Raw genomic sequence first — 144,179 nt, 5'->3', positions numbered from 1 at the left:
TTCTGGACAACTGCCTTCCCTACCAGTTGTTCCACCTGGAAGTGTGGTCCCATGGGGCAGAGCCTGTCCTACTTGGATGAGATAGTTGTACAGCCTGAAGTGGCATAGCTGAGAAGTGCTGAGCTCTGGGATAAGCAGGCCTAGGATTGAATTGAATTTCTTACTAGCTGTATAATATGAGATAAATCATTTTTTTTCTTTTCTGAGTTATTTTCTCCTTTGCTAAATGGGAGATATAGCACCTGCCTGAAAGGAACAATGTAGATGACCAGGAAGGAGAGCTGTTCTGTATTATTATTTTTTAATATATTTTTATTGATTTCAGAGAGGAAGGGGAAGAGAGAAAGAAACATCAATGATGAGAGATATTCATTGATTGGCTGCCTCCTGTACACCCCTTACTGGGTTTGATCCCACAACACAGGCATATGTTCTGACTGGGAATTGAACTGAGACCTCCTGATTCATAGGATCGATGCTCAACCACTGGACCACACCGACTGATCTTTTCTGTATTATTAATAATTTTGGCAATGACACAGTGCCCTGTTTGCTCACAAATGTACCTTCACTGTCATACTAAATATCTACCTACTATCACATCTCTCATCTTCTGCCCTATGGATGAGGCTCTGGGATTAAACTACATGCTGTCTGGAGTAAGAAATAAGTAATAGTAATAAGAGACTTTTTCTGGAATTCTTAAGGAAACCACCTTTGGAGAGGCTCTGTGTATCTACAGTGAGTATCTCTCCACCCCAGCATGTAATTTAATCTCCAAAGGTGATTCACAGCTACTTGTGGCTCCTACGCACTCTCCATGCCTCTTCCCTAGACTCCCTGACTGCTATGTGTTTTCTTGGATGAGACATTCAAATAAGACAGTATATCAAAAGGAAGTAGATTAATCAGTCTACATTTTTACTTATGCTAGGTGCCCAGAGAAGAGAACCATTGGTAGGAATTAGAGGTGTTCAGTATCTCCTGAAATAGGTGATGTTTGGGCTGCACTTAAAGAAAGGAGGGGGTGCAACTAGGGTCGAGGGCCCTAGATGACATCAAAGGGATTCAGCACAGACACTGTGGAGAACCACCATGGTGCTGTGTGTAGGGTGGGTATGAGGATAGATGGTGCTGTTAAATTTCAATGAGGGCCCAGTACTCACCCCACCCCATCCCCACTTTCTGTGACACACAGCTTTGCAGCACTGTCTCACTCTGTACTAGCCTGGACATGCTGGCCTAGCAATGACAGAGGCATGAAATTGCAATGCCCAGAATGCAAGGCTGTTTCAAGACACTACTTGTGTCATGTTTTACCATTGGCTAAAGGAAGTCATGTGATGAATCCTACTCTCAAAGGGTCAGACAGAACAGTAGCAGGACTGAAATAGCCTCTACAAGCCAACAGGCTTGCATGCAATGGCCCAGAGAAAGAGCAAACCCAGCCAAAAATGTCCCGTGTGAAAACTTAGTAACCAACACACAGGGCAGTCCATGTTCCCCACCAGCTCCTGTCTTCCTGCGTGGCCAACTTCTCTCTTATCTGCACAACATAAATTAAGGAAAGGGGTTGGGGAGGGTTCCTGTGACCTGGTCAGGAGTCCCAGCTCTGTTTTCTTGCTCACTGTGACTTGAACAGGCCCCTGAACCTTGCCTGTCCTCCTCCATTTTCCTCCAGTGGGGAGAGGTAGCAATGCCAATACCTATTCTAAGTCCTTCCCATGCTTGATTTAGTTTAATTTGGTTTGGTTTTATTCAAGAACTTATTGAACACAGGACTCGTAACAGTTTTTCAGTGGTTCCCTGTAGCCTACTCATAAATGCCAAGCTCCATAACTAGGCAGTCAAAGGCCCTCTATGATCTGAGCACTTTCTAACTACTAAGCTGTCTACATTCTGCTTTGCATTGGAGCTGTTTCTACAGAAATCTTATCTTGACTACTCTGGGGAACTTCTTCAGGCAGGATTGGGGTTATCCAACATTTATCAGAGGATCTGGGCTCTAGTAGCAGGTGCCTCCGATGTTTTTGACTTGTTGATGAGATAAAGTATCAAGCAATGCCAAGAGGAGGCTAATGTGATCATCTCTGAGGTGAAAAGTGTACTGGATGGGAGTCAGAAGACCTAGCTCTAGTTATTAACTCAGCTTCTTGCTTCTGGGTGGACTTGGGACTATTATTTATTCTTGCCAACTGTCAATATTTTTGTCCTGTAGATAAAGTGATTATATCAATTTCCCTGGTTATTGTAAGGGGAATGAAAGTGCAAGGAGAAAGAAAAAAGATGCAGGACAACCTAAAAGAAATACCATTGGAATTATTATTTAAACGAGAGCTTCTGAGGACTCCAAGGTTGTCACCACCAGACCTGTGACAATGCAGAGTTTAACAGGGGTTTCTTTCCACGAAAGTCGGTTAACTTAGTTTTGTTTTGCAAAACTAAAGACCATTTTATTTTAACAAATTATGAATCTTAAAACTAGAGGTAACATCATTGAGTTGAAGACTTTAAATTAAAATAGTCAAAGACATCAGGTAAGATATGTAAATGGTCTGTGAAAAGTAAAATGTAAGAGGTAATAAGGCATCATTATACTAATTTTACAGCAAGACCACTACAGACCATGAAGGCCAAGTGATCTGCACAAGATAACAAGTTAGGAATCAAATATTATACAAAATATCTCAGGAAAGAAGAAAATGCATCTATATTATATACACACACAGTGATGTTTAGTTGCTCAGATCATGGGAACACTTTCTGTGGCTGTCCCAGGCTGTCCAGATATGGATATCTCACAGAATAGTGTTGAAGTGAAGAGAGCTTTCACTAATCAAACCCAGCCAAGAATGTCCTGTGTGAAAACTTAGTAACCAACACAATTTGGCACCATTGCAGAAGTGAACATCTTTTTGTTTTTTTTCTATCATAAAAACCAAGTTCACTAGCAGTCTGAACCTGTGCCTGCATTGGAGACCCAGAGCTCAGTTGGCTCTAAACCAGAGAGATCCATGAGCCTTTCATAGCTCTGGGGAGAGACTGCAAGTGCTGAGAAAAGAGGAGGAGGTCCTGGGTAGAGTGGGAAGCTCTGCCTTCTGCCCTCGGGCACTTTCCCATTCAGGTTTTGCAGGTATCTCTTTGGAAACTGCTTCATTTCTTCATGCAGCCTCCCTCCAAACTGCACTGGAAATCCTTGCCAGCAAAGGAGGGGGTGGTCCTAAGTAGTCCAGTCATCCTACTTAATGGCCATTCATTTTACAACTTAAATTACAACTACACTCCCAGACACTGGCCTCTCAGCTTTGGGTTGCAGTCAGTCTTGCTAGGAAGCCAAAAAAGTAGCTACTTCTTTTGGGGGTGAGGGGAGACATGAGCAGACTGTTTGGTTAGAAAACATTTGCCCTTTGACTTAAAGTCTGTCTGAAATGTTTTCATTAACACTTAAACTTCTGTTTGCTTCTTTTGATAATCCCATGAAAGACTATCCTTGGGAGAAGATTCCCTTTCACCATTGTTAAGGCATCTTTAGAGGTCATCTGATCAACTGCCCCACTTTTTAGGTAGGAATGCAGAAACAAGAATGATTAAGGAACTAGCCCCAGGTCACCCAGCAAGTTAGCAGCCAACAAAACACAAACACTAGGTTCTCACCACCCCTTGTCCAGCCCACTTTCTACTGGTTCATATTCAACTTCTCAGTTTTTTAGGAATTTTCCAGCAAGGATTCTTGGGTCTCATAAGCCAGTTCCCTGGGCTTGACATCGGAAGGAAAGAAGTGCGTAGGAAGTCATGTTCACTCTGAATGTTCACTCAGCCTATACAGAGAAGCACAGTCATAAAACAAAGACCAAAGTAATCCAATGGAAGGAGTGCTTCTGTGGAGGCCTAGGCAAGGTGCCAGGGAAGCGCAGAAGATGTAAGTCCCTCTGGACAGACAGACAGGGTTGGAGAGGCCTCTTCAAGGAGATTACAGCTGAGCTGACTCTCAAAGGGAAAATGTGATGCAGCATGACAATGAAGGAATATGTGCAATGTTCAAAGTCTTATTCTGAGAACTCTGAGCTGTGCCTAGATTCTCTAGATCCTCTCTGGAGAACGGTATAGTGAGAGATGCTAGAAAACAGGCAAGAACATATCCTGGATGTCCTTGTACATGTTATAGAGGTCAGGGGTTTTACCTAGTACCAATGGGAAGTGCACTAGTTTGATATGGCTACTGTAACAATGCAGCACAAACTGGGGATGGGTAGCTTAAATGACAGAAATGTATTACCTCACAGTTCTGGAGGCTGGAAGTCTGGTATCCAAGTATCTGTAGGGTTGGTTGCTTCTGAAGGCAGTGAGGAAGAATCTGTGCCATGCCTCTCTCCTGGCTTCTGCTGGTTTGATGGCAATCTAAATGAAGAAGTTGGTAGGAAGTTCAAAGTACAAGAAAGAATAGGGATTTATTTTTTTAACATGTTTTTATTGATTTCAGAGAGGAAGGGAGAGTGAAAGAGATATAGAAACTTTAATGTTGAGAGAGAATCACTGATCGGCTGCCAACTGCACACCCCCTACTGGGGATCAAGCCTGCAACCTAGCCATGTGCTCTTGACTGGAATCAAACCCGGACCTTTCAATCTTTAGGCCAATGCTCTATCCACTAAACCAAACCAGCTAGGGCAAGAATGGGGATTTCTTGCCACAGCTACTTCAAAGAACATAGTAAGTAGATGACAGTCTGCTGGAGTTTGAGAAACAAATGTGAATTACAGCAGCTATTCTGTTCCTTCCTCCTTAAGGAAAAAATCCCCAATTTGGGGCATGTTAATCTTCCCATGTGCTCAAAGAAGATGGTTCAAGGCCAGTCCCAAGGAATGATACTGGTCAGTCCAAACCAATGGAGGTGATTCTATTCCTTTTGACAGGGGCTCCATTAGGCATGGCTATGTGATGCAACCCTGGGCAGTGAGGCACAAAGGGAACTTGGGGCATCTATAAAATATATTCCTCCCTGATAAAAAGAAATAGATAATCCTAGCTGGTTTGGCTCAGTGGATAGAATGTCAGACTGTGGACTGAAGGGTCCCAGGTTTGATTTCTGTCAAGGGCATATGCCTGGGTTGTGGGCTCGATCCCCAATAGGGGCATGCAGGATGCAGTCCATCAATAATTATCCTTCATCATTGATGTTTCTATCTTTCTTTCCCTCTCCTTTCCTTTCTGAAATTAATAAAAATATATTTTTTAAAAAAGAGAGAGAGAGATAAGGCCCTAGCTGGTTTGGCTCAGTGGATAGAGCATTGGCCTTCAGATGGAAGGGTCCCAGGTTCAATTCCAGTCAAGGGCATAAGCTTGGGTTGTGGGCTTGAACCCCAGTAGGGGGCATGCAGGAGGCAGCTGATCAATAATTCTCATTATTGATTTATTATTGATGGTTCTCTCTCTCTCTCTCTCTTTCAGAGAGAGAGAAGAAGTTGGTAAAAGGAAACATCCTCACAGACAACTCCAGAAACAGTGTTTAACCTGGGCATAGGTTGGCCCAATTAAATTGACACATAGAATTAGCCACCTGGCTTCTTTGAAATATATTCTCCACCACATGACCATTTTAGCCATCTTCCCATAACTGATATAGCAAAACCCGCCAGGCTGCATTAGCCATAAGACCATCACCTTCCCAAGATCATACTGACATAGCTCTTGTTCTTTGTGTTAGTTATTCCCCTAAATGTTCAATAGATGAGGAATTTTATTCTGATAGCTTTCCTCTAAGAAGATGGATTCACCAAAATAACAAGCCCTCATATTCCTCGATGCTGCACTTCCAACCTCTTGAGTACTAAATATTAGCCAAGAGTCAGAGTCATGCTTCAATAAAAAATAACCAGTCATCTCAGGCTCTGCTTTGGAAATAAGAAAAGGAAAAGCTCTCAGCATTTTTAACTTGTTCTCTCCACTGTGCAAGGATTCTATTCTCTCTGTGGTGCATGATGCCCTGTCTCAAGCTATGGACAGTAAAGCATGTTTCAGGCCACAGTTTTCCAACATGTGCTGTCTGGTTATGTCCCACAAAACACCAATATTTTTACAGCAAAAATAAGGAAAATAGAAATAAGGAGATTCTGTTGTTCTATACACTTATACAGATTTCTTTACTTTGTACAGATTTCTTTAACTCCATATTTATTTACATCTAGATATACCTAAGCCAGTAATAATCAGTTAATGTGTTAACACATGTTAAATACTATGAATGATACAAGCATATATTAAATGTTTATTAAATGTTAGCTATTTTGTCAGTAAGCTATACTTCTATAGCAAACAACTCTAAAATATCAGAGAACAACAAAAAGTAACTTCTTAATCATCCTAACATTTCCATCACATGTTGGTGTTGGAGTGGGGACTCATCTTCATTTCCATAATCAAACCAAAAAGGTGAGCTCTGGTAATGACACTCCACTTCTCCTCACATTTCAGTAGCTCAAGCAAGACATGTGTCCTCACCTATAAAATGTTATGAAACTGAGTTGCACAAGCCGTAAAAGAAAATAAGTTATATTCTCAGGAACAAATTCCAGTGAATCAGCTCATTTTAGCCTCCCATCTTCATCTGTCTCTAAAGTGGCTTATTTAAATTTTAATAGAAAATGTTCAATGTGGGTTCAAATGGAGGGAAAGAAAATAACACTGTTTATCTCCAAGATAAAATTGTGTTAGGATCAAAAAAAGAAGAAGAAGAGAGAGAAATGTGATGCAAATTTCTTGAAAACAAACCTCCTATGTTCCACTTCTTAGGGACTGGACAAAGCAATATAAAGTCTATTGTACTGAACAAAAGCAACGATGGCACATTGAGAAACTCACTGCCCCTTTTTATTTGGCTCTTTAAAAAAAAAATCTTTCAAAGAAGAAAAGTGCCTATGGAGGAAAGTGAGAAAAGCTTGCAAAAGAAAGTTTTGCCACATCCATGGAATAATAGCAGGATAAAAGGGACAGGAGAATGCATCGGGCAGCAGGAAGGTCTTTCATGAGCTTGGAAGTAAAAGATATGAGTTCAAATACTGACTTTGCCACTTATCAGCCATGTAACATGGAATAAGTAAATTAACAGTGACAGAATATTCATTATTATCTCTAATAAGGAGAATAATAACTGATGCTGCATGATGCTCTCATGAAAAGAAAAGAAAATGTCTTCTCCTCTAGGGTCCTATGTCAATGACCTTCACACCCTTTGGACCAGGAGTTGGAAAACTATGGCCCAAAGGCTAAATCTGGCCTGCTTGTTGTGCTTCAATACAGCTTAATTGACAGAGCTATGCCCTTTGTTTATCATTGTCTATGGCCACAGACAGAGACCACATGGCCCACAGAGCCTAGAGTATTTATTTATCTGGCATTTTGCTTAAAAAGTTGGCTGAGTCTTCCTCCAGATCGTTGTGAAATTTGGGAGTCATCTCAGGCAAACCCATCATCTTCAGTCTCAAGTCCAATCATCACCATATCCTGTGGCTTTTATCTCCAAAATGTATCTGGAATCCGCACATCTCCAGAGCCACTACCCCAACCAAGTCACCACCAGGACTACATGAGTTTGCCCACTTTGGTTCCTGCCCACTTTCCAAGGCGTCACATCAATTCTGAGTTTCTTATTTAATTCATTTTCTGTTTAAATAAGCCAGAGTTTCTTTTTGTTTGTTTGTTTGCAAACAACTGAGAGGAACAAATACCTATTATGTACAATTAAATCCTTTTCTGTTATCTCGTCAATTGTCAGAGCAAACCTACTAAATGGGCAGTATTCCAGTATGGAACTATTTTTCTAGGATTCTACATGTTAAAAGTGTATAAACAACAAAAAGTTCTTCTAATATAATTTATAATGGTCAAGCATTTATTAAACCACCTGTTAGTAATGCATGGGTTTGCTGTGGCCTACTGTGCATTGGGAATGATGTGATCTGATGGACTGAAGATACCTGCTGTGTAATACCTCAGTGATATCTCTGTGCATGCCATGGGAGTTCTTGGCCATTTACATAATCCTAATATAAAAACCCAGGGTCTGTAACAACTAAAGGCTCGACCAACCAGAAGTCAATCCTGCAGATCAGGCCTGGACAGAGGCCTGGAGAGAGAAGCAGGGTCTGATCCATAACCTCTGTGGCAGCTGTTAATCAGCCCTTGCCTCTCTTTCTCTCCATGCCTCTCTTTCTCTCCAGTCCTCTACGGGGGGCTGATGATCAGCCTAGCCTCTCTGATCAGGCCCAGAGATAAGCCCAGAGAAGTTGACTGGCATAAAAACCAACCAATCAGAACCAAATCTGAGTGAACTGCAAAGGCAGAACCTAAGGTGGGGGATGAGGAGGGGTTTTAAGGGCAATATCTGTTTGATGCAAAGAAAGCAGTTCAATTTTTTAATGACTGGTTTGGCAGTATAGTGCATATGGCTGGCTATCAGTCCAGATAAAGGCTTACGTATTTTTGTCTGCCAAGAGCATCTCCTCCTGCGGAAAAAGTCCCCTCCCCCCATTTAAGCAATCCTATCCTATCTATACTAATAAAATGGTAATATGCTAATTAGACCGGGTAACTGGCCATCTTCCAGATGTCCAACTTCCTTCTGGACAAAGCCATGGTAGTGGGGGCCGAGGCAGTGAGGGTAGTTGGGGACAAGATCAGGCCAGCAGGAGAGGGCAATTGGGGGCAAGATCAGGCTGGCAGGGGAGGGAAGTTAGGTGTGATCAGGCAAGCAGGCAGAGGCAGTTAGGGGCTATCAGGCAAGCAGAGAGGTTGGGGTGATCAGACAGGCAAACAGAGGCAGTCAGGGGTGATCAGGCAGGCAGGCAGGCAGGTGAGCACTTAGGAGCCAGCAATCCCAGATTTTGAGAGAGATGTCCAACTGCTAGTTTAGGCCCCATCCCTGTGGTCCCTGATTAGAGGGGTTCAGGCTGGGCTGAGGGAACCCCTCCCTCATGCACAAATGTTGTGCACTGGGCCACTCGTTTGATACAAAAAATATTCTGAAGAAATGAATTACAATTGTGTATATATACATCTAATTTTAAAACTCCATAATAGTAGACTTTTTTAAAAAGCCAATAAAATATCCCAAAAGAATGTACCCAGAAATATTGAGGCTGGATCAAGTCAGTCTCTTATTATTTTACTGTTTTACTGTTGATAAACCTAAGCTACAGAAATAGTCCTACAATGATACACAACAAATCCCAGACATTCTGAATAAATTGCCTCTTCTGTTTCTATTTGACAACTGAAAAAACTGAGGCTCAGATGGGTTCCATAACTTATGTCTAAGATACTATACAAGTAAATTTGAGACACAGTGCTCACTCACACTCATATTTTTTACCTCTTTGTCTCCCTAAAGGTAATTTAACTTGTCTAGATCTGACTTCTAATTCACCTTCTCTTTCTTTGGATGTGTTTGCAAAGAGCTTAAAAGAGTGTGGAGCACATAGTAATGTATACCTGCCAGCTGTCAGATCATCATTATGATTCATCCTTTCTTTAACCCATCTATTGGATTTTAATTTCAATAATTATATTTTATCTCCAGAAATTCCCTTTCATTCTTTTATCAAATCTGTTAAGTCATGATTGATAGACTCTTTCTCCTTGCTATTTTTATTCCATTTTTTTCCTTCTTTAAGCATGACATTCTTAGGTAATATATCTTCTGTATCTAATAATCCCAACATCTGAAGACCTCCAGGGTCATAACCTTTTGTTAATTGTTTCTGCTGATCAACCCTCACAATGGCCTGCTTGCACATGGACTTGGTTATTTTCATTATTTTATATTTTGCTAAAGTTAACATGTGAGCATCCTGAAGGCTCTGAGTCTAAGATGCTGACCCCTTAGAGAATGTGCATGTGGTGTTTCTAGATACTAGGGACAGTTCTCAAAATAGGGCCACTTTAATTTGTTGACTTTACTTTTCCTGAAGCCATGAATGGTATAAAACACACTAGGTTTACATGAGGGAAGACCTGGATTGCAGCTATCACATTCTAGGAAAGACAAGTATTATTGTCAATTAAATTTCATCAAGAGTCACTTTCTTTTCAGTTGCAGTCTTTTGTTTGTGTTTTAGATTTTAGTGCAGCTGAATTTCAAGTATTGTGTAGAGGCTTCATGAATTGAAGTTTCTAAAGAGATCTCAAGTAGTTGCATAAGCTCCAGGCCCATTTTCTCATCATCTGTGTGATCGGATCAGTCATCTTCAGAGCTTCAGGCACTTGGTTGTGTCATTTTACCCATGACTGCTCTGCTTTCATGATGACTCACCTCTCTTGGTTCAGCTCATGGCTTGTTAATTTGCAGTTGTTGTTTTTTGTTTTTGTTTTCAGAAATCCCTTACTTGTGGGCTCAGGATGCACTGGCAAGTGTATGTGGAGGGAAGGGTGGTAGGGGGGAGGAGCAAGGGAGTGTTGTTATTATAATTTATTTGATACATAGGTATTTCATAGCAGAAACATTCCCCAGGCCATCTTGTCTACCACATGGCTGGAAGAGGAAATTCATACAAACTAAAGAGATGACTGTAATTATAATGATTGGGCTCCAGGCCAAATTAGCTTGAAAGAAAGAGAACAACACAGAGCCCCAGTCAGTGTGGCTCAGTGGTTAAGCATCTACCTATGAACCTGGAGAGCATTGTTTGATTCCTAGTCAGGGCACATGCCCAGGTTGCAGGCTGGATCCTAAGTGTGGAGCAATATGAGGCAGCTGATCAATTATTCTCTCTTATCATTGATATTTCTATTTTTCCCTCTCCCTTCCTCTCTCTGAAATCAATAAAAATATATTTTAAAAAGAGAAAGAGAGAGGTAGAGAGAGAGCAGAAACGAAACTATCTTGCTCCCACCCTCCTCAAGTGCCCCTAAAAGAGTCCTGCCAGGCCCTAAGAAGGTATTCATGAGTGAGAATTACCTGTCTTCTACCTTTTGCCCTTGTCCTCTCTGGATCATGGTGCTACTATTACTAGTCATCAATGCCAGCCACCAAACTGACCACTCTGTTCCCCTTGTCCACCAAAGGACCTTCCATCCTGCTTTCTGCTGCTGCCCACTGCTGCCCAAGGTCCAGGACACTGACTTCATGACCAAGAATGCCAATGCACCATGACCAGTTTGGCTCAGTGGATAGAGCGTTGGCTTGGGGTTCGATTCTGGTCAAGGGCATGTACCTTGGTTGCGGGCATATTCCCAGTAGGGGGTGTGCAAGAGCCAGCTGATCGATGACTCTCTCTCATCGATGTTTCTAACTCTCTATCTCTCTGCCTTCCTCTCTGTACAAAATCAATAAAAATATATTAATAAAAAATAAAAACAAAAGAATGCCAATGCCAAGGGTCTCATCTTTATCCATCCACTTCACCCTTGTGATCCAGGGCATCATTCCAAAGCTATTGGCATCTAGGTCACCAGTCTCTTCAGTAATCATAAAAAGATCACTTTTTTATTTTGGCAGTGGAAGTCAAGATCAATGACATTCATTATCCTTGTGAGCAACATTTGCTGAGAGCACCAAGCACTATTTGTTTTCTCTTCACACATTCTTTCATCCATCCCACAACAATCATAATGTCTCCAACCAGGATTTGCCAACCAAATGAAGGTGTTTCCTACAGTTTTCAAATGAGTATTTAAACTATGGTTAAGAATGCTGGCTATGGAGACTCACTTGGTTTAAATTCTTATCCTGCTGCTTACTAGATGTGTACCTTTGAGCAAACGACTTCACCTGTCTCATAGGCTCAGTGTTCCTATCTGTAAAATGAAGCCAATAAGGTGACATGTCCCATAGAGTCGTCATGAAAATCAGAGAAGAGAATCACCATGAAATGTTTCATTATAACCACCAAATACATGTTAGATATTCTTCATGGTGTGATATTATTGTGGACATCAACATAAAAGAATAGATTTTGCTCATCGTGACTTTTCTATTGAATGAATACTAAACGTATAGTTAGTATGACAAAATTGAAACTTAAAACAGGAAAGGGGGGACACAGATTTAAAAAGATTATAAACTACTGGCCTATGCCTACTTCAGAGGACTATTGTGAGAATTAAGAGAAAATGGAACTGGGTTATCCTAGGAAGGTCCCACTTACCTTGCATGGAGATCAAGGCCAGCAGGACCAGAGAGGGTGGGCTCTGGAGCAAGAACAGCTTGTGTGATAGAGATTGGTGCAGGCTGTGCCAGATGTCCTCTTAGGTCCCTGATCAAGGGTTGATAGACCAGACCCGATTACATGTTGAAGTTCTAAAACTGTTGAGAAAGGTTAAAACACATGAAATCAACATTTCCTAAGCACAGGATCTAACAGTGGGTGATAGGAGAGTGGCTTCAGGAATCTTTTATGGTTTCTGGGTTTTTTTAAGATATATATCAAAGTAACATACAAGAGAACAAATGGAGACCAAATGAATGGCACAGACTTGAAGATATACCAGGGAGATTATACTTACATCTATATTGAAATCCACATCTGTATCATATCTGTATTTATATCTGTGCTTTTATCACTAATCTCATCTTTCCTGTGCAATTAGGAGTTGTTTTATTGAGACTTGGCAAGCAACATGATATTCAGGATGGCCCTAAAATATAAAAATCCACAGTGATAATTGCTTATTTTCTGTCTGTCTCTGTCTCTTTCTCTCTGCTCACACTGCATGACTTTTCTCTTTCTTGGGATATGGAATCCTCATTTATACTCATTAAAATGTGTTAATGAGAACTTTGCAGAGAGAAAAATGAGGAAAATGAGGAGGAAATGAAGAAAAAAGACACATCAAGGGAGTTTAGGTTCTAGTTAATAAGCAACAGATCAAAGTCATACAAAACCAAAATTGTAAATTTTGGTCATGAACATACTGTTAGCTCACTAAAGAAGCTTATTATGCCTTCTCTGGTTCCTATGAGTCCAAAGAAAACTCTTAGTGGAATGAGTTTGTTTTCAATTCAGCAAATTTATTTTTAATACCTACTAGACAGAAGACACATGGCTGGATGTGCTGAAAAATATGAAGTTCAAAATATGTCTCTTTTCTTTCTGCTCAGGTCCACTTCATTCAACTATAGTTACCCTCCAAAGTTTGTGCTTGTCCTATAGTAGGTGCCGCTCAATAAATACGAGTTTAGTAAATAAATAAATAGTTCTACCCAAATACAATCAAGACACCCCATAGTACTAGTGGGCAGGGCCATGCCTCTTTCTTTGAAAATAACTCAAAGGAGCCAAACCATGACCTTCAGTATGTGTTGTGTTTCCTTCCTTTGAAACATCCTCACTTAGGAAATTCCTCTTACTTCATCTTGTAGTTTCTATAATCCCTCCCAATTCCTCACTCCAGTTCTGGCACCTTATACCTGCTGCATGCTATCAGTACAGCTATTGAATCACCTATCCTCTGATTCTGACATTGCTGCAGTATTTAATATCAGACCTTTAGACTCAGTGTGAGGTGAGCTTTCAACTTTTTAGGAAGGCACCACCTGCTTATACTAGGTGTCAGTCACTCAGCTCTGCTTTTCTGCTCTACTCTGTGTTTAAGGGATGTATTGGACATGGTCAAATCTCTGTTCTTTTGGGAGGATTACTGCAGAAAATGAGAAATTAAAGGAAAATTAGACTGAAGACAGGAAGTTAAGAAAATATTCAGTCATCCAAGTGAGAAGAAATGAATGTCCAAACTAAGTTAGGGGAAGGAAAAGAAGAAATGCGATACATCAAGGAGGGAAACGGCCTTGAAAAGTGAGTGGATGAGAGTCAGGCTCCATAGACAATGGTGAACAGGTGATCTGTAAGCATGTGCTGTGTCAGAGAAAAGAGTTGCCTGAGAACGTGCCATAGAGATGAAGAAAGGGGAGCCAAGTCCCCGAAGACAAAGGCATGGTGGTGAGTAGATCAGATTCCAGGTGGGAGACAGTGAAAGGGGAAAACCTGGTGGAACTTCTTGACTAATGTAGTGGCCTTCACACAAGGACGCATAAATGAGAAAGCTTTAATTGATGTCTGTTGTTTTTGTCTGTCCAACCCTCACTTCCTCTTCTGAAAAGAAAGAGCATCTCTCCTGTGGAGTCCAAAAGATTATGAGTCTACTCTTTCACCTGGTCTCTCAGAGTGAACACATCACCTAGACCCAATGAATATGAGGATTTGATCACTCTGGCCTCAGTTATTGACTCAATTTTGGACAATTGGCCTCAAAAGATCCAATTAGAATTACTTAAAAGATTGAGATCACTTATTCCAAGGTAAAATTTCTTATTTTAGCTAGATTTGAATGGACTCTAATGTATTTTTAACCTTTCCTCTACCCCACAAACCTACTGTTGCAGTCCCAAGGATCTCTTGGTGACATGTAATAAAAATAAAAATCCAATGCCAATTAGATTAAGAGCTTAAGACCAAAAAAATAAAAAATTATTCTGGTTCCCAGGCAATTTTCCTTCCACTATCCCCTACTATCTTTATCACCCTGTAGAAACTTCAGCAAAGTTGTGTAATGAAGACAGTTTATCCCTTCTGAGAAAAGAAATCTATTCCGCTAATTACACAACTGTCCTGTTGATATTGCTGCTCTGTTACCTCTTCACATGCTTTTTTTTTAGTATGATAGAAGGTGATGTTACTTGGCATTTATGCCCCCACATAACTATGCCTTCGGAAAGGCAGTGCCACTAACTTTGATCTGTTGCTGTTTGGTTGCTTTTATAGTTCTCTTTCTTTTTCTATGCTGAGCTTTCTGAAGAAAAAAAAATAGCCTTAGAATCGGATAAAGGTTAGTGATGAACCAAGACCATCTTTGGTTGCAAGAGACTAACCTACATAGCTTTAGAGCTTGCCTCAACCTTAATAGAATATTGGATCTCTCTTTGTAACTCTTTATCTTCATAGAGATCTATAAACTACCTATTACAGTATATACATCTGACAAATGCTTTGAAAACATGGGACAAACATAAGGTCCATTAGGGGGCATATAATCCAAATAACTCAGACTTTGGAAGAGAGGTCAGGGAAGGTATACTGGAGGGAATCAGGATATTGGGCTGAGTTTTAATGATGAAGGTACTTTTCAATAAATTAAATGGAGAACATTTTACAAGCAAATAAACTGCAGAGAATGAGAAATAACAAAGCATCATTAGGGATTACAATCATTAGACATGATACAGGGAGGTTCTGGAAGAAGTATGAGCAATGAGGTGGAAGATCAAGGTGGAGACCAGGTGATGGTGGATCTATATCCCAGTTTAGAGATTGTGGGTTCCTCAAGAAGTTGGAGAAATTAAACCACTTGGTGTAAGAGAGATTCCATGATCAGATCTGTCTCTTACAGCCTTACCGTGGAAAACTTCTGGGAGGACAGAATAGAATAAGTTGAGACCAGAAGCAGACTATCCCACAGCAATGACTGGGATGTGCATTAGAGAACTGGAGGTGATGATGGAGGGAGGAATGCACATTTAGCAGACAGTTTTAGGAGGTACCATGAGTAGGATTTAATGACTAATGGGATGTCAAGGGCAAGAGAAGGAAGAGCACTGGCTGCCTTGAAGATTTCAGGTTGGAACATCATTGGGTCAATGATGATCCATCTGCTGACCTAAGTAGTGCACAATTGAAGTAGTGGCAGAGGTGGAGTTGGTGATAGTTGGCATAAATGAATATTTCACTGATGACTGAGGATCTAAAATGGGTTTTATTCTGAATATGTGAACATCTACCTATTGACCATGACTTTCGAATTAGAATTATGTGCCATGCCAGCACAGCCAAGGGTTCTGTAAACCTGAGGAGGGCCGGCGAAGGATGAAGAACAGACACACAAAGAGAATAAGCTGGGTCTAGGTGGATCTTCTGTGTCTGGCTGAGACCACAGAACAGTTCCAGACTGCAAGCTGAGCCTTTATTTTATACTCAGAGGTAAACAAGGTAGTGGTCACCATAGTTACAATGTTCTTGTGAGTTTCACTTGTTTTGGCAGTACTTGCTGCACCTCCCACAGCCATTAGCTACCCAGGAAGGATCTAGGCAGCATCATAAGGTCAAACTTAATTATGCTAAGAGGGCTGTGCCCTCTAAGCTGGGACTTGTTTTTGGCTTTGCCAACAGGTCAGTCCGAGGCTTAACCCTATAACCACTCCCTACAGAACTATAGTACAAATTGAATATGCAATGTACTCCAAGAGAAGGAAGGCTACATACTATCTATTGGGTGTCTAACATTTTTTAAAGTATCATAATAAGACTTTCAGGTAAATCCTATCTACATTTCACAAACGAGAACACCAATTAAAATGTAAAAATGATTTAGTGACTGGACCAGAGTCACAGGGTTCATCCAAGACGGGGGAGCCTGACTTTACAGCCCATCTTCTTTTACATTGACCACTGGACAAAGAGGCGAAGGGTGCTTTGAATCACACGTCTCCATTTACTTGCTGTCTGAATTTTGGAAATTTGCTTAACCACTGCACTCCTCAATTTTACTAACTACGGGATCTTAGATGCTTTTAATTGACCCTCTCATACCTCCTTTTTACATGCCACCACAAATTTTGTGGCTTTACACGACAGAAATGCATTCTTTCCCAGTCCTTGATATCCACAGATTGACATCAAGGTGTCAGCAGGGTGGGTGGTACTCCCTCTGAAGATTGTAGGAGACCTGTTCCTGGCCTTCTCCAGATTCTGGTGACTCAGGGTGTCTTTTAACTCATGACCATATTCTGTATTCTCTGCCTCCATTGTTATATGGCCTTCCCCTCTTCCCTAAATGTCTCTCCTATGTGTATTTCTTATAAATATCTTTGCCACTGGGTATAAGGTTCATCCTAATAATCCAGATATTGTCCTCATATAAAGATCCTTAATTATTTTTGCAAAGACCTGTTCTCAAATAAGGTCACATTCATAGGTTCCAGGGACACAGATAAAACATTTGGGGTGGGGGAGGCAGAAGTACAATTCAACCCACTACAAGGTGATATAATAGCTTCACTCTTATATTTCTTGGGACTATTGAATGAGATGATGTACGTAAAGCTCTCAGAAAAGTACCTGGCAGAGAACAAATATTCAATAAATGATACCTAGTATTAGTATTAGCATTAGTATTATTTTCCATAGTGATTGTCTTAGAGGTTGACACATATATAGTCCCTTAATACTTGGTTTCCTAATTTAAAAACTGTTTAAGTAAAAAATTAAATCAATTAGAACACTTGCTGAAACCGATTCAGCTCAGTGGATAGAGCATTGGCCTGTGGACTCAAGGGTCCCAGGTTCGATTCAGGTCAAGGGCATGTACCTTGGTTGCGGGCACATCCCTGGTAGGAGATGTGCAGGAGGCAGCTGATCGATGTTTTTCTCTCATCGATGTTTCTGACTCTCTGTTCCTCCTCTCTCCTCCTCTCTGTAAAAAAAATCAATAAAATATATTTTTAAATAAATAAATAAATTAGAACACTTGAGACATATTGCTAATAGCAAAAGTTTAACGAGGTTTTGTAAGTTAGTCTTCACTTTAACAATAAAGGTCAATTAACCAGAGGTTCTTTTCCCCCAGCACACATGAACCTTGGCAATGTTGTCCGTAGTAGTTGTTTCCCCAAAGGAGATTATCCATGCCAAGGGCAGAGAGTTCTTTGCTCTTTGCCAGTCCCAGAATAATGAATGACTTTATTTGAAATAAAGTTGAAGAGGTCATGGGTATGTGATTATAGACCTGGAAGGGCTAAGATCACAACCATCAAATAACCACTCAGCAAGATTATGCATGCGAGGGTGTATCAAGGTTGGCAAACAAATTATTTTCCCCAGATCACTTCTTGAGTTGTTGACAAAGCTAAGGCTAGTACCCAGGTCTTCAGTTTCGTCCCACTCTGCTTCTCATCAGTGATCTAGTTAATCATTATTTAGTACAAGAAATTAATGAAAATATTAACATCAGCTTTTTAAAAGATTAGAGAAGGTCAAGAACCAATTCATACAACTCAGCACAGTCTTATTGTCATTTCAATATTCTATTCCAATGGACCCATATAATAATATAGGTAATAGCCACTCAAACTTATATTTCACTTTTATTTGGTAATAGCAACAAAGAAAAGTAGTGTAGCATATTTGAGTCACCTCATTTTGACTCCCATGTTCCTCTACAACTTTCCTTGACACTATAAATATGTTCTCCTCCCCTTCACATAACTTTTGCTTCAATTAAACGAAGTGTTCACTAGCTCCATACCTATCCCATGCTCTCAGCCAGGCGACATTTTTATTCTAGCTCTTGTTCTTTGTATGTTGAAGACCTTCTCCTTTACTTCTACATCTCCAAGTCCTGCCGTCCTTGAAGGTTCAGGTCAAGTTCTATATGATCTAAAGAGCCTCCCTTGCTTACTGCCACCTGGAAGTGACATATTTTTTGTCTTTGTTTCATTTTTTTACATCTCTCTTGTAGCAATTGGTCATTTTTTAATTTATATTTTTATATATTTTCTCTTAATATATTAAACACTCATAGATATCAATAAAATGAGAGTTCAATAATATTTCTGTTAGTTTGTTACAAACTGGGAACCCCATGTCCACAGGACTTTGTGATAGTGTCACCATGTGAGCTTGATATCGTGGCCACCATGGAATGGGTCAGGATGAGAACCCAGTCCAAGGCCATCCAGTCTCTGGGCTGACCAGTCACTGTGCAGTGGCAGACGTAAATGGGAGTGATGTCTTAGAGTTGGCTCATACTGACTGTTATGATTTAATGGTTCAATGTTCACACTCGGAGGAGCCAGGTGACATCATGTTGCTAGATTGAAATAAACTATAGTGGGAGTATTTGCACCAAGAAAGTTGGCAAACATTACACACCAGGGCTTCTCCTCCACCCAAGCCTCCGCAGACAGCCAGCTATTAAACATTTACCAGCACCCCACTGAGCTGACAAGCTGAATCTTCTCCCTTAGCAATTTGAGTGTGAGGCCTACAGACTGAGCCAGTGGTCCTTAACAGAAACAAAAGCAGAGGGACCCTCAGAAGAGAAGGATGTGAGCAGAAGTCATGAGACAGCAGAAGCTATGGGGGATCAGGAGCACATGGCAGAGACAGAACAGAAATACCTTCGTTAGTGATGGCAGGTTCAGTGTAAGTAGAGGCAGAGGGTGATAAAGCTGTTATGATGACAAGCTCCTGGAGTAGGAAAACACAGACGCCTCCTTGGATGGTGACTAATCCTGTTTCCTTGAGCTCTGCTGGATCCCATGTGACCTTTCCAAAACCCTGCTCTTCTGAGAAGCTGGCTCTGCGGCGATTCCTGCTTTCCTTACTTCCCTGTCTCTCTTGAAATAAAAACTCTCATCACAGGGGACTGGCAGCCAAAAGGATGACAGAGTGACCGTGACACTTTGCAGTGCCTACGGGCTGTCACATCCATCCTCACATTTAACTCTCTCAACAAGACACATAGGCTGCCAGCTCTCAATGGCACCAACCAGCACACAGGACAAGGAGGCAGAGGCGCAGAGAATCTGAGGGCCTTGCTGAAGACAGGCAGTTAGCAAAGAGCAGAGTGAGACACAAGCCCAGGTGCCTGGCATCAGCATCCTTGCCCCCATTGGGCCCAGACTGATACTGCCCACCCAATCGCATTCCATGAACAACAAAAGGATTACTTAACAGTCATAAGGAACACAGGGCAGAGGTAGGGAATGTGAGAAAATGGAGAAAGAGAGGGGGAAAGGGGAAATGTAATTTGAAAGTTTGGATGTCATATATATAGATAATATAGTGTATAGGCACACACACATGCTTACACATATCTGTAAATGTAATACCATGTAGATTATATTTCGTATATATCATGTGGTATCAAATATACCTGGGTTCCAATCTAAGCTTCCTATTTGTTGCTTGTTAGGATATGAGCAAGACATATATTCTGAGACTTCACCCATAAAGTGCACATCTATTTATCCATCTACCCTGTTACCCTGAAAATAACACAGTGTCTTAAATTAGTTTTTGCTCCCAAAGATGCGCTAGGTCTTATTTTCAGAGAATGTCTTATTTTTCCATGAAGAAGAATACAGTACACATTTATTGTTAAATGAAAATAAAGGAAATTTATTACCTGTATACGGTACGGTAGTACGGTAGTTGTCATCACAAACCAGACAAACTGTGAATCCTACAGTATCAAGAATTTACTCATTTATTCAATGAAAATCATATCATCATCTTCTGGAACATCATCATAACAATCCAGTTCCTGAATTTCCTGGTGAATTTTTTGTGACTCCATTTCTTTCAGAATCAGTGGACCAAATCTCTCATGTTTAGCCTAGGGGGAGGGCCTTATTTTGGGGGGATGCCTTATATTTCACTCAGAAAGAAACCTATAAGTAGGTCTTATTTTCGGAGGATGTCTTATTTTCAGGGAAACATGGTACTTTATAAGATTCTGGTAAGACTTAAAAGAGAAAACGTATGCAACTATTTGGCACAGAGCTTGCCACAGAGCAAACATTTGATATATTTGATTAACAATTACTACCATTTTAAGTCCAATAACAAAAAGCAATGATTAACTCTCCTAACTGTAGTTCATCTAACATTGTCCTGAAAAACACTGACCGCTAACGAGCCCCGCTGCACATAGGTGGGCGGTATCTCAGACATGCGCACAGTCCGCTCTGCCACACACAGCACGGGAACACACAGGCCTCAAAGTAAACGCCCTTACATAAAACATAAAGCAGAAACAGCTGCTGCTGGCACTCGGTCCCCAGGCAGATGTGATGTTTGAAAATGGCAAAGAGGCCCAATCGCGCTTAAATGTCTGGGCTGTGTGAGAGCTAGGAAGCGTGATTGCTTTCCCCACGCAGACAGCCTGCTGAGGGGGAAGATGCAGACGCTTCAACAAAGGGGGTTGTGTGTGCTGGACACACAGCTCTCCGGCCCCTGGGCCAGCAGGGGAGTCTGCGGCCACATCACAAACAGTGTTGCGAATGTCCTTGCATTTTCTGAAACAGCAACCGCCATAAATGAGACGAGACACCCTAATGGGCACCCTAAATGCGAAAAGAGCAAATTCATTAGGCTGATATAGAAAAATACTCTTGGCCGTGGGCAGAGAAATCACCTCTATTTCCAGAGACCTCAGTAGGTGGCCTTCTCATTTCCTCACACAGCCTCTGCTAATAGAGCGCAGGCCAAAGCCGGTTCCACCTCGGAGATGAGTTTCTCGCACTGTGTCCTAGAAATTAGGCCCAGGATGTCCTTGGGAGATCTTTTTGAGTCTAATTCAAACGTCGTTCTTTTTTAAATAGAATTTCCAAGTTAGCAAAACAAAACAAAACCAAAGAAAGAACACACTGGAGGGGAAGATGAAAGCTACCACCAAACACATCATCGTAAGACAATTGCTGCCTTGTGCGGTAGGGCTTTCTGGCCTTTTGCTTCTCACGTGGCTGCTTTTGATGAGCAGAAGGCAGAATAGCCATAGGATTTTGCAATGGGGAGTTTCAGGCGCTGGGCTGGCAGACTGGGAGGTGAAGTAAACAGTGGGAGGTGATTTGAAGTTGTATTCATTCTGCCCCACCCACCTGCCTGGATACCAGAAAGTACCCTGTAGAGGAGACTCGTTTCTTGAAAGAAAGGATTAAGAATTTGGGTGCTTCCCCCCGAATGAGTAGGAATATTTCAGGAATAAAATTTAAAAAACAACCCAGCTGGTGTGGCTCAGCAGTTGAGCATCTACCCAAGACATCACTGGTTCACTTCCTGTTAGGGCCCAGAGATTGGGCTTGATCCCCAGTAGGGGACATGCAGGAGGGAGTGGATCAAAGTAAACATCCTTAAATGAAACATTGATGTTACTATCCTTCTCTCCATTTCCCTTCCTCTCTCTAAAAAGTTAATAAAAAAAAACATTTTAAAAAAACAGCTCCTTTTTTTATAATGCCGGCTTACGTTTCTTGCCTTCTCATATCACTTTATCCCTCATACCCAGTGTTCCTGGCACAGTGAACTGATTCCAGGTTTTGACCGCCTCTCAAGGTATTCGTTTTCCCTGAAACTCCCTTCCAGTTCATGACTGACTCCTTTGGACCAGCCGGGCCTCATCTTCCATGCTCCCCTGCTCAGGAAGCCTTTCCTGACCTGACCCACCACCTGGGGCCCTGGAGCTGATTCAGACCATTGCAGCTGTCTCTTCATGGCACTTATTATACTATTCTAATTTTGGTTTCCACATCAGTCTCGCTCCCGAAGGGAAGACATGAAGTCACACCCAGAAGGGAAAGGAAGTTCAGGAACTTGGCCTGTGCCACCACCCACTGTGTGCAGAGAGCTAAAGGGGTGTGTGAGCTGCAAGAATGAAGTGTGAGCAGTGAGGTCCAGGGATGCCACCCTGGAGACCGCCAGTATGTCCCTCTGAATGCTCCTTTCCTGGAGTTCCCCATGGGCTTCCAGGCGGTGTCAGTCCTTAGGAGGATCACACCAGGAAAACAGGAATCTTCAACAACTTGGAGGAATAGAGTCATGATCAAACAGCCTGAGGCTCAGAGAGGAGATGGACCAACATTAGTTCTCACTGTGAAACATGATTCTGAGATAGGGTGACAGCTGGAGTGACTGAAGCCCAGGGTGGGTACTCTCTGAGAAACTCCAAGACTATGAACTGTCAGGAATTAAGAGGAAGATATGAAGCCATGGATAAGAAGAGTATTCAGCCAAAACCAGTTTGGCTCAGTGGATAGAGCGTCAGTCTGCGGAATGAAAGGTCCTGGGTTCGATTCCGGTCAAGGGCATATACATTGGTTGCAGGCACATCCCCGCTAGGGGGTGAGCAGGAGGCGGCTGGTCGATGTTTCTCTCTCATCGATGTTTCTAGCTCTCTGTCCCTCTACTTTCCTCTCTGTAAAAAATCAATAAAATATATTAAATTTAAAAAAAAAGAGTATTCAGCCTCAGCTGCAGATCACACCCCTGTGTTCAGAGAAAGAGGCCAAAATGAACTCAGAACTATCATCTGCAGGGCTGAGGCTATCCAGGGTAAAAGAGATTAGAACTGCCCACTGCTGTGCTCAAAGCTAGGATTTCTCTAGACCCATGGTCGGCAAACTGGCTTGTGTGGCTCTTTGGCCACTTGAGTGTGGCTCTTCCACAAAATACCACAGCCTGGACGAATCTATTTTGAAGAAGTGGCATTAGAAGAAGTTTAAATTTAAAGAATGTGGCTCTCAAAAGAAATTTCAATCGTTGTACTGTTGATATTTGGCTCTGTTGACTAATGAGTTTGCTGACCACTGCTCTAAATCACAGACTTGCAAAATAGTTTATCTGTACACCTGTGTGACCTCCTCTAATAACACCAAAACAAGAACTGGTAGATGGAGCATGCTGGATACATATTTGTTGGATGGATGGATGGTTGGATGAGTGAATTGCTACTATAGGATTACTTAGAGATAATTGTACATTAGTAATACAAAATACAGTATTACTCAGACAGTCCTGTGTCAACCAGGAGCCTGGAAGGACAGATCTAGAAGCAAAGAGAGAAGCAATTAGCAAGAGCACAAAAAGAAGACTCACTGGCCGTGGTTCTGTCCTTGAGCTGTACCCTCTTCTTGACTAGGTGTCATGTTAGGGAATACTTAGGATAGAGTTCCAGCACCCTTAGGTGCAAATGAAGAATGCTGTGGAATTTAGAACCCTAAAGGATTTCAGGAGTTCTGAAGGGAGCGTTAGCAGTCCTCAAACTATTTCAATAGTTCAGATAGATATCCTTACAGGAAATTTACTTTTATCAAATTAAGTTCACTTGGGCTAAGCATGATGGAAATCACAAAACATGCAAATGGGTTAAATTTCTCTATTAAAGGACAGAGTCTGGGGGTTGTTTGTTTTTAAATACGGGGTTAATGTATCATAACACACACTCCTAAAACAAAACCACCAAAAAATAAAATAAAAGATTAGAAAATTATATGCTAGGCACAAGTTGACAAATGGCAAGCAGATATAGCATTATTAATATCAGGTCACCTAGTTTAACTATAAAATCGCCTCTTTGCTAGTGATTAGGACTTTATCAATACAATGAGATGTTAATGTAGGTCATCTCCTGCTGGCCAGCAGCTATTCCATTGGCATTTGAGTATCTTATTTACCTAAATAAAAGTTAAGTAAATGAATACATATAATACTATCACAGAGTAAAAATAAATTAACAAAATACATATAAACTAATAAAAAGTAAATATACTCAATGTGTTTGGTGAATGACAATGTTCAAGATATAGTTTCTTGTGGCAACAGTAAAAACAAGGGGAGGTCCTCTAGAGGCAAGCATGGGCACCCCAACATTGTCCAAAGTTCTCAAAGGACTGCAATGAGGCCAGCAGAATTTCTGGAATCTGCCCACAGACATACCACTGGGCTCTTTGACTCCAACACTCATGCTCTTTTGTATTTAATCAGTGCTGTCCTATCAAATGAAAGGCTGCTACAAAAAGGCTGAGTGGCTAAGGACCCTGCAGCCTGGCTGCTTAGCCCCCACTCCAGTGTGGCACCCAGCAGCTGATGGCACAGAGTCTCCCTCTCCCAGTCTGCAGTGAAACAGCAGACGCCCATCCAGTGCCATGTGAATCCCAAGGACAGAGTCTGAGGGTTGTTTGTTTGTTCTCAAAATACAGATTAGTGTATTGTAATGTACACTCCTAAAACAAAATCACCGAAACATAAAGAATAAGAGTTCAGAAAATTATACGACCGGCACAAGTTGACAAAAGGCAAGCAGATATAGCCATATTAATATCAGGTCATCTGCTGGAAACTCAAGCAGGGTATCCATGCTGCAGTCTGGATGCAGAATTCCTCCTTTGGGAAAATGCAGTCTTTGCTCTTAAGGCAACTTGATCACCACAGTCTAGCCAAGTTGATTCACACAATTAACCATCACAGCCACACTTCTATCAGCATCCAGAAAGCACTTGCAGCAGCAGAAGAAAAAAAAAGAAAGCTCTTGGCTTTGAACATGCAAACTTCTTGGACTTCCTTTCCAGATTCTGGCAAGAGTGCAATTATGCATTCTGGATGAGAGAATTACAAGTTTTTAAAGTGCTGACAAGGTGCAAACCAGCTACCTATGGCCTTCCAACGGGGTGATTGCCACATGCAGGGCAGGGCTACCTGGGCCCCTCCTTCTCAGTGCCTTCCTGCATTCCGGGCACAACCCATTGGCCCATGTGCCCTGCATGGTGTGGGAAGTGGGAAAGACCTAACCCACACAATGAAAAGGAGTTATTTTATCATTAGATGCGACTCTTGCCCCAACTTGCTCTACCGTGCTTGGCCTGTGCCAGAGCATTCATTGTATTGCCAGGTTCTCATAAATGTCTGCCCAGCCCCAGCCACATGTCCTTTCTGCTTAGCTTCATTTTGGTGTCATGGGAAAGCATTCACACACCCCTGCCCTCTGTGAGCCAAGGGGAAGTGCCCAAACAGGCTGTGGGAACCCCTGGCTTAGGTGTCCCATCTCTGCTGCCTGGCACTGACTGACTCATTGGCTCCTTTATGCCCAGGCCCGAGATATCAAGGCTCTCCTTTTTAAGATTTCATTTATTGCCAGGCCAGTGTGGCTCAGTGGTTGAGCATCGACCCATGCACCAGGAGATCAGGGTTTGATTCCCAGTGAGGGCACATGCCTAGGTGGCAGGCTCAGTCCCCAGTAGAGGGTGTGCAGGAGGCAGGCGATGGATGATTCTCATCATTGAGGCTTCTCTATCTCCCTTGCCCTTCCTCTCTGAAATAAATAAAAAAATATATTTTAAAAAGAAATTTTTATTTATTTACTTTGAACAAGAAGTCTGTTGCCTTCTCCAGCAATGAAGTATCTTCCTGCTTTAGAGGTTGCCTGCACCCCCAAAAGAGAGTTGGCAGCAGACCCAGTGCAGGCTACTTCATTCTCAGGGCCCTGGTCTGGAAGGACAGCACCTACCCACAGATTCCTTTGGGGAGTACATAAGACACTGACCCTGGGTGTTTCCACCAGTGTGCACTGCACAGCATCCCTTTCCTCTTCCTTATTATCTATATGACCGTCTGTTGCAACCGAATCCCCATGTGTTGTCCCACTGAACCACATGGCAGCACCTTGAGACAGGCATCCCCAAAAGGCAGAAGAGAAAACTGAGAGGCAAGGTGCCCTCTTTCCTGCTTTGGGCTGAATGGAGGAGGAAGACCCACTTTGTTCCCAAATGTATCCATTAGCATGGCAGACTCGGATTTTTGCCTGACAATACATGACAGATCAGGACTGAGAAGTTAATGACAACCAAGCAGGACAGGCTGGCCAATATAGCCCTGGAGCCACTGGAGCAAAGCTGGGCACAGAGCAACAAAAGAGGAAGAAGGTGGGATATGCAGGCTCCGGTGGGTGTTCAGGAAGCTGGTGGGGAAGGGGTTGGGTATCTGAGCCACACGGGAGGAGCAGAAGATGATGAGCAATCCTCTGGGGTTTGTCCCTGCTCCTGGGAGATAGGCCTTCACCAGGTTAGAGAAGCTAAGCTGTGAGAAAGGCAGATCCTCCATCCCCACTGCTCGGTGAAAGCCACTGTCATCTCCAGCCTGGAAAGTGCAATAGCCTTTCAGCTGGTTCCCTGCTTCCAACCTCAACTGAGCCCTTCAGCTTAGCCTCCACACAGCAGCCAGAGAGAGCCCATGCAGGACCTAGTCAGCTATGTCACTCCTTTGCTCAAAACCTTGTCCTGGCCCTAACCAATTTAGCTCAGTGGATAGAGCATTAGCCCGCAGAATGAAGGGTCCCAGGTTCAATTCCAGTCAAGGGCATGTACCTTGGTTGTGGGCACATCCCCAGTAGGAGGTGTGCAGGAGGCAGTTGATCAATATTTCTCGCTCATTGATGTTTCTAGCTCTCTCTGTCCCTCTCCCTTCCTGTCTGTAAAAAAAATCAATAAAATATATATTTAAAAAACAAACCAAAAAAAACCCTGCCTGGCGCCATCACTAAGCAAAACTGAAGTCCTCACAACATCCTTGCAGTGACTTCTGTGGTTTGCTGTAATCTGCTCTCCGTCCCTAACATCCTCTATTCTCCCCACATCTTACTGTGCTGCAGCCAAACCAGCTGCCTTGCCCATTCACACACAGCAGTTCTGAAAGCCTTTGTATTGGCTGTTCCTCTATCTGGAATGTCCTTCAAAAATCTTTGGTTAACACCACTGCTCACATCTCAAATCTTATATTCTCACCTGGCCAGTGTGGCTCAGTGATTGAGCATCAATCCATAAACCAGGAGGCCACAGTTCAATTCCCAGTCTGGCACATGCATACCTCATAAGCTTACTATGGGGATTAACTCGGAGAAAAGTTCCTGGCATAAAAGAGGCTTTCAATAATTTCCTTGAAATGTTTTTAGAGATAGCACTAGGAGTATCTAAAAAGAGAGGCTGCTTAATTTGATATTGTGGACTAAAATAATCAATAAATATGTGTGACCACCAACTCAGTGCCAGGCCCAATGCTAGGCCAGTAAGAACAGATAGGAAAGAAAGTGTCCCCAGGCAGCACGAGAAGCTGAGCCCTCAGTTCTAAGTGTGAAATGTGCTATTAGATGCATTTGGAAGGTGTTACAGGAAAGAAAAGGCATCAGAAATGAAATCTTAAAAAAAGGAAAAAAAAAGTCTTGTTTTGAAATAACTTGAGAGTTACAAGAAATTGCCAAATTATGAGGACAGATCCTGTGTACCCTTCCCCCGGTAACCAATTACATAACCATAGCCCATCATCAACACCAAGAAATTGACATCAGTCAGTTTTAACTACTGATCTTTTTTCTTTTTTTCCTTTTTGTAACTTTTTTATCCTTAATTTCAAACTTACAGGAAAGCTACAAGAATAAATAGTACAAAGAATGTCTGTTTACCAATTGTACTCACATTCCCCAGTTGTTAATATTTTACCACATTTGTTTCATCATTCTCTCTCTTTTTTTTTTTTTTTAGCTTTCTTTGTTTTTTTTTATTAAGGTATTATATGTGTATATATCTTACCATTGCCCCCCCCACCCCACTTCCATACATGCCCTCACCCCCCAGAGTTTTTATATGCATTGTGTGTGTGTATGTGTATGTGTGTACGTGTGCGTGTGCGTGTGTGTTTGTGTGTGCGCATAACTATGACACTGATAAGAGAATAATAGTTAAAGAAAATAAGAAAGGAGTCAAAAAGGTAGCATAATATCTTGTTTACTGTTCTGATGCTGTGGGTTTAATATTTCCATTTCACAGATGGTACAATGAAGCTCAGAAAAAGCTAAGTGACCTGCCTAAGATGATGTGGTTTCTGCATGTGTCGATATGAAAAACCTTAAGTTCGGATTTGGATGCAACAGTATTAGAATGGGTTCATCAGGGCTTTGTCTTTGTCCTAAACTTGCCATGGATGTGTCTGTTGCTACACAACTGTTGTTTTCTAAGATCTACCGAATTGCTAGTTGCTCCGATTTTGCCCCAACATCTGGGCTTCGGGACATCTTTCACAAAATGCAGGAGAAAGAGCCCTGCTCTTTCAGGATTTACTGGAGAAATGATTCCCCAGGAGCCCCTACTCCCCTCACACTTTCCAGTCAGTCTCACCCTGGGCTGTCAGCTGGAATCCTCCAGAGCAGAGAAAGCAAAAAGGTTTGAAATCAGGGGACATGGGGATAGGCTTAAACAGCCTGGGAGGGATCCTGCGGAAAGAAAGTGACTGTTGTTCTTCCCTCTGAAGCTCCTTTTTGTTGCACAGTCTGGCTGGAAGCAGCAGGATCTGAACTGCAGCCAAGGGACAAAGGGCTTTTTCTGGCTAAGAGAAGCAATTGTGGTCAGGATGGGCCAAAACAGGAGGGAAGTCTTTTACGTGAAAGCAGGGCCTACCAAATGTCAGAACTGGCGCCTGCAGGCTGTAATTGAATTCTGAGAGCATTTACTAACCAGGTGCACTCACATGATTAGGAGACAGCCCCATCCCTCAATGAACTTGCAAGGTAGTACAGGATTCATTCCTTCTGTTCACTCATTCATTCAATCCCTCACTCCTTTGGCCATATAATATAGTAGCTAAGAACATAGCTACTGAAATAAGAGAAACAGGTTCAGTGACTCATTCAAGAATTATTTGTTTGGTGCCTACTGAGTGTCCAGCAAAGCACTAAGGGAACAAAGGTAGACAAATATATTTCCTCTGTATTGATTAGTTGGAGTCTGGGAGAGAAAGACACAAGGAATAATAAGCATAACAAATAAGTTATCTTACCTACTAACAGACAGACATGTAAATTGACTATACCTCCGCTATGCCCACAGCCAATCAGGAGTGAGAATGCAAATTAACCCACTAATGGCAGGTTAATTTGCATATGCAGGCGAGGAGCAGCTGGGAGGGGCAGGACACCTGCTATGAGAGGGAAGAAAGGCAGTGGAGGGAGCTATAAGAGTGGTGCTCCAGCAGGGAGCAAGGACTTGCAGGCTCACGGGCAGCCAGGAGCAAATCTAGGGGAAGGAAGGCCTATTCTTGCATGAATATTGTGCAACAGGCCTCTAGTATAGTATATTAAAAGCTGATAAGTGCTATGGGAGAAAGGAAACATAGAATAAGTAAGGGCCTGGGAAGCACGGACCAGAGGTTTTAGAATGTAGAATTGAATAAGGTTGTCAAGGTAGATTTTACTGAGATGGGGCATGTGAGCAGAGATGGAAAGCAGGTGAGGGAGTAGCAGTCATGTGGATACAGAGTTAGGGAGGGGAAGAATACAGATAGAGGAGCAACTAGACACAAGGCCGTAATGTGGGGACATACAAGGAAGGCCATATCCTTCATAGAAAAAGTTTATAAACCCTTGACCTAGATCATTGTTTTCCACATAGATATGGACACAGATCTGTGAAATCCTTTCTTCAAATACCGGTAAAATCTTGGTCAGAGGCTAATGTATACTAGAATCAGTGTGGACTTAGCTACTTGAAGAGCAGGGGTGGGAGTGACATGGAGGTTTCTATTCTAACCCAGACTCTGACCACTCTCGTGTCCAAGGGAAGCTAGAAGGCACCCCACTTCACCTCTGGGGTTCATAAAACACCACTTGAAAAACAGGACTTTAGGATCCTCTCTAGTCTCTTCCTGGTCTGTAATTCCAGTAGTCTCTAGATGATGTTCAAACAAAGTTTAAATAAACTCAGATCAAAAGTGAACAGAATTATGAAAACAACTATCTTCAGTAAGGAAACTATGGCAAATAAACTTATAAGTTAGAGAAACTAATACTTGGGTTGAAGGCCTCAACATTGTTTTTTCTCATTCATGGGAAGTTAATGTAAAGCCAAAATTCAATGTGTTGTTTGATTCACAAACCCATGTTACCATTCATTACTACTCAGTCTCTCCTTCATGTTCCATAGATAAAATGTACATAATAATATATTTTGCTATTTATGGAGTAGTTCCTATTTGCCAAGCTCAAGTACAAATATTTAACTTGTATTAATATATTATTTTAATTAACCTATATATAATACACAAACATATATGTGCAAAATATGCAATATATACATACAATATATACTTTTATATATACAGTATACATACAAATATACAGTATATATTTATAGAGACTACAATATGTAGAGATATATAGATACATGTATGTAAGTACCTTATGTGTTCTATATAATGTGTGCACACATGTATGTGTGTATGCACATATAGAATCATATGGACTATATGCTACCATTCAACAGAAGAACACAAAGAGGCTAAATAATTTGTTTACAGTCTCATGGTGGACAATGACTCCTGCAGATGTGAACCAGGACTGCTGGCTGCCACAGCCAGAGCTGAAAGCGCCAAGGTTTGCCACCTGTGCTAACCCTCACAGGCCTGTTTGTCTCCCCTCGCATCAGATTGCGAGGCCATTAGGGACAGGAACTCTGCTGTATGCATCCTAACCTTCCCAGGACTTAGCCTTGCCTGGCACCCTTCCACACGCATGCGTTTGATTGAATTAAGTTCAGGGAGAAATGCTGCAAGAGCAGGACTGGGGTTTAGAATCTGTGAGGTTTAGAGGAGGAGCAACAATGTCTGCCCGAAAAAGAAAACAGCCTGGCATCTCGAGAAGCAAATTAAAGTCCAAGTGTTTGGTGAACTTCTCCCTGTTTGTCTTTCTGGTGAACTGCGTTCTTGACACTGAGCCAGGGTTACTGGAGCCCAGGCAGCAAGGAAGCCATTCCGGCTCCCCCAGCCTGTCGAGAGCGCCCTTGTAACCGTCCTCTTGTGCGTCTCTGGGCCAAACATTGCTCAAGGACTCGAGAACCAGGAAAATGTATCTCTGTTTGCATTGGAAGTTCCGGGACTAGGTCTAAGACAGAGAGAAATCGCAGATCTCTGGAAGTTTATCTTCCATGTTTGATACATAAATAAAAAGTGGAGCCTGTGCGAGGAAGGTCTTAAGATGTCCTAGTGAGGTGACAGGGCCACATAAACATAAAATAAATAATTAAGATTTGTGAGGGGCTTCAGATATCACGAGGCACCGTCATATGAAGGATCCTGATTAATCCGCTCACATCAGATCTGATTGCTTTGACCAAGCACAAGGAAGTGAGTTTTCACTTGGTTGTTGCTGGTCTTTTGTTAACTTTTAATGAACCAATATTTGGACTTTCTGTGAAATGGAGTATTGTGTTCACACTTTGTTCCTCTATTCCAAACAATTAGAAGTGACAAATATATATATATTTATGCAAAAAGACATTGCAGGAATAAAGAATAAAGAGCAAAGTAAAGATAAAAGATTATCTTCCTTGGATAAGGAATAAAACAGAGACACAAATAAGTGAGACAGCTGTAGCCAGCTTCTGCAGGATGACTGAAATAATACTTGTCACCCACATATGAGTGGGGAGCCAGAACTAGGCTCACCACACATAGCCAGAAAATAGCCGGTTTTCCCACTTAAGAGAATGGGGGGCGGGGGGGGGGGAGGGGGAGCCTGGTATGTTTGGCTCAGTGGTTGGATCTTTGCCCCATGGACTGAAGGGTCGTGGTTTTGATTCTGGTCAAGAGCATGTACCTTGTTTTCAGGCTCAATCCCAGGTAGGGGTACATGCCGGAGACAATCAATGTGTCTCTCTCACATTGATGTTTCTCAGTATGTGTGTGTGTGTGTGTGTGTGTGTGTGTGTTTGTTCCCCTTCCTTCCACTCTCTCTAAACATCAATTGGGGGGGGGGGATGTCCTCAAGTGAGTATTCACAACAAAAGATAAAGAAAATATCTGTGGCCCAACCTACCCCACCCCTGGAGCTGTGGATGAGAGAACCGGGTGGACAAAGGCACCATCTCTAAACAAAAAATGAAACATGCTAACTTGGAGACTGGGATCTACAATATCCCTTTGATGGTTGTGTGTGAGACAGGATTTCAGAGATGTTAGGGTGATACCTAGAGATCTACAAGAGGGCCTGGAAGCAAGGGAAAGGCAATTGTCAAGTCATTAAAAAGGTGGGATTAACACAGATGGAGAGAATAAATAGAAATTCTCTCCATTAACTCTACGCCTAACTCTATCTCTATTTCCTAGTCTAATCCTAATGGAGTAGAAACCAGGAATCAGAAATACTTGATACCTCTGAAGTTGGAGATACAGTGGATCAAAAACTAGGAGGAATCATTAAAAGTTAAAAATTATGCACCACTTAACCACAGGCATATTTTCTGAAAAATGTATTGTTAGGTGATTTCATTGTATGAGTATCATAGTGTGCACTTACACAAGCCTAGGTGGTATAGCCTACTATCGATACATGCCTAGGCTATGGGGTATAGCCTATTGCTCTTCGGTGACAAGCCTATACAGCATGTTTCTATACAAAACAAAATGAGATTAAATCAAGCACAAGAGAAAATGATACCATCAAGATATGTGATAATATTAGATAAAGGAAGCAAGAGCATACAGTAGAGTCAAGACAGTCTCTTCAATAAAAATGGTGCTGGGAAATTTGATTAGATACATTAAAAAAAAAAGAAAAGAAAAGAAACTAGATCACCAACTTACACCATACATAAAAACAAACTCAAAATGGCTAAAGGACTTAAATGTAAAACAGGAGACCATAAAAATCCTACAAGACTCCATAGGCAGCAAAATAGCAGACATGTGTCATAGCAATATCTTTACCAACACTGTTCCTAGGTCAATGAAGACTCAGGAGAAAATAAACAAATGGGACTACATCAAAATAAAAAACTTCTGCATAGCAAAATAAGCCACCAACAAAACAACAAGAAATCCCACTGCATGGGAGAACATATTTGCCAATGATATTTCTGACAAGGGTTTAATCTCTAAAATGTACAGAGAACTCATACAACTTAACAAAAGGAAGAAAATGATCCAGTAAAAAATGGACAAAGAATCTAAATAGACACTTTTCGAAAGAGGATATACAAAAGGTCCAGAGACATATAAAAACATGCTCAAAGTCACTAATCATCCGAGAGATGCAAATCAAAACAATGAAATATCATCTCACACCTGTCAGAATGGCTATCATCAACAAATCAACAAACAACAAGTGCTGGAGATGATGCGAAGAAAAAGGAACCCTCCTTCACTGCTGGTGGGAATGCAGACTGGAGCAGCCACTGTGGAGGACAGTATGGAGTTTCCTCAAAAAGTTAAAAATGGAACTCCTATTTGACTCAGTGATCTCACTTCGAGGACTTTAAACCAAGAAACCAGAAAGACCAATCAGAAAGGATATATGCACCCCTATATTCATAGCAGCACCATTTACAATAGCTAAAATTTGGAAATAGCCTACGTGCCCAGTAGCAGATGAGTGGATTAAAAAACTGTGTACATCTACACAATGGAATACTACTATGCTGCTATAAAAAAGAAGGAACTTTTGCCATTTGCAACAGCATGGATGGAACTGGAGAGCATTATGCTAAGTGAAATAAGCCAGTCAGAGAAAGATAAATATCATATGACCTCACTTATATGTGAGATATAATGATCACCATAATTTGATGAACAAGAATAAATCCAGAGACAAATGGTTGGTTGGAGGGAGAGGGTTAGAGAGCAACCAAAGGACTTGTATCCATGCATATTAGCACAATCAATGGACACAGATACTGGGGTGGTAGAGGCTTGTCCAAAGTGGGAATGGAGGGGGGGGGGTTTGGGGGGGGTCAATCAGGGAAAAAGGAGACATGTAAAACTTTAGAAAATAAAATAATAATAATAAATTTTTAAATAGGTGATAAACAGGGATATATAGAGTTGCTAATTGTGTAATACAACATGCTGTTTTACAGCAAACGTTTTATTTATAAGTAGAGTTGTCCAAAATAACAATAAAAAGTATAATGTAGTAAACACATAAACAGTCATTTATTATCATTACTAAATATGTGTTACATACTGTACATAATTGTATGCGCTATATTTTTATATAACTGGCAATATAATAGGTTTGCTTACATCAGCATCACCACAAACACTAGAATAATGCATTGTGCTGTGATGTTAGGATGGTTACAATGTCACTAGGCCATAGGAATTTTTCAGCTCCATCATAATCTTTTGGGGCAATCAGTGTGTACATGGTCTGCCATTGACTGAAATGTCTTTATGTGGCATTTGACTATCTATATATATAAAAGGCTAATATGCAGTGTCCCCTCGGGACTTTAACTGGGAGACCAGGAGTTCCATCTCTCACTATGAGGTGCACTGACTACCAGTGGGAGGCTCAAAACGAAGGAAGGCCCTGGCCGGCAGCTGGAAGGCCCCAATCGGCCCAGGCCTAGGGACCCTACCTGTGCACTAACTTTGTGCACCAGGCCTCTAGTATATGTATAAGCAGTTAGGCTCCTAGGATACCACCTGTACTCAAAATGATATAATTATTCTTCCCATTACACTCATTGACATGGCCACAAAAGACTAGAAGGTTATTATTGAAGCCATTGAACCACAGAACTATGAACTCAGGAACACTTGGGGTAACTGAGCTAAAATGAGAACCATAACCTTTCTTTCACTCAACTCCCAGAAGGCTGTTTGTCAGGCTTATCCCCACAATCAAGAGACTGCAGGATACTAGGATTTCATAGAACCCTATTAGCCCCAGTGACAAGACATACCTTCACTGGATAATTAAAAAGTCTGCAAGGATATAGCTGATTATCTGCTCAACTGCCCCAAAGTGAAACTCACCACTCAACAAGCCCTGACCATGTTCTGGGCTTTCAATTAGCTTTTAAATGCCTTATTTTACAATATGAATAAATAGCAAAGAATCACCAGTTTTTGAATGACACTTCTAACATAATAAACAGACAAAAAACACACACACAAAAAAAAAAAAAAAACAGATAAAATGCAGGAAGCTAAGAAATTGTATATGTATGTACTTATATTATATTGCACATTTATACTAACAATAGAGGAATATGCACATTGGCCGGGATGCCATCACTCAAAGACCAATCAGGCCGGGACAGCACACCTGTGCCGGGGGTCCAAAGGGCATGGAGAGGAAGGGAGAGCACAGAGGCAGTTAGAGGGATCAGGCCAGGAGGGGAGCATAGATAGGCAGTTTAGGGGATCAGGCTGCGGAGCAGTCGATGGGCCGAGAGCATCGAGAAGCATCCTGGGGCGGGGAGCTTCACATAGTGTCCAGGGCCACAGAGGCCATGCGATGGAGGCCAGGCTAGGCCTAAAGACCCTAACCACGCACAATTTCATGCGCTCTGGGCCTCTAGTGTTACGTAAAAGAAATCAAGCGCAGAGAGGGAAATAGTGTAAAATTCCATGTTACATTGCGTTCAAGGACAGGCAAAATTAACCAATGATAGCAGAAGCCAGAATAGTGATGGGGGATGAGAGGTGGATGGGCATTGCCTGAGAGAGGATATGAAGGAAACTTCTGGACGCTGGAAAGTTTCTAAATCTTAATCTGGATGGTGAGCAGATGAGTGTACACAGGTATAGAAATTTGTTGAGCTTAACATGAATTTAATCTATATACAAAGGTTGGGCCTGTATGGAGAGTTAAAAATGTGAAGAGAACAGTAAATAACAAAGCATGCATTTTGAAGAATTCTGTAAGTATGCAGACCTTCCAGTGAAGGTCCTTTAAGGTAAACGGTTCACTGCTCTGGTTTATGGGAGTGGGAATTGGCTCGCGGAGTGTATCATGCTTTGCTGTTCAGGGAGTTAGATAATGAACTCACTGAACTATTTACACATATGTTTGAAGGTTATAGGAAACTGGAATGGTGCCCGAAAGACTTAGAGAGTAAAGAAAGTCATCTCAGCAATTACTGCCTGGCAAATTTACCATTGCAATTATTATTTAAATAACTATTCTAGGGACAAAAAAAAATGATAAGACTGTATAAAAATAAAAAAGGCATCGTAAAAATCTCCAATAGCAGGGATGGCACAGCACGGGGAGTCAGAATGTCTGCATTCCGATGGGTTACTGGGAGGATCTTCAGTAACTTTCTGTAACACTAGGTATCCCTGGCTTTCCTCTTCCTTTCTTTCCTTTTCAATCTTCTTTAAGTGTCATCTAATCTTCCTCTTTTCCTTTAAATGTTGGCATGTTCCAGGGCACCCTACCCCTCCATAATGGCGTGTAATTCCATGATTTTAAGTTCCACCAATAAGTCAATGCCTCCCAGGTTTACGACTCCAGATCTGACCTCTCACCTAATCTTCAGACTTACGTTCCTGCCTGCTTGACTTCCCCATTAGGTGCCTCATAGGCATCCCAAGTTTAAAGTCTTGATTTTCCAAAACCACTCTTCTCCCAGCTTCTCCACCTCAGGCCAAAGTAACCTCAAAACCCCAAACCCAGACATAGAGAAAGATCATAAAATGATAAAAGCCCTTTTCCAGTTTTGCTTTTATTCACAGCATTTATCACCATTGTGTGTGCCATACATTAGTTTGTTTGTTTTTTAATATTTGTACTGATTTCAGAGAGGAAGGGAGAGGGAGAGATAGAAACATCAATGATGAGAGAATTGGCTGCCTCCTGCACACCCCTTACTGGGGATTAAACCCACAACCAGGCATGTACCCCGACAGGATATCGAACTGAGATCTCCTGGTTCATAGGTAGATGCTCAATCACTGAGCCACACCGGCTGGGCCATACATTAGTATTTTTATCATCTGTCTCCCCAAACAAAAATGAAAGCTCCATGAGAACAGGGGCTCTGTCTTGTTAATTGCTCTGTCATTGATGCCTAGAACAGTGCCTGACACATTACTGGCACCTAGAATATGGTTCAATGAACAGATGATATATTGAACATCATATATTCCGGATTAAAATAATTTAATACTATAAAGAATCATCTTTAAGTAGTACTATCATTTATTTTTGGGTTACTGTGAGGTTTAAATAAGGCATCATAGAAAATGTCTCTTTTTTTTGTAATAAAAATGGCAGATTGCTGTCTCTGCAAGGATAATGACCTCACAAAAACTCTGACACTGGCATTTGTAGGTGGAAGTCAGAAAGTTTGTGTTTAAGTCCTGATTCTGTCCCCACTTATTAAATGGCAGACCTTAGGTTACTTTTATAATCTCTCTGACTCAGATACTCTCATCCATAAATTGAAAATAATTAAGCCAGTCTCACAAGGTTATCATGCAAATTGCTTTAAATGATACCATGTTTATGAACCTGTCAATCAAGTACAAGTTAAAAAAAAAAAAAAAAGAATAACAGCAGACATCTGCACTTATGTAAATTATGCCACTGATCATTATGCTTTCCTAAGAGGTCAAATACAAGTTTCAAACAATATTTATTATCCTTTAAATAATATTTACTTATCCTAATCATTAATACATACTAAATAAAAATTGTGAACTTGTAAAATGATATTTAAATATTTTTTTTATTTTTCAATTACGTTTGATACACAAAATTAGAGTCAGGTGTATAACCTAGTGCTTAGACATTTATATAACTTATAGAGTAAATATTTTTTAAATGAAAGTTACCTACCTCCCAGAGATAACCATTGCTGACAATTTGATTACATATTTTTCACATCTTTTTAACATGTGTGTATGTTATTTTAACCTGTTCTTATATTAATAATGTCATCCAAATTCTCAAAGAAGAGGACTTAGGAAAGCTGTATTTCTTTTTTCTGAGCTCTTATTGATGCTCTGTGGGGCTGATTTACATGTTTATAGCCATAATAGCATTGTTAATAAGTTTGTCATTATTTCCATGGGTGAAATGTCCAAATGGAATTACTGAATAAAAGGTAATTAAAACTATTGAAACTTATTATGCACTTTGCCAAATTCTTTTCCCCCAAAAAATCCCCCTAATTTACACTAAAATTGGTAGTGTATAATTGCTTATTTCCACACATTTTCATGAAATATTGAATTCCGGTATGAAATTAAAAAGCACAAATACCATTGTGGTACACACACAAAGAAAACCTTATTATTTTATTTTTATAATATGTAATACTATATTTAATATAAATGTTTAATGATTAGTTTATTATATTTGTAAAAAATATGTGCTATTATATTTCATTTTTAGTAAAAATCTGAATTTCACCATCTAATAACAGTGATTGCCAATTCTTCCTGAGTACAATTCCAGATATCTTTTATATGGACAGACAGGTAGTTAGATAGGAAGAAAATGAAGAGGGTGAAATAAGGTTTGAATAGGAATAGTCAGTTCTCATTATTGGTGGATTCTGTATTCACACATTTGCCTGCATGTGGCAATGAGGTGAGCATTTCACAATATGTGCAACTACCTAATCCTTATGCTGTACACCTGAAATTAATACAACATTATATGTCAACTACATCTTGATTTAAATTTTTAAACAAAAAACAAATTAAAAATAATTTACTCATAACCCCCACATCCATATTCTTGATGCTTAAATAGTAAATCCCTGACATGCACAGAAGGGCAAAATATTTGAGTCACTCAACTTGCACTGTTCCCCACTGAGGTCACACAAAAAAATGCTCTGCCTTCCTGCCCCAGATTAAGTGGTCTCTGAACAGTTTACTTAGTGCTAAATTATCTTCATTTTTTCACACTTATAGTGATTTCATTACTTAAATTGGCCCCCAGATGTTGAAGGGCTAATGTGCTGTCCAGTGTTCCTAAGTGCAGGAAGGCTGTGATGTGCCTTAAGGAGAAGATACATGTGTTAGGTAAGCATGTTCGGATGTGAGTTGCAATGCCAATAGCCATGAGTTCACTGTCAAAGATTTAACAGCATGTAATAGTGAATAAGGTATATTTAAAACAGAAACACACATAAAACAGGGTTATGTGCTAATCAGTGGATGAAAATGCTGTGATTGGGAGCTCACAGGAACCTATCTGTATTTCCCCCTAGGAGCGATGGTTCCATATTTGCTAATTAAGTTTTTGCCATGACTTTATAAAACATAACTACCATGATATCAAGAATGGGCTGTGCTTTAGAAAACTTAGAAATAAGATTTTTAATGGATTATGTTATAAATGCTATTAATATTAAATTTATTTTACTTGAATTAATAGTAAAAGCATAAATCACGTAGAATTAAAAGATTTGCTGAAATTTATTCAATTCTCTTCCCAACACGATATCAATGCTGAGATAAAAAACATCAATGATGAGAGAGAATCATTGATTGTCTGCCTCCTGCATATCCCCTACTGGAGATGATTGAGCCCACAACCTGGGCATGTGGCCTGACTAGGAATGGAACTGTGACCTCCTGGTTCATGAGTTGACACTCACCCACTGAGCAACACCATCAGGGTTCAATTTTTAAATGATCCCTCTACATTATTAAATTTCAAGGGATGAAAATGATTGAACTTATTATTGAGCCATTATACCTATAAACTGTGCTTCAATGTGACCATCTTTCCTCCACCTTCCACCCTGAGTGTGTTACTTGGTTATTGTGGCCTTATCAAGATTATGTCATTGAAACTGTGAGCATAAATTCAACAGGTTTTCAGACTTGATCTGTTTTGAATCTGATTCAGTATCTACCCCCAGGACTTTGACCACAGTTTCTCCACTCCTGAACTCTGATTTTGCAATGAGGTGGTTTGGTATTATTTCTATTATTCTCATTATCAGAGATTACTAGACTCAAATTGCATTGTTATATTTAGAGCAGAGGGTCATGCCTTTAGAATGCACATACACACACACACACACACACACACACATTCATAGAGTATTTAACGACTTCACACAGAACTGGGAAATCCCTCCCTGCCCCACTTACTAGAGTACAAACTGTGAACAGGCCTGGTTAGAACAGCTACCACTGTCAGGGGAAGCCAACTACCCTGAATACTATCTCCAGGTCCAGGAGCTACACAGCTTGGTGCGTATTGACAGTCTGAAACTGACCTAGAAAGAAACAACGGCCTTGCTGAATTTCATTGATCCCACGACACACACTTTTTGTCACATTTTAACATTTCTTAAAATGAAGCGTGCCTTACAATTGATGTCATGTCAGAGTTTAATCGGCAATGTTTTTTGTGCATTTCTTAGTGAGTCATAAAAGTAACGGTGCATCTTAGAGTCGATGGCATCTTTGACCAACAGAATGCAGAGGCTCAGAACTGGACAGGCAGTCATGAAGGAGGCTGGGAGATCTGTAGGTGATTGGCAGGGAGAGAAAGGTTTGGGTAACTGGGGCAGAAAATGGCAAAGGTGAATGAGTAGGAAGATTCACAGTCACAAACGGGGAATATTTTAGTTGAAAGAATGTGCAAAGGTCACTAGTCCATGAGCCTCTTCCTCAAATATTTGCCAGGCTGCCATGTGGAAAGAGAACACAGCAATTGTGGGCAGCACCTGAGGGCAAAATTATGACCAATAAGTAGAGTAAATGGTGACACTTTGGGCTCCTAAGAGTAAGGATTTTTTTAAAAAATGTTTTTTAACAAATTGGACAAACTTCTCATGAGTAAGTGAGGTTTATTGGAAAGAGTAAGGAAGAGAAATATTCCTTTAGAAGGCATCTCTACCTTGACTTTGAGATTTGATGTAGCAGCTTCTCTTCCAGTTTTAAGTTCTAAAACTGCAAGAATGTGTGCCCATTTTAGCCTCTTCTAGGAAATTATTTTATGCAAATTATCAAAAAGAATAATGGATAAATGTGTAAGAAGCTGTTCATAGTAGAGTAAGAAAAATTAACTCAATTTTCATATTCTAGGATATGGTTAAATAAACACAACGTAATTAAATATACAGCTGCTTAAAATGACCATTATAAAAACCATGTACCAGCAAGAAAAATCACATGTGATAAAATATTGAGTGAATAAATTATAACATGACATTACATCTTCACTGAGAGGGCATAAAAGTGTCAGCATATGAGCAAGTTATAGAGAAATGAAAATGTGATTTTTTTTTTGAGTGGCAGAATTCTAGGTTAGTCTTTTTCTTTTTCTTTTTTCTTGTTTCAGTATATTTTATTGATTTTTTTACAGAGACGAAGGGAGAAGGATAGAGAGTTAGAAACATCGATGAGAGAGAAACATTGAGCTGCCTCCTGCACACTCCCCTCTGAGGATGTGCCAGCAACCAAGGTACATGCCCTTGACCGGAATTGAACTTGGGACCCTTCAGTCTGCAGGCCAACACTCTATTCACTGAGCCAAACCGGTTAGGGTAGTCTTTTTCTTTTTTAATCTTTGATTTCTGTTATCTTTGTGTTAGTGGATGAAGCAAGGCCTGTTGGGGGGAAGTTAACTCCTGCTCCAACTCTGAGGGACACAAACTGGGGCCCTTCCAATATGACAAACATGTACTGTAAGCTTTTAGTGTGCCCTCTCAAAGTACCGCATTTTCCGGCGTATAAGACGACCCCCTAATTTAACAGTTAAAACATAGGTTTAGGCCTATATTTGCTGTATAAGACTACCTCCCACTTCCGAGGCAACACCAGTTCTTTTTTTAATAGACCGCCTCTCTGATTCTGGCCAATCTGAGCAGGCTTTTTACTAGAACACAGTGTAGCTTCGGGTACAGAACATGTATAATTTGCATGCATAAAAAGCCTGCTACATGGTTGTCTTCTGGCAGACACATAAAATGATCTTTCCATGGGGAAGACCTACCTGCTCCAGAAGAGACATCAAAGTAGCATAGCACTTAATGTTTAAGCTCAGGATCTGGAAGGATACAGATTTCATCTGTGGTCTCTCACTTAGTACCTATGCATCTATTAGAAAAATTAACCTCTTTAGACTTCCATTTCCTCCATTGTCAAATATGGAGGACAACTGTATCTACCTCAGAGCTTACTGAGCCATTTAAAGGAGGCAATGCTTTGTGAAAAGTTTAGCAAAGTACTTGGCAAAACAGTAAGCACCAAATAAACAAATGATCCTCATCAACAACATTATCATTATCAATGCAAAATAACCATAATAGAAAAAAATCTGACTAAAGTGAATGGCAACAATAATTTGGATGAGTAGAAAATAAACTTGTTTGAGGAATCGGCGATAGAGTTCTGAAAGCTTCACATTGGATTCTGCTTCCTGGAGTTATTTGAACATTTAAACTAAATATGAGTATTTGTGTAAGGTGCTACTTTAGAACCAATCACATAGGTACGCATTACGTGGTAGCTATTTTGTTATCATTGTTATTGCATGAGATAAGAGTAGGGCAAATAAGGCACCTTCAAAGTTCAGAAATGGAAAGTTGAGATTAAGCACCAGAAGCTTAAAAACTGGCCAAGAGATACACTCTCTATTCCATCCAATTCCCTACAAAAAGAGGTGCCCCATTATTTTCTCCTACAGGGACCTTGTACATATCTTAAACATATCATTATCTATTCTCCTCCTCCCCACAGAGACCATCACTATTAATGAGAGGGACCCAGGAGTCTAATCCTTCTTTAAATCCCCAGCACCTAGCACAGTGTCTGGTACTCAATCATTTAATTTATAGTAAATTCTATAAATAAATACTTTTGAAAGTAACTGAGATGATGGGAAGAACAGAAAATAGCCCAGTTTGGCATGCCTTTCATTCATGTTCAAGGCCTAACATGCATGTAAATAGTTTGTGTTCAGCCTTTTAGTTATATTTTTTACGAAATTTCTTATTCATAAACTAGGCACATTGAGCATCACTGAACAAAACAACCTCATTTGCACCAACTCTTTTCACAAATCTTCCAGGTTGGCAAATTCCACGGGAGCCCCCATTTTGCAAAAGGGCTGGAAGCAAAGCGTTTCCGAAAAAGCCTCCAGGACTAAGTGTATTTCTTTTCACCTAATGCACATATCATGCTTTTCTTATTAGCTAGACATTGTGTCAAGTATTATTAAAGTGAAACAATGCTTGTTAAAGCAAATGGGGAAAAAAAAGATACTCTCTGTAATGCCTTAACCTTTACTCTGTGTAGACTTGGCAAAACACAGAATTCTAAAAACTTTTCTGCCACTGAAGGGAGTGATTGACTTTTTCTGCATAGTACCTGGAATTGAAAAGCATCTTATAATATGATGAAAGCTCATACTCTGATGGTGCATTTTTACTTCTCAAAGGGCTTTCAGGTGTTTATATCATTTGGTTCTACCTAGTAATCCAGTGAGAATAATTCTGCTCTTGCAATGGAAAAACAAAGGCTAGGCCCGGTTTAGGTGACTGAAGTCAAGGCCACAGAAGGGGCTGAGAGCAGCAATCTAGAAAGGAGACCTGATTGTCTTCCTGGCCCTGAGTCTACTAAGGGCCTCATCATTCTGGGTCTCAGCTTCCTTATTTGAAAACTGAGAAGGTTAAACTAAGAATCCTCCTAGTTCTAATTCTCAAATTATAGAATCCAACCTGGATTTTCTGAGCTTTTTCCCACAGGTCAGAACAAGGTAGATTATTCTCTGGGATACAACCTCTTCTATCCCTAAGAACCCAATGCATCTTTGATTCTCAATTTTCAGTTGCTTGCTTTGAAAAACCACAAACTCTATAAATAGACTGAGTAAGTAAGCCTCCTAATTGCCAGGCACCATGCTACACAGTAATGATACCAAGGTAAAGAAGCCAGTGAATGCCCTCAAGGAACTTCCTGCCTAAAGGAGACACATAACCAGCTACAAAGTCTTGTCATGGCTGCAGTAATAGATAGATGATGTACAAGGTGTACAGGAAGCATTTTTTAAAAAGATCCCAGCCAGCATGGCTCAGTGGTTGAGCCTCAACCTATGAACCAGGAGATCACTGTTCGATTCCTAGTCAGGCAGGGCATATGCACAGGTTGTGAACTCAATCCAATCCCTGGTGTAGGGTATTTAGGAGGCAACCAATGGATGATTCTCTTTCATCATTGGTGTTTCTAGCTCTCTTTCTCCTTTACTCTCTGAAATCAATAAAAAATATATGTACTTCTTAAAAAGGCAAGCTCAGGTCTGCCTTCCTCAAGAAGTGCTTACTCCTGTTAATGGTCAGAAATAAAGTACTGTGGTGATAGGTGACAGCAGGTGCTTGGCACATCCAGAGAACAGCCAGTCCTTCTGCAGGTGAGACAGAGTGGAAAGAGAAGTATATACCAAAAAGACATGTTGGAAATGTGGGCTGAGATCCAACTGTGAGTGACTCCTCTTGTTGACATAGACTGTCACTTTTTAATCTTGTTTTATTTACTTATGTTCTGCCTTGCTCTCAAAAGTATTTGAAGTTGTTTGCCCCCAACAAAATTCATATGTCAAAGTCCTAACCCCCAGGAATGAGAGGTTCCTTCTCCACACGCATCTCCCTCCTAGGTCAGATTTGACAGCATCACACACACATACCCTAGTTTATATATGAGCTCTGATAGTTACCAGCTGTGTGATTTGAGCCCAGTTGATTAACTTTTTTTCTGTTCCTTCATCTTGATCAATGATATGTCATAACTAAATCGAAAACCAAACGAATGCACATAGAGACTCCTCATATAGTTTCTGCCTTATAACAGGAGCCAAAATGTAAATCTCCTTGGTCTCTTGCTTTCTTTAAAATGAAAGGAGTAAGTAGGCCTCTAAACACTTGACAATTTTAAGATACCCTTTTTCCTTTAATATTATAATCTGGCAGGCTTCTACATTAGGCAGAAAATGTGATGGCTGAGTAATAAGATAACAATAAAGTAAAATTTTATTTTAGAAAGAATTAATTATTGTGAATTAAACATCCACATTAGTATCTTAAATTTTTTCATTAAAAAGCAATCCTGATCTACTGAGTTTACTTATGAACTTTGGCTGAGGTTTACACTTAGAATAAATGTTTCCAATTTCATTATATGCTACCAAATCATGCATGTAAACTCAACCTCTATATCTTACAAACATACTTCTGTTTCTAGTGCCTTACTCTATGCAATTTTCATTGTTTAATTTTTTTTTTACTTCTCAATTCAAATCAAATAAAGACCAAAAGGGAACTCTTTCAATCATGGGTTTGAGGTCACTTAATCCAAGTGATCTTTGAGTTTCCAGAGGTTAAAGCCAAACTTAAATCAAAGAACTTTTACAGAACTAGCAATAAAAAGTTTATTTCTATTCAGGCTCATTTGCCATGGAAGAATAGAGAAAATTTAGTAGTACTATTATTTACTCCAAGCCCAAAATCCAGGTTAATATTCTGCCTCACTTAATATGACCCCGTAGTAATAATTATTAAAACAGGAACAAATATGCTATAAAAATCACAAGTTCTTTCCCACATGAAGCTCTTTGCCTGGATAGCTTTGTCCCAGACTGAACTTGGCTAGAACCTTCTCGTCATGCAAGCATTTTCAAGTACAGATGCCTCAAAAGAGACTTCCCTTGACCAAATGATCTGAAGGAAACCCCCAATAACTCTGGTTTGAGCCACATTATAGCTCCCTCCACAGCACTGACTACAAGCTGATCTTTCACTGTGTGCTTTTTGTATGGCGTTCCCTTCATTGCATCTTCTTCATCCCCTGTCCTCCTCCCCAAATATAGACTCTATGATTGTGGAGGCTACTATATTTCCAGCACCAAGAATTGTGCCTGGAACATAAAGGGCTTATTAGTTTTTTAGTGCTGCATAACAAATTTCCATCATTCTGGTGAGTTGCACCGAGACTCATTATTAGCTCACAATTCTGGAGGTCAGACATCCAGAAGGAGGTTGGGTAAGTGTTACAACCTGGCCAGGGCATCAGAAGCTGAAATCAAAGTGTCAGCCAGACTAAGTTCTTGTCTGCAGCTTCTGGAGTAGAATCTGCTTCCAAGCTCCTTCAGTTTGTTGGCATGAGGCTTTAAGATTGAGATCTCTATTTCCCTGCTATCAGCCAAAAATCACTCTTAGGTCCTAGTGGCCACCCACCAACCTTACCAAGGGGTCCCCTCCATCTTCAAGCCAGCTGGGCATGTCAAATCCCCCTTGTGCTTTGAACATCTGACTTCCTCTTCATTTGAATAAATATATTTTTTTATTGATTTCAGAGAGAGAGGGGTAGGGTGAGAGAGAGATAGAAACATCAATGATGAGAGAGAATCATAGATTGGCTGCCTCCTGCAGGTCCTCACTGGGGATTGAGCCTACAGCCCAGACATATGCCCTGACTGCGTATCGAACCATGACCTCCTAAACCACTCCAACTGGGCTGACCTCCTATTCTATAACCAGCTGGAACATTGTGTTCAAAGGAGTCTTGTGATTCAGAGTCAGGCCTACCTAGATTATCTTCATATCTTCAGGTCTAGTACTTGCCAAGTAACATAACTCCATCTAAATCCATCATATACACAGTCCTGGGGATTATATAAAACATGCACACCACGGGGAGGGAATCTTGGCCCATTATAGAACTGTGACTACTACAGAAGGTATTCTGCAAGCATTTGTTGTATAAAAACAATGAATAACAAATGTGCTCATCTAAAATCTTAAATAATCTCTCACAAGTGTTAGCATTGAAGTAATTATGATGTCATGAAAAGGTTAAAGTGTGCCCTGGCCAGTGTGGCTCAAGTTGGTTGAGCAAAAAGCCCTAGGCACTGGACAGTTGCAGTTCTGTCAGGGCATATACATGGGTTTCAGGTTCAATCCCTGGTTGGGGTGCATATAGGAGGTAGGGGATCAATGTTTCTCTTTCTCTCCCTAAAAATTAATAAAAACCTTTTTTTTTTTTAATTATTGAAGTGGATATAAATTCTCATGCTCCATCAAAGAAAGACTATGTTTTCTTTACATTTTCAGGCTCATAAAGATTAAATTCTAATTAACTAAAAAAGTTTTAAAAGATGAAAGCAAAGGAGGGAACCAAGATGGAAGCATAGGCTAACGCCTGTACTTGCATTTCCACAACCACATTAAATTACGGCTAGAATATAGAACAACTGTCATCCAGAACCATTGGAAAGCTGGCTGAATGGAAGTCCTACAACTGGAGAAGTAAAGAAGAAAGCACACTGAGACTGGAAGGAGGTGCAGAGATACAGAATGGGCTGGTCCAGCAACCACGTGTGTGACTTTTTTAATTGTGAGAGAGATCTTCTCAGCAGAGACCGCCTGGAGGAACAAGGTATCCCAGCCCCACACCAGACCCCCAGCCTCAGGTTCCAGAGCTGGGAAAAGAAGTCCCCATGACTACGGGCTATAAAAAAAACTGTGCAAATTGGAGCTCAGTGACAGTGAGGCTGCTGGAGACCCAGCTGCTCCTCTTAAAAGGCCAGCACTATGAAATGAACTTACAAGGTCCTTCTTCCTCTAAGCTCAAGTGTCAGGGCTAGGCACTTGGGGCCACATTCATCTGGCATCAGGACAAGAACTTGGGGGTGGCTTGCTCCCAGACAGAGGTACTCACAGAGATCATTGTTCCTGCGAGGCACCTCCCAGTTTGTCTCAGGGTTGACTGGCAGCCATTTCTTTTTACTCCACCCTGGTGATACCTTAAGGCCCTGCCTCATCCAATTTACAACCTTACCAAACCTGTCTGCAGTGGCTTTTAAGTAAGAATGGCCTATCCTTGAAAGTCTCAAATGAGCTACAGCTGGACCAGGGAGCCCAAACCTGTCAATAGAAGTCCCAAGATCCTGCACCAGCATCAGCCTGCTTTGTTTTACAGCTGGGCCTCATCTGGGCACTTCCACACCTAATACAAAAAACAGGAATTTGCATATATCTCTGTAGCTCCTGGTGGGTAGTCTCAGACAGTGGCTGACTTTGCACCTCCCTGGAGACCCAAGAGCCAGTGTACTCTGTGATCAGTATCAGACCATACTATATTACAACTCTACATATTTACAAGCAACACACTCAAGGGGCAGATGTGGTGAGCTCTAAAGGCCCATTAAAGCATGTCCTGTTCCATAGGGGTGTCTCTTGCATAGCATCTCTCCCACTGTAGTTGCAGCTGATACTCACAGTAAATTGGCCTGGAGGTCAATTCCTCCCAGTGATACCAAGAGCAATCAAGTCTCAACTACAAGCCTGTGCTCACAGCCTATAAAGTGGTGCACCTAGAGTTTCCAGCTCAGGTGACTGGGGAGGCTGAGCCACTGGGCCCTATAGGACACCTACTATACAAGGCCACTCTACCAACTCAAGGAGACATAGCAGCTCTACCCAATACATAGAAATAAATATAGGAAAGCAGCCAAAATGCAGAGACGAAGAAACATGTCACAAATGAAAGAAGTGGAAAAAAGCAAACTACTGGATATAGAGTTCAAAACCACAGTTATAAGGTTACTCAACAATATTCTAGAAACTTCCAAGGGACTTAGTGAGACTTTCCAGGATCTTAGTGAGAATGCCAAATGCATGGAAAAGAACCAGTCAGAAATTTAGTATACACTGACTAAAAATAAAGAATAATATACAGAGATTTTTTTTTAAATTTCTTAATTAAGGTATCACATATTTGTCCTCAACCCCCCATTCCAATACCTCACTCCTCCCTACTCATGTCCCCATCCCCCTATTGTCCTTGACCACTGGTTAGGCTCATATGTATGTACACAAGTCCTTTGGTTGATCTAATATACAGGGATTTAACAGTAGAGTAGAGGATTCTTAGAATCAAATCAGTGATTTGAAATATGAGAAAGCAAAATACACCCAACCAGAAGATCATAAAGAAATAAGAATCCAAAAATAAGAACATAGTGTAACATTTGGGACAACTTCAAGTGTACTGACATTTACATTATGGTGTGCCAGAAGAACAGAGAGAGCAAGATATTGAAAACCTATCTGAATAAATAATGACAGAAAACTTCCCTTATCTGGTGAAATAAATAGACTTACAAATCCAGGAAGCACAAAGAGGACCACACCAAGACACATCATAACTAAAATGCCAAGGACTAAAAACAAAGAGAGCAGCAAGAAAAAAGCAGTTAGTTACCAATAAGGGAATGGCCATACAACCGTCAGCTGATTTATCAACAGGAACTATGCAGGCCAGAAGGGAGTGGCAAGAAATATTCAAAGTGAAGATTAGCAAGGACTAACAACCAAGATTACTCTACCCAGCAAAGCTATCATTTAGAATTGAAGGTCAATAAAGAGCTTCACAGACAAGAAAAGGCTAAAGGAGTTCATCACCACCAAACCAGTATTATGTGAAATGTTGAAGGGTGTTGTTTAAGAGGAAGAAGAAGAAAAAGGAAAACATCAAATATAGGAACAACAAAATGGCAACAAATACATACCGATCAACCACCGAATCTAAAAATCAAAATAAACAAGTAAGAAATCTAATGAGCAGAATAAATTGTCGAATAAAATAGAATCAGAGGCATGGAAATGAGACTGACAATTCTCAGAGAGAAGGAGGGTTAAGGGAGTGAAGAGAGATTAAACAAAAATATTACATGCATATATGCATTACCACAGTCACTAGGGTGGCAAAGGTCTGGGGATAGGACAGAACCCGGTGAAGGGAGACAATGGGGTGGAAGGAGGGAAGAGGGACATCTATAATAATCTCAGCAATAAAGATTTTTAAAAATTAAAAAAAAAAGTTGAGAGCAAAATAGATGATAGCCTGGGTGTTTATTTGACTCAGCTACTCACTGGCTCTAACTTTGGGCAATTTAACACCTTCAAAGCAGGTTTCTTCTTTCTCAAAAAAGCATCAATTCCACAGGTGGTTGTGATGTTTAAATTATCAGATGCATATACATCACCTAGTATGTTATCCAGAGCTTAGCATCTACTTGATAATTATCTCTCAGTAGTCTGGAAAAGTCAGCTGTTTAGAGTGAAAATTCATAGACTTGTTTTATCCAGACAAGGTTTTTCAGTGAAGTTGCAGGACAAGAGAGAGGGGCTAGGGGATATGTTCTAATGTAGCAAATTCAGTACAGCCAATTTTTCTTTTAGCGTTAGATAAAACATCTTATTTCTTTAGCTGGGTGTCATGCAAGGTAACTGACTAAAGTTTAGAGGACATATTTTATTTTAAAAAATACTTACCTTTAGATAATGCATCCTCAAAACAGCAAAGAGGTTACATTATCTAAATGCAACTCCTAACATGAGAGACAACACAGTGCAATGCAGTAAATCCCAGCCCTTCCACATATTGCTCCGTGATGTTGGACAACTGTACCTCTGTGTTCTCATTTGCACAAGAAGTAATGATTGATCACAGGGCTGATGTGAGGACTCAATTGACCAGGATGTACAAAATGCTTAGAACTATGCCTGACATGGAATAAGTGCTACTATTGATAGTACAAAATATTTATGCTACTACAAAAAAAAAAAAATGACAGAGAAACAAATGGAACCTGGCTGAGGGAAGAGCAAAGCAGATCTGCATCTCTGCTCTGGGTATGTCCCCATTCAGTAAATGGCAAACTGTGCCTACTCTATTAAGTCAATCTTCTTTTCCCTCTTCACCCCATTTCATGACCTGCAGACAGGCGCCAGGAATGGATTAGAGGTACAGGAGATTCACTGGGGGAACAACTTGTAGAAGCAGGAGTTGCTATGGAGAGCATTTGGACATGAGACAGGTCAGATACCTGTGAGAGGAGAGAAGGAAGGAAGATGGGCTTAGAAGAGCCGCAGACAACAGAGCAGTTCTTAGAAAGTCTCAGCCCAGCCATGGGGGGAATCCAAAGAAGACCCTGCCTGTTAGAGAAACGCCCTGTCAGGCTCCAGTGCACCTGCCAATCTCAGATGTTGACTAGGAGGAGCCCAGGGGAAGCACAGCCTTGACGCATTCAGCAGCTGCCCTCAGCCGAGCTCCCCACAGTGGGATTTCATTTTTGCAGGTGAAATGCACTCAGGATGTAACGTCTGCTGAACATGTTGTTGGGCCATCATTTGAAGAGATTCGCTGGTAGGTGGGCATTACACTGGCTATTACTACACACCTTATTATTGTTTGGGGACCAGCCAGGAAGAGGCAGCTGAAGCCAGTGGCCCTCTGGTGGGACCCATCCACAGGGAAAGTCAGTGTCTTGCTAGTGGCATGTGTCTTGGCACTAATTCATTGAACCCTTCCTGGATTAGGTTTTTGCTAAGCCAGGACTCCAATGATGAGCAACCACTTTTTGCATGAAGGCAAATTCAGGAATAATATGCATGTACTAGAGGCCTGGTGCACAAAATCCTGCACTCTCTCCATTCTGGGATCCCTCTCACAATCCAGGACTGCTGGCTCCCAACCACTCGCCTGCCTGCCTGGCTGATTGCCCCTAACTGCTCACTTGCTTGACTGGCTGATTGCCCCTAACTACTTCTACCTGCCAGCCTGATCACCATCTAACCACTCCCCTGCCAGCCTGATTGACGCCTAACTGCTCCCCATTGACCCTAACTGCCCTCTCCTTCTGGCCTGGTCACCCCCAACTGCCCTACCCTGCAGGCCTGTCTCCCCCCTCCCAACTGCCCTCCCTTGCAAGCCTGATTGGCCCCAACTGCCTTCCCTTGCAGGGCTGGTCCCCCCCGAACTGTCCTCTCTTGCAGCCCTGCTCTCCCCCAACTGTCCTCCTCTTCTGGCCCAGACACCCCTAACTGCCCTCCCCTGCAGGCCTAATCATCCTCAACCGCTCTCCCTTGCAGGCCTGGTCCCTCCCAACTGCCCTCTCCTGCTGGCCATCTTGTGGAGGCATCTGGTGTCCACATGGGGGTAGCCATCTTGTGTGTTGGAGTGATGGTCAATTTGCATATTACTCTTTTATTAGAGAGGATGTATGTATGTATGTATGTATGTATGTATGTATGTATATGAGTATGTGTGGGGGTGCATGAATGAGGGAGATATATTTACAGAATGTATTTCTTTCATTCAGAACAAAAATAGCCTTACTGGGTCCCACATAAAATACATCTATTCTTGGAACTTGTATTACCTACTTGATTGAATAGAAGAATGTCATTAGAAAAGTTGACATTGCTTTTTAGCCAGGAAATTTTAACATTCAGATTTTTTTGTAAAACATCAGTAATAAGGTAACTTTCTAAGTTTTCTTATTGAAATGAGATCACAAATAAGATCCCAAAGCTGGGCAGCCCCAGCTGGCTCTCCCCTGTGCATTGACAGCATCTCTCCTGTACCTGGCATTATAAGGGCACAAAGGGCACAGAACACAAGGACTTGGTGCCAAGGTGGGGAGGACGCAGACTGCTGGGTGAACAGACAAGGACAAAACAGCCGTAACGAGCATTTAGAAGTCCTCTGGGAACTCAGATGAGTGAGTCACAGATAATGGTTTTGGGAATGTCAGTGTTTAGCTGCGACCTCCAGACAGCCGGCTCTGTCTTGACAGGCTGCTGCACACACTTGACAGTCAGCTCTTTCTTCATCTCGCTCTAAACCTTGGCTCCCAGCATAACCTTGGCTCTCCCAGTACAGACAGGATCAGTGTGATCCTGGCCACCCCGCCCCTGAGTGATACCATCATCCATTCACTCATCCATCCTCCACCCATCCTTAACGAAGGACATGGGAAGCAGGGAATGCACTTAGATCACAGCATGTACTAACACCGGGGACCTTACATAATAAGTATCTATTTTGTCATATTAACTTGTAATATTAGCCAACTCGGATCCCTTTGGGAATGCATGGAAGGATAAAGGAGGTGAATTCCAGTAATTTTTCCTTTGTAGGACCTTCTTTCTCAGCTGCGTGTTGCCCAGATGGCAAGGTTGAAAGAGAGTGAGCTTGCATCATGATTCTCAGCATTGACCACGAGCATGACCTGGATGTGAACCTCACTTTTCTCACTGTTGTCTAAAAGTAAGGATAACACATCTTGCAGTGTTATTTATTAAATCATCTATGCGAAAGGCAAAGACTGTTGGAGCAAAGTAAAATGAAATGTAGAAAATAAACTTATACTAGTACACATGAAAAATGGAAATTTAGATTTTTTTAAAGATAATTTGGATGTAGGACAAGTCTTCCTAAACATGCAAACAAATTTCAGAAATCATAAATAAAAAGCATAATTGATTTGAATACATAAACTTTATTAACCTCTAGTCTATATGGTCACATATAGCATAAACAAAATTCTTTTAAAAGCATATGTATATGCTTTGTATATGTATATATCAAAGAATAATAGCCATAGTATTTAATGAATCCCTGTAAATGAATTTTAAAAATGCAACTCCACAGAAAAATTACCGTATTTATATGAGCAATTCGCAGAAGAATTTCAAGTAGCCATAAAAGACCTGAAAACATTTCAGGCCAGCAAGTTCTTAAGGAACACAGATTTTAAAAATAAGGTAATTTCATTGTTTTAACATACCATACTGACCAAAAACTTCAATATTGATAAATCACTTATAGGCAAATATATGGGAAATGGTAATTGCATATGCTACTACACATGACAGACTACTAGTCAAGATGCCTGCTGTGTAGTAGGCTTCACAACTATGACTCTTAGTTCCAAATATAGGGAAAAGCACCTTCAACTAACATGAGGTGGGGAGGGAAAATAATTACTATTCTCATAAAAGAGGTTAGGATATTCCCTGAAGCTTGACTGCAGAAAGACTGCGAACCAGGCACTCACATTGCATTTGGACTCATCCCTTCTACTTTTCTCTGTATTTGGGTTCAGATTTCTCTTTTTTGGTGCTGACTGGCTTCCTCCATTGTGTGGAAAGCATGGCAACCAGCAATGTTGGAGCTGAGTTCTGTGTCTTACAGCTCCAAGTAACAGAAAATTACTGATTAAGTATCAAGTTCTCCAAGTCCAAAAATCCTAAGGAAGGGACTCACTGTTCCTGATTTGAATCAATGACCATGCTGAGACCAATAATTGATGACCAGAGAGATACTCCTGACACAATCCACTTCATCAGATGAGTACACATTTCCTTGGCATCTTCAACCAGAGGATAAAAGGCATAATTCCTAGAAGAAGGAAATGCTGTTCCTAGAAGTGAAATATGCTAGCCAGATATAAAAGGGGTCAAAATACACAGGCATAAAATATCTTTTGTAATAAATTAGGTAATTAAAAGATAACCTGGTATAGTGAATTATAAGGGGTAGTTAGCAATATCTATCAAGATTAAATGCATATAACCTTAGTTCTCTAATTCCACTTCTAGCCATTTACCTTAAAAAAATAACACATATACACAAAAAGAGATTAATTAAAAGTTTAACATTCAATAAATATTTGGTGCATGCTATATGCCTATACTGTTTTAAAAGTTGGAATAATAGTAGTAAAAGAGAGAAAAGTTTTATGTCCTTATATTTGAGTGAGGAACACATAGATGATAAGCAAGTGATTGGCCCTTGGCAATTGTTTATTAAGCATTCTGTCCAATTTCAATTTCTGGGCTTCACAATCTCACAATATAAATGTGTTTTCTGTTTACGCTCAGGGAGTTTTCATTATCTTCAAAGCTCCACGTGTGATACGGTATATACTCGCAAATGGAAATGGTATGCGGTTATGTCTAATTTTTGATAGAATTGTACACTTTACAAAGAGCTTTTATATCTACTATCTCATTTCTTTCATGCACCAAAACTGACTTAGGTAAAGGCAGGCATCATTATTATTTTGATCACCCTTGAATCTCCAGAACCAAGCAAAATGCAAGGGATAAAGCCGGCACTGAATAAGAGTTTGCTTGTTGGAGGAATCAAAATTAAAAGATATGGCTGAGCACAAAGAGACACGTAAGTAGCATAGCCAGTCATCTAACTCAAGACTGCCAATTCTTGGGCTTTTCCAGCTGCACTGTGTTTGCAATTTCTAGAATCACCTAATCATAAGATTTTGGTTAACTCCATTTGATATGATAGCTGCCATTTCTTCTAAAATGGAGGACCCTGAAGTGTTGCTTTTTTGTTTTTAAATAAATTATTAGATATTTTGTTGATGGTTCGTTCACAAAACATGAACTGCTTTTGCAAAACCTGGAACTGGTAGCAACTAGAGCTCCAAGAATAGAGTGGAGAAAGGCTTGTTGGTAACACTCCAATCTGAGCCTCATGAGAAATCTGAGACATATGCTGTAATTTTCAGCACTTAGGTGTGACTTGGACCAGTCGCTCTGCCTCTCTGCAAAATGAGGTGATTGTTCTAATTGAATGTTGATTCCTTCCAGCACCAAAATATGATGATGCGGCAACATTTTAGTCACACCTGCTGGATAATTATGGACATCCAGGTCGTGTTTTAGTTGATGCTGAAGGACAGGAATACACATTGCAAAACAAAGTCATTTCAGGAAGTTCTTTGGGCTGTTAAGTGCTTTGGGCTCCACAGATGCAAACTTAATTAGGACGAAGAGCAGGATTCGTTCTGTTACATGATGGAATGAGTCAAGAGAGGAGAGATTGCTTGGGCCCACCCTCTTTCTTGGAGAAGTAAGACTCCTCAAATGCTATGACATAACAACATAGATGTCCAGGTAAAGGTAATGGACATAGGCTATAGAGAAAGAAAATCTCTTCTTAGGTAGTGGTTTTGTACTGAAGGTCGGCTGACAGAACCAATCCTCAGACAGGATATTATATCATTAGCTACCTCCCTCCAGATCACAAAAAATAACAAACACGCAGAATCCTCATCTAACTTATGTGACACCCTTTGCACTGGAAAGCGAATGAGCAAATTTCAGCCTCTGGCCTGAATAACCTTGAATAAGCCATTCAATCTGGCAAAACCTCAAATTTCTAATCTACAAAATTAGGGTAATAATATTTACCTTCTAAGATTTAAGTCACAAAAGTATTTAAGCACCTGGTAGGGTTCTGACAACAAACAGATGGTGAATAAACATATGGATGTACCTCAGTTGAACCATTCACCTATTGAAGGATATCAGGCTGTTTCCACTTTGCCTATTATAAGGAAAGTGTCTTTGAATGTTCATGTACAGACTTTTATGTAAACATACCTTTTCATTTCCCTGAGACAAATGTCCCCAAGTAGAATTGCTGGATTATGTGATAGTTGCATATTTAGGTTATAAATAATTTGCCAAACCATTTCCAGGAGTGGCTGTAACATTTTACATTCCCACCAGCAACAAATGCATGAGATCAAGTTTCTTCACATTCTCACCAGCATTTCATATTGTCCCTGTTTTTCATTTGAGCCATTCTGATAGCTGTGTAGTATTATCTGACTGTGGTTTTAATTTCCATTTCCAGAATGGCAAATGATTTTGAACAAACTTTCATAAGTTTGTTTTCATCTGTTTATTCTCCTTGTTGAAATATCTGTTCATGACTTTTGCTCATTTTGTAATGGGATTATTTGTGTCTTTGCTGTTGAGTTTTTTTGAGAAGTTTTTATATATTCTAGATATTTGTCCTTTGTCAGATAAGTGGTCTTCAAATATTTTCTCCAAGTCTGTGTCTTGTCTTCTCATCTCCTTAAGAATGTTCCCAAAGCAAAAGTTTTTAATTTTGATTAAGTTCAATTCATCCACTTTTTCCTCTGTGGGTCATGCTTTCAGTATTATGTCTAAGAATTCTTCACCCCACCCAAGGTCACAACAGTCCCTTCTTATGATCTCTTCTAAAAGATTACTGATTTTGTGCTTTACATTTAAATATATGATTTATTTTGAACTAAATTTTGTAGAAAGTGTGAAGCTTGGGTTCAGGTTCCTTTGCCTATCTACCTAATAAAAGGTACATGCTAGTTGACCGTACCCTTCATGATGCCCACCAGCCAATCAGGAGCAAGTATACAAATTAATCCAACAAATGTGGCAGGTTAATTTACACACACAGGCGCTGAATGGCTGGGGGTGGGGCAGGACCCTCTGGGCCTCTGGGCAGTGTAGGAAGGCAGAAAGGCAGCTTAGGCCAGAGCGAAGGCCCTGCTGGCAGCCAGAGCAAGGAAGGCCCATTCTTGCAGGAATCTTGGTGCATCAGGCCTTTAGTACATTATAATTGTCCTAGTACCAATTGTCCAATGGGTTATCATTCCTCCATTGAATTAATTTTCATCTATGCCAAAAATCAGTTGGGCAATTTTTTGTGGTTTACTTATGGATTCACTCTCCAGTCCAATCTATTGGTCTTTCCACCAATAATGTGCAGCCTTGATTACAATAGCAACAGAATTCTTGAAACTGGGTAAGATGATTCCTCATATTCCAGTCCTCTTTCTCACATTTTTTTTTTTTTTTTTTTTTTAGCAATTCTAGGTCCTTTGACTTACCATGGATTTCCCCTTTATTTCTGAAAGATATTTTTACAGATCTAGAATATTGAGAAGATAGGTGTGTTTTTTTCTTTTCATCACATAAAAATTGTTGTGTTGCTTCTTTCTGGCCTCTGTGATTTGGGATGTCATTTGAATGTTTTTTTCCCTGTATACTAGTAAATAATATGTTATTTCTCTTTCACTGCTTCCAGAATTTCTCTTCATCTCTAATTTTTACATGCATGACTATAATATGTTTTGGCATGAATTTTGTTGTTGTTGTTCATCCTATTTTATGTTCTCTCAGCTTCTTGAACCCATAGGTTTGTGTCTTTTGCCAAATTTTGGGAACTTTCCAGCCATTATTTCTTCAAACATTTTTTCAGTCTCAACCTCTTTTCCCTCTCCTCCCAGCTTCAGTGACACAAATGTTAAGTCTTTTGTCCTGGTCACACAAGTTCCTGAGTTGCTAATTATTTTTACTTGAGTCTATTTCCTCTCATTATTGAGACTGGATAATTTCTATCCTTCTTTCTGACGGTTTACTGCTTCTTTCCTCTGATTGCCTATTCAGCTGTTGAGTCCATCCATGGAATTGTTTATTCTGGTTATTGTATTTTGAAGTACTAAAACTTAAGTTTCTGTATAGCTTCTAATTCTTTGCTGTGGCTTTTATTTTTTAATTTGTTTCAAGTATGTTTGTCATTGCTCATTGAAGCATTTTTATGATGGCTGCTTTAAAATTGTGCCAGCTGAATGGAAGGACAGAAAAAAGGAATTAGTGAGCTGAAAGGAAGAACAATAAAAATTACCCAATCTGAATAACAGAAACTGAAGAGAGACAGACAGACGGGCACTCGGAGACCTGCATGACCATCATAAAAGCTCTAACATTTGTGTCACCAGGATATGGAAAGGAGAGGAAAAGGAGGGTAGAGCTGAAAAAAAAAAATGGCTGCAGACTTCCAGCATCTCTGTCATTCTACTGTTAGCATTCATTGCCTTTACTCACTCTTGTGGAAATTTCCCTGGTTCTCTCTGTGATGAGTCATTTTATCACAGAGATTTTCATCATAGACATTTTCAAGGTTGTGTTAAGAAACTCCAGATTTATTTCTATCTTGGCTATGTATCTGTAGTATTGCTCTGTCAGGGGATGTGGGGTGTTGCTTCATGATGGCCAGGTGGAGAGAGAAGCGCAGGATCCTCTTGGCCTCTGTTGACATCTAAGAAAGGCAGGAGCTCCCCAGAACTACTGGGGAGAAGTGAGAGACCCACTGCCCGCTAGGCCTCCTCTGATCTCCTGACCTGGAGGCCCATTACTCATCCCACACATCCTCTATTGTTACCAGAAAGTTTGTATGGCTGCATGACCACTGACTACTGATAAAAGTGTTTTGTTTTTAAAAAAATATATATTTTTTATTGTTTTCAAGAGGAAGGGAGAGGGAGATAAAAGCATCAATGATGAGAAAGAATCATTGATTGACTTGCCTCCTGCATTTCCCCTACTGGGGATTGAACCCACAACCTGGGCAAGTGCCCTGACCTGGAATCAAACCTTTACCTCCTGGTTCATAGGTCGACACTCAATCACTAAGCCACACCAGCCAGTGGTTGTCTCCTCTAGATCTCCTCTACCATCATCCCAGTGGGGGGAGGCAGGAAAGCCTTATTACTGCAGGCACAGGAGAAAGTCCAGGCTTCACATGTGGTCTCCCCTAAAAATGTGGATGGAAGGGAGAGCTTTGTGATTACTCAACAGGAATGCAAGTCCTGGCTCCATGCTTACCTCCTCTTATACCACCCTTGTTATATCCAAGCCAGAGTATGGGAATCTCGAGGCTACCCACTTATCTTCGCTGGTACCAATGAGTGTGAAGCCATGATTTTTCTGTAGTGTTTGTCTGGAATAGAGCCATTATTGTCTAAAAGTTTTCTGCGATCTTAGACTGACTTTTCTTGGTCCTTGGGCTATAGACAGCAGGCTTCTGCTGGGGCCTTTTAAAGAATATATGTTTTTATTGATTTCAGAGAGGGAGGGAGAGGGAAAAAGAGATAGAAACATCAGTGATGAGAGAGAATCATTGATCAGCTTCCTCCTGCACACCCCCTATTGGGGATCGAGCCCCCAACGTGGGCATGTGCCTTTGACCCTTCAGTCTGCAGGCTAATGCTGTATCCACTGAGCCAAACCAGCTAGGTTGGGGCCTTTTTGTTTGTACCTGCTGGCATTTTCAGTGCTCCAGCTTCTCCGGATCCAATTTTAGAATGTGAGCCAAAGCACACCCAAAGAAGTCACTATGTCATTGTCTCTCGGGTTCCAAGTCCCTGGCAGTTTTCCTTCTTCTCTCCACCTTTTAGATATTCCATATTTGTTTTATACATAATTTCCATGGTTGTTAATTGTCCTTAGTGGGAGGAATAGGGACAAATCATCTACTCCCTCTTCATGGAAGCAAAAGTTTTGCATATTCGCTTTTAATAACATTTTATTGTACAAACAATTTTGAGTGACATTAAATAAATGTTAAGACTAGAAAATAAGTTCTTATAATTTTTACTAATATTAACATTGTAATTATAGGTGAGATTGAGATTTGCAGGCAATATATCTGTAGCAAAGGCATGGACATGTCCAGCCACTGATCCAAGCTAATGGCTATCTTGGTAGGCAGGCAGACAGATAACTGTCTATGGTGTGTGGTTGGATGGTGCTAAGTAAGCCAGCCTTCCTCAGATAAACCCTCTCTCTGGCTAGTGGATAGCCTTACCAGGCTTAAGCTTTATCTCCTTAGCTTATGTCTATAATGCCTGCTGAAATGTAAACATCCACGGAGAATATGTGCTGTTATCCTAGACACCAGTAGTGCTGTAGGCTATGAACACACACCAGTAAAGAGGAGCAAACAGATGCTTAACAGAACCAAATAGATGTGAGGACAGTTCACCAGGTCTCTCCAATATGTTCTTGTATGCACACCTACACAGTCACACACATGCATCTCTAACAACCAAATGAACAAACAAAAATTCTCAATTGAAAAGGCACTTTGGGTTATATTATAACTACTCTATTTTTTTTAAACTATATTTTATTGATTTTTGCAGAGAGGAAGGAAGAGGGGTAGAGAGTTAGAAACATTGATGAGAGAGAAACATTGATTAGCTGCCTCCTGCACACTCCCCACTGGGGATATGCTTGCAACCAAGGTACATGTCCTTGACCAGAATCGAGCCTGGGATCCTTCAGTCCACAGGCCAATGTTCTATCCACTGAGCCAAACCAGTTAGTGCAACTACTCTATTTATTGAGAACAGCTCGATGTGTTGAAAAGCTCACAAGTGGTTGGGTGCAATGTGTCTTCCCCACAAGCCAGAGGAGAGAGGGTTTGGTTTAAGCCATTCAGGAACCAATCTCAGTAAGTATTTATTAAGCACTTACTATGTGGCAGGTACCACATTACATACGAAGGATAAGAATTTATAAATCACTTCTCTATGCTTTCTCTTATTTGATGGCTCTTATGTCAGAACAATGTTTCAAGGAAATTGGCTTTCTTTACCATATATCTGTATTGCAATTTAGAAACTGCTTTCCCTCCCTTATCTCAACCCATTAATTCTTAAAATAATGTAGAAACATTACCTGTTACTGCTCATATTTAACAAATGAGGGCAGAGAGGCCCCAAAATATGTCTTTCTCATAGTCCTCTGACCAGGAGAACTGGAACATAGTTATTTATTTATTTATTTATTTATTTATTCATTTATTTATCCAGAACATTTTAAATTGAATTTATTTAGGTGACATTGGTTAATAAAATTACATAGATTTAAGGGTTACAATTCTATAGCACATCACCTGTATATTGTATTGGATGTTCACCACCCTAGTGAACATCCAATACAATGTTCATTAACATTAACATTGTAATTACAGGCGAGATTAAGATTTGCAGGTGGTATATCCATAGCAAAGGCATGGACATCATCACTTATTCCCCCTATACCTTCTGCCTTCACCATCACCACTTATTCCCCAGTCAGGGCACATACCCAGGTTCTGGGTTCCATCCTTGGTTGGGAAGCATGTGGGAGGCAACTGATCAAGGTTTCTTTCTCACATCAGTGTTTCTCTCTCTCTCCCTCTCTCTAATATCAACAAATAAAAATAAATTATTAAAAAAATAACCCTTGTTGTTCTTCACTACAATTAATCCACCTGCCTTGGTCCTTCCTAGTTATGTGATCTCAGTTACATTAATAAAATTCCCCAGCCCCCACTGGAAAGAAAACATTATGAGGGCAGGGGCATGTCTATTTAAAACCCATAGCACAATGCTCTGTACTTAGCCACTGGAAATAGATTAGCTAAATGAATTGCTAAATTAATATAACACTACAAAAGGATTTTTAATTATCAGTGTTATAAAATATATAACTTTACTAAGATCAAGTTGTTACAGTATTTTGGCAGTATAGTAAATCTATATATATCTTCTAGACTAAAATAAAATATATGATCATCTCTCTGAGCCTTTTCACTTTAATGTATTTACTCTATTATTTATTTTAACTTTGAAGTCCCTATCAGCTCCCTACCACCTGCCTTCATCCTTTCCTGGGAACGAATCATTCATGCATGCATGCAATTAACATTTACTGAGCACTTACTGTCTACCACAAACCAGGCTGCAAAGATTCATAAGGCTCTCTCCCTGCCTCTAAAGGATTTATATGTTACAAAGAAAATCCAATGCATAAACAATTTATAATTAATGGAGGTGTTATGATAGAAGTGCGAAAAAGTGCTATGGTTATAAGAGTGATTCATTCTGCCTGGGGAGTCTGCTTCTGGAAGCGTACATGTGGGAAAGTGATTTTTCTCTTTGCAAACTAAATTGACTTACTGGTAATAAAAATAGTTTCCATTTGTGTGGTACATTGCAAAGTGCTTTCCCATCCATTTATTATTTTAATCCTCAGAGTAAAGGCTCTATAGTGTAGTGGTTTTTAAAAATATATTATTCATCAAAAAGGGTAGCTATAAGGTCAACAGATAAATAATATGACAATCATTCTAAAGCCCAGAGGTAGATGATACAAGTCAAAACTGGAAATGGGACTTAGTTGAGGCCTCTGAGAAACCATTCCAAGAAGAGCTCAGAGCAAAAAAACCTGTCTTTTCCCATCGTCCTCAATGTCACCTCCTTACCTCAAGCCTGAGCCAACATATTGCTCATAAGTTATTATAACAACCTTCTAACTGGTTTGTGTCTCATTGCCTCCAAACCATTTGCTACATTGGCCACAAAAAGATAATTTTTAAATGTAAATTGAACCATGTCATTTTCCATGTCAAATCCTACAGATTTGCTCATTCCCTAGAGGATAAAGTCCAAATGCTTCTGCATAGTGCATAAAGCCTTCAAACATCACCCAAACCTATCAAATGTTTTCCAATTATTTATTGTTAACACTCTTCTATAATAATAATCCTACAGATTTTTCACAAAGCCATCATACTGTTTCCATTTCCATGCCTTGACAGCGTCTTTGTCCTAGAATTTTCTTAGCTCTCCACTATTCAGTCTGGTAGAATGAAGGTGGACATAGAAAGTGTGGCTTGCCGAAGCCGGTTTGGCTCAGTGGTAGAGCGTTGGTCTGCGGACTGAAAGGTCCCAGGTTCGATTCTGGACAAGGGCATGTACATTGGTTGTGGGCACATCCCCGGTAGGGGGTGTGCAAGAGGCAGCTGGTCGATGTTTCTCTCTCATCGACATTTCTAGCTCTCTATCTCTCTCCCTTCCTCTCTGTAAAAAATCAATAAAATATATATATATATATTTTTTTTTTTTAAAGAAGAAAAAAAAAAGCAAGTGTGGCTTTTTTTGTTGTTGTTTCTATATACACTTACTCAATAGTAATGGTAAAATCCTGGCAACACAATTTTTCCTCCTTTTTTTTCTTTCTTCTCTTAATTCTTCACTGCATAAAATAGTTTGGGAACCACTAGTCTAGTGGTTCAGATTCTCCTAAAAGCTCAAGAAGAGATCTATATGCGTTTTTTTGTTATATATTTATTTATCTATCTACTTACTTATTGATTAAAGTATTAAGATGTGTCCTTGTCCCCCATTGCCCCCCCCCTCATGCCCTCACCCCCTGGTGTCTGTGTCCATTGGTTATGTTTATATGCATGTATACAAGTCCTTTGGTTGATCTTTTTCCCTTACACCCACCCTCCCTACCTTCCCTCTGAGGTCTGACAGTCTGATTGATGCTTCTCTGTCTCTGTCAGACAAAGATAAATATCACATGATCTCACTCATTTGTGGAATATAAGGAACAACATAAACTATGGGTTTTTTATTGCATATCAAAGATTCATGACATTTACATGTATTTAATAAAACTAAAAAGTATTCTTTTATGAGCCTTGTCTGTGCTATTATAAGGAAACAATTGAGGATAAGTCAAAACAAGACAGACAAATGTATGACAGATCTTACATTCAATAAAATAATGAATAAGTTGAATCTTATAAATTGGTGATAAATGCTATTAAAGATATAAAGGCTGGTCTGTGGAGAGAGGTAGTTTGGAGAGAAGAGTCCATAAAGGTCTCTAGGAGGAACTGACCCATTAGATAAGGCTTGCAGATATAAATCCAATGATGCAGTTGGGAGAAGAGTGTGCTGGGCTGAGGTAGAGCCTTGGAGGAGCAGAAGAACTGAAAGATCAATGTGGTTGTGCATAGTGAGTGATGGGGAAAGTAGGATGGGTCAATAGCAGATCAGGCAGCACCTGATAGGCCAAGGCAGGAAGCCATTGAAAGATTTTAAGCAAATGAATGATAAACCGGATGCAATACTACCCTGTTTCCCCGAAAATAAGACAGTGTCTTATATTAATTTTTTTCTCCCAAAGTTGTGCTAGGTCTTATTTACAGGGGATGTCTTATCTTTCCATGCGCTAGGTCTTATTTTCGGAAGATGTCTTATTTTCGGGGAAACACGGTAGTTGCAGGGTACAGGGTAGAAACACAATGGAATGTTATGCAGCCATAAAAAAAGAAGGAATTCTTACCTTATGATAGCATGGATGGACCTGGAAATTATTATACTAAGTGAAGTAAGCCAGTCAGAGAAAGACAAATACCATATGATCCCACTTATATGTAGAATCTAATGAACAAATATGAGGAGCAAAATAGAGACATGGATATATGAAACAGACTGACAGGAGTCAGAGGGGAGGTAGGAGGGACAGATGGGATGAAAAAAGATGAAGAGATTAGCCAAAGAACATACATGTATAGCCCATAGACACAGACAACAGTGAGGTAATGGCCAAAGGAAAGGGGAGGGAAGGCTGGGAGGAGGTGGGCAAGGTTGGGGGGGGGAGCATTTGTAATAATGTCAACAATAAAAGAGAGAGAGAGAGAGAGAGAGAGAGAGAGAGAGAGAGAGAGATGAAGGAGGAGGAGAAGGAGGAGGAGGAAGAAGAAGAAGAAGAAGAAGAAGAAGAAGAAGAAGAAGAAGAAGAAGAAGAAGACGACCAGTTATGATAATGATCCTTTAAGTTATTTTGATGAATGGAACTATCTTGGTGGCAATGGCAATTTAGAGAAGTGGATGGATTTGAGAAACATTTTGGAGATTAATTCAACAAGACTATTTTGAAGGAGAGCAAAAATAAATAAATAAATAAATAAATAAATAAATAAATAAATAAATATCAAGGATCAGTCCTAGGTTTCTGGCCTGAAGCAGCAAGATAGATGATATAGTCATTTACTGAGATTGGGAAGACTGAGGAGATTTTAAAAATGAAAAAGGATTGAAGTTTCATGTTGGACATGTTGTGTTTGAGATGCCTAAAAAACATTACAGTGAAGCCACTATGTAGGCAGCTGGACAAACAAGTTTGTACTTCAGCAGGAGGTCCTGAGCTAACTATGTAGGTGTGGGAATTTTTAATATAGAGATGGGTGAGATGAATTCCTGCAGTAAATGTTTTACTGGAAATAATGCATGGAAAGTAGCAGATACTTCACTTAGCATGTAGCAAGCATGCTCATAAGATGCTGCTTATGGTTAGAACATTCTTCGCACAGTGTAACTCAAATCTTTTCTACTAAAGACAAATTGAATTTATATCATTTGTTTCTCAATAGTAATGCACTTGGTAGTCTTAATGAACTACCATGATTATTGGTAGTCATGATTTGGAGACTTATTTAGATAGATAATTTATGTATTCATATATAGCAATACAAAGAAATAAAAAGAAAAGTTTATTAACATAACAAACACATGGCATATATAAAATATCCTATATACTAAATGCCTAATATGCTAAGTGTCCAACTGTTCATTCCACCAGTCACTATGATGCACACTCACCACCAGGGGGCAGACGCTCTGACTGGTAGGTTAGCTTGCTGCTGGGGTCCAGTAGATTGGGACTGGACGAGACTGGCAAGACACACACTGGAGACCTCCGCAGTCCTTCTCCTGTTGGCCAACCTCCCATAGGCCCTCTCTGGCCCTGATCATGCACCAATGGGGTCCCTTGGCCTGGCCTGCATCCTCTCACAATCTGGGACCCCTCAGGGGATATCGGCAGACCAGGTCAAGAGCCCCCACCAGTGCATTAATCTGTGCCCTGGGCCTCTAGTATAATATCTATATATATAAAAGCCTAAGCAACCATTATGACCAGATGGCTGGACAACCAGACGACCAGCTGGTAGCTATGCTATGCACTGACCACCAAGGAGCAGACACTCAATGCAGGAGTGCTCCCGCAGCCAACCTCCCGCAGCTGGCCAATCTCCTACTATCCAATCAGGGCTGCCTGCCAACCGCCCATAGTCCCTCTGGCCAATTGCTGGCCAGGCTGAGGGACCCCACCCATTCATGAATTCGTGTACTGAGCCTCTAGTAAAAATATCCTAATATATAAAAACCCTGGGTCTCTTACATCCACATTGACCAGAGGCTCGACCTAATGCCCAGGATGCACACAGGACAGGCTCTGGTGGGTGGGGACTTGTGGTAGCAGAGATGGGGACAGGGACGTCGGGGCTGGCACTCACACTCCCTCACAACCACATACATGCACAAACACACACAACACCCACCAGCTCACAGCCTTTTCTCCCTTTCTTTCCCTCCCTCCCAGATCGTACTCGGAACCTCTCTCAGAATGAGGAAACAAAACAGACTGGGATTGAAGAGGCCTAAATGAAAGGGAGAGCGGGCAGAGGATGAAGCAGCCCCCACCGGCCCTGGCCCTGGCCCCTCCCAGCCAGAAAAGAGGAAGAGGGAGACAGGGAGACAGGGAGGTCTGGAGGACTGCTAAGAAAAATAAAGAGAGACAGAGACTGGGTGAGATCAGGCCAGCAGGGGAGGGCAGTTGGGGGCATCCAGGCCAGCAGAGGAGGGCAGTTGGGGGTGAGATCAGGCTGGCATGAGAGGGAAATTAGAGGTGATCAGGAAGGCAGGCAGAGGCAGTTAGGGGCGATCAGGCAGGCAGGCAGGTGAGTGGTTAGGAGCCAGCAGTACCAGATTGTGAGAGGGATGTCCAACTGCCAGTTTAGGCCTGATCCCTGTGAAGAGGGTGCAGGCTGGGCTGAGGGAAACCCCTCAACCCCCGTGCACAAATTTTGTGCACTGTGCCACTACAGTAGTATGTATATAACAAAAAAAAAGTGTATATCTGTGCATAATTTAGTTTGAAAGCCATTTTTTTTTAAAAATGAATGGCAAGGTAGTTAAATTGTTCAAATTTTCAGTCTTAATACCTACATATAAAATAAATACATTCTAGAATGCTGACCCATTTATGACATAGTAGATTTTTATGCTGTGAGATGCACAGTGGTTATAGTTAGGAAAATGTGGTTTCACCTCACACTTCCTGTCTCTGTTATTTACTAGATGTGTAATTTTTAGCAAATTATATAGCCTCTCACTTCCTCAATTTCCTCATCTGAAGAACACAGATAATTATAATACATATCCAATCAGGTTGTCATAATAAATGGCAATGATGCATGTAAAATATGTAGCACGGTGCCTTAAGTAATCAATATATGATTGATCAATTTCAGAGGTTCTCAATCCTGTATGAATATTATAATCACCTGGGTAGTCTTGTTCTAATAACCTCGCCTCACTCAGTCCCTGTCCAGATAACCTTCCTTCCCCTTCCACCCACCTGTCCTGCTGTGTTCTCCCCCATCCTTGGCTGCTCTTGCTGATGCTCTTCCTGGAATGCTCTTCTCATTTTGCTCTTCCTATCCCATCCTCAACCTACACATCTTTTAGGACTCAGTTCTAGTATTAATATCTTCTATGAATCTTTTTCTTGTGCCCCAAGTTTAAGTAATCAGCCCCTCTTTCATACCTCTTTATTCCTTAAACAGATAAGTGGCCATTCTTAAAACCATGTTTGAGTCTTCGTTTTATTTACTACATATCCATTTATTTAAGTATCAGCACCTGGCACAGAGCCTAGATAGTTTAATTTCATTGATTCGGAAAATAGAACAGAGGGAGGGAAGGAAGAAGGGAGAAAGAGAGGGAGGGGGGACTGAGGAAGGGAGGGAAGAAAGAAGAAATGGCATCCATTTGTAAGGTTTTTTACAGAGAGGAGGGGCATCACTGGGCAAGAATACATCAGTGGGCAAGAATACATCAGTGGGCATCTATGGCTCCTGGATTCCAGTAAGATCAACAGGAAAACCATCCTAGCACAAAGCCCATCAGCTTCTCATGGATGTAGGACACTGCCCTGCCTCTGCACAGAGAAATACTGTCCATATTTTGATGACATTCAGAAGTCTGAGGCAGTGGAAGAAGAATCTCTCAAGGCTACACCAGAGAGTTCATTTTCAAACACTGCAAGTTCAGGTTTGCAGGTTTCTAAATGAATCCCCATCTTTGAAAGAGTCTCTAAGGTCCCACCACTTCTTGGAAGTCTTTCCAGTTGAGTGGAGTCAAAGTCATAAGACTCACAATAATTTGAGCACAGGTTTGCTCACCTGTGGTATGAGGACAGTAACAGTTCTTATCCTGGAGTTGCAGAGTAAATGTTTGGAATAGCTCCTTACATGAAGAGTACTAAATCCATGTTAATATTTGATATTATAAATTGTTAATATTATGTGTGAGTTAATGTCATAGACAAGACCTACTGAATTCCCTCCCTTCTTTACATCTTTCCTTAAATGGGAAAAAGGTAGGTGCCTCTGAGCCTATCAGTCATTCTTTCTCATCATTGATATTTCTATCTCTCTCTCCCTCTCCCTTCCTCTCTGAAATCAATAAAAACTTTTTTTTTTTAAATGTAGGTACCTCTGTTTTCATTTGCATAGCAGTGCTTACTTTAGAAGTTAAGAGATTAAATGTATTGGCCACATTGAAGCTATAGATTCATCTTCTGTATAAATGACAAAGTCTACACTTAAATTACTAAACAGTATTTCCCATCTATTAGTCCTGTGGTGTTTGGTTTGTTTTTGCTTTTGCTATCCAGTCCCCAGGACAACCACTCTGTTCTACATGGCTTTTGAGCTGACTTTTTATTTTAAGCTGCATCTGTGTTAGCAATGGTAACACTTGACAAGATGGCAGAGAAGTAGTGGGACCGCCTTGCCTATGGTTCATTAAAAGTCAAACAGGGCAGTATCTGTTGGATGCACCAGAATACATCTTTCCCCCTAAACTGGAATAAGCTGAACACAAGTGTAAACCTTATTATCTATCTCATTTTCATGCCCTTTGAAGTCTTCAGAAGGTCTCTTCCAACTAAGGAGCCCAACCATCAAAGAAGAGTCTTAATGTGTAGTAGGAGATTCGGTTAAACAAGTGCCTATAGAAATTCCATATCCATTGTTCTTTTTCCCATTCTCTTATTAAGAGGGCCCATAACTAGCTATTACAAAATACATGGAAAAAAAGTTATTTTGTAACATTTGGACATTTTAGACCTTTCATTTTTCTCTTTGAACTCACATTTCCATTACAGTCTCTCCCTGGATTTTATACATATACTAGAGGCCTGATGCACAAGATTTGTGCAAGAATGGGCCTTCCTTCCCCTGGCTTCTGACACTGTCTCTTGCTCTGGCCAGAGCTGCTTTTCTGTTCCAGCCCAGAGCTGCCTTTCTGCCTTCCCATGCTGCCTCGAGGCCCGGAGAGACTGGGGTGGTGTGGTAGCCTGTGTCGTCACCTGTGTCTATCAATAATGCAAGTGTCCCGTCCTGCCCCCAGCTGCTTGGTGCCTGCATATGCAAATTAACCCACCATCTTTGTTGGGTTAATTTGCATACTCACTCCTGATTGGCTGGTGGGCGTCACAAATGTTCAGTCAATTAGCATGTTACTCTTTTATTAGGTAGACAGGGTGTCCCCAAAAAAGGACATAATAATAAGAGAGTAGATCCACAATCTTCCCAATGCATGCAGAAAAAGCAGTAATAACTTTATTGATTACATGATAATATTTTGTGTTAAAATACTGTAGCTACTAGAAAATTTCATATTATGTATATACGTATATATCTCACATTGGTGACTCACATTATACTTCTACTGGACCGGGATGGTCTCCATGTATCTTAGTTTGAAAGCAAGTGCTTTAACAGCAACAGGTGTCTCTCGGGCATAGTTCCCTAGTTTACTTATCAGAGGTTGAACTGAGACAAAAAAAAGTTAACATGGCCAGGCTAACTCACTCCTGTGTCAGAACAGGTATTGGAATTCAGCTCTGCTCTGAAAGCCAGAGTTTCACTTATTTACATTCCTGGTCTTCCTTGGGGATTGAGTAGTCATTGAATATGCTTAATGCTTAACTCTTAGAATTATTTTCTTGTTTTTCAAATAAAGAATTTAGCCTCTAATTTTCCACGTCTCGTTTGGATTTATCGTTCCATTTCTGTCCATGGAGTTTTACTACCATTCCCATCATCCCCTTGTGTGCTTTTGGTAATTTTTGTTTAGATTTGGTTTTGCTTTTGCTATCCGGGCCCCAGAATGACCACTCTGTTCCACGTGGCTTTCTAGCCAACTTTTTACTTTAAGCTGCCTGGCAGATGACAGCACAGACTTGTGTATTTGTTGAAGCATCTATTCTGAGTCAAACATTATAGAAGACTCTCCACTTAAAAGATTGCTGATCTCATTCCCAGCAGCCCCTACCTCACAGGTGACAGCTGTTGTTCTTTTCACTTCAAAGATGAGAAAATGGAGGTCCTCAAAGTTTAACTACTGAGGTTACTCAGTAACAGGGAGAGCTGGGACTAAAAGTCGGGTCTCTGTCTCCACAGCCTCTCGGAGCTCATCATGCCACTCCCCCAGGTGAAGTGGGGATCAACTGTGGACCTAACAACATTAATTTTCACATGACTCATGCGCTTGTGAGCTTCTTCTAATGTTTCCTTTCACTATAAAATGTTTATAATTTTTTCCATGGACAATCGAGCTCTGTTTTTCTTCGTATCGTATTGTTATTGTGTTATGCAAACCTAACGCAATGACATGCACTGATACGAATTTTAGATGCAAGAGGATATAAAGTCCCATAGTACTGTGTAAAGCACCAGGCCCGAAGCACAGAGTTAGTAAAAGTGAATTGAGAGCAGTGAGGATGACATACTAACCTTAATTCAAATCAAATATCCCTCTTTCCTCAGAACGCTTTTCATTCATTGTCTTCCCAACTAGTGAGTCCTTATACAAAGGCTGGTGATAATGCCTGCTACCAAATACACTCCCTGGATTTTCCATTTTACTGAACATTCACAGTCTACAAAGTAAACATTTAAAACTTTTAATCTTCTAAGATTCTAAAAATATTGGGACAAACATGATAGATGCAATACTCTTCATCTTCATAAATCCTGAATATTTAATATTTAATCAAAATGCATCTTCACGTCTCTCTGCACAGACCAATTTATCAACTGAAGGAGCAAGCTTTCTAGAATTAAATGCGGTATATCCGGTCTATACTGCCAGGCCTCATTCTTCTCATCGGAGAAAATGAGTAAGTGCATTGGAGGAGTGCTGGATTTTTGTGGCATATATATTCTTAAAATAAGATGCTTCCACTCTGAGATCACTGCTGTCCATTGTTATTCATTTGCCTAGGTATCGCTGAGAAGGCTTTAAGGATTATCCTGTCTGTCCCTCCCTTTGATGGAAGGAGCAAGCATTGTTTTTAGGGCCTGTCTCTCTGGCTCTGTTTTGCTCAGATATGTTGCACATCTCCCGTGACAGCCTGAGGGACAACTCGGAGAGCAAGAGACTGAGAAAGGGGAAGACAGGGATGTTAAGCCCAGCCTGCACCCACCGCGTAAGTAAATTACTTTGTCTCTCCGCTTTGGTTTCCCAACTATAAAATGGGAATATTGTTTTCTTTCTCCACTCACAAAGTATATTGTCACAAGGAGATAATAAATGGAAGTCTCATTTCAGGCTACAATTACAGTGTGTGTCAGTGTGTAATTTCGTCTGCCTCCCTGCTGAGTTTGCCTTACCTCAACATTCCCTGGGCATCTCAGAGCTCCACCCAGGGCCAGCCCAGCAATGCTATGCTGCAGCACCAAGGACTCCCATTTAGTAGGTCAGTTTCAGCCTGGAATCTCACTGTTTGGGACTCTGTCTAGACGCGTGGTCGGCAAACTCATTAGTCCACAGAACCAAATGTCAACAGTACAACGATTGAAATTTCTTTGGAGAGCCACATTTTTTAAACTTAAACTTCTTCTAACGCCACTTCTTCAAAATAGACTCGCTCAGGTTGTGGTATTTTGTGGAAGAGCCACATTCAAGGGACCAAAGAGCTGCATGTGGCTCGCGAGCCGCAGTTTGCCAACCGTGGGCCTAGACAATTAGGGCTTTGGTTTATCAAAACCAGAATCAACAGCAAACACTTATGTACAGCCTCTTTGATTATGCAGAGAACAATGCGTGTCCCGTTTTGTTCATGGTTGTATTCCAGGTCCCCAGGCACAGTGTCTGGCGTATGGTAGGTACTCAATGCATAGTTTCTGGATACAAAAGTGCATCAAGAAGAACTAGGAAATGAAAGGACTATGTAACACAGAGCCACTACCTTCAAGGACTTATAATCTGCTCAAGTTGATTTGGATTACAGACAGAAGGCAAGAGGCAATAAAACAGTTGAGTCATTCTACACAAGAGGCCAATGAGCACAATGAAAAGAATCACCTGGAGAGGCAGAGGGACTCTCTCCTAGGTGAGCTGACTGAAATGGTATGCCAATCCCCAAGCACTTCAAAGAGCTATTTCATCATGTTTGAGGTCTAGCCTTTATCACCAGGGCAAGATTCTCAATCTTTTCCTTCATCAATGAGTCAGTCCTTCCAGATGGCCTGGGCCAGTTTGCTTGTGGTGAGAAGTGGTTGGATTCTGGATAAAATATAAAACATGGCCACGCAGTCTGTAATGATGGCTTAGGTACGCTGTAAGAAAAATAAAAGAATGACCCCAAGATGTTTGGTCTGAGCAGCTGGCACAGTGGTGCCATTCCCTGAGATGGGGATTGAGGCGGGTGAGGGGTAGGGAGGCACGAGGGGGAGGGTGTTTAATTTTGGACATGTGAGATTTGGGATGTCATGAGATACAGATGTCTTTGAGGTCATGTCGTTAGCACGTGGGGGAGGATCTGGTGCACCATGGGAGGGCCAGGCCTTAGACCTCAGATGGGAGCCTGGGGCGTGGACAGGCCCTCCATGTAGCCGGAAGGAAGATGAGGTGTACAGGTGCAGTGACTGGAAAAGGGGGCAGCGAGAGAACTGAGGAAGCTCTTCTGTAACTGCTGCTTTCTCTCAGGAAACCAGATCAGCAGCTGAGAACTGGGAGACAAGGTTTTAAGATAAAGAAGGTGTGAAATACTCTCCTGGGACACTGTGCTTAAAAGTCAGCTCATGACCCAATTGTGGGTCTCAATATCAACTTAGTTATTTTAAAAAGTACACAGTTTTAACAATAAAGAATTTAAATTTTAAAAAAAGTAAACAGAATTTTAAAATAGTTTGTTGTATGTATTAAGAGTAAGATTTGCTTCATAAAAGCGTTATTTCAGTTGTATGCTTGTGTATGTGCAGGAGCACGTATGTATGTGTTTGTGTTTGAGTCTCCCTGGGTGCTAGAATAAAAAATTTTTTAAAACACTGGCCCAGGACAGAAGAAATGAGCAAGGGGCTGTCAAATAAAGTCAGGGACAGAGGTAATGGTTACAAAGCTAACATTTTCATGTGAGAAAGATTATACGACAGACTCATAATATAGACATTGGACCTGTAAGGAGCCCAGCCCCTCCCTACCACCAGGAAACCCTACAGGAAACCTTTTTGTGTGAATACCTTCAATGACAGGATGCTCTCCAGATTAAAAGTTTTAGATTTCAGAATATCATTGTCCTCTTATTAAAAAGTGGGTTCTTCATGAACACTCTGAGCTGTGGAAGTTCTGGCAGGGGGAGTTTGGAATTTGGTGTACTTCACATGAAGTTTGACCTTATTGTGTAACACCAACTTTGATGGCTTCCTTCTATTTCAAAGAGCTCTAAATTCTCTAAAACAAAACCAGTATCAGAAAACCAAGAAATGTTTGTCCTTAAACTGTAACCAGAATGGCACCAGTTGTCTTTTAAATGTATGCTCTCACAGTTGTACATATATCTTTTTTTCTACTATGTGTAATACTTTAAACAATAAAATTTAAAAACAATAAAATAAAAATAAGTAAATAAATGTATGCTCTCTGTTATTTTAATGGGTCCTTGGGCTACGGTGTGTGCCTTGTGTATCATTCCTCTTTCAAGGTTTGTTGTTGATTCCAATCCAATATAACTTTACTTAGAAAAAAATGTGTTCATCTTAAAGACTTTACATGCTTTGATTGTTGAAAGTTTTTTTCTGTAAAACACGTTAATACATAATAGTTAAGAATGTGTCAATAGGTGCTGTAAAAATGGCCATTTGTAGTTTTAATTCTAATGAGCTGTTTACTTTCTAGATAATGTAATTTAGAATAATAAAAGTACTCCTCCAGTTCCATATTTTGCCTGATTGTTGAAAATGGTTTTGAAATTAGTCACTGAAACTAATTTCCTATGCACCTGCCCAATTTCTGAATCATTTATGAGTTAAGTACTTTTTCCTTTTGTAAAAGCAGTATCAAATTTAGTTCATTAGACCAGATACCAGGCATGTATGCACATTGTACACAAAATGTATCTTTTCCTTGCAATGTTGTTCTCTTTCTACTGTACTTATTCTGATTTATTTAAATAAAAGCACTGGAGTAACCAAAGTGGAAATGAAATTTCGCTAAAAGAATGAGGGCTCAAAAATGCACTCTCTGCCTACATCAGTAAGTGTATGCTAATTTATGACACTATTTAATCTTAGTCCAGTTGTAAATCAAATCAAGTAGTGTGAATCCATTTTCTATCTTTGGGAGTCCACTCAGCAGTTTCCCTTCTCAAAGTGCTCAGAAAATGGTAAAATTGCCAAACAGGAACACACACACACACACACACACACACACACACACAATTTCTTTTATGAAGTATGGATCACTTTGCTATTCTTTATGGAGACACTCATATGATCATTTTCTGTACGTAAAGTTTTTCTCTAGGACAGGAAATATACAAGATTAGTTCCTCTTCCATTATTTCCATTACTTCCAACGAAAGCTCTGCCCCTTCCAGTTTGCAAGCCTCAACAAGTCCCTTGCTGAGTCAGAACCTCCTTTTCCCCTGATGTGCGAAATCTTTCTCCCTGGAGCTCGTAAAGCTTCCGAAATGTTTAGAGCTTCCCGGGGGAGGGGAGGAGGGAAAGGCTGGGGCTGGCGGCCTGCCTGTGGCCGGGAGGAGCCCCCCACGCAGCAGTCCCCGTGATGGCGCAGGAAGCGCTTTTAGGAAGGAGGGGCCCTGGGAGCCGGGCCCGGTTACCATGGAGCTGCTCTGGGAACCATTATATGCTTACGTGTGTGTAGCCCCGCGAGGGGCCGCGTTAGGTACCAGGGACCTTGCTCCTCATTAGCGGAGTGGCAATGCTGGGTGTACCGCGGGAGCCTCGGGTGCGCCCTTCCGGAGAACACCTCCACGTGGCCGCGGGAAGGTGGGTGACAGCGGGGAGCCCGGCCTGAGAAGGCACTTTCCCGGACAACCCGGAGGGCTCCAGGTCGGGCCATAGGTGCAGGCTAACCAGCTGGCCATCTGCAGGGCGGGCAGCTGGCTGGCCAAAGACCCCAGGGCGGGCAGGGTCGGTCTCCCCAGCCTCAGTTTCCCCTGCCAGCCAGTCCCACCCAAGGAAGGCCCAGTCCCAGTCCCAATCCTAGGGAAGCCCTGGTCCCAGAGGCCGGACCCCACGTGACCGAGGGGGGGGGGCGGAAGGGAACCCGAAGGAGGCGGGGCCGCGAGCGCGACCCGACAGGAGCGGTAGGGGCGCGCGTTCGACCCCGAGCTGGAGGGGCCGTTGCCTCGCACTCGTGTACGCAGCCCCCGCGTGCTGCTCCTCCTCCTCCTCCTCCTCCTCTGCGCGCGCCCGGAATCCAGCAGGCCGCCCGCCGCCCCAACCGGCCATTCCCTCGCCCAGGGCTGGGGAGGGGAGCCTGGGACGCGCCGCTCGTCCCCGCGAGCTCCCCACCCCCAGCGCGCGCGCCGCCGGGCCGGGCGCGCATACTGAGGGGCGGGGCGAACGAGGGGCGGGGCCACGGGCGCCGAGGGGGCGTGGCCACGGCGCGAGCGGGGACGCACCGCGGGGGGGCGGGGCGATTGTGAGGTGGCGCTGACGCACGTTCCGGGGTTCTTAAGCGGCGAGGGCGGCGGCGGCGGCGGTGCCCGAGCCGGTCTCGGGAGGTGGCGGTGGTCGTCGCCACGAGGGGTTGGCTGGCGGGGCCCCAGTGGGTGCCCCCCAGCCTCAGTCACGGTGCCCCTCCCTCCCCGACAACACCCCCTCCTTCCACCACGGGCCGCGCCGCCCCGGACCCCGGCGGCCACTTAGGCGGGCGGCGGGCCGGGCGCGTCTCCTTCCCGTGGCCGCCGGCCCGACATAAATGAGGGACTCGGGGTTCGGGGTGCTGCCGGTCGCCCCGCTCCGAAGCAGCGGCCGCTCCAAGTCCCTCTTCGGCGGCGGCGGCGGCGGGACGTACCGTCCTTCCGCCGCGGGGCCTGCCGCGGCCGCCGCCGCCCCGCCGCCCTCCGCCACGCCCTTCGGCCCGCGCTCGCCGCCGCCGCCGCCGTTGCCTGTCACCGGGTCCGCGGAGGCCGCCTCCCCCTTCCCCGCGCCCCTCGGCGGCGGCGGCGGCCGCGCTGGCAGCAGCTCGGCCGCCGCTTCCTCTTCCTCCCGCCGGCTCCCGGCGCGCCCGCGGGCCATGCAGGATGAGCTGCTGCTGGGGCTGACCCCGCGGGCGGCGGCCGCGGAGAAACTCCCCAACCACCGCCCCGGCGGCGGCACGAACGCGGGTGTGACCCACCTCCTCCCCTCCCAGGACTTCCAACCGAGTCTGCACCTCCCCGCCTCCTCCTCCTCCGCCTCCTCCTGCTGTGGCTGCCGCACCTCCTCCCCGCAGGACTTCAGTGAGCGGCAGCAGCAGCAGCGGAGCGGCCAGAAGAGGAAAGAGTTGAGCCCTCCCCGCCGGTCCCACCCTCCGGACCCGCAGCCGCCGCCGCCGCCGCCGCTCCGCCGCCCCGGCCGGCTCAGCCCGCCGCCGCCCGGCCCGCCCCTGCAGCCGGCGCCGCTCGCCCCGCGCCCGCAGCCGCTCAGCCTCCCGCACCCGCCGCGCCTCCCGCCGCAGGACTCGGCCCCGCGGCAGCGCCCGCCGGCCGGCCCGCCCTCGCTCCCGCCGCGGCTGCAGCCCTCGCCGCCGCCCGCAGCCCCGCGGCGCCGCCACGGAGGCGCGGGCAGCCCTCGCGGGACCCCGGCCGCGGGCGAGGGCAGCGCCGCCGCCGAGCCCTCCGATGCGGGCTTGGCCCCCTCGACGCCGCCACCACCGGTGAACCCCGCAGGGCCGGGCTCCATGGAGTCGCCCAACCACCCTCTGCTCGGCAGCCCCGGCAGCCTGCTGGCCGGCGGGGCGCTGGGCGCGGGCGCCTTCAGCAGCCTGCAGAGCCCGGACCTCCCGCACCCGGGCGGCGGCGGCGGCGGCGGCGGGGGCGGGGGGCCCCCCGGAGGCGGAGGGGGAGGCGGCTCCGCGTCGCCGCCGCCGCTGCCCGGCTTCGGCACCCCCTGGTCGGTGCAGACCGCGTCGCCGCCGCCGCCCCAGCAGCCGCAGCCGCCGCCGCCGCCGCCCCAGCAGCCGCAGCCGCCCCAGCAGCCGCCGCCGCCCCAGCAGCCGCCGCAGCCCGGCTCGTCCACGGCCACCCCGGGGGGCGGCGGCTCGCTCAGCGCCATGCCGCCGCCCAGCCCCGATGCGGAGAACGGCTTCTACCCGGGGCTGCCGTCGTCCATGAACGCGCCCTTCTTCCCCGGCTTCTCGCCCGTGTCCCCGCACGGCTGCGCGGGGCTCGGCGTGCCGGCCGGCGGCGGCGGCGGCGGCGGCGGCTTCGGCGGCCCCTTCTCGGCGGGGCCCCCGCCGCCCGCGCTCAGCGTCCCCCCGCAGCCGCCCCCGCCCGCCGCGCCGCAGCCCAGCCGCCGCTCGCCCGTCAGCCCGCAGCTGCAGCCTCCGCACCCGGCCCCCGCCTTCCTGCAGCAGCGCAACTCCTACAACCACCACCAGGTACGGCAGGCGGCGGCGGCGCCGGGGCTGCCGGGGTGCGGGCACACGGGGCGGGTGCGGGACGAATCGCGTCGGGAGCCGGCCGGTGCCCCCTCGCACCCCGGGCGCCCGCGGCTCTCGCGCCCCTCCCCGCCGCGCACCGGCGAGCCCGAGCCGCGGGCGCCGGCGCCGGGAGGGCGCTGTCTGTCGGGTTCCGGGGCCGGAGAGCGGCGGCGGGGACCGGCGGGCGCGGGCGGGGAGCGAACTTGGGAAGGAAGGACGCCGTTCGGGGACGGTGCGTGTGGTCGTCAGGTTGGTTTGTTGCTTTCGGGACCGGCCGGCTCGGGGCTTAGCGGAGGAGACGGGGACGGCGGACCGAGTCCTGAGCCGGGCGGCCGGGCAGCCGCTCCCGCAGCCTCCGCGCCGTCGGGTGGTTCCCTAACCGGCCGCCCTGGGCCCCCCGGGGCCCCCATGCGCCGCGGCCGCCTCCGCCCTGGGTTGTTTCACGCCTGGGCACAGGGTGTTTGCGGGTTTTCACCCCAAAATGAAGCCGAGCCCGGGATCGGCGCGCAGCCCGGAGGGGGCGGCCCCGGGGCGGCTCCGCGGACCCAGCCGCCCAGGAGGACGGCGTCTCTATGTCGAGTGGGTCCTGTAACTATGACCCGACCCCACGGGGTGGTGGTTCCTCCGGGGCCTTCTCCACCGGGTCCCTGCCCGGCCCCAGGACAGGGTCCGAGCGCCCGCGGGCCGGGGAGTGAGTGGGGCCGGCCAGGGCGTTCGGTGCATTTCTGACATGGCCCGCGTCTGCGGAGGGGACCCGGCCGGGCCAGGCCCTTTGCAGACTGGGGGGCTGAGCGGTCAGCAGAAGGGGACCAGGGCTCTCTGACTCCCCCAACTCTTCCCATTGACCATGGTGCCCAGCGAGGAGCCAGGTGACTGGTCAAGGGCGAATGCCGATCGAAATTTAACACAAGTGACAGTTAACAGTCTATTTCAATTAACCAGAGTAACAGTTGACAGTTTTTTTTTTCCTTGTTGTTGAATCACAGGTTTCTCACCCAGAAAGGAGAATGTGGTTCACTGAGGATTGAAAAATGGGGGATTTTGAAATAATACTCCACTTTTTTTTTCATGATTTGCATAATTTTTAACTGGAAACTTGCCACAGGAAATTTTAGGTGTTTTTTTTGTTTTGTTTTTTTTTTTTGAGTTTCTGAAGACATGATGTAGATTGTAGAACATCGGAAGGCCATATGCCATGGTCCGTATTTAGCTCTAAGCTGGGTTTGTTGTTGTTTTTGTCCAAAGGTGGGTCTGGCAGTGGGGTGTGAGAGGTGGCTCTGCTGTCACATGGAATTTAGGTCACCCTGAGGGAACTTGGAGCTTGTATAAGTGACAAGCGGTTTCTCCGTGGCCCCTTAGCTGTGTGTGTGAACTGTGTGGAGGGTGAAACTGTTGTAGTATATAGTCATCATTATATTCCCATTTAAATTAATTTTTAAAATAGATACTTGTCTCAGGTTTGGTTTCTTTGTCTTGTAAAAAACAGGTTTATTTGAAGGGTGCTGTATTTGGTGTATTTTCCATTCTTTAATGACATAACGTTTTGCCATAGATTCTAGTTTGTAGGTCAGTTTACTTTTGAAAATGAATGAAGTTAATGGAGACTTGTATTATTAGGATCTTTACTGTGATAGTCAAATAGTTGTTTATTTCTGTATATCTCAGTGGATCCACCTATGGGTGACATTAGATAATTGCTTATCAGTTCATGGATAATTAAGTGAAAATAAACAAAAATATTTTAAAAGAAGCTACATCCAATCTGGAATAAAAAGATCTTAAAAGTACAGTCAACAGTACAGAAAAGGACATATTTCCTATATTGTCCCTATCCCAAAAGGCCTTTATTAATTTGTACAACAGAATAATACTAAACCTTATTATTCACTTTTGCAGCAATGCAAGTTGTTTTGGCAAACTAAAGTCTAAATATTTCACCCATATGGCTCATATATTTTGATTGATAAAGATCATGCTTTTAGTTGTATACCTAATGGAATGTGGTTGCTTTAAGATCATAATGTAGGGTATATTTTTAAGGATCTTCAGAGTTAATTTCAATTTAAATATATCTCATGTATATGGTTCTCTCGGAAGGGGGGAAAAAAAGTAACCACATGCTTCCATTTTAGTAATTGTCATTAAGTATCTGGCTGTTCAGTATAATTTATAGTAGGCAAGAGCATGAAAACTGCCTCACCTTAAGCTAATATTTTATTATAGCAAGATCTCAAGCCTATTACTTTTTGTTAATTAGCTAGGGATATATTCTGTGTATTCTACATTTCATTTTTTTAAAAAATAATCTTAGCTCAGGTCTAAAATGTGAATTTCAGTAATAAGCTCTTTAAATGCCTGTAATTTAAAGAGATATGTTTTTCTCAGCCTCTTCTGAAACAATCTCCTTGGAGCAACCATCAGAGCAGTGGCTGGGGCACCGGAAGTATGTCCTGGGGAGCCATGCATGGCCGAGATCACCGTAGAACTGGAAACATGGGGATTCCAGGAACTATGAATCAGATATCTCCACTGAAAAAGCCGTTTTCTGGTAATGTCATAGCACCACCGAAATTCACTCGTTCTACTCCGTCCCTGACGCCAAAATCTTGGATTGAAGATAACGTGTTCAGAACAGACAATAATAGTAATACACTGTTACCCTTACAGGTAAGAACGGTATGTAGATGGCTTATTTCTGATGTCAATCTTTCAGAATTGGGAACTGAGTGGTGGTAGCAGTAGTAATTTTATGGTAAAATTAATGGATTAAAAAAGAGAAAGTTTTCCTTTTTAAGCATATGTAATTTCATTATCAAAGGGTAAAATACCTAGATGAAGAAAAGTGACATTATAAAAAATCTGTAAGCACACAATGGTAAATAAGCTTAAAAAAAAAAAAAGAAAAACCTGCTGCATTTCTGAAATACATATTGAAGCTTTTAATTGGCAACTTCTTAAGACTGCCTTAACTTATTTAATCTTTAATGGGCCACCAAAATGGGTTTTTTCTACAACACATCTAAACTAAAATGTTTGTAATTATGCTTAGATTTGGCTATGATCAGCTGTAATGTACTAGAATGTGCTTAGTACAGCTGTGATTATGGCAAAATAACATGGCTTTTTACATAGCATTAAATTTCGTCTCCATTGGTTCAATGACTATTTTTTTCTAAATGTGGCCTAGTAGTTATGATGATTGACAATTTTTCAGGCCTTTTAGTATTTTGCTGATATTGCAGGTTAATGAAACTCTCTTATGGCTATTTAAAATTAGGTGGGTTTTTTGTTTGTGTTCTTGTTTTTTTGTTTGTTTGTGTTTTTTTGGGTTTTTTTTTGTGTGTGTGTGTGTGTGTGTGTGTGTGTATTTAATGAGGTGTTTTGTTTTGTTTTGTTTTTTTCCCCTGAAACCTTTAGAAAAAGGAATAAAGATAGAAAGAATTTTGGTTTTTGTTTGATTTTCTTCCTTTTTGTGTGTGTGGGTGGGTATGGGAAAAGGAACTGCATATTTCTGATGAAAACTTCTATGCTGTTGAAGGTGAGATCTAGTTTGCAGTTGCCAGCTTGGGGCTCAGATTCTCTCCAAGATAGTTGGTGCACTGCAGCCGGAACATCCAGAATAGACCAGGTAGGCTGCACAGTGTGTATTTTCCAGGACTTTGGCTAGGAGCTTAATAGTATTTACATTAAGAGGAGGATTTATTACTTACTTTCAGTATCTACTTAAGCATATGTCAGAGAGCATTAAAGCAATTTATTTTTAAAGGGTCACTTGACTTAAACTATTTAATATAAAATGCCTCATTTTCATATTTAAATGTAACTCATAATAATTTTATATTTCCAAAACATAATAAATTACTTTTTGAAAAAATGGAATTATATACCCAAGAGCACCTGGCTTTAAACATCAGTCAAATGGAACAGATATTTCAGAATTATTTGCAATTAGATACAAAATCCTGTTTATACTTAATCTCCAACTTGACAATTTCATCAATGTTTTACATAATTTTTAGTAATGTTTTTCATAAACCCTGCTATGTTGGTCTTGATAAACTTTCTTAAAAAGCCCTATCTTAGTTTAGCTTTTTTCAACTTGATAAAAAAAAACTTTGATACAGTATTTTTTTTCTGAATTTTGTTACTGCTCTTAAATATTATCTTCTTCCAAATAATCAGTTTCTCTAGGAAAAACTCTGAGCCAGAAGACTGGGAGGCAGTCTTCTAAATTACTATCAAGCCCTTATACAAAATGTTACTTCTCGTCCTGCAGACTAAATTGAATGCATACTGGGCACTGGGTGATGAGAATTATTACAGGACACACAAAGTACTCAGTCCTGTGCATGAGGGTTCTCTTCTGCAGAAACCAGGTTGGAGCAGAGTTGACACTATGGAGCTGTTATCCGTAGCTAAGGCTCTTCCTTAGTTAATTTATCAACATGGGATTATTTTATAAGGACTGTATAAACATATTAATAATATGCTTGTAATGTAACTAGCATTCTAACCTGGAGGGTTAGCAGTAACTTTAATAATCAAGCATTAGCACTTGTTTTAGACAATTCTCACCTATTTACCAAAGTAGTCCTGACAGGATCTTCACTTAGAAATTAAGTAGTGTGTCATGTAATGTGTACCTTATTGTCTTGCTAATGTAAGTTAGCTGTCCATCTATTTCTACTCTCCTTTTCACCTTGGTTCCTTTAGGCCATATCAGTGCTATTTTTATGATAGCTTTTTAATGTCATTTGTATCGAATATATAAATGCCTAGGAAATGGTGTGTTAGAGGAGGAAAATAACGGTAATTATTTTGAAGGTGGCAAAAGGCATTTTTAGGGCAGAAGAGACAAAAATATTCCATGATAATAGGATACACATAAGAGAGGGATATACTGTATGTCTCCAGAGAAGGAAGACAAATTAGCTGCGATATAAAGGGTCTATGGGTTGGTGGGGGGAGCATATGTTGAGAAAATAGGTTATTGAGATGGTGTCAGTTGCTGGAATGCTAGAGAGCAGAGGTGATCAGGAAAAAGGCCAGTTTGCAAATTGGGCTCTGCAGAGGTGCCCCTGGATCTGCTTTTGTTCATTAGTTTATGTTGTTCATTATATTCCCCAAATGAGTGAGATCATGTGATATTTATCTTTCTCTGACTGGCTTATTTTGCTTAGCATAATGCTCTCCAGCTCCATCCATGCTGTTGCAAATGGTAAGAATTCCTTCTTTTTTACAGCAGCATAGTATTCCATTGTGTAGATGTACCACAGATTTCTGATCCACTCATCTGCTGATGGGTACTAAGGCTGATCCCAAAGCTTAGCTATTGTAGCTGAAACCGGTTTGGCTCAGTGGTAGAGCGTCGGTCTGCAGACTAAAAGGTCCAGGTTCAATTCCAGTCAAGGGCCTGTACATTGGTTGCGGGTACATCCCCGGTAGGGGGTGTGCAAGAGGCAGCTAGTCCATCTTTCTCTCTCATCGGCGTTTCTAGCTCTCTCTTGCTCTCTCCTCCTCTCTGTAAAAAATCAATAAAATATATATATATTTTTAAAATCTTAGCTATTGTAAATTGTGCTGCTATGAGCAGGGGTGCATGTATCCTTTCTGATTGGTGTTTCTAGTTTCTTGGGATATATTCCTCGAAGTGGGATCACTGGGTCAAATGGCAGTTCCATTTTCAGTTTTTTGAGGAAACTCCATACTGTTCTCCACAATGGCTGCACCAGTCTGCATTTTCACCAGCAGTAAAGGGAGGCTTCTTTTTCTCCGCATCCTCATCAGCATTTGTCGTTTGTTGATTTGTTGATGATAGCCATTCTGACAGGTGTGAGATGGTGTACCGCATTGTCATTTTGATTTGCATCTCTTGGTTGATTAGTGACTTTGAGCATGTTTTCATATGTGTCTTGGCCTTCCTTATGTCCTCTTTCGAAAAGTATTTAGGTCCGTTGCTAATTTTCCTTTTGTTAATGATTTTGAATTTTCTTTAGATATTAAGGTTGCAATATAGTTGTTCATTAGCACTTAAATATTTTAAATCAAAGAGTAAATATACTGGTAGCTGAGGTTATTACAAGTTTTTATATGGCCCATCAGTTCTCTGTAAACAAAAAACAACATCAGGCCTTTAAAACTGTAATAGAGCACATGAAGCCTATAAGAGGTGTGTTGCCCTGTCCTCTAGCTGAGCTATTATCAATATATTCAACTCTAGATGTTTGTTCTTATGGAAGTTCTGCCTGTAGCTTTTGAGCATGTCACATGAACCACCTTGAAAAATTGAAGGCATTTTCACCAACCTTTAAAATTTAGCTTATAATGATAATGTGGGCTTCTCTTTCAAAAAAATATATTATTTGGGGTCTTTATTCACCTTACACACAAAAAAAAATATATTCAACCAAGTCCAATTTTTTATTTAATAAAGGGTTTCTTAAACTGTGGTGGTTAAACTAGATGAGCTTTAGGGACATTGGTAGTTACCAAACCTTACACCTACTGAAAATGAAAGAGAACAGGCTTTCTAACACATACAATGTAGGTAGATAGATACTTTATTCTTACGTGTATCTTGTGTCCAGTTCTTTAATTATACTTAATATATTCTTACACCAATATTTTCTATCGCCTCTCCATTTTCTTTAACCCTTTTATACTAGAATAGCTTTGGCCATTTGGGGTCTTTAAAATTAAAAAATCAAAAAAAGAAAAGCCAGAATCACAGTTACAGAATTTTTATTATCAGAATAATAGAGAATTTAAAAAATGAATGTTCATTATGTATGTGGGAGTGTAATACTATTCTTGGCCATTGAAAAGTGAAAGTCCAGCGGGATGAGGAGAGGGGGTAGCTGTTTGGAACAACCACAGAATGTGAGAGTGCTGGTTGTGTAGGAAGGCAGAGAGGCAGAGCATACACTGCTAATACCATGCATAACAGTGTGTGCTGAGGAGTGGATAATCAGTATTACAATGAGAAAAACGTTAGCACAGCTTTGCTATTTTATTTTAAAGCTGGAGAACTAAGCTCAGACATACAGTTTTAAAAGCTGATTTTTCTACTTGTGCGGAAGAACACATGCTCAGGCGTCTGGTATATTTTAAAAATGAGGATATAGGGTTTTTCTGTAACCCATCCTCTTTTTTTGCGGGGGAAAGTACTTCATTGTCAAGAGGGAAAGGTTCTATTTGACCACTTCCTTCACTTGAAATAGCACAGGGTTTTGAGTATGTCATAGCAAAAATATAAGCCATAAAATTCCCTTTCAATTGGAATTCCTCTTGTACTAATTGTAATATCATGAACTTTGTTTATGTTTCAGTGTTTATAATCTTTTCTCAGGCCATCCTTTTAAATTGGGGTTATGTTTTTTTTCAGTTTTTCTAAGATTTTATTGTCACTCTAAGTCTTTGTGACAAATGTGTCTGGGTTTATTAAAAACAATAAAATATTAGAATATGAAATATTATTGGTTTTTCCCACCAATGCATTCTAATTTTTGACTGTTTGTTGTTGTGGGATTCTATAATCTCGGTTTCTGAAAGCCCAGTTAGTTGATTCTTGACCAGATAGTTTTCATATTTAAATTAGATTGGAGTAAACTTTCCTCATAGAGATTCCTACTTATGTGGAATATCTTGGCCATTTTCAATTAGTCAAGTAGTAATAAACATTAGTTACATTGATTTTCTAGTTAATGCTAGTCAGCATTGGCATGTGCATGGTTACTTTAAAATGGTTTCAGGATTGCAATTTAGTTTTTAAACCAATGGCAGTTTGTGTGATCACAAATTTTTCTTATATTTGTAGTTTATAAGGATACATGAATGTTTGTTTTATAAATCAGACTTGTTTCTGCCTTTTGTTGTTTTTTTCAGAAGTCATATTTTGATTCCCACATTCTATTTAATGAAATCATCTGTACTTTTGAACATGGAAATCTAAATAGCATGGCATGTCATGAGCTCTTTGCCTGCTCAAGGCTATTTTGTGTTTGGTGCTGTAAAAATCATGTGAGAAGCAGCTGATGAGTGACAAAGTAAACTAAGCTAATTTAAACTAGGCCTTTTTAAAATAGTTTTGCCAGTTTTTTGTTTGTTTGTTTTTATTTTTGCTAAAGTGGGACTTTGTTTCATGATGAAAGACTTGTCTGGGAAGGAAAATAAGGCATCTTATAAGTGGGCATCTCACTATTTCAGTTGAATATACAGGCGTCAAAGCTAAAGCCATTAATAATACATATCACACTTTTGTATAACACTTGTCAGTTGATTGTGGGCACTGATACTTAGGAGTAGCTTGCCTATATCTTTCCCCTCCAGACCCTAAATATTGCCTATGCCATTAACAGTGTATATAGAATTATTTTGCCCTAGTTTGGCTCAGTGAATAAAGCGTTGGCCTGCAAACTGAAGGGTCCCGGGTTTGATTCTGGTCAAGGGCACATGCCTGGGTTTCGGGCTTGATTCCACTCTGAAATTAATGAAATATACATATTAAAAGATATTTAGAATCATCACTTAAATTTTAATGTGCTCTAAAGCAAGACAGGATCACATTCCTTGAAATGGAATTAGAAGGTGGCCACAAAAAAAAAGGTGGTGTGGGAAATACCATTTAGGTGGTGGTAATAGTCACCATTTAATTAAGTTCATAGACTGACTGAAGATGAGACATAGTCTGATTCTCTTAAAAACAATCACCCAGAGAAGATAGCCCTGAACTATAACATTTTACTTGTGAGAATTTAAGGTAAAAAGAATCTAAAGAACTTATAATGTACTGTATCTTACAATGGTGGAACTGAGCCTGAAGAGATTTATTTAGTAACTTAAGATCAAGAAGCTCAATGCTTTTTAAAGTATGGTTATTAGGCCTACAGCCTCAGTATCACCAGGGGCCACTCCCAGCCTATAGAATCACACTCTGTAGATGGGTCCCAGGAGTCAACCCAGATGATTCTGAAGCATGCTCCAGTTTGAGAACTGCTGTTACATTTCAGTTCAGTAATTCTCTGTGTTTCCCTCGCCAATCAAGGTCACTGTTTAGTAAACCCCTGTTAGTGATGGGTGTGTTCTACCTGAGCAATCCAACTAAAAATAAGGGGTTAAACTATATAGCTCATCACTGATAAAAGTGGAACAGGAGCCTCTGTATTAGTAATCTTTTCATTATTAGTGTTACTTTTACGTTTCTTGACAGCCATTTGTTTAATCTGCACTACTGACTCCAGCCTCTAGTTTTATAAAGCTCACAACCCTAATTTAAATGTCAAGGTAGAATAAACAAATCAACACATTCTCAGGAAAGCTTCTTATGTTTTTCTTCAGCTTTCTAAAAGACTGCTTCTGAATCCTCTGGATTGTAGACCCCTTAGGAAAACCAATGAAACACATAAACCTTTCTTCAGAAAAGAAGGGGTGTACATGCACATACAGAATGTTGTGTAGAATCTCAGATATGCCATGATCCTTGAAGCTCATGGACCTAGGTTTAAGAGATAAAAATCTCCTGCCTCTCCCATATGTTCATATGCTTGCACAAGCACACGTACACACACACATACACAAACACACACACACACACACACACACACACGGATGGATGGAAGTTAGAGATGACATATTTTGGTAAAAAATCTCCTGGGTGATTTGGGGGGCATGGCAGAGCCTGCTGTGATATGATAGTTCCCTATATATGTTTGTTCAAGTACATTGATTTTATAGTGAGCAAAATACTGTACACAGTAAAGAATCTACTAGGCAAGGTGAGAGGATTTAAAAAATATTCAGCAGACAAGACTTCTAATGACATAAAAGACTATTCTGAGACTTGAGGTAGGAAATGTGTTAGTTTTTGTTTTAATACTGGTATTTCATGCCTTTGATTTTTAGTGTATAATATGTTTATGCATTCATTACTGTGAAATTCTGACTAAGTCAAATAATGTACAATGTTTGATAGATGTTTAAAGTATGGTGCAATTGAATTAAATTCTTTCACCCAACATATTTTTCCCAAGTACCAGTCTTCCTAGTTATATGAGAAAAGTATAGAAGTTTAATAACAGCTAAAAATGCTCTGTGTGTATCACATTTCAGAAATCTTTATAAGCTGAGTATGATAAAATAGAAATAATTTTACTGTATTCCATATGAAATAAGATTGCTTTTGATATATGATTTTGCAAATAAATATATTAAATATATTGTTCTTTGATACAAGAAATATTGTAGTTTATACAATAAGATCCTTAGTTATTGATATTATCTTGGGATGCAGATTAATTTGTAATAGTATATCAATCATATGCTCAATTTTATGTAAGAAGATTAAGATAGTATAGTTATTACTTTGTGAAAAAAATTGCATAGATTATATTGAATCTTTTTTTCTTCTCTTCTAGGATCGAAGTAGAATGTATGACAGTTTGAATATGCACTCTTTGGAAAATTCGCTTATTGATATAATGAGAGCAGAGCATGATCCTCTTAAGGGTAGGTGACTTTTAAAAATCCTATACATCTACGAATTTGTCTGGTTATCTTACCATTTTTATATAAAAGAAGTTTAGAGTTTGAGCAGCACTAAGTAGCACCTGTGCCACCTATACATTCTGTGATAACTATTAGTAAGAACCTTGTCTTGGTGAAATGTTATACTTTTTTCTTTGAAGCTTATTTCAATTTATGCTGATTTATATAGAGAGAAATGTAAACTCATCTCTCTGGGCTTGGTTTTTTTTTTTTTTAAGACAAAGCTACCATTTAGAGATACTCGGAAGTCCATCAGAAGATAAAGAATGGATCTAAAAGTGTATAATATAGCCTGGGCCAGTGTGGCTCAGTTCATTGACTGTTCTCCCGTATACCTAAAGGTCACAGTGCGTTCAATTCCTGCCTAGGGCACATGCTCAGGCTGTAGGTTCAGCAGCCAATTGATTTTTCTTTCACATTAGTGTGTGTGTGTGTGTGTCTCTCTCTCTTTCCCTCCCTCCCTCTCCGCTCCCTCTCTCTTCCTTTAAAATCAAAAATATATTTAAATAAAATAAACAAAAGTGTATAGTATAGTCACTTTTCTAGAATTCTATAAAATACAGAAATATATTAAGAGTACTTTCATTCACAATTCGCAGTAATTCCAACCTAGAATTTTCCTAGGTTTACTTGCTTATTTTTCTTCTACTTCATATCATAGGGTTTAGAAAGGAGATATTTATACTTCTCTGAGATATAGAACAGATTTTCAAAAAGTTGGTGCAAATGAGGGAAAATAATCAGACTTATTGTTACCTAACTACAATAGCTGAAGAATTTCATTAACACTCTTCTTTTCATTTGTCTTTAGTAAATTAATTTGGATTTCTTTATAAATATATCTCATTGGTTTTATATTATTGGTGAAACTAGCAAACTGTGAGATTGAGTGATGAGAAATATTAGTTATCTATTGCTGTGCAATAAAGTATCCATCCCAAAACTTAGCAGCTAAAAACAACAATAAGCACTTATTACTTCATGCAGTTTCTGTGACTCAATTCAGGAGCAGCTTAACTGGTTGGTTTGCCTCAGGATCTCTCATTGAATCAAAACCACAAGTTACTTTGCAAGCTTCCCGTGTTTTTAATTCTGTAAAGCCGAGTAAGAATTCCCTTACAAATTTTAATCTTAATACTCTAGACTTCAGTGTTGGCAGCAAGGGGGCGGGGGGAGGGGGTGTGGAAGGGGGGAGGGCATTCAGAGCTGACTTGGCAATACTAGATATCTAAACATTTTTGTTTTATTTCTGGATTTTGCTTGTAAGGGGGTTTCTGGTTTTTCTACTTTATTAGTAAGGAGCTTGAGAAGCTCAAGGAATCATTAGTGATTGTTGACAACATGTGGCAATGGTAATTCTCTTAAATGAATAAAGACAATTGTACTTTGTTCTGAGTGGGTATTTTCTTTGCTTTAACCAAAATTTAATGTAGTTTTTTTTAAAATCTTTGTTCAGTATTGAGGATCTTGTTATTTTTCACTGTTATGTTGACAGTTCCAGTAACAATTTGTCTTGGATCCACTGTTTATTAATAGAATCCAGTGGCTGCTTACTATGAAGAATTTCAATTCCCTTGCCTATCTAGAAAGAAAACTCTTGGAAATTAATACAATATAAAGCCAACATTAATTATTACCAAAGGATAATGAAGTTTTTGTTGTTGTTTCCCTGTCTTATTTGAAAAGGCCTTTTGAAGATGTTCAGAGAAAACATTCTCTGCTGCACTATTAATTATCTCAGTCTTTCTTGTGCTCTAGCCTGTGTTATGATAAAAGTGAAGGGAACTTAGAAAGACTGTAAAAGGAAATGGAAACAGTGCAAGGCTAAGTTGAATTTAATAAATAAAATAAAATCTCAAATTCAAAATTCTTTTGTTAGAAAAATTATTGCTGACCATGTGAATGGGCAAAACATGCTCACCACTACCTTTAGCAATCGAATCTGTTTCTAATTGGAGAATTTTATGTTCCACATTTATTATGAAAGGGAATAAAAATACAAAAAAAAAATTGAGAAACCTTTTGTGCATAGAATAGGGAAGTAAGTCTGGCACTTCTGTAAATTGGCATCATATACCTATTCAAACAATATTAATACCCAAGTGCTGCCACTTGAAATTTTTTCTTGCTTTTCTCACCTGCATAGGTAGACTTGACTAGCTTCTGGTATCATGTTATACTTGAGGCCCAGTGCACAAAATTCGTGCCCAGGTAGGGTCCATAGGCCTGGCATGCAATCAGGACCAATCTTTCCCGGTTGCTGGCAGCCAGCCTCATACCCCTGCCACCTCTTCCGCCAGTTGCCCTCTGTGTGTGGAGTAACAGGCATGGCGATTGGGGCCCCGGCTCCACCTGTGTCTGCTGCCACCCACCCCCTGTTCCTTGTTCCCCATTGGGCTATTGGATCCTGCGGCAGCAGGGAGGGACATAGAGGTTGGCGAGTTGGCCGGCAGGCTGGGGCAGCTCCTGCATTGGGTGTCTGCCCCCTGGTGATCACTGCATGTCATAGCCAACTAGTCATTCTACCTACCGTCTTGTTGATTTGCATATTATGCTTTTATATATGTACTAGAGGCCCAGTGCATGAAATTCGTGTATGGGTGGGGGGGTTGGGGGAGGGCCACAGCCCAGCCTGCAACCTCTCCAATCCGGGACCTCTTGGGTGATGTCTGACTGCCTCTTGCAATCCAGGACTACTGGCTCCTAACTGCTAAACCTGCCTTCCTGCCTGATCACTCCTAACCCTTTTCTGCCTGCCTGCCTGATTGCCCCTAACTACTCCCCGGCTGGCCTGATCCCCCCTAACTGCTTCTGCCTCGCCCCACACCCGGGACCTGCTTCTGGGCCGGCTACAGCCGCATGAGAACGTGGGTGGGCAGCTTTGCCTGGGCGGTAGCCACAGGCATTGATGCCTGGGACAGAAATGGGAGATGCGGGGAAGCTTTCTCTCTCCATGGCCACAGGCGCAGGCACAGCTGCTGGCGCCCAGGATCCTGGGGTGGCTTGTCCTTCTCCTGGGCCGCAGCCTGGCTGGTGCCCATTCCTCTCTCAAGAGCTCATTTGTGCCTGACGGGTCCTCATTCCTCTTTTGCAAGCTCATTTGTGCCTGACTGGTTCCCATTTCTCTCTCCCCAGTGTTGAGTGTCTGAGCCTTATGGCATGAGGGTGTGAGGGCGTGATGACCATTTGCATATTAGCTCTTTATTATATAGGGTAGATATCTTCCTCCCCAAACTCTGATCATTTCATGGGTGTTGTTTTATTTGTGGGGTGGGGAGGAGGATTGACTTCAATAAAACCTGCTAAGGCAAGGTTTTGGACTTGATTTATTTTCCCTTTTCCCCCACCCCTGATCTTTAGGGCAGCACTTCACTTCAGCCCATTTCTTGTATCTCATCTGCTCCTTCCTTTTAGAAATTTATGTCTTCTGTTTGACACAGGCAATTCTTTTTTCCAGAAAATAGGATGAATCTTATTTTATCTTTTAAAAGGGTTTTCAAATAATCAGACAGTTACTTTGTCTTCCTTATGGGATCTAATAAAAAAGGAGAAGGGAATTGCAGGTTAAAAAATTTGAATGAATTTCTTGTTTCCCTTTATCCTAATGGTGAAAGTTTCTTGAAAAATATCTTCGTGCTTAAGTGATGAGAGATTATATTAGTTATGTACTGCTACATAACAAATTATCCCTAAATTTCTCAGCTTAAAATAAGAATAAGCATTTAACTCACAATTTTTGTGGGTTAGAATTCAGGAGCTAAGTTTAGCTGGTTGGTTGTGGCTGAGGATCTCATGAGGTAGCAGCAGTCAAGATGCTGGCTGAGGCTGCAGTCATCTGAGGGGTTGCCTGGGCCTGGAGGACCGTTTTCCAGAATTACTCACTCATGGCTGTTGGCAAGAGAGCTCAGTTCATCACCTCGTGGACCTCCGACTGGACGCTGAGTGTTCTCACAGTGTAGTTACTTGATTCCCCCAGAGAGAATGGTAAAGCTCAAAGGGAATGCCCCAGTGTCTTCCGTGACCTAGTTTTAGAAGTCTCATACTATCACCCATGATATTCTACTAGTCCTGCTCAACTGGGGAAGGGTCTGCTGCTCAGAAGAGGTGAAGACCAGGAGGTAGGGGCCACTGGAGGCCATCATGGATGCTGGCTTCCACACAGGTGGAGGCAGGAACTGGAAAGTTGTATTCAGTTATTTTCTGAAGGAAAAGGCACATAAACGACTCAAGGTAAGAGTTAGTGTCGGTAGAAAGAATAGCAACCAAGCAGATCTTTGGAATCCAAAGAACTTTAGTGGCAGATTACTGGCCTGTCTAAAAACTGACTTACTGTACTGACAAAAGGGCCTCAGCTGCTCAGGGCCTAAGCGTGAGCCTACAGACTAGGAGTGGCCTGGGTCCTGAGGATGTTTCTGGGACCCAGGCCGCTGGGCACCTGCATATGCAAATTAGTCCACCATCTTTGTCAGGTTAATTTGCATACTCCTGATTGGCTGGGGGTGTAGTGGAGGGACAGTCAATTTGCATGTTTCTCTTTTATTAGTGTAGATAGTTATTCAGAGTGTCAGGGATCCTATGGAGTAAGATTATAAGGTGCTTAGGGATATAATAAGTAGAGAGATGAGATACCTTATTTAGATGTGACATAAGAAAGCTGAGTCCTGAAGCCCTAAGCAGTACAAAAGTGAAAAATATTGAGGGACAGTGCCAACTAGATGAAGGGACCAGATGAATGGAGGAGCTTGTCACTTGAAGAACTGAAAGCGGACTAGTTCTGGCATAGCTCCCTTAGGGGATCCTGTGTGATGGGGTGTAACGCTGCTCAGCCTGCCCTGCGGAGTGTGTGGTGTGTTGGGCTTCAGATTGTGAACATGGACACACTGCTGTGTGTTTTCCTTAGTGTGGGTGGCACTGGCCAACCTGTTTGTTTATTCCGCAGGGGTTTCTTACCATTAGCATCCCACTTTCTGATAACTGTATTCTTTGCAAACATTTTCCTTTTCAAAGAAATAAATATGGATTATTTTAATGGTCAGAGTAAATCATGCTTTGCCAAGTTCAGTTTTGTGACTTTGCAGTTTTGTTTTGCATATCTATATTAAATAATCTGGGATCTTTTACGTATGTGTGGTGTCAATTCATTCTACTTCATACAAAAGAACGAGACAGCGATTATTGTTAAACGCTCTTCTCTCCCTGCTCTCAGCAATTTGTAAAACAGTCTTACTGTGTAAGCATTTTTACCAAAAATTGCTTTCCCCTTGCTCAAAGTATAAGGGCAAACAAAAAAAATTAATTTGAGCTCATAAGGGTTGACTGAACATTATAAGTTGAAATGCATTTTATATAACAGTTCTTGGGATGATCAGTCTCGGCAAGTCACAATGCCATTACCAGTGTTCCTTGAGTAATTAAAAGTAATTCAGGAAAAACAATTTAGAGCTTGATTTTATGCCAACAAATGTTCAGAAGTGGATGCTTTTAAAACTTTTTATTGACTGTGTGGTTTTTTTTTTTTTTTATATCTAGCATCATTTTTATTACTCCACTGCTCACCACTTATTTCCAAGGCTTCTGGAGTAAGAATTTCTGCATAATTTTGACAAAAAACAATCCCTGAGAAAACAAGGAATACTTCTTTTTCTAAGTTGCTAAATTGTTGTGGTAGTACTAAATAGTTTTTACTCTTTCTTTACACTTTTCTTTTTCCTCTGATTCTCTTCACCTGAACTTAATATTTGAATCACAAAATAACTTGTATGAGTTTATGAAAGTCTCTTTGTGAGAACTTACATTTTAGACTTAAGAACTCTTGAGCTGGACAGTGGTTCTCAACTTTCAGAGCATGTTTATCAAAATAACAGTTATAGAGAGCTCCAAAATAATGCCTTTGATATTTATTTCATTTTCAAGTATAGAGAAGTTTTAGAGTTCTACTAAATTTTGGGATGAATTAGTGACAAGTGCTTAACAAGAAACAATGATTAATTCCAGGAGTAACAGTTATATGAACAAGACTGTGTTATAGCAGCGATTTTCACCTTTTTCCTTCTCATGGCACACTAATAAAATTATGCCCACACCAAGAAATATATTTTTTGCTGATCTGACATAATAGGTATAATTTTGACTCATTCACAGTAGACAGCTATTGTGTTGACAGTTGTTACTTGTTTGTTTGTTTGTTTGTTTATTATCTAATGCAGTGGTTGACAAACCACAGCTCACAAGCCATATGTGTCTCTTTGGCCCCTTGAGTGTGGCTCGGCATTAGAACCACTTCTTTGAAATAGACTCATCCAGGCTAAAAACCAACTTCTGTGCATGGGCCATGAAGTTTCAATCACCCTGTATGTGGGTGCCCGTACTTGGTATTTTGTGGAAGAGCCAAGGTGCTCAAGAGCCACATGTGGTTTGGGAGCCACGTTTTGCCGACCACTGATCTAAGGGAAGAGAGGCCAGTGCCCCTGACTAAATAGTCAGGTATTTCATGTTTTAAAAATTCTTGCAGCATATCAGTTGAAAATTTCTGTGGTATAGTATAAAACACTAGGAGCTCAGTACACGAAATAGCTCAGTGCTGCCCACCCACCTGCAATCCTGCCTTGACACCCAAACCTGTCCACGCAGAGCTCCAGTGCACCTGGCCCAGCCCCCCAAACCCTTTGGCCTTCTCTGGCTGCTTCAAGCCTCGCCCCAGTCCCTCAAGTTGCCTCAGGCTGGTCCCACCTTCTCTGGGCGCCTCCCCGCTTCTGCCCCATCTCCAGAGCAATGTGGCAGCTTCTCCCCATCCTGGCTCCAGAGGAGAGCGTGGAAGCCCCCAACCTGCTGCACAGTGCTCCTTCCCCTGGCAGGTGGGCACTCAGAGTGAGCGGTGGGTGGTGAAGGACTGGTGAGGGGGCGCCAGGGGCTCTCACCCCTACCTTCCCTGGTACAGGATGGTCCTACCTCCTGCCGGAGCCTCCCCAGTTCCACCCTGTTTCCGGAGCAATGCCCCAGCTAATATGCTAATGACCTAGTCATACCTGTTATGGTATCCCGACCATTAGCATATTAGCTCTTTATTAGTATAGATATATGGTTCCTCTATGAATGTTATTTGCATTGTCACAGAAGCATGCCTCTTAATTTATTTTTTAAATATATTTTATTGATTTTTTACAGAGAGTTAGACACATAGATGAGAGAGACATTAATCAGCTGCCTCCTGCACACTACCCACTGAGTATATGCCTGCAACCAACATACATGCCCTTGACCGAAAATGAACCTGGGATCCTTGAGTCTACAGGCCAATGATCTATCCACTGAGCCAAACTGGTTAGGACATGTCTCCTAATTTAAAAAAAAAATGGTTCTATAATCATTTTGAGAACACAAAAAAGAGAAAGTGTTAGGGGATAGGTAAGTCAAATTATACAGTTAACTGATAATACCGAAAATGTAGGAAACAGAAAGCATAGGCATATCACTTACAGATAGTGACATGAAGAATCAGTAAAAAAAAATTGCAGGTGGCTACCTCTAATGAAGGATAATCAGAAGTGCAGAATGAGGGAGAAGACTTCTATTGTTTGTTATATAAGCCATATGGCACTATATAAGTTTTTAGCCTATATGCATATAATTTTTAACGCATTTTTTAAGTTAAGTAGGTTGGAGGGAAATCAGATTTGGATATTGGGCATATCTTAATCATAAAAATAGAAAAAAGAAAAGATTATAAAAGTATATACCAAAAATATCAAACATGGTTATTTTACTTTGTGGAACTGTAGAATTATAATTTTAAAAACTTTTTTTCTATCCTTTTTTAGATGTCCTTTAATGAATAAATACCACTTTTTGTAGTAAGAAAATAAACTTAAACATAATAAAAGTCCTGTATACTCTGGAGGAACAAATCTTCGCTGTATTCAGCTACTATAATATCATCTGAAACCTGTCCACTTGTATGGTGGTTGTTTGTTTTGTGTTTTTGAGTATTTTGCTTTTCATTCTGGAAACTATTTCAGGGTATTTTCATGCCTGTGGTTCTGAAGTTTTATATAAATGAACTATATGGGTCTTTTAGTGTGTGTTTGGAAAGGGGTTGGGGGTAGAAGGCTCTGCCTGCCTGTCTTTCTTCCTTTTATTTCTTTGTTTTATTTCCTCTGATGCATGTTGTGGTCAGCTTTTAATTCAACACTAATTTTCTTCTTAAAAACTTCGGTATTCCTGTGATAATTTATTTCCGTGTGTGTGTGTGTGTGTGTGTGTGTGTGTGTGTGTGTATATTACCTCTTTATGTAATTCCTGTTCTTCAACTCTAAACTGCCTGTTCTCATTGTCAGATTTCTGTTTTCTCTTGCTTTATCTTCTGTTGTTTTGCTTTTGGAGTGAATTCCTCATGTCTTATTTTTCAATCCTTCTATAAGTTGTTGTTGTTTTTTTCAGTTAAAATTTTTCTCTGACCTTTTAAGATCTTCTTTAAAAATATTCTTAGGACTTTCTCATTCTTCTTTTACCTTATTTCATTGTAATGTCTATCTTTAAACACTATATGTTGGAAGATTATTTTTCCAGATCCTTGTGTGGTTTATTTTTCTTCTAAGTTCCTCTTTTCTGTTTGTGTTTGTTTGTTTGTTTGGGGGTTGCTCATGTTGGAGGCTTTCATCAAATATCTTATGATTCTTTGCTATTCACATTTAAAGAAAAGACAAAAATGATGATTGGAAGTTTGATATACCCAGTTGGGGTTTAGTAGTGAACACTGCTTGTAAGCCAGTCAGATGGAACTCTCACAGTGTCTGTGTCTCAGTCTTTCCTATTGGTCTGAGAAAGGACCCGGATGTGTGGTTTCCATTCCTCCTGTGAGCTGTCGGCTCTTCTTAGAAGAGCCAAGAAGAGGCTATGTGTGCCTCATTCAGGTGAAAACTAACAAGCAGTCTTCAGCCTTCCCACATCTATTCTTAGTGATATCCAGAGCCTCATATTTCTGAGTCTTTTCCTAGGTCTCTGCTACAGTAAATGGCTTGTGTCTTGAAAGTCTCCCCTTGTACACACCAGTTTAGGTTTCAGTGTTTTCAGTGAATTCTGGTCTACAAAGACAGTTACCACTCAACCATACATGCTCACAGCTTCCAGATCTTCCACAGGATATACTGTTCATGGGACCAATGACAACATCTGCTTTGGCTTTATCTTGATCAACATCTGTCAAAATGTCACACAGATAAGATGGGCTTAGTAAACTGTTGGCTAAATGATTATACATTTTCCAAAATTATTCATATTTTTCAACATTTATTTAGAATTTTAAAAAATCATTAACATGCATGTGAAATGGTTTGTATAACCATTCCCCTACAGTTGGACATTTAGTTATTTCAAAATTTTAAATAAAATTTATTAAGCTTTTTTTGTAGTTATTTTCATAAAATAGACTTAATACAATTGATTTTAAAGCTGTAGGCATATATTGCCAACTTATTTTTGTTTAATGCCAGTTTACACTGCCATTGGCAATTTTGATTGGTCATTGCTTATTAATATGATTTTACTCTTCTACAATGTAATATGATTTTACCAGAGGGGAGGGAGAGGTGTTAGTAAAGGGTAAAGGGGGTCACATATATGGTGACAGAGGAAGATTTATTTTTGTGTGATGGATACACAATGTAATATACAGATGATGGATCATAGAACTGCATACTTAAAATCTGTATAACCAGTGTAACCCTAATACATTTAATTAAGAAAAGGAATTGGCAGAATGGATGGAAGTGTTCTCTAGCACTTTTTTTTTTATCACTAACGAGGAATAGGTTGGCATCATGAACTGAATTTGGAGATCATTTTTTGTCTATATTAAAGAAAATAGTTATAGAGAAGGGGAAATTATACCTTGACAAAGAAGAAAGAACAGAACTTGTCTTCCCTCTTCTCCCCATACTTATGAGATTTATAATGAACTGATAAAAACTTGTTCTGTAATATTTCCATTTCCTTAGAGAATATACTTTCTGTGCCTCACATAAAAATATCTTTAGGTACTGTGCTTTTGATTGAGCTCACGGTTCATATAATGGGATGATATTTCATTCATCCATTAACAAATGTTTGAGAGGCTGTTATGCACGAGGCTCTGTTTTAGATGGTAGAGATGTAGTTGAGGAAAATAAAAATACATAGTCCTTCCCTTATGGATCTTCTGTTTTAATGAAGGATAGAGACAAAAAGAACCAGTGGTGTGAAGAAAAGTCATAGTGACAACGGAGAGAGAAAAAAGTTGCTGTTTTAGATAAAATGGTCTGAGGTGGCATCTCTTAATGACCAGAATTTAGTGAAAGGTGCAAGTTTTGGTCATATCTTTGCATTTTGTGTAAAAAGAAGAAGAAATATTCGGACCCTGAAATGGGAATGTGACTGGCATGTTTGAGGAATGGCAAAGAGGCTAGTGTGTCTGAATGGTAGAGGGTGAAGAGCCAGATACTTATTCTAAGTGTGGGAGGGTTTTGAGCAAGAGAGCAAGATCAGCTCACTTATAAAAGGATCACATAGTCTGTGAAGTGATGAAATGGCTTGAGCTAGGGAAACAGAGAGCTGGTAAAGAGCAATCAGATTTGGGTCTGTGTTGATAATAGAGCAGGCAGGATTTGGTGATAGATTTGTATACAAATTAGACAAAGTGAGGAAAAATTAACCCAAGGTTTTGGGATGAGCATCCAGATGGAAGATAGTGCTATTGACTGATGGGGGAGAAGTATGGGGTGGAGGTAGGAAGGTTGCAGGTAGAGGTTTAAATGTGGAACTCCTCTGCTTAGAGGTGATGAATGCAGTTTTGGTAATGATATCACCTAGGGAAGACATGTAGAAAGAGACCAACACGTTCAATTTTAAACAGTTGAGAAGAGGAGGATAGGGCAAAGAAGACTTAAAGAGTAGCTAGTGGTAAGAGGAGAACCAAGAAAATATGATATCCAGGAAGAGATATAAGGTGATGCTTCATCAAATAGATATATTCCTGTTATTAGATGCTTTCAGCTTGAAGTTTTACAAATACAAAGAGACTAGAGGCCCAGTGCATGAAATTCATGCACGGGAGCAGGGTGTGTATATGTCCCTCAGCTCAGCCTACACCCTTTCCAATCTGCGAGGAATGTCCGACTGCCCGTTTAGGCCCAATCCCACCAGTGGGGTCGAGCCTAAATGGGCAGTCGGACATCCCTCTTGCAATACAGGACTGCTGGCTTCCAACCACTTGCCTGCCTGATTATCCCTAACCACTCCCCTGCCAGCCTGATTGATTCCTAACTGCTCCCATCTGCCGGCCCAATTGCCCCTAACTGCCCTCCCCTGTCTGCCTGGTCACCCCTAACTGCCTTCTCCTGAAGGCCTTGTCCCGCCCAACTGCCCTCCCCTGCAGGCCTGGTCACCCCCAACTGTCCTCCCCTGCTTGTCCTGTCACCCCTAACTGCCCTCCCCTGCCAGCTTGTTTGCCCCCATTGCCCTCCTGTGCAGGCCTGGTCCCCCACATCTGCCCTCCTTGACCAGCATGGTCTCCCCTAACTGCCCTTCTCTGTGGCCCAGTTATCCTTGACTTCCCTCCCTTGCCAGCCTGGTCCCTCCCAACTGCCCTTCCCTGCTGACCTGATTGCCCACAACTGCCCTCCCCTGCCAGCCATCTTGTGGTGGCCATCTTCTGTCCACATGGGTGTGGCCATCTTTGACCACATGGGGGTGGCCATATTGTGTGTTGGAGTGATAGTCAATTTGCATATTACCTCTTTGCCAAATAGGATGTTAGGGAAGTGTTTGGCTTCATTTTCATTCTTTTTAGTTCACATTTCTACAATTTTAAAAGGTTTAAATCCAAAAAAGTGGTATAAGAAATTTTATTATTTTATCATCACTATTAAAAAAATTAATTGCAATTGTTTTAGAGAAAGAACTCATTCTCTAAATGGCCTGACTTAAATATATTTTTTTAAATATTTTGTTAAAATTTTAGTGACTGATAACTTGTCTATATGTGATAACTTATATGCAGTCATTTGTCAATTTCTCAGTGTTTTTGTTGCTCAAATATACATCTAAAAATAGTTAACATGAATTATATCATGAGTATGTATTATACACATTACTATTAAATAGACTAATAAGATAATTTTAAGATACTGTACGTCCTATTCACTGACACCTAAAAATAAATACATATTTTTTCAAAATTACTTATTTTAAATTTCACAATATCAATGTAAAAAAAGTGTCAAGGGGTAATATATTTATTATTTATAGGTGTGTTAAAACTATTATACAATTATACATTATGATATTTTCACAATAATAAGCAATTTGACCAAATTTATTACTAGAAGACTATTTTAAGATTAGGTTCTTCTGGAATAACAACAACAAAAACACAAATAAAAACCTCTTAAATGGCTTAAATAAAATAGAAGTTTGTTTCTCTTCATAAACATAGGACTCCTAGAAGTGTTGTGGTGATTTTCATGGATCTAGGCACCTTCTGTCTGATTCTGTTATCCATAACACCCAGCTTCTGCCACAGGATACAATGTGGCTGTTTTAGTTTAGCCATCTCATCTTTCCAGCAAGCAGGAAAAAGTGAAGGAAAGGGAATATCTTCCCTGAAACTATTCATTCCAATTCTGCTTTACATCTCATTGGCCAGATTTTACATACATAGACACATGTAACTTCAAGGACGGCTGAGAAACGTAGATTTTTACTCTAGGCGTTTGGGGGTCCTGCTATTCACAGGAACAGGTGTTGGTGTACAATTTACTGGTCTGCACCACCGGCTTTTGGATAATAGGGAGAAGCAATGTATTGATATTTTTACCTATAATGAAGTATGTTATCTAATATACTATAGACAACTCTGTGACTTCTTTTAATGGCTGAATTTTTCCTATAGCTAAGCATATACACCTTCTTTTGAATTACATCACCACCTAGGAAATCATTCTAAGATAGTGATTAAGAGTGTGAGCCAAGTGGTCAGGGTTGGAGTCCTGCCAGAGCTACCTGACAGGTGTAGCTTGGGCAAGTGATTTCATCTTTTGTGGGGCAGTGTTTCATCTTCAGTGGGAAGATCGTAACACCTAACTCAGAGATTGTTGTGAGAGCTAAATCCCTGCTTGTGAAGAACTTAGAAAAGCTTCTGGCACAAGCCCTCAATGTTAGTTATTATCAGTTGGCAAGTTTTTGGTGAAAGTAATTTGAAATGATCCTAGGTAAAATGTAACTGTAAAAGTTAACTTGTAAAGATGTAGTTTTACTGAAGTAAAGAAAAAGTAATTGTATAATTTTACATAGTCTAAATTTCTTTCTTTCATTTTGGAGTATTTTATTATGTTGAGAGATTTTCCTGCTTTGAGATCTATGTTTGACAACATATACACAAGTATCTATCCATTTGTAAATAGATAGCTGTCTTTTGAACTTTCCACATGTGTGCCTTTTAAGTCCCTTCAGAGCCAAGAGGTCAAAAACTATTAGCAATGAAAATATCTTATCTGTGTCTTGGGATAAATAAAGTGAACAATGAATCTGTTCAATGGTAATTATGTGGCAGTTGAAAGTTAGTGTTGTTTTTTGTTTTGATTTTTGGTTGTTTTTGTTTGGTGTTTTGGTGGTTTTTTTGTTGTTGTTGTTGTTGTTGTTGTTGTTTTTAATGGAACAAGGTTAAGGCTTTGTTCAATTTACTTTTTCTAGGGAGTTTTGCTTGAATCCCTGGACTTGGTTAAATACCTATGTGGGGGATTTTATATAGCATTAGTGGTCTGGTGCACGAAATTCATACACATTAACAGGGAATTTAAATTAGAGGAAATATTTTAATATTGCTATTTGCCCTTTCTCTATAATAGAACTGTCAAAGATGAAAGAAAATTAGTAAAATGTACATGAAAATCCCCTGCGGGACCAAGAGTCAAGTCCCCGCCCACCTGTGTGCGCCTTGAAGTTGCATGAGACCCAGACCCGGCTGGCCCCACCCCAGTCAAGCCCCACCGGTGGTGGTGGGGAAGGCATAGGGGGTGCAGCCTCAGGTCCCCAGTTAAGCCCCACCGGGTGGCGGGTGCAGCCTCAGGTCCCCTGGCCCTGGCGTGAGGGCATGATGACCATTTGCATATTAGCTGTTCATTATATGATATACTGTGCATAACTCTTTTCACATTTGGCAGATTTTATTGAAATTGTACATTTGTGTCCGTCTTCACTATTACATTATAAGCACATAAGGGAAGACTGTATATTTTGCTTATTTGTATTCTCAGCCTCCTACACACTGTCAGTGTGCAAGACTTAATGACACAGGTTGCCACTTTCATATTGATATTCATTCTCAAGTCAGAAATAACGTAATTTTTTTGTAGTTTTATATTGTTCTCTAAATTTACTCATCTGCAACAAGATGTTTAAAAATAGGCATATTTCCAAAATAAGCTATGATACTTCAAGGTAATGTTCCATGCTATTGGAATCCTGTTAGGAAAAGTCTGCTGTCTGTACATACTAAGCTATCACAACAATAGACATATTTCTATGCTGTTAGAGTGACACCTTTACGATTTGTCTTGTATGGAATATTTTGACAGAATAAAGGACCCAGAAATGTAGAGTGTTTGCAGGGGTAGTGAAGGTAATGCAGTTTATCTGTACTCCTTGCTAATCACCTCAACTCCCTTCAGATATTTATTGTTCACCCTTCTGGTGGCAATACGTTATTTGTTATAATGTCTTTTTTCCTTATTTGTTTGTTTGTTTATTTGTTTGTTTGTTTGTTAAATCTTTATTGTTGAATTATGTATGTCCTCTTTTTCCTCCATTGTAGCCTGCCCCCACCCTCTGCTCCAGGCCTTCGCCACCCTATTGTCTGTGTCCATGGGTTAGACATAAATACACACAAGTTCTTTGATCTCTTTCCCCCAACCCACACCCTCCTTTCCTCAGATTCAGCAGTCTGTTCCATGCTTCCATGTCTCTGGATCTATTTTGTTCATCAGTTAATTTTGTTCTTTACAGTCCATATATGATGGATCATGTAATGCTTGTCTTTCTCTAACTGGCTTATTTCGCTCAGCACAATGCACTCCAGGTCCCAGTGATGTTTTTTTAAAGCACATGTGTCAAACACAAGGCCCGCGGGCCAAATCCAGCCCGCCAGGCCTTGCAATGTGGCCCGCACCGCGCTGTCATCACTGCACTCCGCTGTCAGTTTATGACATTGTCAGTTTATGACTGTTCAGTAAACCATTTGGCCCGCGATTTAGGCTGGATTTTAGATTTTGGCCCCTTCTCTGATTGAGTTCGACACCCCTATTTTAAAGGGACTGCGCTGAAAGTTGCTAAAATGCAATCTCACAGACATTTCATTTTTAGCAGATTTCTAAATGGATTTTAATGTATCTCTTACACAGTCTATCAGAGATTTAAGTGTTAGAGAAAAGCCCTATATTTTAATGAACTAAAAACAGTGATTATCCTCATTGTTGGCATTTCACCAAACAAGCTAGATTGTAAAAGTGCTGGATAAACTACAGTATGTTCATGTATACCTTTTTTTTTTTTTAAATATATACTGTTGTCCTTTCTGCATTTATTATAGTAATGCAAAACTCCTAGGTGAAGAATGACTCAAAGGAAATGTACTATGCTATTATGCTGTTAAGCCTTACTATTTTCATTTTTTATATTTTTATTTTTATATCATCTTTAAACTTAAAACAAGATTTCCAATATCTGTAATAATACTGTACTTCTAAGACGTTTTCATTAAACTTCTTTAAAAACAACTATATAAAATGATATTGAATTAAATGGCAAGTTATCATGACTTTTTACTGTTAATTATTTTAATACTCAGATTTTTTATTTAGAAATATAAATTATCTTTTTTCAAATTTTATTTTTTAGAAAAATAAAATTATATTGTAATATTAAGAAATTATCACATATTCTATTAAGTTTGAAAGACTAGAATGTCTACATTGTTTTTGCATTTCAAAATAAATAGATTTTGTTCTATAAGGATTTTTTTTTCCAAATCTCATTGTGCTTTATGATCTAGGAAGTAGGTTAACTGTTTTTGTTTTCAACTTTCAAGGATCATTTTAGTTAATGTACTTTGAGTTAAACATTACCTTTTTAGTCCTTAAGAAATATGCTGTGTTCAATAATTTTCCCCTTAGGCCCCTTTCTTTTTTTTTAATTTGCAAATACTTCAATAATGTTCATACTTTCCTGTCTTTTTAAAGGTCGATTGAGCTATCCGCATCCAGGAACTGACAATCTGTTGATGTTAAATGGTAAGTTGTATGAAATCATTTTATTTTATTTTTCCAGTTGATAAATAAAGATGGTTGAATGCCTTTCTTTAAACCTATTCTATTCTATATGTTAGTCACATTATAGGTATAAAAATAAAGCTACAACACTTTGTGTTCAGAAAGCAGAATTAGGTGTTTCAGTCTATTCTGGCTGGTAAAGCCACCATTGAAGTATACTTATGATACTATGACTTAATTCAGTGACCACAGTCTTTGGAGACAGTCCGGAGTGTGAATATTGCTTTCCAGGCAATGGGAGTAACCTTAATGAAGTAACTTCTGTGACCATGGGAATAAACTTATTAGGAGAATTAAATGAGGTGATGTTTGCAAATATATAGAATTTGTTACTGCTATAGCATTCTGTTAATGTTCAACTAAAGACTATACTGGTGATTTTGTAAAGATGGTGGTCATACTATATTTATTCTAAATAGAACTTTTACAATGTGAAATTCACCAAAGTTAGAAAAAGAATAAACTTTCATTGAACTTTGCTTTCTGTTAGACAAACATTGTATTCAGAGAGTTACAGTACTTAACACATTCATGACTGTGGGAGTTAGCATGAAAGATTAAAATATCCTTCAGAAAGGTATTTTTAAATCAGAAGGTGGGTGATGAGCAGGAAGTAGGAAGAAGTAATAATAGAGATAGTATTTACTTTAAAATACATAATTATATCATTAGAATGGCTTTCAACTAAATCTTAGTTGAAAAAAGATGGCTATTAAGTTGGAGGACAGATGCTGAAAAAAGGCCACTGTAAGGCTAGACCGTGTGCACCAATGTTAAGTGAAGACTATTTTAGAAGCAGAAAGGCAGAAATAAAGTCTAGGCTACCTGGGAGATTGTCAAGGTGGAGTGGATTTTGTAATGAAAGAGTAATTGAAGCATTAGATTCGGTGATTGGTTCATTGTATTTGACCATGATGTATTGAGTTGCCCACCACACGTCAGCCTAGTCTGAGCACTGAGTTATCTATCAGTGAAGGTGTAAGCACAGTTAGAGGTAGAACTGTCAAGGTCCTATCTCTGGGGCCAGACTGTGCCCTCTACGCTGAAGCCACGTCCACCCTAGACCTCAAAACAGTCCACTAGGCCAAGTTTATGAATCCAGTGAATCATGAATCGCAGAGTTATATAGACTTTGACCTTCTGGTACTAGAAATTACATTCCAGGATTTCATTCAACTGTTTTTCTACCACAGAATTAAAAAACAACATTATTTGAGTAGTTTGTCGCTAACCTTTAAATCTATGACTATTCAGTGTTTCCCCGGGGTACGGGAAGAGTTTGGTGGGGGTACACGTTGCACCGGAGTTTGGTGGGGATATGCACTGCACCGTGCTTAGCGGCGCCTAATTCTACGTTCTCTTGAGTATGAGGGGTACTCAGCGTTACGAAAATTATAGAAGGGGTACACACATGTCAAAAGTTTGGGAAACACTGACTTATATTATTAAAATTGACTTTATAAAATCAAAAATAGATAATAATTTTTCTCATTTCTATGGCTTGAATTATAAAATAATGATAGATTTAGGTAACAATAAATTATTTATATATTAGTCGTCCTTTAAACACTTTTAGTAAAAGGCGAAAGATTTATGCGGTCTGAAGAGAAACCAGAGCATCCTTTAAACACTTTTAAAAATATTCTTGGTCATAATAAAGATCATTCACGTTTCTATATTAACTTCTAAACAAAGCAATTCAGTTGAAAATTTTGAATTTACAAATGTTTCACATGAGCTGTCAAAATCCATCTGAAGGAAAATTCATCTGAGGTAATCGGTTAGATCATTCACAGATGTTCTTAGATTGTTAAATGTGTAATAAACTAGGATAATTTAGAAGTATATTGTAATCACATTAGAATACGTCAGTTATGTGTGAGCAAAGGGCTTAGTTGCTGAACTGTTTTTACAACTTACACTTTTGGTTACACTAAACATAAACTAATTTATTTAATCAGTTGCTTAAATGTTTCTAAATAATGTAGATGTTAGATTGAAAATGTTTCATCATATAGTAGAAACAAGCATATTTTATTTCAGAAAAGAGTTGCATCTTGTGGGCAAATGTATTTCTTTAATCATGTGAGCAGTCTTCATAGTCTGCCATTTTATGGCCACAATACATTCTCAATACAGTTAAACATCCTGGAAATTTTGAACTTTTTCTGGTAAGAGAATGTGCAGATAAAAGATCATGAAACTAGGACGTTAAAGTATGTTTAGCAGAGACAATTTTATTCAAAGAGAAAACATTTTGCTCATTGGGGGGAAGCAAGATTCAGAAAATTGGGTATATGTATAGGATAAAGAAGCATTTGAATATTAAAAATTTAAATGGATTTTTTTAGACATAAAGATTTATTGAAGAGAAAAGTAGGCAAAGGGCACTAAAACATACGGGGAAATTTTTTGAGCTAGTTTGTAACAGCTTGTAATTCAACTATATTTTTAACATATTGTCTCCCTAAGAAATGTGGAAATTATGTTAATAATAAGCCTCTACCTATGGTAAATTACTATTAAATATTATTGACTGTTTGAATAAAGTGTAGATCTTCATACATAGAGCTGCTTCTTAAATTACCACACTTCAGTATGTCAGAGATTTACCTATTATACAGTTGATTAATAAGTTGTATTATTTAATCAGTAAGCATAGCTAATATTTACTTTGAAAATCGATATTTAATAACACATTAGTATTTTGTGTGGTGGTTGAATAGTAGTTCATAGTGGTTGGTACCACAGACTCTGCAGCCAGAGTCTCTGAGCTTAAGCTCAAGTTTGCCCTTTCTAGCTCTGTGACCTTGGGCAGCTTACCTCACTTCACTCTGACTCAGATTCTCTCTGTCTGAGAGAGAGCATGCTGCGGCCGCAAGGGATTGTGTGAGAGTGAAAGCGTTCATTCATGTGCAGTATGTATCTGGAGCAGTTCCTGGAAGGAGACGTTAGCTGTGGCAGTGGGTGATGATGAACAGTGACAAAAATCACTTTGAAAGAGTGAAAATCGTGTCCTATTAATAGAAAAAGGGGTTGGGTCTGTTTACTTTGGACAATATAAAATTAAAGAAGGCATAGCATAACTTATATTTTCAATTATTCGAAGGGGGTTACATGTCATGAACAAAGGAGGCTTGTTTTACATTATTGCAGAAAGCCAAACCAGAACCATTTTGAAGAAGCTATATAGGGACAAATTTGGGTCAATAATAGCAAAATGACTCAGGCAGTTTCCTAAAGCGTGTGTGCTTCCCCTGTGTTACAGTGGCTTTTGATGGTACACAGATATGCATTATTTACAAATTAAGGCCATCCTTTAGAAAAAACAGAACTGGCAGAAACTCGTTATGTTCCAGTAGGACGAGGCTTGTGACCATTTAATAAAAAATAATATATAAATAGTGATATAGTTATGCGGATAAGGCGAATATTGTACAAGGTTTTATGATCCTATCTTCCTAGTTAATTAGTGTTATGGTTAAACTTTTAAATATTCTTTTAATTAAGGGACAAATACGGTATGGGATAAAGGTCGGGAAGTTGGTAAAACTATGATGCGCCTCTGATAAATCTTTAACTCCGAGCCTCTGCTAACTCAGATAGAGAAAAAGAGGTATAATCCCACACCCATATACCTCATGAAGTTGTATCAATTTTTTAAAAATTGTAACAACAAAAATGCCAAAGAAATATAACTGCAAGCAGCTCCTACTTCTGAATAGACTATATTCCTCAAATCAAGTGGAAATCAAGTGGAATCGACTGGTGGAGACTCTGCCACTCGAGTAATCCAAACGTAGGAACATCCAAAGGCTTTTTAAGAAAGTCTCCTTGCATAGGAATAGGTAAATTGCTTAAAAACCAAAGGTTAAGTACTTCTGAAGTCACAATGACAGCTTGAATGCTTATATTTCTATAAGTGTATACATCTTACACTTTTTATCCTCAATAGTAAAAAAATTCATAACAGAAATACTCTTATTTTGTAATAGTACAGAACATGCAAGTATTTGTTTCTGTTTGAATTATGTTTTCTCCTTAACCCCTGCATGAAGGAAAGTATAATAATATTTTTATTAATGCATATGTTTTTTCAAAAGGAGAACAGATAGAGTAGAAGTATGGGAGGATGGTATTAGCAACATAGTTTGCTAACCACTTAACAGCCATGTTTGTAATCAAGAGCTTGATGTGCTTTAGGGAGGAAAGAAGTTATGTGTTTCTTTTAAGAAAATTTACTCATTAATGCAATTCTATTTCTGAAGGCAGAAACTCTAAATGTGTTAAGTCACAAACATAGGAAACTTAAGTATGCAATCAGTACTGTTTTTATGCTGATGGAAGACGTGTGTAGACGACAAATTTATTTTGGAACTTGAATGGGATTATGTTAAGAATTGAGGGGGTGGTATATTTTTCTCCTGGGTTATGGCTCAAGTGTTTAGAGTTAAGAAATAAGTTTTTTTGTTTGTTTGTTTGTTTTTTTGTGTGGTTTTTTTTTTAGTTTCACACTAAGGTAACTTTAAGTATTTCCAGCTGATTTGATATGTTTATCTGCCACTTCCTTCTGCTGCAGTAATTTAAGTACCACAACTGAGCTAAGAACCAATACATATGGGCAGAAAGACCCTAAAGAAAATGCTAGACTTATTCATTTTGTTTGTTTATTTTGTTTTGTAGCTATGGATAAGAAATTAATAATAATATTGGTAACCCAAGACCAAATTGTAAAGCCACTTGCATGGGAAAGGTCTTTAGGCATTTCTCACAGCCCCTCTTATTATTTTCATTAAAGAAAAGATATATATGTAAATATATAATATACATTTTAACATTCATGTGCATACACACAAAAATATATTTTTATACATGTACTGGAGGCCTGGTGCACAAAATTTGTGCTCTCATGAGGGGGTGTCTCTCAGCCTGGACTGCACCCTCTCGCAGTCTGGGAGCCCTCAGAGGATGTCCAACTGATGGCTTAGGCTCATTCGGGAGCGGGCCTGAGCCATCAGTTGGACATCCTTAGCGTTGCCATGGAGGCGGGAGAGGCTCCCACCGCTCCTCCAGTCCTAGCCACCCATGACCTGGCTTCTGGCTGAGTGGCGCTCTTACATTGAGCATCTGCTGCCTGGTAGTCAGTGAGTGTCATAGCGACTGGTCGTTCTGCTGTTCAGTAAATTTGCATATTAGCCTTTTATTATATAGGATTTTAAATTCCCCATTTTTTGTATAAAGTATTTTTATAATGTACCTGAAATTTTATATTCTAAATAGTTTTTAATACTTAAAAAATATTACTCATTTTTTTCTAAATCATATTATAAATGAGATTGGAGGGGTCTATATATTGTTTAAAGGAGACTTGTTAAAAACATAATGAATAGTAATTTACTAATTTTTTTTTTTCTCTGAGGGTTTTCTGATAAAGTTATAGCAGAATATACCCCAGAAATTCATGTGTAAACATTAGTAGGAAATGAGTACACCCATCATTGTTTTGGGTGATGGCAGCAGATTGGTTATTTCATGACAGGGATAGGAAATGTTTCACATGGTTTAACTCCATCTGCAGTCAGTTCTACTTTTGGTAATGAAGAGACTTGCAATCTGAGAGTTGTCTAAAAAATAGGTGGACTAACTCTTTATAGGGTTATAAAATTCCACAGCATGAGATAGTTGGAGACATTTTTTAAATAATTGTATTCAAGCCCAGGAATGAGATAAAATCTAAGGTGCTTTGAAGACTTGTATTTATATTTTCTGTTTTAATATTGAGCAGCTTCATTAATTTTCTCAGTAAGTTAAGAATTATGTACCACATTATGAACTTCATCATAATTTGTAATTTGACTTAAACTTGAGAATAGTTTTATTTGCTATATAAATGTCCGACCTGCTACAGCCATAAATGGGATGCCCCAAAGCAGATTTGTACCGGATTAATGTCACTAGACCTTGACTAGGCATAAGCAGAAACCTCAGCTATTGAGATTGTGCTGTGAAGTGTTTGGGGGCCTATTGATCATTTTTAGACTTAATGCCACATTAAAAACTTACAGGAATCTATTCTTTATTGTCTGTTCTTGATAGTATTAAAATTCCTATTTTATCCATCTGATTTTCCACAGTTGATGTCCCATCTCTTTGAGAGAGGTTTTTAAGGCCTTTAGAAGACTTAGAAGACCTAGATAACCAAATTCTAAATACTTCCACACCTACCCTCACCCTAAACTAATATTTAGATAGGTAAGCACTATGTGAATTACATATGGAGTGTGAGGCAAAAATAAGTTTACAGTTAGTTGTTTATATGGAAAATAGTAGAATAATTATAAATCATAATATAAGAATAACCACTGGCCAAAAGAGGTTTGGCTCAATGGATAGAGCGTCAGCCTGCGGACTGAAAGGTCCCAGGTTTGATTCTGGTCAAGGGCAGGTACCTTGATTGCGGGCACATCCCCAGTGGGGGGGGGTGCAAGAGGCAGCTGGTCGATGATTTTCTCTCATCGATGTTTCTAGCTCTCCCTCTCTCTCTTTGTAAAAAATCAATAAAATATATTAATTAAAAAAAAAGAATAACCACTGTTTCGTGTACTCACAACTGTAAACCTATACACATACACATATGTAATGTGTGTATATATAGCAAGCTATATACATAAATTATACACGTGTATACATACAGGTAACTATATAGATTAGGTTAATCTGTAGTATAATTAGCACTCATGGACAGGTTAAATCTGCTGTAAATTATACAACTAAACTAGAGGCCCAGTGCACAAAATTGGTGCACAGGGGCAGGAGGGAGTGTCCCTCAGCCACGCCTGCAACCTTTCCAATCCAGGACCTCTCAGGGGATGTATGACTGCCAGTTTAAAAGCAGTTGGACATCCCTCTTACAATCCGGGAGTGTTGGCTCCTAACCACTCACCTGCCTGCCAGCCTGATCACCTCTAACCACTGTGCCTGCCTGCCTGATGCCTCTAACTACTCCCCTGCCTGCCTTCCTGATGCCCCTGCTACCCTGCCTTCCTGATTATCCCTAACCTCTCTGCCTGCCAGCCTGATTGCCCCTAATCACCTCTGCCTGTTTGTATGATCACCCCTAACCGCCCTCCCCTGCCAGATGCAATCTATTGACAGCCCTCATTACAAGAGTTTTGTCTTGCTCCAGTCCTCTTCCTTCCCCAGGAGCCACCTGCCTGCCACAGTGGCGGTGCGGCTACGAGGGAAGGAAGAGGGGGGAGGCAGGTAACCATGTGGTGGCTGGGTTCCGACAGCGGTGTCCGCAACCGGTATCCATTTTTCCACACGCGGCCCGGCTACGTTGCCTCTTCTCCCGACCCCGCCAGGGCCCTTGTGCCCAGGCTGGGACAGGGAACCGGGGGTGGGTGGTGGTGGACACAGTCCCTTTCCCAGGAGGCCAAGGGCACAATCTCCGCGGTCCCTCCCCTGGCCAGCCAACCTCCCTAAGTCTTTCCTGCAGTCCCTCCCCCTCAGTCAGCCACCTCGCAAGGTCCATCCTTCCCAGCTGGCCACTTCCCCACCACAGTCCTCCCCTTTCCCCACCCCTGCACAAATTCGTGCACCGGGCCTTTAGTAGAATATATTTAAAGAAATGAAATGTTTTCTTTTGGTCTTTAAGTTTTATACTTTTGAGGAGACATTTCTGACAACTGTAATATATATTTTGATTTGAGATTTATTCCATATCAATTTTTCCCAGGCCTAAGACACCGTAAACATGAAATAAGATCTGAAATTCAACAGTCATTTTTGTTTACTGCCTTGGTTCTGTATGTCAATTTCAGAGTAAAAGTACTTATTGTATACTCAGATTTGGGGGTGAGGAGGAGTTATTTAAAAACAAGTTGTAAATTTTATCTAACTGGTAGTTTCTTATGAAAAATAAATTGTAGTATTTTTTTTCTTCATAAGGAATTATATAAACTGCTAGTCCCAGGTGAAAATGCCTTACTAATTTATACTTTTACAGTACTTAACATACCTACTATTCTATGATAATACCAATAATAATTTGTATCTGAATCCCTATTACCTCAGATGTCAAGACATAAGCACTTTAGAAAGTTGTTTTGATGTGTACTAAAGAATAGAAAGCATTATTAGCTATAGTATGTCATTGATAATTTCTTCAACTAAGCAAGTTTGATTATGGATTGATTTCTTTACTCTTTCTTCAGTACTTTTTCCAAGCAGGGTTTGGTATAATGTGAATTAAATCTGAATAATTATTTGTTGGACTATATATGCTACATATACTAGTAATAAGTAGAAAAATGAGGATTTAATTCAAATTGTTGCCATTCATTGGAAAAATTATTTGTGATTCTATTTAACTGTAAAATGTTACATATTTCTATCCTGCTCTCATGAAACAAATATTTATTCATAAGTTTTAACAGGAATGAGAATATAATGTATATTTCCTTTTAATTTCACAATTTTTATACAGTTTAGGTGAGATACGTAATAAATGGTTAAACATCATGCATATATTATATATTGGTATTACTGTAGCTCTGAAAACAAAGTAGCACTAATTTCCAGATGCCCACACAACTTTTCATATTACAAATATTTGTACATGTGGGCTTATTCTTAGTTCTGACATTTTACAATTTGTCCTTTGTTTACATGCAGCAAGGAGTTATGGGAGAAGACGAGGTAATTCTTTTCTGTTTGCTATGGTATAACTGTTTCTAATTGGGTTTTACTGATCAATGTTGTATTAATTATCACAGATTTCTTATGCGATGTCTAAAAACTCACAGAAGAATTGTATTTTGATTTGAATACTTACCAAGGTTTCCAATCTAAATCTCTTAACCTTTAAAGAACATTTCATACTAATAAGGTTATTTAATAAAAATATCCCTTTTAAGCTGTCTAGATTTTAATTATTTTAAAGTTATTTTATATCTTTTAAAATAAAGCTGTCAATTTATAATTTAAGAAATATGTTTAATACATACTAGTAAAGATAACATGCAATATGATTTTTCTACTCTAAATCTATACTATAACTGATTGCCTATCTATGGTATATGATTATGTGAGTTTATTTATGTTTTACCCAGTTGAAATTAACAAATTGACACTGATATATAGAAATCATGTTGCTAATATTCTCTGTCTTCTAAGAATATAATTCTCTTCTCTCCCCCCTCCCCGCCACTCCCCTTCTTCCTTCTTTCTAACACACACACACACACACACACACACACACACACACACACACACTTTCTCTTTCCCCATGGTAGTCTTCCCTTCAGGGTTCTGATTATCTTAAGGAAAAATCTAGAACTGTGTGATGCTGGACTAATAAACATTCTAGGAAAGCAGCTGACAGTTTCTGTGGCTTAAACTTGGCCTTTTTTTTATCTTTTTTTTTTTTTTTTTCATGTGCAGAATTGGAGAGGGAAAAATGTCTTTGGCTTGAGAAGTAAAAAACATTATACTGCATTATTCTTTAAGTGAGCAATAATCATGACATTTACATAGTTGTTAAAAGTGCAAAATAAATAGAAAGACTATTCCTTGACCCCTAAAATCTTCCTTGAGCAATGGAGGATAGACAATAATAGTGCCTTTTCATAAATATTACATGCGTGTGAGTGCTTCAGTTTTTGTTTTTTTTTATCTAGTCATGAATGCATGTGCTTTGAAAACAAACAAGAAAAAATATTTGCCACCACTGAGGACAGAAACTGGCATTTTGAATTCTTAAGTTGGATTTCTGGTTTTATATTTTTCTTTGTCTAAATTTAACATTTTTAGAATCTGAAGCTTCAAATGCTTGACTGAATTTTTTGATTCTTTAGTTTTCTATCTAAAAAACTAGAGCTATAGAAAAAAAAACAAAATAACTTCCTAAAGATTGTTATTAGCAACTGAGAGGAGAGGGAATTTTTAGAATTTTGGTATCTATTTTCATATCTATAGACTGTCTCATTTCACTGTGCTGTTTTAATATGGAGCTTCATTTCTCTTGCAAAAAGACCCACTTACCAAGTTGTGATTTTAAAGTATTTTTGAAATTTAGGATTATTATTATATACTTTTTATCTAATTAGCCTTATCAATGTATGTTTAGTCTTATTAGGCATATGCCAGTGTAAATGTCATGATCTAGGAAGTTCTTAGGACAAAGTTAACAGACGATCGATCATTTTGCTTGTCGTCTTTCATCTCAGTTCTGTAATTGTAGACTATGGTTATTTAAGAAAAAGCAACAGTTTCTGCTTTTAGATAGGAACTTGCTACTATTCCTAAATATCTCTAACCTCTGAGAGCCATAAAGATTTCCTCTGTTTTCAAGTTGCCTCCAGTATTGGAAGAAAGAGAACTCTCACATGATTTTAAGTAGAAGCCTTCTTTGGGACAGAAGTGACAATTGTCACACTTATTTAGCTTATGGGAAGATATAATGCCTGAATTTACATCTCAAACTATATAGCATTCAGTAATTTTTTTAGTTGATATTCTGTAAACAGAAGTCTGCATTAAAATTTTTATTTTAATTGTCGGATGAAAAGAATGCCCATTAAAATAGCTATTGATAGATTTTTATATGAATTTGAAAATATTTTATACCGTAATATAAAAAAAAAAAAAGAACAACAAAAAAATATGCCAAAGGAATGGTTCTCTTCCTATTTTTTACTCATTTTCCCCCTTTCTATTCAGTTTGCATATCTTATTACATCCTCTATGAGAAGAGAATAAACCTATTATTGGGGCAAAATATTTCAGAGTGACAAATGCACCTTATAATTTTATTGTAAGTTCTCTGGTGAAACATGCTTGATTTGATAAGTAATTCTGTCTGATTAAGCAGGTGATGTTCGGGAGAGATCAGTCCTGCTCCTCCTACTTTTGCTTTGATAGTCTTTTTTTATCCTTGAATAATACATAAAAGTCACACTGGTGGCTCATCTACCCTAATAGAATGATGTCTGGATCTTATAAATTGGGGTGAATATTCCTATTCATAATTAATTCATATAATTTGTCTTGTTTTTATTTTTAGAACAACTTCTATTAAATAAAAGAGCAGGATAATACATTGAGAGCAAAGAACCATGCTTCAAGCTATAAATTGAATAATTGTGCAAATGTTTTCTTTTTCTTTGCTGCCTTCCCCATTGATATGTTGGGAAATATCTTTATTCTGGGCTTCCAGAATAAGACTAAAAATATGAAAAGTCAAGTATAAGTATTGATGTTTAGGCACATGATTAGCATATCACCACAGTCAGAGTTAGAAGCTCAGTGTAATCTTAGTTATAACTAACCTCATATTACATTATGTTTATTCTTATAATTTGTTTCTTTTTCTATTGCAAAACTTTGATTTGCCTTTCATTTGTGTGTTCAGTATGTTTATACACATGTATGTGTGTGAATTGTTCTACATTTGTTAAAAATATGAAATCTATAATTTAAAAACAAACTTTCTACAAAGAAAGCTTCAGCCCTACATGGGTTTAGTGGTGAATGAATTAGATTTTTAAAGAACAAAAGTTTATTCAGTTCTGTATCTATTTATATGTTGTTGTTGTTGTTGTGTGTATGTGTGTGTTCTTGTGCCAATTTTCAAAGCTTATTTGTTTAAGGAATTTATTTCCTCTAGTTGTTGAATTTATTAGGATAGTTGCTTATAATATTTCCATTTTAGCCTTTTAATGTTCATAGATTGTATTGATGGATGTCCCCTTTTTCATATCTAGTGTTTGTAATTTGAGTTTTCTTTCTTAAACTTAGGGATATATAAATTTGATGTTTTTAAAGAGCCAACTTTGGCTTTATTGGTTATCTTTCTGTTAGTCTTCTATTTCTTAATAAATTTTTATTGATTTCAGAGAGGAGGGGAGAGGGGGGCGAGAGAGAAACATCAATGATGAGAGAGAATCATCATTGGCTGCCTCCTGCACACCCCACACTGGGTATGGAGCCCACAACCTGGGCATGTGCTCTTTGACCGGAATTTAACCTGGGACCGTTTAGTCCTCAGGCTGACAGTATACCACTGAGCCATACCATCTAGGGCCTGTTGGTCTTTTTTATGTCATGTTTGTTTGTTTTTTTTCTTTCTTAAATTCTTTTTGTTTTTAATTTGCTATTTTTCTTTTTATGACATAAACTAGGATTACTTTAAATATTTTTTCTCTAATATGCATTTAAAACTAATTTTTCTGCTAAGTATGCAGATTTTTCTCTGCATATGTAGCTTTTCTCTACATATGCTACATCCCACAGATTTTATACTGTGCTTTTATTATCATTCAGTTTCACTCTTTTGGGTATAAAAACCTGAAAACACATCCTAGTTTCATAGTAAAAAAGAAGAAAGGTAATTTAATTTTGGTTGAAAACTATTGTAAATATTTTAGTCCAAATCAAATTTTGAACAAATTCTACTTTCTTAAGCACATATAATTTTATCTTTATTGCTAGCCATTTGCATGCACTAAATATATAATTCTTGGAAAATATGTTTAAAACATACTGCATATGGAAGACATACATTATTATTTAGTGGTTCCCTTTTATAATCAAATTAATTTGGGTTATAGGAAAGGATAATTAGCAAGGTAAAAAGTAATATTTTTGGTAGTGGTATTTACTGAGCTAACTTCTCTTTTAAATAACTATAGCTTTTATGGCTTTAGAAAGAAAGCAGTTATTATTTTTTAGCAAGGAAGATTCTTAGTGTGGCTAGTATGTGATATGTTCTTAGCCTCTTCACTATATCTTTTGTTCTGGTTAATAGATTATAGATATTTGCTATTTATTAACTGTAATATTTTATTATAGTTAGAACATTATTATAGTTAACAATATGGAATAATTGTCAATGTAGTTTTTATTATACTTACAGTATCATAATTAGTATAAAAAGTGTCATTTTGAGCCACCCCTCTATCTGACATTGTTTATCTAGTGATTTCCTTAGTCACTGCATTCATGAACCCTAATTATTTATGATCTACATATTTTCTCATGATAAAAATCTGTTAGACTGTTGTATTCATGCGACTGCTAAATTTGTGTGTATGTTAGGACACTTTAAAATGAAATAATTTTCAAAGCATTGTCATATCTGAAATAAATATAACACTTAGTTCTGTCATTTTAATAAAAAATTAGTATTCATGTTGTTTCTCTACCTTACATTATTCCTTTTTAAAATATAGAATTATTTAAAATCCAACCCTATAAAGTTGAACCATTTAGTTACAATTAATATTGTTTTTAATAGACCTTGATGAGGTTGATTTTGTTAAGTAAAATAGCTCATTTTGAAAAATTGTTGATATTTGTTTTCTATTAGTCCTTATTTCTGATAGCAAATACTTGCTAAGTCTTCTTAAGAACAAGAAAAAAGTTATCATCTTGCTTGAACCCCGGTATCACTATTTCCTTCACCCACTAATGAAATATCTCCTTTAAACTGGCACTCTCCCCTCAGAGTGCTTTTCCAGCTTGATAACTTCTCAAATAAATTTATTTTTCTGACTTTCTCTTATTTTTTTTCTCCCACTTGAAAACTGTACTCAAAACCATGTTCCTACAAATATTTTTACTTTTAAATGTCCTGCCCTTTCTAATGCTCTCAGTAAGCACTGCTACCTTTGCAATTTCACCACAGATACTATTCAGTTTCACTTGAGGATTTAAGATATTACCCATTTATAAGCTTAGACTACTCCTCCCTCCACCATACTTCTGAAGATGGTGAAGTTTCTTGGGGATATGTGCTGCAGCTGCATCTAGAGATCTTTCCTTTCCTAATGCACATTCCTGGAGAGCAGGGAGTGTGTTTTATCAGGTCATTTTTATTTTTTGTCCCACATGGCCTAGCATCATGATTGCTGCAGAAGATGTGCCCTCCGACAGGGTGCGCTCCCAAAGGGCCAGCTCGGCTGGGGACCGAAGTCCAGAGGGAGTGGCTTTCTGTTTTGCACATGTGCGGAAGCCCTTGTCCTTCCTGTAGTCTGCAAGTGTTTTTTTCTATGTCCTCTTATCTTGTTAGTAATTTTCTTTCTGCTACCAGTTTCTAAAAGTTCTTTCAATTACATATCCAGTCTGGCCATCCTATATATTAGATTCTTGTTGCTTTCCAACAAATTTGAAGTGATCTAATGTTTGTGGGTCTGTTTATTTCTAAGTCATTTCTCAGACTGACTTAGAAATAAGTCAGCATTACTCATTCTCTCTCAAATCTAAGTAATTAAAACCTCAAACTATCTGAATTTCCTTTCACTTTTATGCATATGTCACCTTCATTGGTAAGCCTTTGAATTTGCCATTGCTCTTTTTAACTCTTTTTTCAGATCTGATATTCAAGTTATATTTGTTCTTATATTTTAGGTCGTTCTTCCCTCTTCCCAATCGATGATGGCTTGCTGGATGATGGTCATAACGATCAAGTTGGGATTTTAAACTCACCCGCATGTTACTCAGCTCATCAAAACGGAGAGCGAATAGAACGCTTCTCTCGAAAAGTTTTTGTTGGTGGCCTCCCTCCAGACATTGATGAAGGTGCATAGTCCAGTGATGCAATAAACTACTAGATTATTCTGAGTTAATCAATCAATCAATGTAATAAGTTTTCTATGGGCTGAAATTACCTGGAGTATATACAGGATTGGGCTTATATATGTTTCAATGAAACTACCTGACCTGTGTCAGACTGTAGTCTATTTTATGAGTATTATAGATTTTTCACATCTTGTTGTAGCATTCCTTTTTCTACAAGATTTTACTTGTCAAGCAGTAATGGATCTCTTTATTTAATTTAACATAATGTTGGCATGGTTTTCAAGCCAGTGATATTTAAGGATTGGTATTCTATACATTTATTATTATCCATATCATTTTATATTGATTATTCTGACAAATATGCTACTTTAAAGTGAATTTATTTGGACAAAATATCTATTTTTATGAATAATTTTAATAAGGATATTGAACATGATTTTAATATTCATATTCTAACTTATTTTAGGCTATTTGTACTTTAAAATGTTAAATATTTAAAGTAACTTACAAAATAAGGGGTTTTAGAATGAATTCTTAAACAAATTCCTAATGCATATTATTATATTTTCTTAAGATGAAATTACCGCTAGCTTCAGAAGATTTGGGCCTCTGGTAGTAGATTGGCCTCACAAAGCAGAAAGCAAGTCCTATTTTCCACCGAAAGGTAAGGGTTTTCATTGCTAATATTTGCTAGGGAATCAATTATATCTAAGCAAGAGAGACAATATAAATTACTTCGTGTCGTCTTTTCTAGTAAAACAAAACTAAATCCAAAAGGTGCTGTGCCACTTAGATAGTTGAACAGAGTTCCAGGCAGGAATTGAAATATAATTTTAAAAAGGAATTAGAATTGGTTTTTGTGGAGACATAAACAGTTTTTTTTTTTACATGAGTCTCATCTTCCGGATGGTGAACTATAAGCCTAAAAAAATGGGTTGGCACAAATTTAATGAAACAGAATTCCTGCTGTCTTTGTGACTGTTGTCATTGTGTCTGTTTTTAATATTTTTATTGATTTTTAGAGAGAGAGAGAAACATTGATGTGAGAAAGCAACATCAATTGACTGCCTTCTGCACTCCCCCTATGGATGATTGAGCCCGCCACCTGGGCATGTGCCCTGACAGGGAATCAAACTGGCAATCTTTCAGTGTCAAGGTGATGCTGAACCATCTGAGCCACACCAGCCAGGACTGTTACGTGGTTTTTGAGGTGGTTGTCAGTTTATTTCCTCAAACTTAAAACAAAAAATATACATAGCATGGCAAATCATAGTTTTGGTTTGTTTTTTGTTTAATTATAGTTAATTGTAGCCATTGCCAAAGACCAGTATTCTCAAACCTTGTTCTTTCAAGCATTTTTATCATTCCTGTAAGTCATAATTTTTCATGATTTGGGAAACACTGGTGCAGAAGCATTCAGTTTGTGAAGATACCTTATAATTAAGGCAGTGACTTGAGCCCTGGATACTGAGCCACACACGTTTCACTCTGCAGTGAATGAGGTTCACCTGTGTGAATATTAGCTTATTTTAATAAATTCTAGAGAGCCACAGATGGTTTGTTTTTGGTAAGAGTATTTTAATCTTTAATGGCTTTCCTTAGCTAGATCATAAGTTATTTGCCATGCTTGCTTAATTAATTTTTGTAATATAAACATTTCTTCCCTAATAATCACAAAATAATTAAGCAATATTAAAAATTTTGAATTTAAAGTATTGTTTTTAAATTAAGTAATGTGGAAATAATTATATAAAAATAATATCACAAAACATAAGCAGCATTAAAAATATTGTATTTAAATATTGTTTTAGTAAATTAGCCTTATATTCTCTTTATTATTATAAAGCAGTTATAGATCTCAAATGCTCAGCTTTGTATCAAAATTAAAGCCTTCACTTAAAGAAAACCAGTCTTTATTTAAAAAAAAATTTCAAGCATATTTAAATTGCTTCTAGTAATTAAAACAGTTCTAAAATGCATTTCTTAATCTTGCATAATTGTACCTTTGGAAGTTTCTATTTGTGTGAGTCCATTTGATGTCTTATTTATGCCATCGAGTAATGTAATTTTATTAAAATGAAGTACTTCTGTGTCACATCAGACCTTTGTGGCAGTAAAAGCCTTTGTTGGCAGCAAGCAGTGTTTTTGATTTCTATGTAAAACATGACCTCATGCTTCCCTTTGTTTATTGGAACAGATGTGCATGGACTGCTTGATGGCTTCTTCATATTAGGACAGGGTGGCAGTCTCCATGTTTGTTTGCACAGGAATCTTGTCAAGGAAAGGGATGTTTTTAGATCATTCATAGCTATCAACTGCTGGGGGAAATCACAAAGGAGTACACCAGGAATGTAAATGTTGATGCCATTTTATAATGAAGTCTGCTTTGCCTGCTGGATACATGGCTGATTAAAGATTGACAATTGGTATCCCAAGGAAAGGAGGAAGTGCGTATTTCCCAATGATAGAAGAATTTAAGCAAGAGCTTGGATTTACAAGTCTAAATAGTCTCTAGGCTGAAAAAAATTATTTGTCCAAGTTGAGACTTGATTTCAAAGTTCTGGCCCATTCTGAAGGAACCTGCTTTATTCCAGCCTCCCTAAGATAGTTATTTCGTATCATGTGAAAGTTGTCAAGTTGCCTGGGGGATTTTCCCTCTGCATATGGAAATTCCTGGCCTTCCCACATGTTCTGTAGTCCAAAAGTGTGCTCTAGATCTTGGTACCCTAAAGGGCATTTAGAGAAAACTTCAGGCCCTATTATGCTCCACTGATTAATCATTCCAATGGTTTGAGAAGGCAGTATCACTGCTAGAAAGAGAATGGGACAGCCCAGAGTTTGAAATTATTCAGCCAATTGCTTGCTTGTGTTACTGATGTCAGACAAGTAATTAACCACTTGATACCTCAGTATTTTCTCTATAAAGTGGGAATAATGTTCCATAGACGTGTGAGCATCAAATGAAATAGTTGATGTAAAACTTTTAGCACGGTACTTAATAGTAAATGCTACATATAAAGTAGCTAATTAATTTACTGAGTATATGTTTTCATGGGCATTCCAATAGTATATTTGTTCTCCTATAGAAAATATAATGATGCTAATTCTATTTATAGGATTTTCCCTTTAATAAAAACTTATATTTTCTAAACAGTAATGAAATTTGGGGTGCAAACACTTAACATATTGCCTCATTGTTCATGATTATTGCAGGCTATGCGTTCCTTCTCTTTCAAGAAGAGAGCTCAGTTCAGGCACTGATTGATGCTTGCATTGAAGAAGATGGAAAACTCTATCTGTGTGTTTCCAGCCCCACCATCAAAGACAAACCAGTAAGCAAGCACCACATGGACTCTAAGCTACAAAAATAAGTTTTCCAAAAATGTTTTGAAATGATTATTAGTGGAAAACAATTCAACCACCATATTAAGATACAGTTTGAATAATTTACAATTCCTAGATAAAAAATAATAATTTGTTTCTAAACCCTACTACCTAAAATTTTAAACAACGAAAAATCCAGTGCTGCAAAACAGCATAAGCTGTAAAGGGAATAAGACCCAATAAAATACCGTCCTTTTTTTTTAATAGGTTCAGATCCGTCCTTGGAATTTAAGTGATAGTGATTTTGTGATGGATGGTTCTCAACCTCTGGATCCCCGGAAAACGATTTTTGTTGGAGGTGTTCCTAGACCACTGAGAGCTGGTAAGTACAATACTAACAAATTGTGCTCTTTTAAAAATCACTTAAATATGAATTGGTTCAGTAAATATTTGGTAGCTGCTGTGTACATGGCATGTTGGGCAGGTGAGGGGCAGATTCCTCATGCACCAGTAGTTGCTCACTATAGAATTCTGAGACAAATTCTGAGAACCATTCTTGAAATCATCTAGTAACTGGAGAATTGAGCAGTCATCTGTCAATATTAATAGCTAACTCCAAACAGACTCATAAGGAAGATCCACTCAAATACTTCTGACTTCTTAAGTGTAACTTGCTAAGACATGAGAATTTTATATGGATTGATTTTCATATCTGGGGAAGAAATTTGGAATTTAAAATATTAGCACTTTAGATAAGTGAGTGATAACGTGTGTCGTCGGGAACCAGAGATTTACTGGAAGATGTCAGAGAAACGTATTATAGATGGAAATATCCACTGTACAAGCTCGTTTCAGGATACCATATATCCTGTAAAGTATATTAGTGCCTTCCATTGCTGCACCCTCTCCCAATATGGGAGATTTAGGTTAAAGAACCATTCTCACATGTAAATACTAATAGAACATAACTGCTACAAGGAAAGATTGTAAGAAATAGGAGAACATATGGCAAGGGAAGGTGATATAGTCTGATGTTTTAAATATACTTGTAGTTGAGCTGATATGTAAAGACTGCACAGTAGTTTGGGGTGGTCAGGAAGGTTATAAGGAGTTTCAGATAAAGGGAAGAGCATATCCAAAGGTTTTCATTGGCGGGAAGCAGATACATTGGAGGGACTGAAAAAGCCCAGAGTGCCTGACGCGGGGTATAAGGAGTGAGTGGAGAGACACGGAAGACTGAAGAAATAAGCAGGAATCTGGGCAGACAGATTTAATATGTTAATTTGGTCTTTATCCTCAGAGCAAGGGGAAACCATTGAAGAGTTTTAATAGAAGGAAGCATGATCACATTTGCACTTTTAAACGTTGACTTTAATGATTCACGGGAGGAGAGCCCAGTTGAGAATAGACAGTGGACAGATTTGGTGGCCTATTATTGAAGAATTCAGATAGTAGTGGCTTGAATTAGTGGTGGTAGTGGAGAAAGAGCCAAGTGAACAGCTACTATAGGGAAATGCAAAGGTTGTATCTCTGCTTTCAGTCTTAAGACACTGGGTAGATCGTGGTGCCTTGTACAAGTTGAGGAACAGTGGAGAAGGAGCCGGTTGGAGGGAGATTTGGGTCTTGGTTTTGAAAGCTGTGGCACCATTCAGAGCTCCTAAGTAGAAATTTCATTTAAGCCATTGCTATGTAATACAGGTATATCTGCCTTTTAAAAGTTGATTTACTTGATGCTACTTCCTTTTACATTAGTACTTACATTATATTTACATGACTATCTGTTTTAGCTAACCAAAAGAAAAAGAGAAAAATAATTACAACCTGAACAAAAGTTTTCATAGGGAAGCCTCCACTTTCAGATAGTGAGGGAAACCTGTATATTTTTTGAGAGACTTACACTTGCTGCTCTTTTGCAAATAAACTTTGGGTGGGGGAGAGATCTGAAGCAGAGAGATAAGGCTATTGCCATGATCCAGGTGAAAGTTGGAATGGGAGGTTAGTGATGGAGATGAGATGATTAGATTCTTGATGTGGCTTGAAAATCAGGGTCACATGATTACATGTGCAGTGGGGGAAAAGATAAAGCCAAGAGTCATGACTTGGCAACTTCTTCTTTCCCATTGCTAACTAACTGAATCAGCAGAAACACACAGGAGCAGGTTTAATGGGAAGGTGGAAGATCAGAAGTGCCATTTGAATACACAGTGTTGCAGTGCCTGTGAAATTGACAATATGAGTTGTCCAGTAGACAGTTTCATAGATGAGTCTGGAGTCCAGGGGGGGAGGCCCACAGTAGAGGAATGTAACAGCTGAGAACAGACAGGTGGTAATTAAAGCCATGGCACAGGATCAAGTCACCAAACCCACAGTTGTAGAGAAGTCCAAGGACTGACTGAAACCAGGGGTACTCTGATGTTGAAAAGTGAAGGAGTTGAGGAAGGACTAGCAAGCAGACCAGGAAGGAGTTACAATGAAGTAGAAGGAGAGTTAGTAGAATAACATATCCTGGAAGCTAGATGGAGAAAATATTTCAAGGTGATGAAATAGATGAACTATATTTAATGCTGCTTAGATTGACCATTAAACTATATTTAATGCTGCTTAGATTGACCATTGAACTTGACAGTGGGGGAGATGACCTTGACAGGAACAATTAAAATGAAGGTATGGGATGGAAGTTTGGTTATGAAGGGTTGAACAAAGAAGAAAAGAGAGGGATTGGGGAGTATAGAAAACTTTTTTTTTTTTTTTTTTTTTTTTTTTTTAGCAATTAGGGGAATAGAGAAATGAAACAATCACAGAGAGGAATAAATAGAGTTAAGAGATTTTTAAGATGGGACAAATTACAGTATTATTGGGAAGGACCCAGTAAAGAGAGAAAAATCACTTGTACAGAAAGTTGAGAGGGGATTTGCTAAAGTAATTCTTCTGTAGTGAGAGCAATTGGAATCTTAGTGTAAAGTGAAGGGATTGGCTTAAAAACAACAACATTCAACTGTTTTCAGATGGAAGGGGGGTACCTTTGGCATAAGCATTTCTGGAAGCCCACTTGGGAGGATGAAGTACAATAGAAAGCTTATTTCCAATTCTGTGGAATCCTATCCCTTCGGTAAAGCTAGAAGCAGAGTCAAGTTCCAGAGTTTCCTACATGTTGGAGCTGGGTCCTGTTCAGCATCAGACTAGTTACAGTCCATTAGTCCATTGTGTGGTGTGAATGCAGGAGAGCCCCAAAGACCAGAGTCGTCAAGATTCCCAAGAGCAGCAAGAGAAACCAAGAACATAGAGAGTGAATTCCTTTGTTCAGGGGATTAAATATCCCAAATTTGCCCCCTTACAGCGACCACGCCTATTCTGGCCAATGACCTCTGCTCCCAGATCTGACTGACAGCAATCATCTTACCTGGTCCCCCACCTTTCTGGCCATGTATCTGTCTTGTCCAGTCTCCTGGGGAGTATAAAGTTATAGCTGCTGGTGAAGCTGTTCAAATGACATGCCTATAATGGCTGGTTTCCCCCTTTGCATCTCTCCTATGTATGTATGTAAAAGCCTAAGTGGCCAGAAAAACTGATCGACCAGTCACTATGATGAACACTGACCACCAGAGGGCAGACACTTAATGCAGGAGCTGCCCCCTGGTGGTCTGTGTGCTCCCACAGCCAACCTTCCGTGGTCAGCCAACCTTCCCCTGTCCCTCCTCCAATCTGTAGGCCCTGCCTGGCAGCCGGCAGGCCCTAGCCATTTGGGCCCCGATCAGGACTGGGTGAGATGGCCCCAATAGGCCCTGATTGCTGGCCAGGCCTAGGAGACTCTACCCATGGATGAATTTCGTGCACCAGGCTTCTAGTTATTAATAACTAGGTTAATTACAATGGTATCCAAACTATGTATCAAATTGACATTTACTTTTTTAAAAAGCATTTAAATGTTGTTGATTTACTGTGTTCTCTCACATTTCATTGTTTCTTTTTCTTTTCAAGTGGAACTTGCTATGATCATGGACCGGCTGTATGGTGGAGTTTGTTATGCAGGAATTGATACAGATCCTGAGCTAAAATACCCTAAAGGTGCTGGTCGAGTTGCTTTCTCCAATCAACAGAGCTATATTGCTGCCATCAGTGCTCGGTTTGTGCAGCTTCAGCATGGTGATATTGATAAACGTGTAAGTTGCAATTGGAAAATCACTTCTGTCCTAGATAAGATGCTGATAATAAGAATAATGATGAGTTAATATAATTCAAACATTGAATATTTTTATAGTCCTTTAAGTCTGAAATGTCAAAGTTTTTAACATAGTTTAAACTTTAGGTATAATATAAAAAATATATTTTAAGGCATGTTAAAAATTGTTATTAGCCAATAAGGTCTTAATATTTTTCTAACCATAGAGGCAGAGCTTGGTTTAATACTCTGGAGCCAGATTGCCTGGGGTCCCCTTTCCACTATTTGCTCTGTAATTCTGGGCAAATTAATCCCCTTTTGTGCCGCTTTTTCCTCAGTTATGAAATGGATAACAGTAATAATATGACCCTCACAGTTATTTTTTAAAATATATTTTTATTGATTTCATAAAGGAAGGGAGAGGGAGATACTGAAACATTAGTGATGAGAGAGAATCATTGATCAACTACCTCCTGCACACCCCACACTGGAGAGCGAGCCTGCAACCCGGCATGGGCCCTGACTGGGAATCGATCCATGCCCTCCTGGTCTATAGGTCGATACTCAACCACTGAGCCATGCTGGCTGGGCTTGCTCACAGTTATTTGAAGCTTAAATAAATTCACATATGTTGAAGCACTGAGAACAGAGCTTGGTACTAAATGCTATTTAAGTGCTACTTATTTTTCATTTGTTATAAATTATATATATATATATATATATATATAAAAGCCTAAGGGACCAGCTGACCAGCTGGTAGCTATGACGTGCACTGAACACCGGGGGGGGGGGGGGGGGGGGGGGGGGAGGGGGCAGTTGCTCAACGCAGAAATGGAAACCACAGGCATGAAAACATGGGACAGACTGATGGATCTCAGAGGGAAGCAAGGAAAGGGAAGGGTGGGAAGAGATTAACCAAAGATCTTATATGCCTACTAGAGGCCCGGTGCACAGATTCGTGCACCAGTGGGGTCACTTGGCTTGGCCTGTAGGGATCGGGCTGAAATTGGCTCTCCAACATCTCCCAAAGGGTCCCAGGTTGTGAGAATGCGCAGGCCAGGCCTTGGGACCCCACCGGTGCATGAATCTGTGCACTGGGCTTCTAGTTTAAAATAAAAATGTATTCATATTTATCTAAAGATACACAATAATAAATGTGCAAACAAACTGCATATACAAAATAATAATCCTAAACTTTAAAACAGTTTCTCTTTAGTAGTATTGTTAGGTCATCACAATAAGAACTTTTAGGAAGTCCTACTAATGCTAACTGAAAACTAGCCACCCCATTGTATAATTCTGAGTACCAATTACTATCTACTAGTAAAATAGGGAAAAGGATTGGACAAAACTCAGTTATTCATTTACAAATCTATTTCATACTAAAATCTGTGAATTGTTTCTATATAAACCCAAGCAATATTCTAAAGTTACCATGTTTATATTTTTAGTACAGATGACATATACTATGAATATTAGGTAAATTAACTTTTTATATTCTAATTAGTAGCTTTAACTTAAGTGCGTTCTTATGTTCCAGTGTAACAATGTTTTGAAGCTGCTTCTTGGGGACTATTTGCACAATAAAAGACTATTTGGGGCACAGGGGAGTTGATTAACTAATGCTAGTTGACCATGCCATTTAGAAAAGAAGTACAGCATAAGTTTTGTTCATTACATGCAGAGTGTTTTATTTGTTTCCCTTATTACTTAAAATATTGGGGGGGAGGGGGGAACGAGAATGGACTCTGCTTTTATTCAAATATGAAATTTTTTTGAACCTTAGAATTTCTCTAATTCAGTGGTTTTGAAACTTGGCTGCACACTACAGTCACATGGGAGCTTTAGAAAAACCTTGACATCTGGGTCCCACCCAGAGATTCTGCTGTAATTAGTCTGGGATGCAGCCAGTTCTCCCCAGGTGATTGGAATGCGCAGCCATGCTGTAGACCACTGATGTAGGCTAACCCCCACTCTTGCAGAGAAGTAATAGTCACAGAGGAAATTATTTGTATTGTACATATTTGTAGTTGTTTAATATTCAGACGCAGAGGAAAAAGATTGTTGCATTGTCATACCTCCTACCTCTTTGTTTCCAAAGTGAGAATGGAGGACACTTACTTGGGGCAGAGTATTGATTCTTAAATAGCAACTCATATGCAGAGCAGGTGAACATGCCTTCTTTTTTTCTTTTTCTTTTTTTTAATAATATATTTTATTGATTTTTTACAGAGAGGAAGGGAGAGAGATAGAGAGCTAGAAACGTCGATGAGAGAGAAACATCGACCAGTTGCCTCCTGCACACCCCCTACAGGGGATGTGCCCACAACCAAGGTACATGCCCTTGACCGGAATCAAACCCGGGACCTTTCAGTCCGCAGACCGACGCTCCACCACTGAGCCAAACCGGTTTCGGCGAGAAACATGCCTTCTTACACAGGCTTTGAAATCCCTAAGAGAAGTTTATTTTTCCAGATATGTGCTACTAAGGCACATGTGTCAAACACAAGGCCCGCGGGCCAAATCCAGCCCGCCAGGCCTTGCAATGTGGCCCGCACCGCTCTGTCATCACTGCACTCCGCTGTCAGTTTATGACATTGTCATTTTATGACTGTTCAGTAAACATTCGGCCTGCGATTTAGGCTGGATTTTAGATTTTGGCCCCTTCTCTGATTGAGTTCGACACCCCTATACTAAGGTATTATGGAAAATAAGAATAGGTTAAGAATTGTTGAAACTCTGTTTCACACATGCAAAGTTAAATAGATATTAGTATTAATCAGAAATAAGTAATGAAAAGAACTGCAAATATAAACAATGGAATCCATTGCCTTCCTATGAAAGGTTTTTTCTGCAGTTCTTTTCATCAACTTTTAGATTATTTCCAGTTATAATTATTGTTATTACAAATAGTGCTGCAGAAAACACCCTTACATATACAATTTCTGCACAAATGCAAGTATTTCAATAGAATACATTCAGAGTAGAAATTGTTGGGTCACTATTTTTTACTGTGGACAAACACTACCTTAAGTCAAACTACTAATACACTCCAGTTTTTCTGCCCTCCTCAGGAAAGGTTGAGGTTTTAGGCTGCCTAACACTGTTCACTCGGACAAAGGTAGTAGTAACCTTTGGTTCAGAAAAAAAGCAAGAAAGCAAGGCTGTCTTGGCTAATAGTAGCTAATGTTAATTTACAGAGTATATACGGTGGCACTGTCCTAAATGGTTTTACTTGCATTATGTAGTCTTCACTGGATTGGGCAGGTTCTTTAATCCTCATTTAACAGAGGAGATTAAGAGATTTAGCAATTAGACCTTAGTGGAGTCTGAGGTCTTCTAGCAAGTCAGGCCTTCACAGTGGGACTTTGACTTTCTATCTTATAAATCCACAAAAGTCTAGACATGCCCATAATAACATTATCCATGGCCCCGGTTCTGAACATTACGTACAAGCAGGTACAGCTCACCTGTGGAGAAGTGGGTGCTGCCAGGTCGGTGCTGTCCGGGTGTTGCCAGCTCACAGGTGGTATTGGGATGAAGGGACAAATATGTAAAAACCATTTGTCTGCTTTTTCACTCACAGTAACCTCTGAAAATATGAATGCACAGGCATTTTTATGATGTTACTTCAGGAAAGTCAGGGTGGAATGTTTTAGAAATCAGATTTTTGTAGTTTTTAAAATTATTTTCTGTCATTGGAAAATACAGTAAATACCATTCAGTTTATAATCTTCTGAGGATTACATTGCCAAACATATAGCAAAATTACCAGACTAAGTGATTATTTAATCACATGGTCAATTAGGAGCATGAAACATCATATAAAAAATGATTAGTTCAAGAACAAAATAAATTTTCTAACCTACTCTGTGGTAAAGCATTTCTTCGGAAAACTGCCTACTTTCTCAATGGTCAATGCTGTGTTGTCTTTTTCTCTAGCATATTTTAGATTATTACTAAATGATTTCTGAAGCAGACTTGCTAAGACGTTGTCATCTCCCATCTCCTTTTCTAGGTGGAGGTGAAGCCATATGTGCTAGACGACCAGATGTGTGATGAATGCCAGGGCGCACGCTGTGGTGGGAAATTTGCTCCCTTTTTTTGTGCCAATGTCACTTGCCTGCAGTATTACTGTGAGTTTTGTTGGGCAAATATCCACTCTCGTGCAGGACGTGAGTTCCATAAGCCATTGGTAAAGGAAGGTGCTGACCGCCCACGTCAGATCCACTTCCGCTGGAACTAGGAGTAGCACACCTGCCTCTGTTGGACCAGGAGAGAAAGGCTGCATGTGGCTTACTGTGTCTGAAGATTCTGACATGCGGAAGAAATAAGTGCATTCTTCTGCTTTCACCCAGCTCAATACATGCATCTTTATCAGCAGCCAAAACACTACAAGCCTCTTGTTTTTCACCAAAACCCTACATCTCAGGCTTACTAATTTTTGTGATATTTTCATGTTAAAATAAAATGTTTTTTTGTATTTTCTCCAAGTTATTTTTATATGTAAAGTTAAGATTAGATACGAGAATGTTTTGCGTAGGGGCAAACAGTCTGCTGCTATGGAGTGGGTGAAGCGTGCACTTATTTCTGAACGTGGGTTTTTAACTTCAAGATCTGCCCCAGAAATTTACCAAAGGTAGCAAAAATAATAGTGAAGATGGAATATGTCTGCTACAAATGCTTATTTTTATTGTTGCTATTTTCAGTGTATACATAAACTAAAATTAGGGTTGATTTTTTTGCTCTCCATTTTGACTTGCGAGAAATAATACCTCAAGATAATCTGATTTATTAGCTATTTTTAAACATTTTTAATCACAAGCTGTATTAGCTTTGCTGCTATATAGGTGTTATGTGCAAATGCCACCTATTAATACGGGATTGAAAACGTTAGAGACACACTGCATTGCAGATAAAATGCAGGCAGCACAATATGGCCTAAACTGCCATAGTTTTAGAATGTGAAAAACAATGCATGTTTACTTACCTGTATACACCATATGCATGCACTAGAACTATTAATAACAAGAGGTGAGGTATTGCAAATGTTCAAAAACAGCTCTCTTGACTCTAGGTAGCATGAACAAATTATAAAATTTGTTTAGAAAAAGCAAACTTGCATGCATTATTGTGACTTCAAGTTTAAAAAATTGCCCTACATGTGTACAATATGCATATTAGTTTTAGATTAGAGAGTGCAGCCATTTTGTGATCTGGTCCATAGTGGAACTCGATTTTATGCAGACTGGATGTAATACTTGTAATCTCTGTGCAATTTTGTGATGTGCGGTTCTAATTCATGTGCAGTGATATAGTATAGATAAAAGACTGAATAAAAGAGAAATACTAGACTTTTAAAGAAAGTTGATTTTAGCCCCTTTGATAGTTCACGGTTAAGACATCCTTTATAAACCAAAGATGGCCAGCACACTGCTAACCAGTCACCAAATGCAAGACCCACAAGAGGCCCATATTTCAATGAGCGAACTTGATAGGAGAATGCAAAACTTTGGCAAACCTAAGTAAAGTCAAAATGGAGATGGGGAAATATACAGATGGCTAGTTGCATAAAATTCAATTTTACCTTAAAGACAATGGTGAAATCTGGCTTGAACTTGCTTACATGTTTGATCTATGTATATTGGGGTCTTCTGTCTAAACTGGGGTCACTGTTGCATGGAACATTGTTAATGGTTAGGAATTGCTTTTTTAAAAAATTTTGATGAAGGAATTTTGGTAATGGCTTTGCTTGCAATTTTGGGAAAAGTGGCATGGAAATGAGCGACAGCTAATCAGTTTCTCTTGGTACTGAACACTATTAGAAAATCAGTAGGGATGTTTTTCTCTTTAGAGCATTTTTAATGTAACCAGTCCCTGTATTTTAATGTCAGAGTTACTCTGCAATCTAAGCAAAGCACCAACAATGGTAAATGTTTGTTTTTTTAAATGCAGAACTAAGATTCTTGACTCTAAAGAGAGAAAATTACAAGGGGTATTGTCTTCAAGCAACCCCTTGGGACAATCCTTCATGTGAGCAAAGTGTTGATCTTAACATTGGTTGTCTCTGGTGTGCTTTTGTACTGTACAATACGGTTCATGTCTAACTCTGCTGTTTTATTGTGGTTGTGGTTCAAGTTTTTAATGTTTAAAGTTGATGCTGTTTTCAGAAGAGCTTTTTACTAATTTATTTGTCAGTGTTCCCTATTTGTTACTTAAACCATGATCCTCCAGATTTTTGGAGTATTCTTTTCTAACCTTAACCCTGCCAACCCTGATCCATTTGACATTTGTTATGCACTATTTTTATATCTCTGTGAGAGATTTTTCCAACAGTCAGCTATTTTATGGCACACTTTTTTTGACTGATGACATCTCCTTTGCTATACCTCAATTTTTGGAATTTAGGAAAGAAATCAGTAGTTTTGCAATGTTAATTATTTAGATATTTAATTTCGCAGATTTTTAAACTTTATTTTCATAATTTCTGCTTAATGTTTAAAATTTGAAGAGCCTTTTCATGTATTAAATAATGAACACTAGAATAAATTATATGATGAAAATAATTGGAGATGTTGAAAATCACTTTCCCTTCTTAAACAGAAATAAATATTGGGAATGAAGGGAAATGTAAAAGAACACCCTCTTCGCCACGGGTAAAGATGACAGAAATGTATGGTTTGTTTTACCTTCATTTCTGTTGCAATTGAAGCTTATTAGTCTAATGGTTTGTTCCTTCCCCCCCTCACCCCTACCTCTTTTTTTTTTTTTTTTTTTGCCTTTTATGTACTACATTCTTATTTTCTAACTGTTGAACACTGTATTGAAATTTTTTTAATTTACAGATCATATTTATTTTACTATTTTTGTAGAAAATTATTAATTTTGATTGTATTTTTGTATTTTCAAAGCTTCTTCACTTATGTTCTCTAAATGTTCTTATTGCTGCCCAAAAGTATGACTGTGGAGGAAAAAATACTTTAAAAATCCACACTTTTTGTTAAGAAGGAAACATTTAGCATTTATATATTTGTGTATGGAAAACACTTGATATTTTATCCCTGTTGCATCTGGCTGCATAGAGCCTCTCCTCAAAGATGCTACAAAACTTGAATATAACACATTTTGGAAGGCTGACTAACCTCGATTCTGTGTTGTGATGTGCAATACTGTTTCTAATGTTTGTATAAAAAAAAAATAACAGTGTAAACCTTTTTAATGCAAATTTATTTTTTTCATTGCATATTTTGCAGATTTTATCCACAGTGTCATTTTTTACTGTCAGAAAAGATACCCCTTTTGTCATTGCAACTATTTTTTAAATCCAGAAATCTTTGTACTGATGTAAATGATTGTAGTTATTTTGGATAGTGTTTTGCTAACAAAAGGAGAGACTTTTTTCATGCATATTTCTATTTTGTTTTTTTGGGTTTTATTTTATTTTAATAGTAGTAAAATACTTGGAATAATTTTTCATATTCTTGTCATTAATATTATTTTGTATTTTTATGTGGAAATATATAATTTTATGACACTAATTGCTAAAGTTTATTTTATGTTGAATTATTTTTGGAGCTGAAATCTTTGTAATATTAAAGCAACTAGTTTCTAATTCCCAGTTTCTGTATAGAATCGCACAAGTGGTTTATGGAGTGTTTGGATTGTAATTATAAATGGTTCTTTGATATGCAAATTAATATTTTCAGTTGATTTTATTTTATATTCCTAATGGGGTGTTAAAGCCGTTTTTTATTTTTTTCTAAATAAAAAGAGAACCCATGCTTTTATGGACACTAGGTAAAAACCTTCAGCTTAAAAATTTTCGTTAAAATATTTTAGTTTATTGTTAACTCCCAGGTGTCTAAATCTCCAGTCTGTCTGTTGTACTGGTAATTTAACTCTGTAATGGAATAGTTTGCTGCCAACTATTTATATTAAGTAATTTTTAAATATTTGTAATATTGTTGACTGACTAATAAACTATTAAGTTATTGGCATAGTTGTGGAATCTTATTCTTTGAATTTGTCAAAATATCCGTCAACCACTAGTAATACCTTATTAAAGTTTCATGACATGAATATCTTATGAGGCTGATTCTACATTTAGAACAAGTGTTGGGAGGGGATTGTGGAGAATGGAGTAAACCTTTTGCATCAGTTCTCCCACACTCACCCTCCACCCCCACATATGTACCACAGATATCGCAGTCATTACAGATCATCAGTGTGACCATATCTAAATGGATGCAGCACTCAAAAAAATAAAAACTGTTGACCATTTTACTAAATGCACAATTCTCATGATGCTTCCTCAGAAACCCTGCAGTTGGAAGCCACTTTCTTGAATTTTTTTACTTGATTTCTGCACAACCTGTGAGTAGAGAAGAGGTATAGCGATAAGTAATCTGGGACCCAGGTTCCTCATGCTCATAACTCGATCAACTCTCCTTTTAACTTCAATGAAGTTTGAGTTCTACTTGAAAATCTGTGTGCAAGCATGGGGCAGAGGAAGGAAAGCAGCCATGGCTTTTTTAGAATCAGAGAATCAAAAACAACTTTTTGTTGTATCTCTGAGGACATAGGTATCCCAGAGAAGGCAAAACAGTATGTCCTCATATTCTGCAAGACATCAACAAAATTTCTTAAATTGGCTAACTTGGCCTTATCAGCCCCTCATATGCTGCTCTAACCCAAGCCCTCCAAGAAAACCATGCATCATCACACATCTATATTCAGTGGATGCTGCCATTTTTCTATTTGGACTCTTTCTTCTTCCCTAACAATTCCTCTTCCACAACAAAAGCCAAAAGCCTCTTTGCTCTGTATTCTGGCTTATTTGGAGGACTTGGCAAGAACTTCACATTGTCTTGACTGCTGCTGGCATGAAGATCATTTGTCTTCCAGGGCTCCCCTACCCCTTTGTTATGTAAGAAAAGAATAAACAATATTCATCAAGCATAGGACAATAAGCATATGGGACCCTTGGTTGCCAGGCCGCTTCATTGCCTGGTAGGTGAAAAGTAGGCTAACTTAATCTCAATAAAACATACTCTCAGAGATAAAATACACTATAGTAATCGTGTACCAAGTGTGATCAGAAGGATGTTCTACTGAAAGGATTTAATATCTTTGAAATGATGTTACTTGATTAAACATTCACAGAGGAGTTAGCATTTGACTTCAGTTTTGTCATGAGCAAAGAATAGAAAGAACTCAAACTGTTTCTGAGAGAATTACTTGGAGATCTAATTCACCAAAAGGGAGAGAGAAAATGTCCAGGAAACGGGAAGACAGCGACACTGATTAATAATGATAAATACATACTTAGTCCTCATTTTTGGCACAGAGCTCCTAAAACCATTTATCTAGATGCTTGTCCTCACATCAGCACCACACAGTCTGTATGACTGTGTGACTAGTACTTGTAAAACAACAGCTGCTAAATCCACTTGTCCTTGAACAACTGCTTCAGAGTCTAGAATTAGCTGTTAGTCTACCTGAGCACTTCCATGTGATGTCTTCCCGAACACCAGCCAAGAACAGTGTAGCTAAAAGAATGTGTCATCCATAGACCAAGAAGGAAGACACTCAGCACTTTGAAGTCAGTGACAGTATCCAAAATGTTGAAGCAATCGCCATGCCAACAAAAGCTGTTAAGCCTACATACTGCACTCAGTTCCCAGTAAGCAGCAGCTGTGCAGAACACTGAGGCCAGGGGTCAATAAAGCAGGCTTCCCAACCACTTCTGCATTAGAGCCAAGGTCCACCCCAGGCAACATTAACCAATCCCACAGTGAGATTAAGAAGAATTTTAGCGGAAAGTCATAATGAGTTCAACTTCAAAATGTTATCAAGCATGTGACAGTGAATATAAAGATTAGAAGGATAGACTAGTGGGTGGATGGATAGATAGATGATAGATGATATATATGAATATGAAAAAGATAAGGGCAATTCTAGTAACCGACAATTTCAATAACATTAACACAAGGGTGAGATGCTAACGTTAACATAAGGGTGAGAAGCGTGCAATGGGCCACAAGTAAGTAGCCCAACCTAATGATTTAAAGAATGTTTCCTGGAAGAGAGGAATGCTGAGGTTCGACATGAAGGATAAGTAAGACTCAACCACAAGAAAACAGGTGAGATGAGTATTCTAGGGAGAGGTAAGAGTCTGAGCAAAGAGCTCAAAACAGCCTACTGTGTGCTTCTCTGGGACAAACTGCAAAGCTGGGCATGGCAGACGACGACGAGGCAGGAGATCTCACAGTGCCAGCTTACAGTTTCCAAGACCCAGCTTCACTGCCACCTCTCTCAGGAAGCCGCCTTTGAATTAGTTTTCTCTCTACCCTGACCCACTCAAGCTGGGATTACCATTTTCTCATCTGCTCGTCCTCATTGCTTTGTTGTCTCTCTGTGCCCAGATCCTGGCCCTCCGTGGGCAGCGATGATGGCTGTGTCCAGGCATTCAGGACAAAGCCCAGATCCGGTGGGATCATGAAATGGGCTTCCCACAGTACTAATCCAGTTTGTTAGAAAAGCAACCATTTAACAAATATATGCCCGTTTGCTGTGGTCTGGAAAATGATCAGGCTTGAGGAAGCAGTTGGGAATTTTAGGAAAAGTTAAGAGACATGAGTTCTATCCCTAGTGCTGCCCTCTTACGTTGTAATTTCAGGCCGCCACTATGCATGCCTGAGATTGAAGAAGAAGCTGCACTGTGTCAGCATCCAGGCATCAGATGCCACATGGCAGGCACAGGGCAATGATATCAGGAGACAGGCAGTGACATGGTAAGTTACCTGGGCTCTGTCTCTACATAAGCTCTATCATAATTCAAAAGACTATAGTTCTTTACAACTATGGGTGTCAGCGTTAGCAATAGCAAACTCAAAGTTAGACTTCTGTTCATATCTAAACATCCCATGTGCCTGATTCAGAACGTTAAGCAAAATTTTAATCAAACAATAGGCTCCTGAGATTTTAGGAACTACACCCTTGAATACTTTACAGTATTTTAAAGATACATTTGACAAATATTTTCTACCAAATAGTGAAGTCGCATCTTGCACCCTCCTGCTCACCCAATTACCTGTGAACTGAGAACTTGCCAAGCAAGGAAAGCCATCAGCTGAGTTAGATGTTGTTAACAATACAAATGTAATAGTCTGCCTGCCAGAGAGAGAACCAATGGGCGGAGACATATGGGAGGAGATTTATTATGGAAATTTGCTCAGGCTGCAGAACCAAGAAGGCCGGTGTTATGACTCAGTCCCAGTTTGAAATCCTGAGAACCAGACACTCCAAGGTTTGAGTGACGCATTCCCTCTCACGGTGACTCTCCCTCATGTAAAGCGAATGCACCGTCCACATCAACAAGGGGGTTTGGTTTGCACGATGCCAGCTGCTCTTCAGTCAGAAAGGTAAAAGGCGGTTTCACGTGCTGCCCAGTTGTCTTGTGTGGGTGCCTCTTAGCTTGTCAGGCTCTTTTCTCCTCTGGGCTTGCGCATGAGCTGTTCCCTCTGCCTGCAATGCTGTTCCCCAAGATCACTCTCAGTCTTCAGATCTTAGCTCCCACAAGCCCTCCTGTGTCCACACAATCTCAAGTCAGTCCCTCCTTTCACCTCGCTCTCAGTGTCCTATCTAGTTCAGGGACACCGACACGCACATTCCTGGCCTCGCCTGTAACCCCAGCCAAAGTTTTGGTGAAGGATTCCTTGCAGGTGTGGACCTGCTTGGGACTGACCGCTCCCTCCCTGCGCTGATGGGAGAGGCCCAAGGAGATAGATACACTGAAGGTTTTTGCAAGGAGCATCTTCCCAAACCGGCCCCAGGAACAAAGACTTTCCCTCAGAGGACAGGATGCTCCCCCTGCAGGGGTGGAGCTGGGTGTGGGGGGCAGGGCTGGGTGGGAGAGCTGCTTAGAGTCTCTATAAATATGAGCTGAGCAAAGATGCAACAGAGAGAAACCCGAAACGGAACGTGACCCTTGGATCCAGCTCTCTGGGGACAGGACCTACATAGGCCCTTTGTTCCAGAGCTGGCACACGGTTCCCAGGCAGCAAGGGCCAGTTTCGGGGTGACATGTGACACCATCAGGGAAACTGGCCTTGGAAGACCCAGGAGGGGCTGGGCGAGGTGGTGTTCGTCCGAGGCAAGGCCTCCTGCATGCCGCGATGTTTCCCTTAAACAAAGGTCCTTTGGAAAAGAGAGAGCAGCTCTGGCTGCTCCTGGTGATGAGAGTCCTCCGTGTGCAAGGGAGTTGTGAGGAGTCGGCTCCTTTAACTGTCAGCTAACTGTGTCCATTTACCTCTGTGTTGGGGCATCATTGTGCCAGAGGTCAGGTAAGTACCAAGGTCAGAACACGGACGAGGGGCCAGAAAGACGGGATAAGCCTCAGTTCTAATAATGGTCACATCAGCTCTGCTCTTAGTCTCGTGTATTCCTCAGAGCATTTCCACGAGGGAGGTGCTCAGATGAATCACATCTCACAGAGGAGGGACCCTGACATTACAAAGTGGGCAGCTGTCTGATTTGCAATTCAGGCTCAAGCCTGCCAGTCCCTCAATCATGATGCTTTACTGGTGGGGGGACCTCAGGAATTTCCATCCTGCTTCCCAGGGTCATTTCCAGATATGTAAAACATACCTGATGGTGCTCATAAGATTTGAGGAGTAAATGAATGCATTCAAAAAGCATTTCTGAAGAACTAGAGGTGTTCTTCGTTCAGGATATTGCATTCAAAGAAGTTGTCCAGAACAATGTCTGGTGCATGGATGTGTCTGTTTCATTGAATATGAAAGTGAACATGTCATCTTTGTCTGACACACACAACCAACCCTCCTCTCCCCTCCCTCCCACAAATTCCAGTTTAAAGAATTCTCTGTTGAGTGTAGAGTTGGTGCGAGGCAGGACCCACTTTCCCAGTATGGTAACCGTTTGGGACAGACCCTCTCTCTCTCTCTCTCTCTCTCTCTCTCTCTCTCTCTCTCTGCACTCTGCACACCTCCCCTCTGCCAGCCAGGGGCAGGTACATGACAAGCTGGGGTGGCCCATCCCACCCTTAGACAGATGAACCCCTTTATCATCCCAGTGGCCAAGGCACGGAGGCCAGACTCACAGATCAGCCCACCCGCTTGCCCAGTTCCCTTGCCTTTTATCCATTTTCCTGCCTCAGCCAGGTCTAAGGGATGCATGTCACCCTGCCCTTGTCAGGGAGGGAACACCTGTCACTTGGACTTACTGCAACAGCCTCTGGCCTTCTCTCCCTGCTTCTACTGTCACCTGCCCTACAGCCAACTTTCCAGGCAGCGTCTAAAACATAAATCAGGTCACCTTCCAGCTAAGGACCATTCAATGGCCCCCGTGTGCTTCGAGTAAGTTCCACACCTCTCCCCATGCCATGGGATGTACTCGCTGTGACCTATTCCCCATCACACGCTGCCTGCCCTCAGCTCCACGTACCTTGGCGAGCATGTCCTCCTCGGGATGCCCATGGCACTCCCATTTGCCAGACACCTCGTCACATTCACTTCCTGACTTCATTCAGGTCTGTGTTCAGATATTACCTCCTTGAAGAGGTTTTCCTTGGCAGGATTATGGAAAATAGCAACTCACTTACTACCTACTCACCTTCACTTTTCTTTGCAATGTTTTCTTGCCTAAAGTTCGACTTTTTATTCCTTTGTCTCCAATTACTATCTGCTTCACTTTCTAGAATGTAAGTTCTATAAGGGTATGAGGATTTTGTCTCGCTATTTCTTCTCTAGGGCCTAGAACTGTGTCTGAAATAGATAGATAGATAGATAGATGATTGATAAATATGATTAAGTGAAAAAAAATAGTTAAATAGATATTATTAAATGAAATAATAAATATATTTTATATAAAATATAGAGGCCCAATGCACAAAATTCGTGCAAGGACTTTGGCCTAGCGATAGCCGTCTCTGCCTTGGCCCCTGCCCGCCACTGCTCTGTCCAGAAGGAAGAACATCCAGAAAGATGTCTGGTCTAATTAAAATATTACACTTTCATTATTATCGATATATATTTTCTTTTTTCCTGGAGAACCTTATTACAACACCCTTTACATTTTAGAAGGCAGTTGCTCTGATTTTATAAGCTATTTTTTTAGTAGTAGTATGTGCTATAAACTGAGATAGTTAAAAAAAGATTGAAAACTTGACAATCCCACTATTCAAATTCAACAGTTCACATTTCGTTGCACTTCCAGCATTTTCCCACACGTATCATAATTGTTTTCAGAGATGTAATTATATTGTACATAATAATTTCATATCACTATTGTATTGAATTATAGACATTTCTCATTGTTACTTTAGTCTTCATAACCATCATTTGTAAATACCTGCACAAGAGGAGAGCATCTGAGCCATAATTGACTTAAATTCCCACTGCTTACTTCAAATCAAATTTGTTTCCCTTTTTCATTATTACAATAATAAATGCCTGCCTGCATAAAGTATCTTCCATATTTAGAACTATTTCCTCAGGATATATTGTCAAAAGTAAAGTAATTGCATCAAAGTCCACATATTTGCTGATGACTCTTTTTATAAACTTCCAAACAGCGTCCTACAGAAATTATGAGAGTACCCCTCATTCACACATTGACCAGCACGATGGGTATAGGATGATTTTCAATTTCATAAATAAAATTGGGGGTGGGGTGGCATTTGGTAATTCTCCTACCAGAGACATTATAACAGTGGTCCTGACACGTGCTATAGTGTGTGATCCCCATGAAGAGTGTAATTGAATAACTGTCTGTGTAACATATCAGACATATTCTGGGAGAAAAGCTCCAACTTTGACTAGGCATTGATGAGAACTGTTGATGATTTTACATTCTAAGATTGAAAGAATTTTGCAGAGATAAGCTTCTGGCCCTAACATATTTCATACTTCATTTCTTCTTCACTTCCTTTGTATGTCTGTCTGCCAACAAAAGCACATTCTCTCGTGATGAGTGTGGGATGGTGTCAGATCTGCTTCCAGCATCGAGGTCCTTGGCTCCTCATCCACAATTCCAAAATCTAGAAAGTCTTAAACCCCTGCTTCACTTAACACAAATGTGGCAATGCCTCAATTGAACAGAAGTGGGGTTCCTTAGAGTCCCTGTTGACCTCAGCATTGATGTTGATGTTTCTCTGTAGAAGATTAGTGATTGGTTGTAAAGTGCTGCCCATAATGTTCCAGGAATCTTACACTTCCCTAACAAGTCTAAATTCTGAAACAAGACAAAACTCTGGCCATAAGGATTTTATTTATTTATTTATTTATTAAATATTTTATTTATTTTTTTACAGAGAGGAAGGGAGAGGGATAGAGAGCCAGAAACATCGATGAGAGAGAAACATCGACCAGCTGCCTCCTGCACACCCCCTACTGGGTATGTGCCCACAACCAAGGTACATGCCCTTGACCAGAATCGAACCCGGGACCCTCAGTCCACAGAGACCTACTGGCTTACAGTAATCCATTATGGCAGTGGACATACAGAATTAGTGTACCCCCACAAGTTTAAGGGCACAGTGCTACCAAGACTACCCTCATTTCAAACACCAGCCAAACATGAAGTCCCCAAGCCACCCACACTGCTGACCAACAGGCTGGTACAATTGGGGGTTTCCATGAATCTCGCTAATTTGGCAATTTGCTAGAATGATTCACAGAACTCAGTAAGGCATTATATTTATAACTAGTAGCCCATTGCAGGAAGATTCCTGCAATAGGGCTACCTGCTATGCTTTCCCCCCAGCTTTGCTCCCTTCTGCAGTGCTTGGCTTCTTTCTATGTTATCTTGATATGCAAATTAACTGCCATCTTGGTTGGATTAATTTGCATACTCACCCTGATTGGTTGGAGGGCATGCCTTGGGCATAGTGAAGGTGTGGTCAATTTGCATATTTATCTTTTATTAGGTAGGATTACAATATCATGGATGCAAGTCAGGAACAGAGCAAGTACTGGGAGATCCAGAAGGCAGAGCTCTCATACTCCCTCCCCAGGACCCAGGGCAGGACCCTTCCCCAGCACAGCCAGGTGCTGGCCAACCAGGAAGCTCCTGTAAGTTCTGGGTCCAGCTTCCACACAGGGGCCTCATTCTGTAGGCATGATTGATCAAACCATTGGACCACATGTGTCAAACACAAGGCCCGCGGGCCAAATCCAGCCCGCCAGGCCTTGCAATGTGGCCCGCACCGCGCTGTCATCACTGCACTCCACTGTCAGTTTATGACATTGTCAGTTTATGACTGTTCAGTAAACCATTCGGCCGGCGATTTAGGCTGGATTTTAGATTTTGGCCCCTTCTCTGATTGAGTTCGACACCCCTACATTGGACACATGATTGAATTTGATCTCCAGCTCCCTTCCCTCCTCAGGGACAGGCTGCCTCATCCTCTCAGCCCTCAAATTATATGGTAGGTCTTTCTGGTGACCTGTCCCCATCCAGAAATTATCTCAGGGTCAACCATGAGCCGCTTCATTAGCATAAACTCGGGTGTGGTCCGAGAGACTCATAAATAACAATGACACTTTTATCACTCAGGAAATTACCAGGGTTTTAGAGGCTCAGTGCCAGAA

The 144,179-nt window shown here is 40.2% G+C and overlaps 1 protein-coding gene across 8 annotated transcripts; it reads left to right on the top strand.

The window, feature by feature from the left end:
- Window positions 1–75,666: 75,666 nt before the first annotated feature.
- Window positions 75,667–135,568, top strand: CPEB2 (cytoplasmic polyadenylation element binding protein 2). 8 transcript variants are annotated; one of them, XM_084897009.1, is made up of 13 exons: window positions 76,783–78,567; window positions 80,995–81,052; window positions 81,170–81,276; window positions 82,148–82,237; window positions 89,022–89,112; window positions 105,417–105,467; window positions 114,183–114,206; window positions 119,916–120,086; window positions 120,661–120,750; window positions 123,300–123,418; window positions 123,678–123,792; window positions 127,389–127,570; window positions 131,588–135,568. In XM_084897009.1, the coding sequence occupies exons 1-13, from the start codon at window positions 76,906–76,908 to the stop codon at window positions 131,813–131,815; spliced, it is 2,988 nt and encodes a 995-aa protein (XP_084753135.1). In that variant the 5' UTR covers window positions 76,783–76,905; the 3' UTR covers window positions 131,816–135,568. The 8 variants fall into 8 exon arrangements, with proteins under 8 accessions (XP_084753136.1, XP_084753135.1, XP_084753133.1 ...); XM_084897012.1 differs by lacking the exon at window positions 76,783–78,567 and adding an exon at window positions 78,646–78,858; XM_084897010.1 differs by lacking the exon at window positions 76,783–78,567 and adding an exon at window positions 75,667–75,968 and having other exon boundaries at window positions 80,995–81,276.
- Window positions 135,569–144,179: the final 8,611 nt, after the last annotated feature.

The sequence above is a fragment of the Pipistrellus hanaki genome (genome assembly GCF_964339955.1).
Source record: "Pipistrellus hanaki genome assembly, chromosome: 1".
In the NCBI taxonomy this organism is placed as follows: domain Eukaryota; kingdom Metazoa; phylum Chordata; class Mammalia; order Chiroptera; family Vespertilionidae; genus Pipistrellus; species Pipistrellus hanaki.
The sequence above is the reverse complement of the archived record's forward strand: the minus strand, read 5'-3'. Positions and strand labels throughout refer to the sequence as shown.

Bases quoted from the DNA above. Each gene is read 5' to 3' on its own strand.
- CPEB2 (XM_084897005.1), top strand. From the start codon at position 76,906: ATGAGGGACTCGGGGTTCGGGGTGCTGCCGGTCGCCCCGCTCCGAAGC. The intron at 78,568-80,994 runs GTACGGCAGGCG...TGTTTTTCTCAG, and splicing joins ACTCCTACAACCACCACCAG to CCTCTTCTGAAACAATCTCC. The intron at 89,113-105,416 runs GTAGGTGACTTT...GTCTTTTTAAAG, and splicing joins AGAGCATGATCCTCTTAAGG to GTCGATTGAGCTATCCGCAT.